Here is a 121,896-nt window from a genome sequence, read left to right on the forward strand (position 1 = left end):
TGTTTGCATCGAAAGTGTGTCAAGTCAACAGAACCTTTCATTAAACAAAAATTTTCTCATGTTAAGCTCACTTTAATACCCAGGCACTGTCAAGGAACAATGCAAATTTTTGCCTCCTACGTAAGAAAGCACTCGAACAAGTAAATTCTTCTTCCTTACCAAATTACTTACTGAATGAGAAAGAGATATGCTAATTTTATTGATTACATTTCTTGCTCGGGATGTTGTGTGTCGTCTTCAATTTTATGGAGGTGGCATATTTATTGAATGAAAATCATCAACTTTGTCTTACTTCCATACGTATTTAAACTTCCTTTGCGGTAATATTTACTTAGCCTAGAGACATTTTTTGATTCAGAGGCGTAGTTTTTTTTAATTTTTTTTTTACTAAATTTATTTTTTAAAATTTTATTAAAATTTAAGATTTTTTAAATTTTTTTTTTAAATTAAATTAAATTAAATAAAAAAAATTAATTTTTTATTTTTTTTTTTTTTTTAATTTTTTAATAAAATTTTTTTACCAATTTTTTTTAAATTTAGGTGAAAAAAAATTTTTTTTTTAAAACAAAATTAATTTATTTAAGTAAAATATATTTTTTAAAATTTTATTCAAAAAATAATTAATGTTTTTCCTAAAATTTAAGTGAAAATGTCAAATTTAAGAGAATTTAATTTAGAAAATTTAATTTAAATTTAACTTTTATTCAATTAATTTCATTTTAATGATTTTCAGCTCCATAAGTCTTTTAGACAGAGACAAAAAATTGGTTTTCTCATTTTTTAAAATTTTTAAAAAATTTTAAATAAAATAAAATTCGTTAAATTAACAAATGGAGCTGTCAGGTTTGTTTCTAAAATTTTTAGAAAAAATTAAATAATTATTTAATTCTAAAAAACTGAACTGAAAATCGAGATTGAGACCTCTGACCTAATAAATTAAATTTTCCACCCCTGCTTTGCATCAAAACTGATCCTAAAATGATTAGTTTAAAGCAAATGTGAGTGAAAATAAAGTTTATTTTAAAGATAACATCCAAATTCATGCCTCCTTCGCAATACAATTGTCTGTCTCTTTTGTTAAGACAAACAAGCAACGACGTGAAATTAAAAGAGGTTAACAAGCACTTTGCACTAAATTGACTTAATATTAATCCATTGACAATCTTTTTGTTGAGAAGACAGTCGAAGCAGCAGCAGCAGCAAATACATTTCCGTTTTATTATCATTTGGATTTTTGTTGTTGCCAGAAACGTGCTCACCTGCCATTTCGCAGTACGAACATCATTAGAGCTCTTCGTGCAGGGATAAAGATAAAATTGCAAAAGATAGAGTTCGAGACACACAAAAAAGTGTCTAAAATTGCTTTTAACAACTTTGCTAATCCAAGTTAAACAAAAACATTTTTCCTTCGACTTGCCTTGCCTTATCTCGGAATACCTTTTGTCTGTGTGTGTGTGTTGTGTGCATATTAAATATTGAGCTATAATAACGACTTTCTTCGTCTTTTCTACTTCGTCGTCGTCTGATTGTTTGTATATTTTCTGTTACTATTGTTATTATTATGCATGCAAAAGCCAAACACAATTGAATATGCTGTAAGGCAATGCAGGTACAATTTAAAATAATTTCATCCAAGCACATATTCTGATGATGATAAAAACTTTTTTCCTCTCTATTTTTGTGCATATAGATGTGATTTTAACTACTTAGTTCCTGTGTGAAAATTTCATGACTTTTCGGAAAGTTTTAGCCCGAACTCTGAGGATGATGGAATGCAATGTGTGTCGAAACTTTTTGATGAGATTTTAATTGAATCAGTGTTTTTGTGTGTGAAATTGAAAGACGATGACATCTAAGGACAACAAAGCCTCAAACTTGTTCCTCCTCCGGAGCTTGACGTTCGTCATTCATGTCAAGAAAAGACAATTGGTTAAAATTCTAGAGAAAAGAATTTTGCTTGTGGCTTCATTCTTTTCCTTCGTTTTTTTTGGGTTTAGAAACTTGTGCTTAGGCTTACTTGCCTCGAGGGAATTTACGTAAAATAAAAATATTTCCTCAAAAATTTTTGTGAAAGAAATGTGGAAAATTTTCTTTGTCGAGATCAAAGAAAAATCATTCTCCTTTTCTTCTAATAATTTTCAAGTTTGAATAGATTTCAAAGGAAATAAGAGTTATTTTAATCGTTTGATTTTGCATAGACTCAAATAACTTGTCTGTTACATTTTTGTTTTGAATGCCAGAGATATCGATCGATTTCACTCATAATTTATAAATATATAGTTCAATTAAAATGATTTCCCTAATGAGTAAATAACGGTGCTTGATTAATGGATTGATTAGCTTCTGTCGCTGTCACGTCGTCGCACAGTGGGGCGATTTTTGTTAAAATTTCGTTTTAAAAATATCGTCAAACTTTTAAATTAATTATTTGAATTGATTTTTTTCTCACTAATATATATTTTTTAAAACCATCAGCTAAAAAATTTCGAAAAATATATAAAAATTTGGTTTTTCATTGGATTCACACAGTGGGAAAAATTTTCTAAATTTTTTTATTTTTTTTTTTACTTTTTGAAGTAGGGTATTGAACTAAAAGGCTGGAAATTTCTATATAGATGTATTTTGATAATAATTTAAAAAAATGTCCCATGAAACATTTTCAATTCAAAACATTTACAATTTTTTTTCCACAAAATTTCTCAAAAACGCCCCACTGTGCGAATTTCAACTCCTTTGTAAAAATATTTTTCTTTAAATCAAAAATAAATAAATAAACAATCAAAATTGCAAAGAAAGAAGATGATAAATGACTCAAAATTACATTTAATTCGTTTCGACATTCCTTCAACGACGACGGATTGCGGCTAATGAAGAAATTTATTCATTTTGTAAAGACGCCGTTTGTTGTTTTTTCCCTTTTGATTTCCTTTGGTTTTTGTTTTTCTTTCATTTTACAGCTTAATTATTAATTGTTATTATTTTATGATTATTGCTGGCAACGTAGCCGAGGAAATTAATTGCGTGCAAAAATAATAATTGAAATATCAACGGAAAAACAGCAGAACTAATGGATTAATAATTTCCAGCCATGATGGTGTCGCGGTTGTTAAAAGTAAATATTTTTTCTTTGATTATTTTTCTCCTGATGATTTTTTTGACATACCTGAAAAGAGACAAAAGAAAAAAAAATTGTTAGTATTTTTTTTTATCAAAAACGAAAAATAGAGAAAAAAAAATTACAAAAATTGGTTCATTCATTGATAAAATTGATGCCGATTGCTATCGTGTGTGTTGGAATGTCAAACGACATAATAAAATGAAACAACGTCAGAAATGAAAATTAAATCAAAAAAACAAAACGCCACGCAAAGTACGATATTGCATGCCTTTTTTAATTAAAATCGAAAACACAACGCGACACCACAACTGACGCACTCTCGTAAAATTGACACACACACAAAAAATCCAAACACATGGGCACTGCTGACTGACTTCTGGTGCTACTGCTGCACACCCTCGCACATTGATGGATATTGTATTGTGTGAAAATTGCTTGGAGCTACAAACAAACACGCAGCAAAAATAGCAATAACGTTGGTTGCGCTGGTGGCACGACGACGAAAAAAAATCACAAATCACACAAAATAAAATAATTGGTGTCGATTATCTTTTGTGCGTTATTTGCGAGCCTTCCAATTTGTGCCGCATTCAGACGAGCGAGAGACAAACAATTTTTGTGGATGAGCCAGCAAATTTTACTTTAATTAATTGTTATTCTAGTTGTTTGTTGGACAATTTAATTTCCCATTCCATGTCGACGCAGCGCGTTACAGTTGCATTTAAATGCCGACGTGCTCCCAAACAAAACAAGGCAAAAGACGCGCGTTGTCGTTATGATTGTATCCATCACCGTTTAAATGCAATTTTTATGTGTGCGAGCGAGGAAATGGCAGTAAAAAAGAAATCATATTATGCAAATCACGTAACAATAACATTAAGACGTTTTGTTTGTTCAATGTTCATGTAAATGCCGGTATTTTGCATTCGCAGTTTTTTTTGTTCTCGTCGTCTTTTTTTATTATTTACAAGCAAGATATTTTAATTTTCCACAATAACCGAGGCAAGCCCGGAGGATATGAAAACAGGCAAACAGACCGGAAATACAATGCTTTCGCTCTCACCCAAGCGAAACGTGACTCAAATATTTTTATTTCATTTTTTTTTCTTATGCATTTTACTTGCATTCACACAAATTTCGAGTGCGAGAAAAAAAATTGTTTAACAAAGTCCTTGTTGTGTGCCAAACAAACAAAACTGCTGTCAAGTTAGCGATCGTAAACAAGCGGCAAACAAAATGCATGCAATCAAGGCGGACGAACACACGTCCAAAGCTGCATGTCAAGTCGCGTATGAATGAAGAGACAGAAGGAAAAAAAACGTATGCACAACAAAATTGTTGCTTATTGTTTATTTTCCTCTGCCTTTTTCATCATTCAACATCATCATGACTCCACATTGCCTCGCATTACCGCGCGCGCCATCCAATGCATATTTATTTTCCCAAATGATAGTGTAAAAAAATATTTTGCATATATTTATCCTGTGGGATGGGATGACGTTTTTTTAAAGTCCTTCAAATTTTTTATATGAAAAATTTCAAAATTTCGTGAGTTTTTTTTTTGAAGAAAATTTTTAATTTTAGTTTTAATTTATTAAAAAATTTAATTTTATAATTTTGTTTAATCATCATTTAAAATTATTTTATTAATAAATAAAATTAAATAAAAAAATTTAGATAAATAAAATTTTAATATTAAAATTAAATAAAAAATTATTTAAAATAAAAATAAAATTTTCTTCAAATAAAATAAAACAAATTAAAATTAAGTAAAAAATGGATAAAATTTTTAGGTTGGATAAAATTTCTTTTAGGATTGAATTTATTCAATCCAAAATAAAAATTGAACATTTTTTTAATTAAAAATTATTAAATAGTATTAAAAAAATTAAAATTAAATTATTATTAAAAATTTTAATTAAATTTACTGAATCTTAAGGGACTTACTTTTAATTTTGTTAAATTTTAAAAAAAATCAGGCTTGTACTTAAAATTTTGATCAATAAATTCAAAATCAGAAAATCACAATTTTTACCCCAAAATAATAAAAAAAAATCCTAAATTAAGTCAATTTTATAAATTTTTTATTGTAAATTTTCTCAATTTTTCACTTAAAAATTAGAAACTTATACATTTTTTGTAAATTTTCCGGGAAGGAGTTTTCGCACTTTTTCCACGACTTTAATTTATTTATTTTTAATTTTATTTATGTTTTTTTTTTAATTGTAAATTAAAATTTGATTTTTTATTGATTTAATGAATTTTTTGATTTTTTAATTTTTATCTAGATTATGCAAGTTAAAAAACAAAACCATTTCGTCCCATTGGGACACAACACACACTCTTGAGATGTGCAAAAAAAGGCGATACAAAACGCCTGTAAAATGAAATCTTGACAACATGACAAGAGAAAAGATGGGAAAAAATTGTTTGTTGCTTCAATACATGACACTTGTGCGAGAAAATCATCTGAAAACACCCGCAACACATGGAAAAATCAACAAAAACCTTCGAGCAAAATTTTTCTTGTTGCACCACAAAGGCATCTTCTAATGCAGCAACAACAACGACTTTTCCCATATAAATTTGTGTCGAGAGACTCTTCTTCTTCTTCTCGTTGACGTTACTGAAAGCACGGCAAAACAACAAGAAGAACAAAACTATCCCCGATATTAGTTTTTGAATAACAATACGAGCACCGACGACGACGACGAAAAAATATAGAAAAATATTCCTGTTGGCAGTTGTTGGCAATTTAAAACCCAATACACAGCATTTCACATTGTGTTGAATGCAAAGATTTACATTTTTTTGCTGGTTGTAAAGAAATGTAAAGAAAATTCTAGTTTTCATGACAGATAATGCAAGCAAAAAGATAATAAAAGTGACAGCAGGGATTGAACGGGAATCCGAGATTTTGTGTTTTTTTCCACGTCTGACGAGAGACATTCAGCTATTTATTATTGAAATTTAGATAAAAGTTAATTTCAATTCAATTCTGGAATAGCTTCAAATATAAATCAACATTTTATCTATTTTCCAATCAATACATCGAAACAACAACAACAACTATAACCATAACATTTATGAATATTATTACGATTATGCTCTCTTTGAAAACTTTATAAATGGTTATAAAACGGAAAATCCTATTTCGAGCGTAAATTTGTTATTTAGATCACATCGGATGCTTTTGTTGCGGTTTCATTTTATAGTTTTGCGACAAAATTCGATTCGAGATACAAATCAACGCGTAATAAATTTTAATATTTATTCTAATAAAACCGGAAAATGTTACATGAAATTAATTGAAAAAGCGGACGTTTCAGCGCATGAAACTTGGGGCGACTTCAAAAGTCCAGTGAATGGAAAATTTTATTTATGTGATGTAATCAGCGGGATTTCAAAAGAAAATGAGTTCAAAGCTCATGTTTGAACAAAATTACGTTTAAAGAGTCGCTGATTGTTCAAAGGCTTCGTAATTTATGTTTATAGTTTAAAGAGACAAAATAAAATTTGGGTGATTTTCTTTTAGCTAATTTTATTAGAAAAAAATTTTTAGGCTCATTTTAAATTTAAAACTAGGAAATTAGGTTAGTAAAATTTTTATTTTTTTTTCATCAAGTCAATAATAATTTATTTTTTGAAATTAAATTTGATTTTATATGATAATTTTATTTTTCATGATTTTTTTCAGAAAATCAGTAAAAACTTTTTTTTAAATTATATAAGTGATTTTGTGAAAAAATATTTAGAGCAGAAAGTCCACATAAAATTCTAATTTTTAAAAAAATACGAAATTTAAATTTTTCTAAATTAATAAAAAAAAATAAAAATAAAATTTTATTTAATTAATAATAAATTAACCTAATTATTTTTTATTTAGAAATTTAATTTTTAATTAATTATTTATTATTAATTTTTCAAATAAATTTGGATTGCTAAATTTTGTAATAATTTTAATATTTATTTTTGTTTTTTTCATATAAAATTTTAATGAATTTTTTAAATATAATTTTTTTTTAATTTATAAACAAAATTAAGGAAAATTTAAGTGAAGTTTGACACACTTATTCATGACTTAGTTAAAACAATTATGAAAAAAAATTAAAAATGTTTAATTAAAATTATTTAAAACAATTAAAAATTTAATTAAAATACAAAATATATTAAAAAAATATTTTTAATGTTTGTTTGAAAAATTAAGGAAAAAAGTTTAAATTTAAGGAAATTATTTTTAAAATATTTCCTCATGAAATTTACATTTTTTTCTTGATCCTTGTTTCTAATCAAAGATAAAAGACACTAAAAACGTCGTTAAATTCTTCAACACAAGCAAGACAGACAGAGACAATCATAATAATAAAAGTAAGTGTTCTAAGCACAATTTTAACGATTCAAGTAATAAATTGAATAAATGTATTTCTGATAAGATTTTCCTTTTATTCTTTTAATGCACACACTATTTTTATTTTATTATCCCTTTTTCCATAGTTTTTTTCTTCGTTTTTAAAGTAAAATCTAATGTAGTGTAATCAAATGTGAATTACGGTGTTTACTCACACAGACCTAGAGACACACGTAATCTTAACAACACATCGATGTGTCGAATGAAAAGTACATAATAATTTACAAGATATTCTCGCCTCGGCATTCCAGAACGTTGTGAAAAGGAAAATCGATATTAGCATATGAAGTGAATGGAGCACCACTTACCACTTAGTAAAAAAGGGTTTCAGCAATCACATAAAAGAGGTCTGGAAAACTTTAATTTCATTTGATCGTAATCGGCAAAGGTAATAAAACGTATTTTCCCATAGTAGTTGCGAGTAGTAGTCGATCGTGTTCTACATAAATTTAGCACTTCATTCGATGCGAAAGACGAGATAAGAGTTGTATCTATGCGGACAAAAGTGAACAATGTAGCTACGTATCGTCCAGCAATCATCCCTAATTTATTGCAACAAACTATAATGGAGCTCCGCTGTCCGGCATCGTCGTTGTCGTCGTCGTCGTGCATTAAGGAGGAAAATAAATTGTATTGAACACCACTCACAATTGTTTCAAACGTTGCACGAGTCCAGAAATTCTCGTTCACTCAATTTTCGCTAACAGTTTTTTGACACGCGATTTGTCTATTTGTTAGTGGATGCGCCCGATAACGGAATGGGAACAGCAGGGAATGAATGGAAAGGAAATTTTCATTGCCTTTGCACAGGATGGACGAACGAGATTCGGAAATTACATCTAATTTGAAAGAGGAACGGACTTAAAACGATTAAAACTGAAGATTTTAACGAAACAACGACATTTTCAATCACAGACAAAATTCCTTCACACAAAATTCACCTCTTCAAATTCTTCCTTTCACATGCTTTGGTGCCTATTTGATTGAAAAATAAATAATTTTACCGTTTCGCTCACTCAGTCACTCGTAGCAAGCAGAAAAAAAACGTCAAAGTGTGACGAGGTGGAATGTGTATCTATTTTAGCTGTTCACAATAGCTATTCAAAGATTGTCTGTCGTCTTTCTTTATATTGGCACAATCAGCGGCAGCAGCAGCAGCAACACAGCAGAAGATGTCTCGCTTTTTTGAAAAATGAATCAATTTTCTCGCTCGCGCACGAAATGAAAACAAGTGCAAGGTGTTGTTATTTATCGAGCGGGATTTTAAATTGTATTTATTTGCATACACTTTACGTTTTATTTTATTTGCGCGTAATGTAATGGCATCAGCATGTCGCGCCAATATGTAAACATTTTTCTTGGAAGATGGAAAAAAAGTCAAGATTGACAAAAAATGTACGAAAAAGAAAAATTTTTAATGAAAATGTATCTTTTGTTAGAAAATTCGTTGAATTTTGACGAAATAAAAAAAGTTTGACAGCTGTCAATATTTTAATAAAATTTGAATATTTAATGATTATAATTTGATTTAATTAAAAAATTATTAAAATTTATTTTTTTTAATTTTTGAAAAAAAATTATTAAATTTAATTTATTTAATTTTTAAAAAATTATTAAAATTTATTTTTTTTTTTAAAAAAATTTAATATTTTATTTAATTTTAATTTTTTAATTTTAATTTAATTTTATTTAATTTTAATTTAATTTTAATTTAATTTTAATTTAATTTTAATTTAATTTTAATTTAATTTTAATTTAATTTTAATTTAATTTTAATTTAATTTTAATTTAATTTTAATTTAATTTTAATTTAATTTTAATTTAATTTTAATTTAAAAAAATTTTAATTTTAATTTAATTTTAATTTTTTAAATTTTAATTTAATTTTAATTTAATTAAACTTAATTAATTTTAATTTAATTTGAATTTATTTTTAATTTAATTTTAATTTAATTTTATTTTATTTTAATTTTAATTTAATTTTAGTTTAATTTTAATTTAATTTTAATTTTAATTTTAATTTAATTTTAATTTAATTTAATTTAATTTTAATTTAATTTTAATTTAATTTTAATTTAATTTTAATTTAATTTTAATTTTAATTTTAATTTAATTTTAATTTAATTTAATTTTAATTTAATTTAAATTTAATTTTAATTTAATTTTAATTTAATTTTAATTTTAATTTAATTTTAATTTAATTTTAATTTAATTTTAATTTAATTTTAATTTAATTTTAATTTAATTTTAATTTAATTTTAATTTAATTTCAATTTAATTTTAATTTAATTTCAATTTAATTTCATTTAATTTAATTTAATTTAATTTTCATTTAATTTTAATTTTAATTTATTTTTATTATTTTTTTTATTTTTTTTTTTAAATTTAAATCAAAAAATAAAAAAATGTAAAAAAAATTATTTTTTAAATCCTATCAATATTATTTGATGAAGTCATCGTCAAAAATATAAAAAAAATCAATTACAGATGCTGCAAAATTCATATATTTACTGCAGTAAATTTAAACAATTAACAGAAATTTATGTTAAAACGTTAATAAATTTGTTCAACATTGAAACCATTTGTTCTACCCAAAAACGATTTTTTTTTGTATGAAATTACAACCAACAATCAAAAATTACATTCAACTTGTAAAACAAACGTATGAAATTCAAATATCCCAAAATTTGCATAATAACAATTATTTATTTACATTTTTAGCTTGATTTTTGGGTAGTGGCTTTACACAAATTCACACAATATTACTGTTGTGCTAATAATTGGTTCAGAAACATGCTTCTCACTTATTTGTACTAAATTTGTTTGTTTTCTGTGTAAATTAGGACTTGTTTCAGACAAAATTAGTTCGTGTTCGTTAACGATCATCATCAATATTTTCGGCATTGCTAATCATTAAAATAAAAAATGACGTGATTGACCGACTTTGTAGCAAAAAAATCTTTACCTTTCTTGGGCAACATCTATAAAGTACCATCCTACTACCTGAACATGAATTTTTAATATTTTTTTTTGCAAAATCTACGCCTTTAGCTTTCAGTTTTTTTATCACGTTAAATAACTGACAGAAAATCGTCTAAGATCCAGTAATAAATAATTAAATTCAACAATTTATTGTTCAAAGAAGAATATTAATTAGCAGCTTATACAGAAATTACATTGATTATAAGACTTGTCAATGAGTTTCAGTGTCATCATCACATCATTGAATTATCATTACTTCTCACGACAAAAAAGGTAAATTATTTCTGTTTCCATAGAATTGCCAGTAGGTATGAGCAATAAAATTAACTTGAACAAAAAAAAAATCGCACGATTTGTCTTGCGAACTTTGCGTACAAAAATATTGAATAAAACCGCTGCTTCTGTAGAGTAGTCAGCACGAGAGTTCATACATGAGACAATAACGTGTCGGATTTTTGAATGGTAACAAATTGTCTGTTGTATACCAAAAAATTTCTCTTCTTCTGTTTTTTTGTCGAATGTGCCGACAAACTTCTATGCTGCATGTAGAGGTACATGCGACGTCACTTCCACACATACAAAGACAAAAATAGACGAACCTATTGGTGGTATACAGAATAAATATCGGACTAGAGTGTTACTCGAATCACATGCGCATTGAAATTCCCGTTAAACATGAGCATTAACTCGAAGAAAATTTCCTTTCAGTGTTACTTTTGACATACCGCGACGCAGTTCGTGCCTTCTTCACACAAGTAGCCAGCCTAGCGTAAAACAATAACACAAAAGTTGTATAACAGTCGACGGATGTTTGGGAGTGTTAGTGACAGTAGAGTGCATTTACAAGAGACTGATATGTCACAGCTCTCCAAAAAATATTATTTTTCTAGCAGAAAATTCCAAAATCAATAATTGCTTGTGACAGAATCTGACATTTAAGCAAAATCGCGTCGTGAATACCGTGTTAGCGAGTGAAATAAAGGCGAAATAACGCGAAAAAACGAGAATAACTCATCGGAATTTCTGATATCACACGCCTGTCATCGTACGTACTGGTTGTGTACTCGTGCATATTCAACATTTACAACGACTACGTCATCACCGTCAACATCATACCAGTTGGTTTCTTGGTCATCGTATTGTTATTTTTAGTAATGCAGTGGATTTGTGCGGAATAAAATAAATTTTGTCACCAAACATTACGTACATTTAAAAATAGTACGTAGAAAAGTAAATAAACTGATAAGATAGTGAACGAGGGAATTTTTTTGATTAACCCTCCTCCTTTATTTATCTCGATATACACACGGCGAACAGGTTCAAGTCATTCAGTGTGTTTCGCCGATCGTGCACGAACGCATCGTCTCCCAGTGTTAGATATCAAAAAATACTCAATGATCAGATAATAGTTTAAAAATACATACAAGAGGCAATAAAATACACACAAAACACTTGATTCAACATACATACAAAAAAAAATGAGTGACGATACGCGAAAAATTTTGTCAAAAATCATCATTGACATCATTTTGCTGTGCTTCGTTGGATTTCCCATACTGTTCTACTTCCTATGGGGCTCGTCATACAAACGCGGCTTCTTTTGCGACGATGAGTCACTGAAACATCCATTCAAGGAATCCACCGTCAAAAGTTGGATGCTCTATTTGTACGGAATTGTCTTGCCCACACTCGCCATCGTCCTCACGGAATTCTTCCGTTGTCGTCGCAAGGGTGACACTCGCCGCTACCGCCTTTTCGACATGAGCATCCCCGATTGGATCAGCAACTCGTACAACAACATTGGAATTTTCGGCTTTGGAGCTGCTGCAACGCAACTTGTCGTTGATATTGCAAAATATCAAATTGGCAGATACCGCCCGCACTTTATCAACTTGTGCAATCCACGCTTTGAAGATGGCTCGACTTGCGATAATCCCAAAAATCTCGGAATTTATCACGAAAACTTCACGTGCGCCAATCCTGACATCACAACGCGACAAGAAAAGGAGATGCGTCTCTCATTCCCGAGCGGACATTCCAGCTTTTCGGCATACACGATGGTCTATTGTGCCATATATTTGCATGCACGTATGAACTGGCAAGGCAGTAAGTTGTTGAAACACTTTTTCCAGTATCTTTTGCTGCTAATTACGTGGTACACTTGTTTGTCGCGCATCTCCGACTACAAACATCACTGGTCTGATGTTCTTGCGGGGGCATCTTTGGGCGTAATTGGCGCCCTTATCACATCACAATTCATATCCGACCTTTTCGCCAAGTACAAATCGTCAATGTTGCCAACGACACGGTATGAATTAACCGCACCCAATGCTATTAACAACTCGAATTGATACAATTTCTCGTTTTACTTAGTGTAAGTAACGATCGACCGGATCATGTTTACCGGGTGCCGTAAGCAGTCTGTTACCGTACAAAAAAATACGAAAGAAATTCAGAACAATAATCTTCCCAGTTTAAAACTCTAAAAATAAAAAAAACGTCAATTAACAATAGTTATTATTATATTAAATATTATCATCTGTTGTCAATCATGCATTTCAATTCCGTAGGGAGATAAGTTATGGTGCTAAGAATGCATTTCATTGACTTTTAAAGTCAATTTTTTTTTTCGCTAAATTATTCTTTAGACTTAGTTTATTACATATGTTAAGCAAAAATTGGAGTGAAATAAAATTAAATGATAATAAATTAGTTTTAGAACAAAAAATTTTGTTTGAATTTCAAATGTTGAGTATATTGCATACTTTTCAGGCTTCAAACTTTTCTCTTTGTCACTTTTAAAATCAATTTAGAACATCTTTTGTTAAACTTACTCGCGTATCGTCGTTCATCTTCCTCCTCCTTCTCCACTTTTTGTATCAAAATCATTCAACTAATTCACTGCAGACACTTCTTTATCCGAATTTCTCTTAAAATTGTGGTTAAAAAGAGAGAAATATCATAACAAAATAACCACATACAAGCTAAAATAAAATATAATCTTGTTTGGTGCAATATATATTCCGTAAAAGACGTCGAGAAATAATAATAACAAGAACACCAAAAAACACGATAGTTGATACATAATTTAGTAAGATGCTTTTCCTTCTTACGGCGGCGTCGTATGAAAATTTGCATTTACGTTTATATGGTGCAAAACACAAAGACACTCACTTTATTACCATCGTATGTTCGTTCGTCTTCCTTAAAATGTTCCAACGACGACGACAAAGACATGCAAATATTTTCACCCAAAAAAAAAGAGACATTGTTGTTGCATAATAACGGAGTTAGTTTCATGTTTTTCTAATGCACTTGCACGAATATAATAAAGTTCGTCTCAAACGGAAAAATAAAGAAGATACAAGATTCTTTCTTAAAACTACTCGTCGTGGCATACATTAGTACAGGTAAAAGCATTTATTTATTTATTTTTTGATGAGATAAGAAAATTTCCCAAAAATTTCCAAATATGTGAAAGAAGAAGAATAAAATTTTTCCCTCACAAGATAAAAGATAAAAAACTTTCAAGAGAACAAATTTTTCCTGTTTTAATACTCACAAGGCAAAAATGTGTTCTTGTTGTGGTTTAACTTCAACTTTTTGGATTGAATTGTTACCTAAATTAGGCTTTAACTAACTTCAAGTTTATGTTCAGATATTTTCTCAAGATATAAGTTTTCTCAAAGAACTGAAAATCTCAAGATTTTTCTGCTGTAGCGAAATATTATCCAATAAATAAATAAATAATATAAGAGCCCAATTACTTCCTTCTTCCTTTTGTTCCACTTTTCTTCATTTTTTTCAGGCTCGTCTTGAAAAAAAATATAACAACAAAAACTTTGCTGAACAACAAAGTAAGTAGTATACACCTTTGTAGTAATAATAATAATAACAAGGTTGTAGTTTTTCTTACACTTTTTTTCCGTTATTTATAAAAAAAATATACGGCGAGAAGGAAAGACACGATGCTTGGCTTTCTCACATTACTTCCACATAAATTGCTGTTAAAACAAGTGTTTCTTGTATTTTGTGGCAAACGAAGAATAATATTCCTGTGTTGTTTTATTCATACGTCTCCAAAAGTATGAAGAAGGAACGAAAAAAATTATTGCAACATCTTTTTTCTTCATTTTTTTTCCGGCAAATGATAAAAACAGACAAATATTTACCACAGAGATATTTTGTCGGTGTGCATTTTTTGCGTCTATTTTTATCTTACAAGAACGAAAAAAAATATAAGAAAAGACTGCATGTGTGTTTACTTACGGAAATTCGGTTACTCAGACATTCAGTCAGCCAGCTTCGAAAGTGCCACGGTACCAGACAATGATTCATGCGTGTCGAGCCGGCAACAACGTGAAGGAGAAAAATTGTTACAAATGATTAATATTTATAAATGTGGAGATGGTGGTTGGATTTTTTTCTTCTACGTGGAAAGCAACCACTCAACAGGATATCATTTTGTTACAGACAGACGGAAAATACGTTGTACTGTAATAAAATAATAAGATTGAGATTACGGGAGTAGATGCACGTCTAGGCTAGGCTCCAGCATATCGATTTTTTTCGTGCCATGTTACATTGTCTCAATTACCTCCATCTTTTTCTCTGATTCCGGTGAGACATTGCCACTTGCTGAGCAACAAAGACGTGCCGGGAAACTTCAATGAATGAACATCACAAATTCATTTATGATAACGAACAACAGATAACAACCGTCAATCCCGAAAAAAAGACGCAAAATTTGCTTTTGATTTATTGTCTAGGCCATTAATCAAATCATCATACACGGATTATCGGAAGACATTCGTTCATGTAACAACAAGATACAAGGGATTCCCATTTTTTTGCTTCACATTTTTCTTCATATACAATTTTAATGCGACTTTTACGAAGCAAACAAGGATAGCGGGGAATTTTGTGAATAAATTTATGGCTGAAAAATGAAAGGAAGCCAAAAAAAAAAGAAACAACAAAATATTTTCCAAATGAATTCACATCTCACTGGCCTACTTAGGAACTCATATATAATCTTCCTTGTCGTGCCTGCCTCGCCCTGATCTTGTTTTTATTATTTACAAGATTGGATTTTGATGAAAATAAACGTGCCTTCTTGTGTGTGTGAGAGGCAACAAGCCAAGAAAAAAAGGAAGAATAAAATTATTTCATGTTATTTCAACATTGGCAGGCGAATTTCTTGCGTGCCATCCGTTACGAATCTCCAGAGTCCGATTGTTCTGCATAAAATGGAAATATAAAAATAACACACATTCGGTACAAATGTGTCTCAGTAGCATAATGTTAGATGCTGAAATATGAGTGTTTGTGCCAGTAACGATATCATTCACCGCATGTCGAGACAGAGAAATCGATACCAATTCAGGAATTTAATTACTCAAATTTCGGCAAAACACACCAACGCTGGCAACATGACACTTTCTAAACTCATTGTTAACATTTGCGTAAACACATTGAAGCTGCAAAATTATGTCATACACGCCAAAATTTCTAACCAATAAACAAAACAATGGACTAGACCTACCTCAAATAACCCTTGAACAACAACACAACAATTATAATATAATTATCGTTCATTTGAAATTATAGAACTTGAAATATATACACATACGGCTTGTTTTATCATTAGGCACACAAGTGCACTACTAACCTCATAAATAATTCACTGAAATTATAAATTTTCTCTCCGTGCATGCATCTCGTATATCACTATCGGCGTGGATTTCAAGTGAAAATGATATTAAATGTGACAATTGTAACAAGTCATGTACACGGAAACAGCGGATAAAAAATTGACAATAATGATGTGGAATAGCTAAACATAATTCACGCGAAATTTTCAAAATTTTACCGGCCGGCTCGTGCGAGTGTGTGAAATAAAATGCTAATGAGGATAATTTTGAGATAACAATGAGTGACTTGATTATTATTTGTTATTGTTATGTCTAGTGCTTAGATGAATGGATAATGATTTTTCAGTGGTTGGAGGTATATTATCTACACGTTGACACGGTATTTGCATTTTTGTCATAGTGCTTAGATGAATGGATAATGATTTTTCAGTGGTTGGAGGGTCAGTGACATTTTTAGATAACATTTTTTCCACTGCCAGAGTTTTTAAAGTGATTTTTTCAAACTATTATAGTGATCTTAAAAATGGCGGGAAATTTTTTATTTATTGAATTAATTTTTTGATTGCTAAATTTATTGAAACAATTAGATTTTAAAAGAAAAAAAAATATTTTTTAAATTAAGTGATCCTAAAAATGGCGGGAAAATTCTTTTTTATTGAATTAATTTTTTTAATTTCTAATTTTTTTCAAAAAATTAATAATATTTCATCAATTTTTTGAAAATTTCATATATTTTTGAATTTTCTTGCTTTAATTTTTGAATTTTCTTGTTTTTAAAGTGATTTTTACAAATTATTATAGTGATCTTAAAAATGGCGGAAAAATTCTATTTTATTGAATTATTTTTTTAATTTCTAAATTTTTTTGATTTTAAATTATTGATTTAAATTAAAAAGTTGATTTAATATTGAAATATTTTTTAAGATTTTAGACAGGCTTTAGTGAATAATAATAAAATTTCATTAATTTTTTTTAGAAAATTTCATAATTTTTGATTTTTTTTTTTTTTAAAGTGATTTTTTGAAACTATTACATTGATCTTAAAATTGGCGGGAAAATTTGTATTTATTGAATAATTTTTTTAACTTGCTAAATTTTTGAAAGATTTTAGTGGATTTTCTAGGTACAAAGTTCTGGATTTCCAAAATATTTCATTAATTTTTGGAAACTTTAATATTTTATGAATTTTCTTGTTTTTGGAAAGCACATCACTCTTTCTATGGTCTTTGTGAAAATAAAATTTGAAGCAATAAAATTGTATTTATTCAGTGTGAATATGTTTCAAAGCCTCATAAAAACCTTGAAATCCATTAAAATCTTCTGAATTACTTCAAAACTTAACAGAAAAACTTTCTTCGTATTTTTTTCAGAAAAATAAGAAAAAGCATCCGATCATCAATTCACATTTTTATCCATTTTTTCTCGCTGCAGACAGAAACAGGATCATAATAATAATAACGACGATGCCAAAAACATGCCTTTTAAAATTTGCATAATCCATGCTGTTCCCAGATAAATTTATAGAGAAGTACGCAGAGAACGAGCGAGTTTAGCACACCAACATTGTCTGCCATGCACGTTATTGATCCGTTTGTTTCACCACACATACACAGCCACTCCTCACATGAAACGGTGCATTAATTTTATCATTATGTACCTTTTAGATTATGGATGTTTATTATGTCTTCTCCACAAAACTATACGACGAGCAATAAAACAGTTTGTTATACAAGCAGGAGCGAAATAAACAAGAGCCGACAGTACAATGTTGTTGTCATAAATGGGTGATGCGTCGGGAACAGACAAAAGCGATAAATATCATCGAATGATGGAGCATTTATGACGTTGTCTTGTAAAATATGATTTGCCCAACAAAAAAGGGACATCAAGAATTTTCAGTGTCCAAATTCGCACGAATTAAAATCGCCAGAGCAGGTACACCTGTCTCGTCTGTGTCGTAATCAGGAAGTTATGAAAGTTGAATCTCATGTAAATATATCTTTTACAACTTCACAAAGTGATTTTAAATTGGTCTTGCATGCAGAATTTTTGTGCCTGTATGACATGAGGAGTGTAGTAAACAAAAGCCTGGACTAACACGTATTAATCCTCGTATTAAACTTTGTAAATATATTCATGCATGTCTCTCGCTCTCGGAGAGTAAAAAGATATTCAACGTGTGATAATCCATTTGGGATATTAAATTGTGTAGTGTAATTTATGATGACTATTTATGACACTCCAAAAATTCTCTTTTTCCACTATGGAAAACTTAAATTGGGCGATAAATAAAAGGGAAACGTATGTAAAGTGGCTCAATTTCAGGTAGCGACGCATGAAAAAGGAAAGAAAAGCGAAAGATTTTTGGGATCGACTTTTATTTCTATTTGAGAAGGAGCAGATTTGATTAAGTTATTAAACGTGAGCACGGTGATATTCCCTTCAAAATTGAATTTTTCGACCTTTATTGAGCTATTAAGTCCCGTTATTAAGTTAAATTTTGGGATAACGTTTATTAATTTTTTTCTCTGACAAAATTGACTTTTTTTTATGTAACCAAAGATGTTGCGTTTTCATTTATTTTTTGTTTTATATTGAAAATTTACTCAATTTTACTTAAGAATTATTAATTTTTCGACGTAGAATGTGCATTGGGTCATAATTTAAAAAATGTGCATTGGGGCAAAATTTCAGAATATGCTCTGGGAATGATTTTTTTAAATTTTATAAGAAAAAAATGACAATGAAAAGTTAAAAAATTTATAACTTTACTTAAAACTGATTTCAAAAGTTTTTTTTTTTTGCTAAAAATTTGGTTTTTTAAGTTATTTTTAACCTTAAAGATATCTTTTCATAAAAAGCATATTTTTACAATATTTTTTTGTTTACATGTCACAAAAAGGGCATCAACCGGTCTAAGGAAGTGACCAAAGTGAAGGTACGTTGAATTAATTTAATGAATCACACTAATTTGCATAAAAAGTCGATGATGAATGAATTGAAAGATTCACAGCAATAAATTCAAAACAAGTGTCAATGAATCAAAAATAATCGTTTTGACCTTTCCAAATCCAGTTTACGTTTCTTTTCAAAAACTCAAAATATTCACTTCCCGCAACTGGAATTGCGCTGATGTGTCATCATCACTCTCACTTTTATTTCAAAATGTTCTAACTTTTGTTTTCGTTTTTTTTCGCATAATCTAGAAGGCGGCATGAAAACCAGTTGGATGACTTTTGCCCACAAAAATGTAAGAAATTTCATACATTTTTGGTATCATCTGCTTTTTTTTTCCTCAAGCTCAATGAAGAAGAGATGCTACTTAGCGAAGGTCATCCAGTTTGACTATTTTATGATACACATCATTTTATGGATTCAGGTAACGGGTTTTGTCTTAAAAATTTCATCAAAGTCAGTTATTGACGGGTCGCGGATGAGTTGAGACGCGTGCTTTAAAAAATGTCTCTAAAAATTAAATTAACGTGTGTCGTGATTGCTCTCTTGTTAATTGCCGAGAGCAATGCCCAAAGAGGAATTTCGCGAAGAGGAAATGTGCGGGCAAATGTTCGACTAAACACGAATGATGTCACAAGCGGACTTTCGGTGGGAGTTGATACAAAGGAGGAAGTTAAAAATGTAAAATTGGAAGTTAATGCTCCAGTCACGACGACAACAGGAACTAAAAATGTAGAAGGAGCTGAGTTATTGTCAACGCTTGGAAGTAAAGGACGTGATAAAGTCGTTTCCTTACAAAATTTGGGATTAAAAGATATCAAAGCAGGAGTTTTTACTGATGCAAATACTGCAGTTGATTTGTCTTTAAATCAACTGACAGTCCTCAACAAGGGCGTCTTCGAAAGTGCCAAAAACTTGGAAATGTTAAATTTAACGAAAAATGTACTTGAAAGCATCGATGACGAAGCATTTAATGGATTAACAAAATTGAAAGGCTTGGTTTTGGGTCATAATAAGCTATCGAAAGTGCCTGTCGTTACAAGCAGCAGTTTAAAAGAGTTTTATTTAAATGCTAATTTAATCAAGGACGTTCAGGAATCGGACTTTAAAGGTGTCAGTAACTTACTTGGATTATCACTCAGTGGAAATTTACTCAAAAATCTTCAAGGCAACGCTTTTAATCAATTGAAAGAGCTTTTGTTACTTGATTTAAGTACGAATTACATTTCCTCTTTGGATGGAAAAGCATTTAATGGCTTGGAGAAACTTGTGACCTTATATTTGTCTCAAAATTCTCTTTCATCGTTACCAAAATCAGCTTTTGAAAGTTTGAAAAGCTTGCGAGTCTTGTTGCTGAATGAAAATAACTTAAAATCTCTCGATGCTGATCAATTTAAATACAATGAAAACCTTGAAGCACTTTACATTCACAATAACAGTTTAACATCTCTTGATGCAAAAGTTTTCTCAACACTTAAAAACTTACAAGATTTATTCCTTATTGGAAACTCCTTGAAATCACTGGACAAATCTCTCTTCAATGGCACAACAAAACTACAACGCATCTCATTAGGAGGAAATCAAATTACAAAAATACAAAGTGGCACATTTGCATCGTTAGCGGAATTATCTTATCTTGATATTACGCGAAATCAAGTCGAAGTCATTGAGCCAAAAGCATTTAATGGCTTGAATAGCCTCTTGAAACTCTTTTTATACGGTAATCGTCTCACTAATCTGCAAAAAGATACATTCGCTGGCCTAGAAAGCTTATTGATTTTATCTCTTGACGATAATCGCATTTCAAGAGTGGATGGAGACGCCTTCTCCTCTTTAGAAAATTTGCTTGAATTGAATTTGGAAGAGAATCAGATTAAAGAGTTTGCATCAGAGACCTTCAAGCCGTTGTTTAATTTACAAAAATTGTTCTTGAGAAGAAATTCTTTGAAAGTTTTGAAGAACGATCTTTTCGAAGGAGTACCTGATTTGAAGGTTTTACGATTGGATGAAAATAAACTTGAAAAGTTGGATGCCGAATTATTTAATCCTTTGAAAGAACTTATCTTCTTGAGTTTGAGCGAGAATCAAATTTCAACATTGCCAGCTGATACATTTTCTGGCTTGAAGAGCCTTGAACGTTTGTATTTGTACAAAAATAACATCAAAGAAGTGTCAGTTGACTTCCTCAGTGGATTGGGAAATCTTAAACTTTTGTCAATGTTTGATAATAAAATTAGCAGTTTAGACAAGGATTTGTTCAAAGCAACACCATTGCTGGAAGAACTTTATTTGGAGAACAATAAATTGTCGAATTTAGACAGTGAGGTATTCAGTCACTTGAAATCCTTGAAAATCCTTCATTTGGAAAATAATGGCATCCAAGCCATTGACACCAATCTTTTCAAATCACTTACAAAACTCGAATACCTTAAATTGAGCAAGAATCAATTTACATCGATCGATGCCAGTCAATTTTCATCTTTACGTGAGCTTTCGTACTTGGACTTAGATGAGAATCAAATTACCTCAGTTGATGCTTCAGCCTTTAATGGTTTACAAAAATTGGGTCATCTATTCTTATCTGGAAATCAACTCAAATCTCTTGAAGCTGCAACATTTAAAAGTCTCACAAATCTTCGTGTTTTATCTTTGGACAACAATAAGCTCTCAAAATTGGATGGTACACTCTTTGCTGGTAACACAAAACTTCAAAAATTGTACTTGAACAGTAACAAACTGACATCGATCAACACTGCCTTGTTCAGTTCGTTACGAGACTTGACAGAATTGCACTTGCATAAGAATGCAATTACAGCCTTGGATGAAAAAACTTTCAAAAATCAAGTAAATTTACAAGTTTTCTTGGCTCATCATAATCAAATAAGAGAGTTGCCTTCAAATTTATTTGCTAGCTGCACAAAATTGACTTCTGTTGCTTTGAGTAATAATAAAATCAGTAACGCAGTGAGTTTTAAGGATTTGTTCCGAAACAGTAAAAATCTTGAACAAGTCTGGCTCAATGGAAATTATATTTCCAGTTTGAATGTTGATGGCTTGGAAAGTTTTACGAGCTTGAAACAATTTTACGTTAACGGAAATGACGTTGTTTGTGATGACTTGAAAACAGTTGTTAATGTATTAAAAGCGCAAGAAGTTGAATTCTTCTACAAACAAGATGAATCAAGTAATAACAATGTCGATAAAAAGGGATCTGTTGAAGGAGTTTCTTGCAGTTACAGTCCTATTCAAAGACCAGCTCACGTTGAGACTGAAGTTGAAGAAGAAGAGGAAGTAAAGGAAGAAAAAACAACGGAAGCTACAACGAAAGTGAGTAGCTCGACAAGTACTACAACTACATCCAGCACTACCACGTCGACTACAACGACGACAACTCCAAAGCCTGTAACAGAAGAAGCTCACGTAGAAACGACTTTCCGTTCACGTTTCCGATCAAGAAATGAAGGAGTAAGTGTATCAAATGAACAAACAACAAGAGGATCTTCATCGACGACGAATACTGCAGCTTCAAATGAAGCCACTGTTGGAACTGTAAGACATCATGTTAGAGGTCGTCAAAGGTCAAATGTTGGCTACAATGAGTTACGAAGAGGTTCTTCTGTTCAAACGACTAATTCTGAGACAACAAATGAAGCAAAAGCTACAAGTGAAGTAACCACCACAAGAACTCATATTAGAGGTCGTCAACGCGGAAATTCAGGCTACACTGAATTAAGAAGAACAACATTTGCTGAACCTACAACTACAGTTAAAACTACTGAAGTAACTGAAGATGTGAAAGATTCTGTTACTGTTGAAGTTGAAAAAGCAGTAGAAGAAACAACTGAGGAAAATGTGTTAGGACACTCAAAGACTTACACTGAATTGAAAAGAAATCACCTTTCAACAACAAAAAGTCACAAAAATGAAGCTACTGAAACAAAGTCCGAGACAGAAACAACAGAAAGTCTCCCAACAAACAACTCTAAAAGTTATACAGAACTTAAAAGAACGACAGCGCAACCTTCAGTCTCAACAAACTCTGATGATTCAAAAAGTGAAACTACTGCCTTAAAATCTGAAATTGCTGGAAAAGTTTACACTGAATTGAAAAGAGCTCATACGACATCCGAACCAACAACTTCTGATGACACTTCAACTCATGAAGAAACTGAAAAAGAATCTTCTAAACTCGATGTGAATCTTTCCGGCAATTCACGACACTACACAGAGTTAAAGAGAAGTTCAACCACTACAACTTCTCCAAGTTCAGATGAAACGAAAGTCGAGACAGAAACAACTTCAACAACTCCCGCTGCTGAAGCACAGAAGTCAAACTTCCGAGGACGTGTTCGTGTAAGAGTTGACTATACAGAACTAAGACGTACTCCAACGACTAGTTCTTCGTCGACAACAACGACCACGACGACAACTCCCAAAGTCGTGACAGAACTTGAAGCAGAAGTTTCTTCTACCACAAAATCTGACCTTGAACTTACAAAAACTACTGAAGTACCTGAAGTTTCAACTTCGGAAGAACCAAAAGTAGAAACCACAAGAACTAACTTCAGAGGACGAGTCCGTGGTAACGTTGGTTACACAGAACTTCGACGAACTCCAACAAGTTCTGTCTCAACGACTTCTTCTTCTTCTTCAACTACTTCAACTACAACGACGACGACAGAAGCTCCAAAAGCAGAAGAAGTATCCACTTCTGAAAAATCCGACACTGAAACTTCACAATCTACTGAAGTACCTGAACCTTCAACCTCTGAAGAACCAAAAGTCGAACTTGAAACCAGCAGCACAACCACGCCATCTGTCGAAACCACAAGATCTAACTTCAGAGGACGCATTCGTGGCAACGTTCGAAGCCAATCAGAAAATAGAAAACCCAAATCCACAGTCGTTCCATTAGTTGATGTTGAAGCAAACGAACTACCCAATGTCCCAAAGAACGAAATTCCATCAGAAGAAGCTGTTCAAATAACTGCTGAGCTACCCATTAAACGACTTGCAGGCAGAGGTCGTGTCAAAAGTCGCTTCAACACTCAGTTTGATTTAGTATAAAAATTACAATAAACTCATTTAAAAAACTGTAAAATTTGTATAAATAAAGTTCAAGGTCGTTATAAATAATTTTAGTCAACCGGCTAAAAACCGGATTAATTTTTTTTAAAACCACACATGAAATTGTGTCATCTTTTTTCAATAAAAAAAAAAACAAAAATAAATATTTTTATGCATTTTAACTTTTTTTGTTGTTAGGGCTGTTGGAAATTTCAGTTTCAAGATTTTTTCCGTAAGTACAGCAAATTATTTTAAATTATGTCCCTGTTTTCATTGTTAAACTCCTTCTTAATTGCAATAATCATGTAAATTTTCAGCATTAAACACACCGAATTACATACCCCATATAAATAATTACATTTTCATGAATCAACTCGTGTACAAAATTATTATTACAAGATTTACACTCGTTCTTCCATGCATAAACGGCGATGAAGAGAGAAATGCTTTCCATGTTGCCTCTTTAATGATACAAGCAGCAACCCATAAACATGAAAACAGACACGAAAATTAGAAATTTTGCTGTTTAGCTTGTTTCGTGTACAAAACACTTGTTTTCGTCTTTCATTCAGAGCAAAGAAAGACCTGTAAACAAAGATAAATCATCGCTTTGCTTCAAAATTGTGCCGAGTTAAAATAATATTACTTTTATCATTGTCGAGCGAGAGAGAGATGAGAGAAACCACTTAATCTTAAATTTCCTTAAAATTAATCATAATCTCGAACATAACCTACACTCGTTTGTTTTAATTCTTAATATTTCTTCGTTTAAATAAAATAACAAAACACAAACCAGACGAACAAACGAAATGAATTAGTTTTGGTTTTGGTAACAAATGGCCTGATTTTTCCCATTTTCCGAAAAAGCATCAGTTTTGTCTCTCTCAGCAATTTATTTAATCCGTTCTTTTTTCGTTGTTGTTGTTTGTGAAAAGAAAAGAAAAAGTCTTATCTCCATCAACATCAATCGACATCAAATTAGTCACATCAATCAAAAATTTCACTTTCTTTTCATAAATCACGACACTTCATCGAAAGTTTTTCTTTTCTCTTTTTTTTTCTTTTTTTATAAGAAATATTGAAGACTTTGACATGAATTTCATCGATAAAAGAAAAAATATGTAGAAAGGGGAATGAAGGAAAAAAAATAAATAAAGAAAAATCACGTAATTTTTGCACAACTCACACAATGAGAAAGGACTCAATGCAAAAATAAAAGTAATAACAATAAAATAAAGAAAGAAAAAGGAAAATGTAAGGCGAAAACTTTTTCCATTTGGACTTTTAACAATGCCTAATAATTTCGTTTTTTTTCCTCTCTTTTTCGTCTTCTAGCGGATCTTAAATCCATTCATAACTCACATGATTTTTTTTCTCGTTGTACAACTCGTTCCACAGTCGCGTCACACTTTTGACCCGAAATACGTGCCTGACGTCAATTTTTATATAATTTTTTTTTTCGCAAGAAGAAATCAATTTCTGAGTGTTTGTGCAAAGAAGAGATCATCCATCGTCATATTTAATCGTTTCCGGCCATTGAGTATTTCCTTCTTGGCTTTCTTTTTACAATTTTCTGATTTTATTTTCCGTTATAGTCCTTTGATACAGAATTTATTGGATGTTTATTGCTGGATATCGTTTGCAATTTTTTTTTTGCGTCTCCAATCGAAACATGACAAAGGATTGTCAGCAGGCTCCCATTCGGGCCGGAGAAACAATCAATCGTGCACAAACACAACAGAAGAGAAGAAAAATTAAGACGTCACTGAGGTGAAAATAATCCATTTCACAATTTGCCTTGCTTGGTCAACCCTGATATTTGTGGTTGAGTAACCTTGTTTGCCTTTGTCCGAAAAATTTTTTGGGCTTCGGACACACACACACAAAATCGATTGTTTATTTATCGCATTTGTACCTCATAAATTGTATGATCTCCTGGATTAAATAAGAGGAACAAACACAAATAAATAAGAGTTAAATCAAGAGGAACATAAATTCAATATTTAATGTCTTGACTTTTGTTCCATGGTGTTGCTTTGGAATGATTTCTTTAAATTTTCTTTCCATAAATTTCCACAAAAATTCATCACAATTTCCAATGTCCAATAAATACGATATTAAAGGCATTTATTATTATTTTATTGTTTTGTTTGTCATGAATACATTTAAATATTATTGCTCCCCATCCAGCCAGAGTTCATCTTCTTCTTCTTCGTTCCAGCAGGCAATGCATCTGCATTACCATTTATCCTTCGTTATTGGAACATTTTGTTTTATGTCCAACACACAAAACTATCTCTCTTTGGTCACAACTACCCGAGAAGAAGAACATGAGAAAGAGACATGCATGGGAATGAAGACAAATGTGAGTGCAAAAATTTACATAAGGATGCACAAGAAAACAATCGTCGTTTGACTTTTAATGGGCTCTTTAATGCCAAGATGGATTTGTGAGGGATTTGTAGGTTAAAGTTGTTCCAACGGATTAGTACGAGCTTTATCCCTTTTTATGGCTAATTTTTTTTGTGGGTTTTGATTTTTTTTTTGCTAAAAAAAATTGTTGAATAACTCAAAAATTAAATTAAAAATATAAAAAATTTAAATTAATTATTATTTATTTTAAAAAATTAAATAATTAATAAAAATAATAGCTAAGTGAATTTAAATTTATTTAATAATAATTATTTTAAATTAATTTAATTAAATTTTATTTTTTTTTTATTTTTTTTTTAATTTAAATTTAATTTTATTCAAATTTATTTTAAATTATTATTTTTATTTTTTTAAATATTTTTTTAATTAATAATTATTATTTAATTATTAATTAATTAATTATTACAATTAAATAATTAATAATTAATTAATAAAATATTTTATTTAATTTTTTAAAAAATTTTATTTAATATAATAAATTAGCTAATTTAATTAAAATATTATTTTTTAATTAATTTTAAAATATTTCGATAAAAAAAAACTTAGAATTATCAAAAATTATTTTTTTCTGAAATATTAATTGTCCATCTCTATGAACAAAACACGAAAGGGATACAAAAAATCCTTCTAAAACAAACAAGATGATGAGACATGTCGAGACAATGTGCCCGCATCTCCCTTTATTCTCCGTTAATCGTCGTGAAAAACAGATTTTCACTGTTTGTCATGTTACGAAAAAAAAAACAAAAGAACTTAAATCCCTCTTTATAAAAAAAAATGTGCGACAAAGTAACAAAGTCACACAAAGGGCTTCTCACTCTTTTGTTTCCGGTCGCCCGTATATTTAACTCTTTTTAATCGTTTAATGAAATGTTTTTCATGTAAAAAATTAAAAAAAAAAAATGAACAAGGTGAAAATTCTATTTTAGATCAACACATGAGTAAAAATTGTATAAAAATTGATTTTTGGCATATTTATGGGCGACCTAAACAATTTTTTTCTAACAAAACCGCAACACTTGCGGAGAAGAAAGAAAAAAAATGTAAAAGGGATAAAACCTTTTAAAAAGAGGTTTCCCATCATTATTTTTTTTTCTTTATTATTATTTAAGAGTTTATTCAAATGACCTCTTATTTTATTTATTTTTATTTTTTGACATTTTTTTCCCTAAGAATAGCTTAAGGCAATATTTGTCTTCTACTATTTTCGCATAGCCAAAAAAAATAAAATAAAATAAAAATAACAAAAATTTCCCACATTTTTTAACGAACAACAGTAAAAAAGGGACAAAACCGCCGCTTTGTTCCCCCTTTCATTCCATGTTGCTTTAAAAATGGAGCATTTCTGATGATGTCCTTCACAACAATCCCTCTGGAGCACAAACACTTCATTCCATCCTTTCGTACGAGGGAAAATTGTAAACATTATTTAACAGAAACACGAAGTTCTGACACAGAAATGTCGTTCTCTCGAGACATCGATGATGCGTTTGTTGTAAAATTTAAATGGAAAAGTTTTTTTCTTTGACCCACAAAATCTTCACTGGACAGAAAATACCGCTGGGGATGAAAAAGACACTTTTAAAAGGTGAATCTGCAATATTAATGATGTTCCACTGCAAAATTGTTAGTTTTAATAAATATAATATTTCTAAACAAACTGCTTACAAAAGCAAAACCTTTTACAGGAATTTTGTGGTTTCTTTTCATTTCCATTTCAATATTTTATTTATGAATTTCTATTTTTAGTCAGCATTCAATGGAACAAATATGATAAATTGAAATAAATGCCGTTTAGCGGTCCGGTTCGACGAAAGAGGATTTATTTATAATTGAAAATGTGTTTTTTGACTGAATGGGGAAAATTCATTAATTTATTTTAACTGGGCCAAGTTTCAAGTTCATTTAATTTAAATGGAATTTAAATGTCGGTTTAATTAAAATTGTTTTGCCTTTTGTTTTGATCGTCTTTTCAGTGTGGAATGACAGCTTATTTGAATATTTACCGTTACACCGCAAATTTGCCACCCTTCAAAAGTCAAGTTGATTTGCTCGCTTACCTGAAAAAAAAAAAAAAAAAAAATGTTTAATTAAAAAAATTCAGGCAAAAAAGTAATTTATTATTTTTTGATGTCAAAATGGGAACGACTGGTATTTAAAAATATTTAAAAAAAAAACAGACAAGAGTTTGAGTAAATATTTCATGAAAAAATCACATCCATCAATCAAAAATCGCATATTATTTCATTACATGAAATTTTTTAACGGCTTTTGCCTGTCACAACCATAAAACGCATCAACAAATCATAATATTTGTTGTAATTAATTTAATTGTGTTTACTTTTATTGTTTAAAAATTGCATTAATTTATTTTTTTCAAGAGTTTTTTTTTATTTTTCCATCAAACGTCGTACTGTCAACGAAAATTTTTTTATGTTGAAGCGAAATTCCGGTCATTATTTGGACCACAACATAAAATGCGGGTTCCGCGTGTGTGTCAGTGCGTTGTTTACACACAATCAATGCGGCAGATTTTTTTTTCGTTCGTTCGTGTTTGCAGAAATGCATTTTTTTTAAACGGGTGCATAATTATGGACGAGAGATAATGAATGGCGATGTGTTTGTATGGGCAAGTGGATTGCAGCAGACGGTGATTTACTGATGTAATTTGCGATGAAATTAATTATGTGTTGGCCGAAACTTTGTGGAGCTTCGTGCTTTTTAATTTCCGTCGTTGCAACGAGACAAAAAGCTGTTACTTCCTTTGGCGCCTAACACAAAATACGTCCAACAAGAGTGACTTTTCTAGTGCTTTATGGAAATGAATAAAATAAAAAAGTGCTTAATATTACATGCTTGAAGAAACTTTTGCTGCACAACGAGCGCGTATATTATTATTTTTTTTTTTCGTTGCAAAAAGTTATTTACCGTCGACAACGATGGACGACGCACTTGGTGTGCAATTTATGAGCAAACATAAGAGGATTTGAAATGAAAACTGGCCATAAATCTTCTATGGATTCCTCGAGTAAATTGCATTTCAATGACGGGCGGGACAGTTATTTAGTTTACGGTTTTGTTGAGAGCGAAATAAAAGCCGGAATAAAATGAATAAACATTAAAAATAAAATAAAATGTGTGGAAACTTTTTCCTTTTCAAACGTCCGAGGTTGAGATACGCCACTTGAGTTCTTGATTTTTTTACTACAAAAGCAGCTCATTTCATTTTTCATGGAAAAAAAAAGTTTTTTGATTATGTGATTAAAATTTATGGTCAACTTTGTGATGTCCAGATTTTGAATATTTCATGCAAATTCTAGATGAAAGGAATTATTTTTTTTGTTGGTCAAATTTCTCAGAAAAAAATAAAATAATTTGTTGTCAACGCATCTGACACAATCTCTCATCATAAACGTCAATTCTTCGGAAAATCAAAGTTTTCTCGACATTGAATGATCGGTTGCTTACTCGGCAAAAACTTTCACAAGAGACAAGAAAACTTTTTTAAACAACACAAATAATAGAAAACCGTTTTTTCTTTGTTTTACTTTTTTTTTCTTCATACACATTTCGTCAGATATCGTCACGTGCATGCTGCTATCGACACACAAAAAAAGAGAAACAAGACACACAAAAAACTTTTCTCTCTCTTTTTTCACTTCCTTTATATTATTAACAATGAATCAATATTTATTTGATGTATCATCATGAAGAAAATGCAGACATGTGAAAAACGATGATGTTTTATTAAAAAAAAAAGAACAACGACGACGTATGGGATAAATGTTCTGACGATGACGATACATAAAAAAGTTGAGATAAAAACAAAAGAAAAATAAATGAGGCTTTTTGATGGGAGATGATGGCTTTCTGGAGTATCTTTTCGTGCATTTTTGATCAAATATCGTCATATTTAATAAAGTTTTTTTTTGTTTTGTGATGGCAAAAATTTGATCAAAGGAGTAATATAGGATGACCAAGGATGCAAAAAATTTTGCTTGAATTTTAATTTAAAAAAAATTGTGAGAATGAATTTGAGTAAAAATTTAAGACAAAAACCTTTTTTTTTGGCTTTTAAAAAAAAAATTTGAAAAAAAACATTTTTTTTTGGCTTTTCAAAAAAATTTGACAAAAATATTTCAGTTTAAGATTTGACCAAAAATTTTTTTAAATTAATTAATTTTTAAATTTAGGTATTATAAATTAATTTTATTTTATTAATTTATTTTATTGAGTAAATTTGTTTTTTAAGTATTTTAAATAAAATTTTTAAGTAATTTTAATTTAATTTATTTAATTAATTAAATTTAATTCAATCAAAACTTAGAATTAAAAAAAAATAAAAATTAATCTTTTGACTCAAAAAATTATTTTGATCTGCAATTTTTTTAAATTTTCACTAAAAGTTTTTTTTTGTAAAGTGACAAAAACTCAAATTCTTACATCAAAATTATTATTTGAGTTAAAAGATTAATTTTTATTTTTTTAAACCAAGTTTTGATTAAATCAAATTTAATTAATTAAATAAATAAATTTAAATTAATTAAAAATTTTATTTAAAATATTTTAAAAAATAAATTTACTCAATTAAATAAATTAATAAAACTAACTAAATTTGAATTTAAAAGTCAAAAAAATTTTTTTTGGTCAAATCTCAAATTGAAATATTTTTTGTCAAATTTGTTTAAAAACCAAAATTTGTTTGCCTTGTTCTTAAACAAAAGGCTTGAGTCAAAATTTATAAAGCCCTTTTGAAATTTTTCTCAAGATTAAACTTTTTAAATTAAATTATTTTTTTTTCAGCCCATTTAAATTTTTTTTTGCTGTCCTTTTTGTGACCTATCAACCGCAATTGACCAATTGAGACGTCTGAAACTTTTTTTTTCGCGCCGTCACCTTTTCAAATTAACCATTTGACACAATTTATCTTAATCACGTCTGCAGCCCTTAACCACTGAACACCACTTTTTATTGCCTTTTTTTTGCAACTCTCGCCTTGAAACATAATTTAATCGAATAAAATCATCGATCAAATACTCGTCTGGCTTCAATTTGATGTAACGTTCCAATCAATTACTCAGCAACTTTTTTGTTGCAAGAATTTTTCTCGGCGAGACGATACTTTCTTTAAACTAACAAAAAAAATCTGATACGTTTAAGCAGTTTAAATTTAACAACGTTACTCGTTCAAGAGACAAGCGAGAAAAATCGAAGAAAAAAAATGTTGCAAGTTGTTTAGGTTTATTGCCTGAAGGAATGTGGCGAAAGATAAATATTTCAATTTTTTTTTTTGTTCGAGAGATAATTGAGTCATTTGGCAAATTATTTGACCATCGGATGAAAAAAGATGATCGACTCTTGTGCGACATAAATCATGACTGCAAAAACAGTGATATGTGTGTGTCTATCGAATTTTGTGCCGTTAATCTCATCATCGCACACACACTCGAGAGCAAACATTTTAAAAAAGAGTTACGAGGATTCTATTACCAAGTGTATAATTTATTTTAAATGAAGCGTTTTATCCCTGCAATGACTGCGTCTCGTTGCGAGTAGTGCGAAGTAATCGGATATCAGTAGCACAAAAAAGGTTTTAACTCTCTGTCTGTGTCATGTAACATAAAATAATAATAATGTTACCGAGACACTGTGTACCTAAAGTTGGGGATATCATTAGACAATATGTTTTTACAGTCCTTCCGTTTGTTCGTTCGTTGTTGAGCAGAATTTAATTTTTTTTTCGTTGTCGAAATTTAAACCATCGTACGTGGCTTTGGCTAGGACAACATGAACACACTGAACGGCATGAATTATGCAAGAATGGCAGAGCAGCATTTAATTCTATTATTCCCTTTTTTCCTGTGTCACAAGCCGCATACATCGAAAAATTGGTGAGACACTCGTTTAAAATTCCAAACAGAACTCTTTAAATGATTGCACACAATTTCACATATTTATCCTTTTGCGCGGCTTGGACACAAAGACAATAATTGCACACCTTTTACGGGTGCGACACCGGAATTAGATAAAAGACCAACGTGTCTCATTAGGATTTATTTTTCGGGCCTTTTTCTGATATTTATAACTATTTTTGAATAATGCATTACTCGAACATGCAGAAAAAAAACACAATCTAAATTACAGCATCTGTAGTCTCAGGAGGGACCTCAGATACTCGAAAAAAAAATCATAATAAAAAAGTACATCACGTAGAAGCAGTTAAAAGACATCAGCTTTGGCCTACAAACAGGTGCAGATACGAAAAAAAAATTGAGAAAAAAGTGCGGCCCGTAACACGTTTTTATTGCTAGATGGGGATGGATAAAAATAAATTGAGGAAGAATGGAATTTTAAAATTTAATCGGGATTCCATTAGAGAAAAGGGGTTTCAATTGAGACGATGCGGAATTTCTTTTTATTTTCACAACAACTCACTTTTTTTTAGCGCGTTTCAAAATTTATTTAAAGAAAATCGGAAAAAATGTTCATCATGTCTGTCTGTCCGTAATGTCTTGTAAATTTGCCTTTGTTAATTCAAGTAATTTTGTTATCCATTTGTGATGTTGCTCATTAAGAGCACGGAATGTTTTTTGGATGTCAAATTCATAAAAATTAAAAATAGAAGCCACGTGAAAAATGAAAACTCATGGAAAACTTGGGAAATTCGTAGAAAATTTGGCAATTCATGGAAAACTTGGGAAATTTGTGATTAATAAATAAACTTTAAGATGTTCTTTGAGTAAAGAATAGAAAAAAAAATTCAGAAAAGGGAAAATTTTTGGAAAGTTGGAAAAAGCTTTAAAAATCTTGAACGGGAGTAAATCTAAGCAACAAAAAAGTGAGAATTCGTGGAAAACTTCGGAAAATTCATGGAAAACTCGGGAAATTTATGATGAATGAGAAAAAAATCAAAATCTAAAGATGTTTTTTGAAGTTTAAAAAATTTATTGAAAGAAGAAAAACGGCAAATCTGCGAAAAATATGAAACAAATTTTCAAACTCTTGAAATATTAAAGCATTGTAAAAATTGAAAATTCGTAGAAAATTCGTTAAATTGGGAAATGAAAGGAAAACTCAGGAAATTCATGGAAAATTTGGGGAAAACTCGGAAAATTAATGAAAAACTCAGAAAATCTGGGAAAAAATGAAAATCTTAAATCTCTTTGAAGTTATAAAATTTTTTTGAGTAAAAAAAGAAAAAAAAACTTCAGAAAAATGAAAAACTTGTGGATAATTGGAAAGTTTTTCAAAATCTTGAGCATCATAAGAGTAAAAATTCGTAAAAACATTAAAAAATTTGGAAAATTTGAAATTTTATCTCGTAAAATTTGAAATGCGTTTAAATAAAATTATTGTTTCAACGAATGCTTTTCAATTTCGTATATTTACGAAAAAATTCCACCCACAACACGGAAATCGACACGAAATACCGTAATAATTGATAACCAAAGTTAATGTTTTCTGGAAAATCATCCTACCTAATTTCGGATTTGTTAATGAAAACAAAAGAAATATTAATCACGAGTAGGAAAAAAAAGAACAAAGAAACTCATGGCGAAACAAAGGAACAACCGGTGCGAAACAACAAACGGGAATGGCAGCAAATGTAAAAGGGAATAGCAATTCATTGTAAGATAATTTTTTTTTTTTGGGGAGAACTGCCTTTTATGTTTATGTTAATCATGCAAATGCATGTCTCCCGGAATGGAGTTGTAATGTAAGAGGTGTGATTGATCACCGGATTGTGTGTGTGCGTTTTTCCTCATTTCATTAATGGTTGTTAATGCAAGAATTGTGTTTCCCCGAATTTTAATCGATTTTTTTGATAATTAGCTCTTTTGCGTTAATATTAAATAACTACGAGAAAAAAATGCAGTTCACCTTCAGACAGAACGACTTTTAAATAAAAATAAATAAAATGCGAGAAAAAACTTTTTATAAAGGAAAAACGAGGCAGAAATGAGATATGGGAACAAGAAACTTTTTTTCATCTATAAATCTCGAGAAAATAGTGCGACTAGCAGGAAAAAACTTGTATAAATGGATCTTTATAAGCTCTTTACGTATTTTCTTGTTTTGCCGATACACAGGTCTCTTTCGCTTTTTTTTTTGTTGATTATATTGAAAAAGTTGAAAAGAAAACCAATTTTGTGCTTAACAAATCGAAAAAATATATATGTCTCGCATAGAGACGTTCAGGTTTCTTCTTGTGCAATTCATCACTGCAAATTCTAGGTAAGGATTTTTTTTTGAATTAGAGTTTGCTTTGAGACTTTAAGTAAAAAAGAGTGAAATAATGAGTTAAAAATTTTTCAATTTCTCATAAAATAAAAATCTTTTGAAGTTTCTCGGTAGTTTTTATCTTTTTTTTTTGCTTTATTTATACAATCGTATCAACAACAACATCCGACCAAATCATTGCCATTCACGTTTGCCGGCTTTATATTCCCTTTACAGCAATTCCGAAGACCATCATCTAAATTAGAGGAATGGACTTTCGTTCTGCTCGGACATAGAATAAAAAAGGAGGAAAAATCGAGTGAAATAAAGAAAGTTTCTATCAAATTGCTCTTGTTCGGAAACAAAAAAGATTTATTTAAGTACATTTTCTTCGGCGGTTATTTTGATTTTATTACAGAACCGAAACTTTTTCCTCGCTTTAATCGATTTTCGAGGACAGTCACGTCTTATTGACTATCCCAAACTCTTCGGGACACACTCCGATACACCCAACTGCCTGCCTGCACACAAACTAATGACGTGACGAAAACCGCATACTAATTATTGGCGAGACACAAATTTATGGCACAGCACAAAATCAATATCGAATTGAGTTGTCATCCAGTTTTTCAAAAAGTGTTCGTTTAATAAAATAATAATATTAGGTCAACCAGCAAATTATTATTGCACAAAAACACGCCTGTTCCCTAATTTAATACGCATTTAGTGTGTTACTGGTGGGCGAAAGAGTGAAATGCGAATGATAAACCCCTCGCACTATAATTAAAAGAACATAAATATAACACGACAGTGGCCATGATAAGATCTAATCAAGTAGAAAAATGTGTGGAAAAAAATTGGAGCAAACAGTGACACAGTGAATAGATGCGAAAATAACAAGTTTCCTTCCCTTTGCTTGTTTATTACACTTTTTTTGTGTTTAGTGTGTCAAATATAGTTCACGGGCGGCGTGTGGTGATAGTTTATCTATTCATTAAGCGAACGTAATTTATGATAATTATTATAAGGGATTAGCAATTAAGTTGTTTTGGAATTAGATACACATTTTTTGAGTGATATGTTTTGGGTTTGATGGAATTTTCCGCTTTACTGAAGTTTTCAACGAAAAAAAAAATCATGGCCGTGAAAATTTTTTATCGATTTTATTTTGTTTATATGATTTTCGTATTATTTTTCGGCAGAATTTTTTAATTCAGCAGGATCGAAAAATATTTTAAGTCAAAACTTTGACTTTTTAATTTAACATTAAAATTAATTAAGTTTTATGGCTTTGTATTCAAAAGCTTAAAAATGACTAATTTTTTAAATTTATTTTTTCAAATTATTTTTAAATGAAAATGTTCAATTTTTATGCTTCATTTAATTTTTTCCAAATTTGAAATAATTAAATTTCATATTTAAATTAAATATTTTTAATTAGAAATAATTAATCATAAATTCTTAAAAATTTTGAAAAATTTTTTAAAATATTTTAATGTTTAAAAAAAATATTTTTCTCAAAAAAAATGATTATTAAGTCAAAAACTAATTTAAGACTTTTAGTATAAAAATTTTTATTAAGTTCTAAAAATTTTTCGAATTTGATTTTTTTTTTTTAATTAAAATATTTTATGATTTTAAGTTATTTACGGGAAAACAATTTTGATTTTTTTTTAAATTTTATAGAAAAAAAAATTTTTAGAAAATTTGCCAAAAATTTAACTGAAGCTTCGTTTTAATTGAAAATTTAAAGAATTTATTTTCCTTTAAATTAAGAAAAAGAAATCTTAGAGAAAAATTCGTTGCTTTTTTCAGTAAACTCAACTTTTGTGTAAAAAAAAATCACCACTAGATGTCACTTAGAAACGTGTACATTTAATAAAATCTAATTGAATTACCCTTCATTCCGATATGACTCTCTTTCTCTCCGCATTTCATAATGTGCAAAAATCTACCGACCAAAATCATAATTTTCCAGCACATAAACCCAGTTCTTGACATAAACATGATTATTTTCCATTTCACAACATTTCTGATGACACTGTAGTGAGTGTTTCAGCATCAAACTGCCGACAACGACAAACAACACGTATTTTAAATCAATTTATTTCACGCCTTTTTAACACACTTGCTGGTGTGTACTCTCGGTTTGGTGCCTAGGCAAAAAAGCGGATGGAAAATGGCAGAAACAGAACATAACAACTTCATTTTCATTAATAAATTGCATCATAAAAATTCTATTTATCACAACATGGCAGCAGCAGCAGCAACAACAACACTGCAACTCGACAAAAAGATGATAAAAATAGATGATAACTCGTCTCAGTTACTTGCATTTCTTCGTAAAAATTATAAAAGCAGGCTTATTAGATAAAATTGTGTCACTGGTCACAGGCAGCGAATATGCTTGGAGATGATACCATTTTATGTTCCATGGAGAGAAACATAACAACAAAAAGATCATCAAGCTGACGACAGAGTGCATTGTGTGCTAATCTAATCTAATAATGTATTTTTCTTCCTTTTTACTTCATGCCACGACATCCGAGCAAGATAAAATCCCATTTAACAAAATTATAATTATTTTATGGAACGACATTTTTGTTGAAAAAAAAACCCGGACTTGAGATCCATTTTAGAAAATTGGGTCAAAAAAACAACAAAAATCAATTTTAAAAGCTGAAACATGCAATAAATTGGCTAAAAATGACTCCTTTTGTCTCAAAAAATAATTGAAACCATAAAAATTCCGAGATTATTAACTCCATTTTGTTTCGTCCTGCAGTAATTTTTTAGAATTTTCTCTTCCTTTTCAATTTTCATTTAATTTTCCTCGCTCACATCGTCTGGATTTTCTTTCCTTTGCAGCTTCTCAGGGATCAGATGAGATCAAAATAATAATTATTGTCATAATAACCATAACAATAACGTATAAATAACGAAATCACTGACCTAGTATAACAACTGGCTGCTGCTGCCACTCGAGCTAGCTGGGTAGAAAAAGACGATTTCAATTTAAATTAACAATTCCCTTTGGAGCGTTTTGTCGTGACTGTCAGCAGTGCTCATTGGTCATGTGAGAAACGTTGGATATGATACTTGACAATGAAAATTTGTATTTTAATGTTGATATTATTATTATTATTTTCTAAATAATTTTCCTGCATGAGTGTAACGAGACCATGTCACTGGAACGAAATTTGCAGCAGCAGATTGTTTGTTTCATTTATTCATGTTTGGGCAACAAGAGAGCAATTTATGTAGTTTCGGACAAAACAATCTAGTTATGAAGATGTAATTGAATAAAATAACAAGAAATTCGAGATGAAATTTAGGACAATCAAGTGCAATTTGATTTTCTTCGTCTTAAAGTAAATAAGATAAGAATTGTAGTAGGAATAAATTAAGAAAATTTTTAAGGGGCTTGAATGAGGCCATAGCAACCCAGAGGAAGCTTTGGGCTTATTTTAAGACCCTTGGGGTCTGATATAGAGCCTTCTAATTTTTCGTGTGTATAAAATTAAAACTGGAACGACATTTCAATAGTTTTTCGGTTCTTCTTCAAAAAGCTGGCGATTATTGGAAGCGCATCGAACTTCTTGCATCCAATGATGTCACGTATGGGGGTGTTTTGATGATGCTATTGAGGTTGTCTTGCGATTCCTTGTCTTGATCTCAAAGAATATGGTCGATGGTTTCGTAGCTCCTTCCACATAGTCGCAATTTTTAATCATATGACTTACTTGACTTAATTCCTTTTCAGAGGCATAGGGTCGCGGTGATTTCCCTCCAGTTTTGGCGGTTCGTTGCCAACATTGCGATGGATTGCATGATGAGATTGCGATCAATTGTTCGAATTTCGGCCTCCATACTTCGTCTCCAAGTTTTGCGAGGAGCTCCGCGTCGCCTTGAGCCCTGAGGATTCCAGAAAAGAGCTCTTCTGCTAATGCTATCGGCGTCGCGACGAAGTGTGTGACCAACCCAGTCCCATTTTCTTCATTTCACTTCGATTTCGACAAGTTCCTGCTCGCATCTTTCGTGCATCTCGCGGTTAGATATCCTGTTGGGCCAGAATATTTTCAGGATCCTTCTCAGGCATCTATTGACGAATACCTGCAGTTTCTGTGTAACGTCACGCACAACTGTCTTTAATCATATGAAGAGAATTTAAAATCATGTGACAAATAATAAATTTACTCCAATTGATATAAGTTTTACGAATTTTCTCTCAAAAAATGTAAAAACTGAAAAAAAAACTTTTAATGGTCCTTGAAAATTAAAAAAAGGCTTAACTTACCCACTGGGAACTCATTAAATCAATAGAAACTTCATAAAATTTCGCTTTAATACAATTTTCACCGCTTTTCAGCCAGCAAAAAAAACATTAAACTACATCTTCTTCCCATTTTAAATATTTCATTACTTTCCCTTTATGAACACAATCTCTCTCTGAAATGAAGCAGAAAATTAAGAGACATGCAAGATTTATGATCATTGTTTCGCATTCATTAAAGTCTCTCTGTTTCTCCTCCATACTCTTGTTTTTTGTGTGCTTGCATGATATTTTAATAAATTTTAAATCAGCTACAAGGGCATACGGCAAAAGCAGACGAACGAACGAGAGAAAAGTGTTTATCTATTTTATATATTTACAAGACTCTTTAATGAGTTAATACAAAATACATGAAAATGTATCAGTAAAAGTGTTACACCAACCCGAACGAGGAACATTTAAAATATTTTCAATTTTACTTTGTCTTCTCATTAATGTAATAAAGTGCCGTTCCTCTTCGTTCGGAGGAAAGATATGAGATGATTCTTCATTAAATTGTAACAATTTTATGGCATCGCACGAGGTAAGGAGAAGGCTTTTAATTAATCCAATATATTTCTATATTCATGCATAAAACGTTTCTTTCCCGTTCGCATGTAAATGTGGAGCAACAATTTTGTATCAGGAACATTTTTCGCCTTAGATTTAGAGGAAAATTGAATTAGCAATGCATGAAAGCACCACATCAAACATCCATTTGATTGAGTTCAATGAACTTTTACTCTTTGATTTCTATTTCCTTCCGCATTTTCCGGCTTTTTCTGCATGTCGTTTTTAGCCATTTCCATTTTCATGCCAGTGTCTACCGAATGTCTGCCATTCGAATGCAGAGAGAGACACACGAACAAATTCTCAATAGAATAGACACTGAATCAACGATCAAATCGTCATGAAAATCGATTCCTTTTAATGCAGATTTTTCCATCCACAAGAAAAAAAATAAAGTTTGTTTGTCGGAATTCTCGTACACCACAAGAATATCTTTCGGTCCGTACGAGAATTTGTGTCGTCTGTAGATATAGACAAGTTCACCCATTTCAAGATAAACTGACACTTTTTCCACTGGATTTGATTAATGATTCAATCATTAGTTTGTAATCACCATTGGGATCTCTTCTTCATTTGTGTACACGCTTTTTTTAGGTGTCTAGTCGATTCGTTCTGTCGTGCCTTCTTTAAGATTTTGCTTGAATATATCAGGTATAAATCTAACGAAATGTGAAAGAGGAGAGAAAAATTCCTTAATGAAATTTAATGTAGATTAACGGAGACGGTCATTTGTCGTTGTAAGCGAAAAATTTTTTGGCAGGGCCGGATTAAGACTGAAATTTTTTGGAAATTCTAACTTTTAATACAAATCAGGGCCACAAGAAAGTTTTGACTTAAACTTAAAAGATTTTTTGATACTTAAGCTTAAGTTAAAGTTAAAAAAAATTTTTTACTTAACTTAAGCTCTTATATTAAATTTGTACAAAAATATCAAAAATAATTTGACTTAAGCTTAAGTCTCTTATCTTACGAGCATTATTGGAAAAAATATTGAATTATTTTTTTTAATATAAAGAAAAATTTTAAAAAATAATTTTTTTTTATTTATCTTAAGTTGACTTAAGCTTAAAAAACCATATAAATATAAATAAATTTTTATATTTAGATTTTTAAAAATTGAGTTTTTGACTGTTTTTTTTTGAGAAAAATGCAATTATTTTTTTTTCAAAGCAAAAACTAAAAAAAAAATAAGTTTTTGGCTTAAGTTGACTTAAAATGACTTAATATCAAGTTTAAGTCAAAAGTCAATGAATTGATTTGTCAACCATTTTTGAAAAAAAAATTATATTTTTAAAAATAATTCGAAATAATTAGCAAAATTTGAAAATTAATTTGAAATTTTTGCATTTGACTTAACATAACTTATTTCAAAACATTTACTTAAAGATTTTTGACTTAAAAATTTTTTCAGCCTTGAATAATTTTTTTTTTGTAGTTTTTCGACATTTTACCCTCTTATTATCCTTAAGTAATGTCACCTCTGAAAAAAAATCCAACAACTCGTGATGCTAGACGATGCGTTAAAGTGATACAGCGGTCATTCCCCCTCTGTCACTGTTCTCGGCATGAAAATGTGGCAACCTGTCATTGTCCCCTTTTCGACATGTAATCAAAGCACGTTAATTCTATTTATTAAATTTTCACCTATTTTCAGCCAACAAAGCTTTCAACAAAACACCATGAAAAAAAATTTGGGCTGCCGTATGAAATTCCAACCTGTAATCTGCTCAAACAATATCTCGAACGCGTTGCATGTAAAAATGTTAGAGTGCATTAGTAAAATTGATACTTCCGACACATTTCATCCATTTTTTTTTTGCAATGTATAAATTTTATAACGCCACTGTAAATTTTTTGCATGCAAGCAACAGCATGTAACTGATTTTTTTTGTGTTGCAGATCATCGGAAAAATTATATGATGCAAAAGGTGTGTGAGTGTTGTTATGCGAAAGCACTTGGATTATGGAATTTTCTCTCACTCCCTGTTTAAAATGTTGTTGTTGATGTAGGTTATGTTATTTTTTTCAGTTCAGTAATCAATACACGTGTACCTGGTTTTTAAAAAAAAAGTAAAAATGGAACAGCAAAAGTGGTTTTAATTTTTTTTAGTTTTCTTTTTTTTAAAGGTGATGTACTTTTAAAAGCAGTCTATTACGTCATAAACTACTCTTGTTATGTGTATGCAAATTTCGCTAGTCTCGCCTTGAAATTCTCGTCGTTATTTCGTAATATCGCAAGACACGAGGCACGACGGCAGAGAGCAAAGGAAAAGGAAGGAAAAATTATTATTTACGACTGTAAAAAGGCGGAGCAGCAAGCAAATTATATGCTAAGTGTGCACAAATTGTAAGTTATCTGGCGTGTATGAAGGAGAAAAACAATAAATATATCAGATTCAAGAAAATATGTGCTTGCTCAAGTAGTAGTGTGGTGTACCTTCACTTATGGGTGATGGCGGCTCGTTGCGAGTAGGCGAGAAAAGCTGAATATTTTAAGCAAAATGAAAACAAGTGCTCTTGAAAATTCATAATAATTAAGGGGTTTTTAGTGGCATGAAAGTGATACGGAAAAGTGTCTGTTAAATATTCACTTCTTCTCCTTCTTGTGTGATGAGCGTCGTTAAATAAACGAGCCTTTTTGAGATGTTATGTAAGACATTTTTAAATAATTTCATGAAAATTTTAAAGCAATTTTATTTAATTTTTTTTTTAATTTTATTTTTTTTTTAATACTGCTTTAAATTTATTAAATTTTTTTTTGTCTTAATTTTTTTTTTAAATAACAAAAAAATATTTTTAATAAAAAAAAATTAATATATCAATCATAATTAAATAGAATTCATTTAATAATAAATTTAGAAAAAATAAGAAGTAAAATAACGAAGGTTTTTAAATAATTTTAACAATTCTTTATTATTTGTTAATTTTTTTGGGCTTATATAAATTGAGCAAATAAAAAATAAAATAACCAAATTAAAATTACTTTTTGGCAAATGAAAAAAAAAATTAAAATCCATAAAGAAAAATAAATTTGCAATATGGAAATTCGTACATAAAACAAAAATTACTTTTTAGTGAATAATAAAAAAATTTTGTGCCAAATCAAGTGTAGAAAATAAAAATTATTTTCTGACGAAAAAAATTTGAACAAAAAAAAATAATTTTTTAATAGGTAGGTATACCTTAATAGAATAATTATAAAAAAATTAAAAAACGATAATTTTTGATGAAATATTATTTTTTTATTTTTTTCTGATTTAACTTTTTATTTTTTAAAATTTTTCTATATTTAATTTAAAATTTTAAAATTAGACAAAAAAAATAAAATAAATTCTAAACGCCCTAATATATTTTTTTCAAAAATTTAGCAAAAGAAAAATCTAGAAATATTCTATCTTATCTAAAAAAAATCGAACGATAGTAAAATTTCCAATGATGCCTATCAGTTAAAACTAAGTGCAAAATAATATTATAGCTATCTGATTTTGGTATCTGGGTTTTATTTCCACGTTCATTCCTTATCAGATAACATTTAAAATCTCACAGATAAGCAAATTTTGATTGATATTTCCAAATATTTACATTTCATTATTTTTTTACGTGTTTACCGGGTCAATTTTTTTCTCACTACTTTATCTTTCATTAAATAAAGAACATCCGTTCTTTTAATTTTATGTACCTGAATCTTATCTCAGCTCAACGCACCTGACATTCAATTAAAATTAAGCGATAATAAGCAAACAATGGAACAATAATTTTCGGATATAAATAGCTCGTTCACACCAGACACTAGCCATTCATTGTTCACCATTCAAACCAAATTATTGTGGTCACTTAATTATTAGTTATCAATTCGCCAGCAAACAACATGAAATTGCTATTTGTTTTGTGTGCGACATTCCTTGTCGTAAATGCGGCAATGGAACCACCGAAAATGACCTTTGAAGATGCCGCCATTTTGGAAGATCTCCCAGCTGACATTGATGCCGAAGAACTGACGCCCGAAATTGCTGAATATAAATCGACTAGTTGGTGTCTTGTGGTAAGATTTTTATAATTTTTTTCAATAATTTCATGAAATTTATGAGAAAATCTCGTAGAAACTCGCATGGAAATTGAAAAAGGCGGGAATCAACGGATACGGACCATGGAAAGAACTCATTGAAGATATTACAAGCACGAGTTACAGTCTTGCTAAGCACGCTCTCAAATGCCGCCGCTTAAAGAAGGATAAGAACACATGGATGGGAGAAGTTGCCTGGCAAGCATGTCGTGCCTCCTTGGCTGGTCGTGGTGCTTATGAAATATTGCGTCTTCGCAATGACATCAAAGAAACCGTTGAATCTGATTTCTGGTTGGTTGGCGTCAAGGGATTATGGAAGTGCTTGAAGAAGGATCGTGAAGCCTTGATCAATATGGATTACGCTGCCTTGGACAAACAAATCGAAATGGAAATGGAAAAATATTAATTTTTTTGTTTAATTTTAAAAAATAAATATTGTGATAGGTTTCATTTTAGAAATCTCAATTAAAACCCCTTCTTTAATTAGTTTGATTGTATTTTCTTAAGCCAATTAACTTTTTGATCGAATTCAATTAGGCAACAAACAATAATATTAATGTTTTCATTATACTAAACCAACAAACGCTCGGGACTCAAATAAACATAAAGCAAACAAAATGCGTGCTGGCTCAGGTGGTTGGGCGCCTTTGTTGATTTAATTGTATTTAATGTTGGCAAATACGTTGCCAACCAGCCAGCGAGAAAACACGAGCAGAACCAACAACAACAATAAATATCAAAAGTTTAGATTATTTACAAACAAAACATGTGTGTCTGAGCCATTTTTCGGTAAATGTGCGAACGTGCATGGGCGCTTGTATGCTTAATGTTAACGAAAAGTGAAATTTTGTGCGAAAATGTCCCCCCGTTTAGCTAAACTGATAATATATTGATGGATTTTACGAGCAATTTATGGCCTTTCAAAAATTTTACGGCCGATGATTCAGTGCGTGCCAGACGATTTTTCGGCAGAGTTTTTCATTAATCTAGCTGCTGCGTGGCTAAGAAGGTGGAAAATGTCGTAAAAATTGTGTTAGTTAAAAGATTTTACGACATTTTTTGTCCGTTTGATTTTTTTTTTTCACAAAATGCCCTTGATGAAAGGCCCATCTCATCAAAATATCATTAAGGCAGTAATAATCATGAGCTCCATTTTTGTCAAAAATTGCCCATAAAACGTGCTGCATCCATTTTTCTCTCATCTCGTCAAATTTTTTTTTTGAACACACATTTTTCATGAATAAAAAAATAATAAAAATCTACGTCCCTTCAATAAATATTATGAAAAAAAAAGATACACACTCACGTGAATGTGTGGTGCGACGACAAACATGAACCTGTAAACATTTTATCATCTTTTGTGGGTAACATTGATGGCAGACTCTCGTGCGTGCTTGTGTGTTATGAGAGTCATGTACCAAAAAAAAAATCGTTCGACAAATAAACTGAAATAAAAAAATGTCATCAAGATAACACACGTGAGTGTTCGTACATGAAAAAAAATATTTATGTTTTTATGATAAATGTTTGGAATTGGATTTAAATGATGATTTTTATTATTGTTTATTGTTATTTATCGATGATTTTTTTTTGGCGTCGTGTCATTTTAAATATGGCGCGGGGCCAATATGTCAAAGTCTTGTCAAAAAGTTAATAAAAAACCTTTATTTAATGGGATGAATCGCAAATATGCAAAACTGAGAAAATTCAATAATATTAAAATATTATCAAAATATTTAAAATTTTTGTTCAAATAATTATTTAAAATTTAAATTATTTAACAATTCATAGAGTTCTATTAAAAAAAAATATTTTATTTTAAAAAAAAAATCCGATTTATTAAAAAATCGAAATTACTTTCCCTGAAAAATGAAAAAAAAAATTTTTAAAAATAAATTAATATTTGAAAAATATAAATTAAGCCAATACAGAAATTTTTATTTATTTATTTATTTAAATAGATAAAATTATAAAAAATTTAAATAAAAAAAAATAAAAATAATTAAAAATAATTTTTGTGCAGAAAAAAAATTATTTGAGAGCAATTTTTTGTCAATAAAAAAAAATTTTTGCATATATTTTACAAAAAAATATAAATTTCAAGGCTTTCTTATTTCTTATTTTTTTTTAATTTTTGCTTTGAATTTACTTCTTATGAGTAAGTTAGGTATAAAAACCTTAAAGAATAAGAATTTTTGAAAAACTTTTAATTTAGCCTTGCAAATTTTTAACTCATATGTGCGATTTATCACATTAACTCTTCATTTATATCGCAAATCAATCCAAGCCAATAAAAATAAAACGCACGTTTCTAGGCTAATCTAAGATTTATTTTCTTATCGGTGGAATTTGCAAAGGAATATCCCAATTATTATCGATAAACGATAAGATTTCAAGTTTAAATTCAAAACAAATTGCGTTGATTTTGATACAAAATTAATTTATTACCGTTTATTACTCTAAAAGTTCATCGTCGATGATTTGCATGAGTTCCTTATAATTCATTTGTTTTGCTTTCTCGATGTGACTCGTCAAACAAGTTTTTAATTGCAACAAACTTTGCACCCAGAAATCTTCTTGAACGGCCTTTTCTACTTTGGGCTTCAGTCTTGCGACTTGATACAAAGCCTTTGCTCCTACAGAAGCTCCACATGCCTTCCATTGAATTTCTTCCCATTTTGACATGTCTTCGTGCCACATTCGACGACACTTGACGACATTTTTGATGAGATCAACGGAAGTTGTGAGAAGATCTTTGCCGAGTTCATAAGTTGGACCAAATTCGTTTAAACCGTGTTCTTTAATGGATTTACCGAGATCCTAACGACACATTTTTTAAATAAAAAATTAATTTAAAAAAAATTAAAAACTTACAACTAAACAAGAGACAGAAACTCGTGTTTCATCTTCGACTGAATTTCGGAGGGAAACGTCCTTTGCAGGTAACACTGTAGCTTGCGTTGCCACCAAAATGGCAAATAATACTAAAATAGTTTTCATTTTGCGGTTCGATGGGGAATGTCCAACTCCATTCTTGAACAATAGCTTTATATTTATAAATTTTTGCTTATCTTTGATTTAATTGATAATTTTTTAGCAAATCATTGATAAGAAAATATCCAACACAGAAACTCCTAAAATAGATTTATGTGACTTTTCAACTTTTGTCTCTTCATGGCAAAATCTGAGTGCAACTGTTATCAAGTACTATTAAAATCCCCTAATTTACATATTTATGATGCATAACACAGACAACAATTCTTTCGCTTTTGTCTGGATGAATTGCATGGATCGTTACCATTTTCTCTCAACAACTTTTCAACAAATGAAAAAGAAATGATTTTCGTAAAAAGCAGCACTTAAATGTTATTAAAAACGTGAATTGAAAGTTTTTTTTTAAAACAAATCACTTAACCGCATTTTAATTTTTTCAAGATAATTTTTTTTTTTAATTTTTAATGAGTTTTTTCATATTTTTTAAAAAAATTCCCTGAGTTTTTTTTAAGACTTTGAAATTTGTCAAGTTTTTCATCCAAAAGATTAATTTTTTAAAATTTTAAATTCGCTTTCTGCTAATTCATACATGATGTCAAATATTTGACATTCTTTTATAATTTGCCAACACGCTAATTCATACTTCAAAATGAAGAAATTGAATTAGCAAATGGCAATAAGACACGACATACGGACAAACGGACACGACACCGTATTTTTTCAAAATTAATGCGATTCAAAAAAAAACTTCTCTAAAATATTACTTTGTTGATGTAAACTGAATGGCATGAATGACGAAAGGCACAACAAAAGGCCAGTCACCGCAATTTAAAACAATTTGACCAATTTTCACGGCGGCAACAACAACAAGGCGCAGACAATTTTTTATGTGTTTTTTTTTACAATTGTGGTCATTTAAACTGTTATTACCGCCTGGCACTGCATCATTTCCCCGCATGGAGCTTTAAAAGTCATTAATAATAGTTATACGTATGCCATGTGATGCGTCTATGTGTGTCAGGCATAGAATCAGAGCTGCTAGATGAAAGGAAGAAGAGTCCCACTTAATTAAGCTCACTCACCTAAATAAATGTTGTCAAAAAAGGGGGATTAAAAACACAATTCATTTCATTTTGTGTCTCGTTTTTCCACTCGCAATCATGCGTTAGACGATGTCCGAGACTTTTTCGAGCCAAAATAAAAAAAAAATATTAAATAAAAAGCGAGAAGAGAGAAACAAAAAAGGGGAACTCGCCAAATTGCCTTAACAAAGTGCCGAACGAAAAATGCAGGCTGAAACAAAGCAAACGTGTGAACAAGGAAAAAATTTGCGAAACGATAGACTACGACGACGACGAATGTTGTCGAATTATCAACTCAAGCACGGCATCAAGCTCAAGCGAAGCGTCACAAATGCATTTTGATGCATAAAACGATGCAAATTACTGCTGAAACTGGGCCACGAATCTAATTTCCCGTAATAGGCTTTGAACGCAGTCATCTGATCAAACTATTTCAATTATTGCTGCTAAATTGCAACTAAATGGACTCATAACGGAATCAATTTACTTTGATGGAATTTTTTGTGTGTGGACAGTTTTTTTTCTATAATATCATTTACTTTAATATCCAAGGAAGGCATAAAATTTCAATTTTATTGTAAATTGAGTTTTTTTTTCGATTTTGAAAATTTTAAACTCAATTTGTGAATATTGAAAAAAACTTTTTGCCAGCTGCCTTTTAAATATATTTCGAATGAAATGACAATCATTCAAATCTCATTATGTGAAGCTTACTTTGACCATTACTTAAGTCCTCTTGAGCAGAGGAAAATTCTACTTTTTCCTCTTCAGTAGTAATCGATTATCATTTGTCACTTTGTTTCACACAAAACAATCAATAAAAAGTGCTTGTCCCTTTTTGTGCCTCCTTTCAAAATGTACTTAAATTATTTGTGTCCCCAAAAACATCACACATCCTCAATCAGAGAAAAAGAGAAATAAGAACACATAAGACGAAGAAAAAAGGAAAAATTTACTATAAATCCCATTTTCATTATGATTATGGAGATTGATATCCGACGAAAAAATGGTATGTCACTTCGTACGGTGCCAAGAGAATTCAAAGAGGGGAAGAAATAAATGATATTAGATGAAGATCAATACTTTTCTTTCGTGGAACTTGAGACCATCTCGTGTTCACTTGTGATGTAAGGCTCTTATTTAGCTTTTTTCAACAAAAAATATTGACAGGGTTGAAAAAAATTTTGAGTCAACTGAAACAAAACTTAAGTTAAAAATTATTTTTCAATTTATTTAATATTGATTTTGAATCTCTTGATTTTTTAATGATTTTAGACGATGAAGGATGAAGAATCTAAAGAAATGCGAAACAAAATCGGAAAAAATTCATCGACATAACTTGGGATCCAATTGGTCTTTTTCAATTGCCGTTAGTTTAATGTTAAGAACTCTTAAACGGCATTCGGAAGACCTGATTTCGATTCCAGGTTGAATTTGTTCGATTTTTTTTTTCGCATTTGTACATATTCAGATTTTTTCGTGCCCTCATCGCTTCAAGAACATTAAAAAAATCTAAAAAGGTCGTTAATTTAACGTCAATATTTAAAAAAAAATATTTTTAACTTAATGGTACATTTTCTCCTTTATTTATTTTTATTTATTTATTTATTGCAACAACAGGTTTAAAACCCTTGGCTACATTAAAAACTAATTTTCATTTGGGGCGAAAATTGGAGAATCCGCCGGCATAAAAAACCCATCTTTTCAAAAAACATTTATTCATAGTGTTTCGTCATCCTTCTCAGAGTAAAGGTCCTGCATCCTTCTTGCGACGGCCAACAGAAACATAAATACACAAAATTAACAAAGATCAACATCAGGGCTTCGACAATACATATACAAGTTCAAATTACCTCACTCCTATCACCCGACTTCAAAGTTTCATTGAAAAAATTGTGACATGGGATTTTTTATGATTTTCTGTTAGTTAGACCTAAAGTAGTCGAATTCAAAATCTCGAAATGAGCTTTTAGGATTTTTGACATTTTTATTGCATTTGGGTATTTAAAAGTATCTCTTTGACATAACCAATCGAACCAAAAATGCCTAGAAAAACTAAAGCTAATTCCAAAACTTTGAATTGAGGTTTTTTGACTACTTAAGGCCTAACTAACACAAAACCATCAAAAATCTCATGTCACTTTTTTTCGATGAAATCATGAAATTAGGTGATGTAAAATGATAATACTTCAATTACATCAAGTTCTTTCATTACTTGGCTTAAATTTTTAAAGTTGGTACAAAAAGTTGTTTGAGTTTAAACCAAAAGTTTTCTCAGCCCTGAACATTACTTCGAATAAATATTGAAATGAAAGGTAAGGAAAAAGTTCTTCAATATTATTACAAATAAGACCACTTTAGCAATAAAATCATGTAGAAGCAAAGGAAAAAAACACGCATGATGAACGACACGTGTTATTGTGTCTTTTTTGCGTGCTCCACATTCGTTTTCCTTTTTCTTGCAATCAATGAATGAACACACCTTTCCGCCGAACCAAACCAAAGGTACAAAAACATCAGAATTGTTGTGGCTTTATTGCTCCCTTTTTATTATTTTATTTGAGCACTTGATCTGTTTATCCGTTTTTCTCTCTCTCTCTCTCTCTGGTGTTTGTCTGCCTTGTATGGCTTCGCACTTTACTTTTATTTATTTGTTTGGATGTTGATGAAAAAGTGTTTTGTATACATGGAGCAGCCAACAAAAAAAATGTATAACTGAATTTTGCCTTAAAGTGTTTGCAAGCGGATGTTCATTTGTGTGTGTCAGTTCAGTGTTTTCCTTTTTCTCGCATGGTTTTGGTCTGATGCAGTTTTTATTAACAGATTTTTTGTTTGTGAATGGCATGAAAAGGATTTATTTTGACGTGATGTGAAAATATTTTTTTGCTCGCTGCTTTGTTTCGTGCGGTCTCAATGGAGGGATCAAAAGTCTCTTTGATGCTGAAATGTTTAAATCACTTAGTACCAATTTTGACGTCTTTTGAAAAGTAAGGCGTTTGAGAAAGAGATATGAGTGCAAAATACACAACTTGACTCCATTCACTTACATTTTTTTACTCGGCGTCGCCGATGAGAAGAAAATATTTGTCTTACTTAAGGCTATTTGTACTTTTTTTCTGTCTGTATATTTTTTTAAAAAATTTCCGTTGAGCACTTTATCTTTTATTTTTTATGAGCAAAAAAAATTGTAAGTCTTTAAAGTCTTAAATAAACAAATGTAGGACACGGCATTCCCGGATGAGGGAATTTCCATCGTAATTCCTTAAACCAAACAACAAAATTTAACAAAGGGAACGAGAGAATCTGAATAAAAATAAACGAAATGTGCATCAAGATCATTTTTATATTTTTTTTCAAAAGAAACTGTGACTTATATTTTTTTGCACAACTTCAGTCAATATAAAGGGGATTGGAAGATGGAAGGAAAAACGCATGGACGTGGAATAAATGAACAAATAAATTTATTATGCATGCAAAAAAGATAAGAGAAATTTTTTTAAAGAATGGTTGTCTATGGAAATATAAATTGCACAAAAAAAAATTACTCAGATACGAATCTTATAGCGGAAGTGTGACACGGATGGGAAAGCACTTGGATGAAAGGTGTGTCAAAGGAGGTTTTCAATGAAATTCAATGGATGATGAAGAAATGTGACGTAAAAATAAATCATCAAGAAAAATGCATAAAAAAGAAATTTTATGAGATGCATGCGTTGTTGTTGTTAGAAAAAAAGGGGTGTTGCGAAAATTTTAAAACATTTTCCTTTGCGTTCACTGAAGCAAAAATTTTTATCTGTCTAAGACTACCCAGTGGGATAAAATGGATTTTTTTTTAGCCCTCTAAGTTTTCATAAAAAAAATTTTACAAATTTAATTTTTTTTCAAATAAAAGTTTTAATATAAATTGATTGAAATTTAATAAAATTGAACTTAAAATTTGAATAGAAAATTTAATTAAATTTAAAAAAAAAATTATTAAAAAAAATTAAAATACTAATTTTAATTAAATTTGAATTAAAAAAGAATTAATTAATTTAAAAAAAAATTTAATAATAAATTTAATTAAATTTAATTTAATTTAATTTAATAAAAAATAAATTTTAAATTAATTAAAAAACTTTAATTTAAAAATGAATTATTTATTAAATTTAAAAATTTTTTTTTTTTTTTTTTTTTGAATATTTTGTTTTTTTTTTAATTTACATTTTCTCAAAAAAACTTGAAAATTTTTTTTCAATGAAAATTTCATAAAAAAAATCATTTCTTGCAACTGGATACACACACACGAACATTTACGATGTTTAAACGATAATTTCCAGTGTAGTGTAAAGAGACGATAAAGAAAAATGTCTAAATTTAAGTCGAGACGAAATTTGAAGCTCCGCGCATCGTCCATTGAACCCAATTTGTTCCCATATTTAACGACTATAAATTTCCCGTTTTTGTGTTTTTGTCTCTTTTTCATCGCATTTTCTGCTCAAATCACTACGACCGCTGCACAAAAGCTTCCATAACAAGGCCAAGCCATAAACTACACAAATTGCAATCTGATGCACAATTCCGAGTGTCATCACACTATCCAATTTATTTCATATTTTATTTATTCCCAGAGTGAAATAAAATAAATAAATTGCACGAGAATGTTGTTTTGTTGCAGAACCATTTCTCTCCGCCGCATCATAAAAGGACAAATGAGACGCATACGTGCGTGTGTCCAATTGCTGCTGTAATTTAAAACTTTTCGTATTTTCAACGACGAAATATGAGCGGTAACTGGACCAAAAAACTGGACGCTTGTTACGAGCCCCGAAATTGGCTGAATTTTATTTAAATCACGTCGTGTTTGCTTCAAGTGTGTATGCAACTAAGTGAATAGCTGGAAAAATAATAAAATTTAGCTGATCGAGCAATAAAGTTGCGTGCTCTTTTTTCGACGATAAAAAGGATTATTGTCATTGGCTTTGTTTGTTCCAACTTCACGTGCGTAAACAGCTTTTTTCACGACGAAAAATTTTCAGTTTCTCATATTTTATTCAAATTTAGCGCCACTATAATGCCTTTTATAGACAAATAGCAACACATTTCCTATTTATTTTATTGCCTTTTCCGTTTATCAGATTCCCGTCAATTTCTCTCGCAAAAAGACGAGCTAATCTAGGTGTAAACACAGATGAAAATTGCGATTTTATCGCTTTTATGTGCTACGCTAAAGCATCTATTTTTGTCGTAAAATTTTATGTTATGGCAGTTTCTAATCTCACAAACAAATGTGGAGTTTCTATATCATTCCGATGACGACGATGTGTGTCACGAAAATTGTTTCATTGTTGCCATGCGAGTTTTGGAATCGTTTTCGGGCTTTTATTGGCGTAAAACTGTAACAAAAGAGCTTTTAGCCATTGATTAATTTAATAGAATGAGCAATTTTCCATTAAATATTTTGGAGACTTTTCAAGTCGTTTTATGGTAAAAGGATTTTAGTGCGGAAACATGAACGGAATAAGGCTCTTGATAGTCACAGTATTAATTTTTCAATCAATTTTTGATGCAAAATTGGAGTTATTGAGGGAATTTGACCCAGAAAAACTTTTGGAAGATGAAATTTGGAACATTGAAGCTTGTGACGTTTATGAAGATCATTATTACAAAGGCATCTTTATGTTCAAGGAGTTTGCATTCTGTTATGGAATTACTTTTCAATTCACAAAAACAAGAGAAAATTATGAAGTTGTAGTTCGGCTGAAGTCAGAAGACGCCACAATTTATACATTTATTGGAAACGTTAACGGAAATTTTTTGAACAAACCACAAAATTTCAAACAAACTATCAAAACGTGTTTGAACGAAAAATATTTAAAAATAGAATTTACTGATTACAAAAATATAATACTTTTACTAGGAACTGAAGACGATCGAGCAAAACCTCATATGATGCTTTTAAGCAGTAAATCAACAAATTTAACTTTTACGGAAAAGATGAATTTGTTATCTGATAAAAATATTAAAAATATTTGGAAATTGAGAAAAGTCGAAGAACGAAATTGTCCGCCAGATAAAACAGAATTATTAAATTTAAAAGAAACTAAGATGAAAAATTGTAAAAATCTTAGCAAATTGACACCAGATGTCACTGTTAAAATTAGAAACTATTACAATTATTACCTAATTTTAATTTTACCAGTTCTTTGGGCGACTATTTATGGAGTCTTTTGGATCAATGAACGTCGCGCAAGAGTTATTGTTATGCCAGCACAATAGAATGTCATTAAATGTTGCGTCATTTCTTTTCACGGAAATTCCTTTTTAGAACCTTCATTACCTTACCCACCTTCAGTTTCGTTAAAATGTTCAAAATGTTAACAAACTTCCTGTTATTTTTGGGTTTGACGAGTATAAATTCTCTAAAATCGGAGTTCACTGAGATAAATCCGGAAAAGTTTTCCATTGAGGATACATGGATCGTTGATGGCATCAATTTAAACGAAAATTTCACTACACAAAGTATTTTTTGGCTCAAAAGTCTCGCATCTTGTTTGAATTTCAACATTGGATCGAGAAATCTCAAAGCCCATCTCATAATTAATCGTGCAAATTTAGATGTTATAACTATTGAAGGATTTTTTAACGGGAAATATTTGGTTTATCCATTAGACTTTACGGTAAGGTCTTTGTGTCCAGAAGAAGATCGAGTAAAATTTGAATACACGGATTACGAAAATGTTCTTGTTTTAATGGGAGGAAATGAGATTTCTGGTCATCATTTCATGGTTTTGAGCAGAAATGACACGAACATGACTTTGGATGAACGGCTGGCGATTGTTACAAAAAATACAAGAATTGAGGTTTTTAAAATAGTAGCAAAAGGTGAACAATGTTTTGTAGATATGGAAGAACATTTTGGGCTTTTTATTACTCAAAGGACTAAATGTGAGGAACTAATTAAAAGTTTGTCTAAGGAATCGAAAGTTCAGTTAATATTTTTTGTGGCAATTGGATTTTCTGGAGTTCTTTGGATAATAATTTTTGGAATTTGTTGGATTCGTGATTATCTAAAAACAACACAAATTGTGCCATTTCATTAACCAATTTGAAAAGTTGACGTCTGAAGACAGCTTTTTGGTGTTACAGATCTGCTCGTTTTTGTACCCCTCTTAAAATATTACAATTTTGAACTCTTCATTTCACATTTTCATACTCCTCATTTCACTTTTTCGTACTCTTCATCACCTCTGAATCTTTTACAAAAAAAATACTTTTTTCACAATTTAGTACTCCTCATTTCACATTTTTGTACTCCTCCTTCGTCACCTCACAATTTCAAACACCTCACTACACAAGGAACTGGTCTTCTGACTTTTAGTGTCGAAAAATCATAAAAAATTACTTCAAACAAAATTTTGGGCAGCACTTGACACAACAAGACGACAAGTTAAGTTTAATACCGCATTTTTTCTTCGAAATGCGGTAAAAAAAATTGAATCAATTCATTAATGATGTTATGTAATTGTAATAATTTGAAAAAAAAACGTGTGAGTTTTGTGGGCGTTGACAATAGAATTAAATGAACTGTTTCCTAATTTTTTCCAAAATAAAAGCATATTACAAAATCTGTATCGTTTCTTTTTTTATTAAACCGAGTATTAAACTTCATTACATCATTGTAAGTTCTGCTATAATGTTCAAAATGTTAACAAATTTTCTTTCATTTTTGGTTTTAACGAAAGCATCTTCTCTAAATTCGAAAATTATTGAGATAAATCAAGAAAAATTTTCATTTCTTGATACATGGATCGTGGATGCTATAGATCCTAATGAAAATTTTAATACAGCTAGTATTTTTTGGTTCAAGACTTTCGCGCCTTGTTTAAGTTTTAACATCAAATCAAGCGTTATTAATTCTACATTTACCAAAGTCAATCTCACAATGACTTATGGAGATCACGACATTCTTAAAAATTTTGAAGGATTTTTTAGTGGAAACTATTTAATTTTACAAGAAACATACGATTTCAGCCCATCCAGTCGCTGTCCAGGCGAAAATCGAGTGAAATTTGAATACACGGATTACGAAAATGTACTCGTTTTAATGGGAGGAAATGAAATTTCTGGCCATCATTTCATGGTTTTGAGCAGAAATGACACGAACCTGACTTTGGATGAACGTTTGGCGCTTGTCACAAAAAATACAAAAATTAAGGATGTTAAAAAAGTTTTAAAAAACACAGAATGTGATTTAGATTTTAAAACGTATCTTGGATTTGGAGTTGTTCAAATGGCAAAATGCGAAGAATTTATCAAAAAAATCTTAAGCGAGGCAAAATTTCGTTTAATTATTTTGCTGGTAGCTGGATTTTCAGGAGTTCTTTGGATCATAATTTTTGGAATTTATTGGATTCATGATTATCGAAAATCAACGAAAATTGTGCCATCACATTAAATGGAGAAAATAAAAAGTGTGAGGTTTTGTGGGCGATAACAATATAATAATATTAAATGTTTTTTTGAATGTTTTATGAAATAAAAGGATATTAAATATTGTCTTTTTTTCACTCCTCTTCATTACATCTTTGTAAGTTTAGTTAAAATGTTAAGAAAACTTCTTTTATTTTGGATTTTGATAAAAATAAACTCACTTAAATCGGAATTTCTTGAGATAAACCCAAAGAAGTTTTCCACTGAGGATACATGGATCGTGGATGCGATAGATTCTAATGAAAATTTCAATACATATAGTATTTTTTGGTATAATACTTTTGCATCTTGTTTGAATTTCAACATAAAAACAAGAGTTTTAAATTTGACATTTTATAAAGTCAATCTCATGATCAACTATGGCGATTTTGATGATCTTTTATCATTTGAAGGCACTTTTAATGGAAACTATTTGACTCGAAATTTTGATGATTCCGGGTCAGACAGCTGTCCAGGTGAAAATAGAGTGAAATTTGAATACACAGATTACGAAAATGTCCTTGTTTTAATGGGAGGCAACGTGATTTCTGGCCAGCATTTCATGGTTTTGAGCAGAAATGACACGAACCTGACTTTGGATGAACGTTTGGCACTTGTTTCCAAAAATACAAAAATTAAGGATTTTAAAAAAGTGTCAAGAATCGAAGACTGTTTCCTTGATTTTAACAAATATTATGCATTTGCTATGACTCAAAAAACCATTTGCGAAGAATTTATCAAAAAAATCTCCAGAGAGGCAAAAGCTCGTTTAATTATTTTTTGGGTAGCTGGATTATCGGCAGTTCTTTGGTTCATGATTTTTGGAATTGGTTGGATACTTAAGAATCGTAAAATGGCGAGAGTTGCTCCATCCCAATAAGAAGTTTTTTTTTATTTTGCACTTTGAAAGAAAAATGTAATTTTCGAAGAAACCGAAAATTGAGAGTTTTGTGGGCGATAACAATAAAATATCATTAAATGTTTCCTTGATTTTACCAAAGATTACAATAAAATCATTTTCAGGAAAAAAAGTTGTGACAAAAAAATAAATTCTAAGAAAAAATCGTAATGACTTTTTCTTTTATTCAAAATATTTTTTTAAAAAAATAATTTAGTCGTCATTTGATATAGAAAATGAACGTGTTGAAAATTTTGTTATTCCAAAGATTTTATGGTAATATTTTTTGCTGCATTGCCTCGCAAAAACATGAAGTCCAAGAGGAAATTCACCTGAAATATTTTCCTCAAATTGCAAACTACACAATTGATGCCGTTGACTCCAATGAAAATTTCAACACTCAGAGTATTTTTTGGTTCAGTCGCATAGCTTCATGTGCGGTTTTTGAGTTAAAAATAAGTACGCGAGTTTTTGACTCGAATTATCAAGGAGCAAATTTTTTTGTAAGAGTTGAACCAAAAACGACCCTAGATTCTTATGGAGGTAGCTTTAGTAGAAAATATTTAACCAGACGAACCACCCGATTAAGTTTGAGACCTTCGTGCCCATTTGAGGATTCGGTGAAATTTGAATACACGGATTACGTCAATGTCCTTGTTTTAATGGGAGGAAATGAGATTTCTGGACATCATTTCATGGTTTTGAGTAGAAAAGACACAAATATGACTTTGGATGAACGACTGGCACTGGTTAAAGCAAAAACTAACATCAAAGATTTGAAGAAAGTGTCAAAAGATAAATGTCCTAATTCTGAAGAAAGGCAACTGTTGAAAGAAAACTTATTAAAAAAATGTCAAGCTTTCAACGAAAAAATATCTGCTGAAAAAGAAACTCGTATCAGGATATTAAAAATAATTTTATTAATTGGAGCAGTGTGGTTCATAGTTTATGTAGCTTTTTGGATAAAACATGCCCGAGAAAGATTGAGAATTGCTCCTATTTATTAACCTTTTCATAAAAAGACTTTAGTTACAAATTTTTACGTAAATCGAAGCATTTGGAGCTCTTTGGTGGACTATTTATGGAATATTTTTGATACAAAAGGACTCGTATTGTTCCACTAATGCATTAGAGCCATTGTATCACTAGATGGATTGAACTTTAATGGATTTCCTTAAAAACGTTTGATAATTTCTGGCAACTTCCTTTCAGTTCATCAATAAAAATGAAGCTCATCATACTAAATTTTTACATTTTCCTGGTCATAAAAATTGTCACATTACAAAATATTTCAGAATACAAGGAATTAAATCCCAAAAACTTTTTAGAAGAAAATTTATGGAAAGTAGATTTAATTAAAACAACCATCGATTATTGTTTCAGAAGTATTTTCTGTTATGAACCTGTCGCATATTGCTTGGAATTCAGCTTTAGACCATTCGAATCTAATGAAAAACGAGGTATGACGATCAAAATTCACATCAACGGATCATTTTTGTTAGACTATGGAGGTTCAATTCAAGGAAAACTTTAAACACCACAAAATTTTTCGAAACTTTTTTGTGTCCTTATGAAAAGTACCTGACGATCACGACAAGTGACTACACGGATTATCGGAATGTGCTTGTAATGAAAACAGATAAAAATCATGTAATGGCACTGAGAAATATAAACACTAATTTGACTCTGTTGGAGAGAAAGCAGATGATTCGAGAATTTAGCAACATTGACATTGAAAATATGAAAGAAGTGGAAAAAATTCGGTGTCCAAATCGTAAGGAAACTCACGCATTATTAACGAAAGAGTTTAAGAAATGCGAGGACTTTCTAAAAATGAAAGTAACGGAAAAAATCAAAAGAAATTTTTATAAAAAAAATTTTCATTATTTTCATTGTGGCAATGGTATTGTGGATTGTTCTATTTGTCATCAATAGAGTCATCAAGTTGCACAAACGAGCTACTGTTGCTGCGATTTCGGAATAAAAATGGAAATTTTATCAAAAATTAGTGTTACCCGTGCACTTCGTTCCACCCGAAAATAATGAAAACAATAGGACGAGGTATGCAATGAATTTTACACGTTGGTCATATTGAAATTTTCATAATTTTCTATGAATTTTTCCATTAATTTTCGAAATTTTTCAGCTCCAAAACCTTCTCAAAGCTAAGCTTGACACACAACAAAAAATCCCAAAGAGATTCGTAAAGCAGAATTTGAGTTATTTCGTTACAAAGTTTGTATGGATTTTGACAATTTGTTTGGAATTTTAATAAAATTTAGACTTACCTGCAGCTGGTGATAATTTTGTGACAACTCCCCATCGGATTTTCCACTGTAAAGAAAAAAAATGTTGTTAGTGAAATTTGTCTTTAAAAATTAGTAAGAAATTGAGAATTTAAGGAACCACAATGTTTAATTTCCTTTGAGCTAGCAATTAATCAAAGAATTAACACCACAAAATTCTTTCTCACAAATAAATGTAAAAAGCAAGAAAAAAACAATGAACTGCAACATCTTTTAAAGATCAAATAAATTGATACAAACACAACAAGAAGGCAAGACTATTATAAGTCCCTTTTCTTCTTTGTCTTTATTTACACAAGAAAACATAAAATTTCCGATTCAATAAGGCTTAACTCGACTAAAGTTTTCTTCGTTGCATGTTTTTGTCAAGAAGTGTTTGAGTATTTTATTGCCAACCAAAGACGAAAATAGACAATCGATAGCCGTTTAAACATAAAATACGCAAAAAGGGGGAAGGGAGAACTATTTTAATGCCAGCAGATTTAGAGAAGCTTAGAACGAAAATATGTGGAAATAATGGACCAAACGTACATTTTAAAGGGGTTTGCTTCTTAATTGACTTGTTAGACGTTTAAGCTCTTTTTCTGAAGATTTTCGAGGGTTTCCTTACGTATATCAAAGGAAAAGTTTTGTTCTCGTGTTTCATACAAAATATGCCAAAGGACCGTTTGAGAGGCAAGAAAGACGAAACACGACAATTTAAGTCTCAAATAAACATTTCAACTTGACATTAAAACTTCTTAACATCACCTAATCCTGAGAAATGTTTTGCATGCACTCCAATGTTCTTGCCAATTTAGCTTTAAATGCATTTTCTAAACATTTTCTTCAAGATTTGAACAATCAATTGGGAATACAATGTTAAGTGAAACCTGATATGAAGTGAAATTCGTACAACAAAAAAAAACAAATTTTTCATAAAAATAATAAATTTCATTCAAATATTACATCAGATCTCTTGTCTGACACTATCATTTATTACATTTTTCCACCACGCCATTTTTCGGCTTTAATATTTATGTCACACTATCGATTTCACCGCAAAAGTGTACACTTCGTACGAGACGAGAAGAGAAAAAAATCGGAAAATATGTTAAAAATAAAAATATGTGCACCTAACTTTTGTGACAGGTCATATGTTGTCTGTCTGCTGGATATAGATATTCCATTTACTATTCCCGTGTTTGTTGTATGAATTTATGAAAAATGTGACTACGATGGAGCTTTGAGTATCATTGTGCATGATAGCGGTTGCGGTAAAATGGGAAAAAATTGAATATCGGAACACATTTCTAGGTTACTACCGAAAAGTTATTTATTTTCAGATTTATTTGATGGGCAGACATCTTCTTATGAATAAAATGATAGATTTTTCGTGCTTTTATCTTGTTTATGCGACATTTCAATGGCTAGAAATGATGATCTGTCAGCTTGGTTTTTTTGCTTTTAGAACCAAAGTGTCACAAGGAATGAATGGAGGTAAGATTTGGAACAATATTATTATTTTATTTATTTTTTTTTTGTTTCATTCAAATTATTAAATAAAAATTTTCAAAATGAATTAAATAAAAAATATTAAATATAATTTCAAAAATATTTCAAATATTTTAAAATATATTTAAAAAAAAAATAAGGAAAAATAAAAAAAAATAAATAAAAATTATAATTAGGTATAAAAAATTTCGAAAAATTTAATAATTTAATTAATTTTTTTTTTCTAAATTTAAATTGGCAATATATTGCAATTCATTTTTTTTTCGAAAATATTTTACAAAATAAATATTTTTTAGAACAATTATTATGAGTATAATTAAAGCAACCATGGAGTATAATGCCTTCAATAAAAATAGAAAAAAACGACATTCTGATTCTGACAACATTGCCGCAAAGACGTGTTTGGAAACTTAAGAAAAATTCAGGTACATCCAAAAGGTTTTTCCATTCAAATACTTTTCACTCATACATACAATTTTTAAATATTAAAATATAAAAAAAAAATAAAATATCAAAAAGTTAAAAATTACATTATTCCGAGCCTCGAATGAACGGAATAAAAAGGAACGAAAAGTCTAGTCACCAAAAAATGTTCTCTATGGGACATCACTCTCGCAGGGTGGTCGAAAATAATAAGATGTCTTCACATTTTCCGTTGTTGTCGTCTTTATTGTTAAAGCGTTGTATGAAAAAGGCTAAGATGACATGTGAATGATTCCATTGTGCGATGTGAAATTTCTTGAGTCATCTTATTTTTGCTTTTTGCATGAATTTGCGAATTTCGTAAAAATCATAAGAAGGACGTTCCCCAAATTTCTCGAGAAGAAAGCATTTATTTATTTAAGTTGTCATTAATTTGATGGACGTCGTAACCGCATGCATATGGAATTCGGAATCAATTATGTCCATGATGCCTCAGGCGTTGTATTAACTTTCATCTTGCCTCATCTTGCATTCAACAACCCTTTTTGTTTAACGGATTTGTATCTAATGTCAAGTAGTGGGGGTTGACAAAACAGAAGAAAGTGAGAGATTTTCGGAGATTATCTGATTCATCGTCGTCGTCGTCAACAAACATGAAGCTAATTGATTTTCATTTACATATGAGGGAAGTTTGATAGACATTAATTCCCAGTGGGATGCTGTAACATTAGAAATTTCGTTATGACTCAAGAAATAATTCCTCATTTTAATTCAAGTTGGCACAAATTTCTCATTAACCGTCGAAAAATAACGATAATTACCACCTTTTTCTACACTAATTACCACTAACATCACTCAAATTTACACAACAAATTTTTTTTCGGCTTTCCTAATCATCTGCCGCGCACACAACAAGTGTTTATGTTTAACCCGAAAAAAAATTTAATTAAATGTTTAACATTTACCACATCATAAAATATGAGAAATATGGCAACATATTTTTTTCATGCTACCAAACGCCGAACAACGTCGATGTTGATGACAAAAAAGGGGTAATTTGATTATTACCATGCTTGCTTTTAATGTTTTACGCACAAAAAAATTATATTTTATGAAGTGCTCAAAGCACGAGCAAAAAGGCACCTCATAATTTACCGTCACTCTTCACGCACGTTTACTTTGTTGTCCAAAAAGCAAGTACAAGTACCACTCGTCATCAATTTTTCGTCGTTTACAAACGATAATGACGCCGCCGTCGAATTTTATAAACTTGTGACATTTATCATAAAGTTCGTTTCTTGCAACTTTTAACGACACCCTTTAACAATTTTCGCAGAAACTTATTACATTACAAATTTTATGTAGAAGAAAAAGTCATCAAGTACACTCGAAGGATATTATCGATTATTCGACACTATGCTATGCATCGTTCACCGCGTCGCGACTCCTTCATCATATCATCGTTAATAACGTGAATTTCCTGTATTATGTTCCCTTTTTTGTTTCGATTTTCCTTCTTTTAGCGTTTCTTTTTTGACGAACGGGAATGAAACTTTACATAAATAGACAGAAATTCCGTTGCAAGTGAAAGAATTATTTCTCCAATTTTTCCAATTTCCGTTTGTAAACACTTTTTCCCTTCGTTCCTCTTTTTTTTTTTTCGTAATGAACAAAGAGGCGAGACGGGATAAATGGGTTTGACAATTGCGTGAAAAAATATTATTTTTATTATTTCGGGAATAAATTTGATTTGATTTGTTTTTTTTTATTTTAACCAGATTTTTCCCTTCAACTTTTTCATTCAAAAAAAAAAAAAAAAGATAAAAAAATTGAGTGAAATTCTTTCGTTGAAAAGAAACTCATAAATTTAACAAAATTGCAATTTTCAAAAGCATTTTTTCAACTATCCATTTATTATCCCATTTATTATTATTAGAATCCTTCATCATATTTTTATTATTTTTTTTTCAACTAATTTTTTTATGAATGCTTTTGATTTTTTTTTTGCAATCCACAAAAAAAAAAATATTCTAACAAAAGCAAAAATTTTTTTTTAAAAAGTCGTCAACCATAAAGAAGAACTGTATCCCTTTAATTTGAATAACGGAAATGAGACAAAATTAAAATTTGTTTTCTTTTCTGCGTTGAAAACTTTTCTCCCTTTTTCGCTCTGTGAGACAAAATAAAGAAAAATGCAGACGGAACCAAATAAAGTTACAAATTTTCTTCATTGTAAGAAAGTAATCTTGTCTGATTTTTTCATAACCTTTCAGGTGCACGTGAAAAAATATTTCGTCATTCTTTTCCAATTTTAATATTATTTTTTTTTTTTGTAACAAGAAAAAGTTTTAGATTTTAAGAATATTGCATCAAAAAATATTTACGAAAAAAAAAATAATAATTTCTTTGGTTATTGTGTGACGTATCTGATAATTATGTGCTTTTGTATTCTTTAGCCAACTTTTTTTTTGAAGTTTAAAACTTCTTGCAAAGGAAATGTAAAAAATCTCGACGACTCATTGAAACTGTTGCACACCAAAAACGAATGAAAATAGAAGAAAAAGAACAAAAACTTTCTCAAAAAACGATGAAGTCGTCTTCAAGATTAAAATTTGTACTTTGTTGTAATTTACCATTGCAATTTGTGTGAATTTGGTGATTCCAGACAAAAAGTAAGTCGCAATGAATGCAAATAAAAAGACGACTTTGGTATAGTTTAGCGAGTGCTAAGAGATGAAAAAAAGGAAGTAAAACAAGGGAAGAAGTTTTTCTTTCAACAACAAATAATTTTCACTGCAAAAAAGGCATCTCGCTTTTTCAAAAAGTTTATTTTACTTTTGAGTTTTACTACACTTCCTGATGCTTTTCAACGCTGAAAATGAGTGGCCAAGTCAAAAAAAAATATTAAAACAAGGAATATAAGAAAATTTAGGAGTCACCCTAGATCTGCGAGTAAGGGAAAAAATGAGAAAAACGGTTCAACTTTTCTAATTTGTTTTCCTTTCGAACATAGCGAACATTTTAATCTTCCCTCTACCACATCAGCAGCACATATACTTCGACATTATCATTTGTTCCGCAAAGAAATTAGACGAAGAAGGCAAAAATATGCAAAAAAGAGGAATTTTCTTTTGCACTTTCCTCCGTCTTTTTATTTTATTATTTTAAATTCCTTTAAAAAAAAAAAGAAAAATATGTGCGACTTAAGTAGGCAATTGAATGCTCATTTTGCGTCAAAGACAAAAAATTCAATCACTTGATCGATATGAAAATAACGAAACTCTTTTATTTCATTTTATTTTTTTTTTTTTTTGCAAAATAAAAATAACATAAGGGAGTCGTTGTGTCAGAAGACACAAGAGTTTCCTTAGAAATGGAAATCAGGATGAATAATTTTAGACAATTTATTTTAATTCGAATCCCCTTTTCTTCTTCTTTTTTCAGAGGTTTACCTGCTTCGTCGTTGTATCGTCTTGTGTGTAATTTTATTTTATTTTTTCCATGTTATTATTATTTTTTTTCTGAGAAAATAAAATAACAGTCGCATTCATTCACATGTCATTGAATTTTTCATTTTTTTTTCTACGAAAAAAATTTAATAGGATAAAAAAGAGGGAATAAGGAGGAATATTTTCGACTGAATAAGCAAAGAAGGCTAAGATAAAGCAATTTTTCAGGAAAAAAATGTAATGAAAGAGCATTGCTCTCACGCCCTTAATTAAATTGGAAGCTTAAAATAGTTCGGTGGCAAATTTAATTACCGTCACACGAAACTTGTCGTCCGCAATTCCCATTTTTCGGTTTATAAAAGTTTGTCGTCATCATCACATGTGTTGTCTCTTTCTCGTCAAAAATAAATTAAATTATATATTATCAGTGATCGTGGTATATGACGAAAGGTGAACGGAGTCTGTCAGTCGGTTGTTCCCTCATTGCTGTCACAAAAAAGTGCTGAGTCATTAATTAACCGTCTATCAAGTTTGCTTGTCCTGAAAATGAGACTTTTGACATTTTCTCACATATCAATTTCTTGTCTGTCGATTTTTTTTATTCCTTCATCGAACGACAAACGTGAACTAGATTGACAGCGATTAAGTGCACACACATTGTTTGACACACATTATTTAGCGGTATTTAATCACGCGGCTTTTTTATCGGCATTTAATGCCGTTGCCGCCGATAACTCCTCAAGTGACGTGCTGCACAACTTTCACATGCGATGATTGGTTTGTTGATTTTTACAGCAATATTACAGTTATTAGAGCAATTTGTTGGTAATTTGAAGTTTATAAGCGGGATGTCATGCGTTGCGGCAATTAGCGATGAAACAGGTCAAAAACGGGCTTGGAAGAGACGCCGGAGCACTTGAGAGTATCAAAATGCAGTCGACAAAGCTTATTAGCTCATAATTTTTCTTTTCATAACAACAGAAAGTGGTTTTAAAAAATGTAATTTTACGACGACATACGGGGAAGAGAGTATTTTTCACTTTTTACGATACTGCTGTAGTAGCGAAACATCAAAGGTTGCTGCAATATGCATGTTTTTTTCTCAAATGGGGCTTAAACAGGCAACGTACTCGAGTGCTCTTACAATTTGCATGTTTTGTTGCGTTTGAAGTAAAATTAAAAAGAAATTTTACTTCGACAATGTAAAAGCTCGAGTTTCGAGTTTGAAACTTGATGAAATTTGAAGCTCGAGTTTTTGTGGGAAAAGATCTTAAATGATGAGGAGTACAAAATTGTGAAATTTGTATAAAATTTGGAATGAGGAGTACGGAAATGTGAAATGAGGAGTATAAAAATGTGAAACGAGGAGTATAAAAATTTGAAATTTTTTTCTTATTGAGAAAAGTCCTTGGATTTAAGGATATGTGAAGATATTAAAGAAGATACAGCATACAAGAGGATTATAAAATTGTAAAATGAGGAGTATGAAAATATGAGACTAAAACACATTATTTTTTTCACATTTTCGTACTCCTCATTTCACAACTTTGTACTCTTCTTTACCATTCAACAGTTTCACATAACCTTCAATCTAAGGATTTTTCATTAAGAAAAAAAAAAATTCACATTTTTATACTCCTCGTTTCACATTTTTATACTCCTCATTCTCATACTCCTCTATCATGCTTCTCATATCTCTTTTAGTATGACGGTTCATTAGTTTAAGGTGTACGAAATTGTTGAACTAGGGTCACCTATGAACAATTTCGTACACCTCAAACTATGGAACCGCCATATTGAGTTTGTTACGAATCCTTTTTCTAATAGCCGTTAGTTTTCTTTCTTTCACAAACAAATTAAAACTGATGAGTAATCCATAAAGAATTTACAGGCTATTTTTTAACAATTTTTCTTCTAAAGCTCGAATTTTACTCAAAGTACTCGAGCTAAATTCGAGCTTCAACTTTGAAAAAATTCGAGCTTTTGTCTACCTGTACTTTATGGATTCCTCAGCAGCAACAAAGTGAGTTTTGCGAAAGAAAGAAAACTAACGGCTATTCTTTTTAATCGACTGAAACACCACTCACATGAAAAGGAAAGGAAACTCCCACTTTTCCTGTGCCGTGCCAAAAACTACAAAATTCCTTTGTCTTGCCGAACAATAACTTTTACTTCTAGCCGTAAATTGCGATTAGTAGCTAGACCAGACAATTTATTGCCTTCCATATCCTTCCTCCATCATCATTTTTTTCCGCCGAGTATCGAAAAATTGTGGAATTTTAAAAAGTTAATCTCCTCATCGCCATTCATTCCACTTTCTCGAAATTAACTCGTTGTTCCGAATCACATATCATCGAATTTTTATTCAAATTTATTCAATTCAATTCCATTCAGGGATTTTTTTTCTATCAACGTCCATTAGCTTATTGCGGGAATTTGCGATAGAAAACTCAATCAAAATGCAAAATTCATTCGGTTCACAACAGATTTCGAGTTACTTGCAGTCTGGGGCTTTTTAATTATTCCCGAGTTCAGGGATGAACATGTATTTTCCCCCCATTTTTAGTTGTGAACTTGCTACTGTTTTGTGGGGTTCCGATTATCAGACATGCACTTGTCTTGTACAATCATATCATATCAATAAAATTTCATCACATTCAGCTTCGTTTTTATTACACATGCGATACTTTTTGATTGTTACACGCCATTCAAAACGTTTTTCGGTGTCCGGTAATGTTTGTTGTTTTCCTTCTTCTTTTTTTGGGTCGCATATGGGGAGTTGTTGGTCCAAAAAAGCATGAACAAAAGTGGAGTTATTCGTGTAAAATATACAAATAATAATCATAATTTAGCTTGTTATACTTTTCGGACAAGGGTTGCATAGAAATTGGCTGTTTGAAGGGACCATTTATGGGTTTATGCATGAATTTTCGGCTGAAATATGAGAAAATAAACATTTTTTGTTCTCGGACTTTATTGTCCAAAAAGTGTGCGGATGAGGAAAATGTTTTCCACAATTTTGCAATTTACTGCACTCAACTTTTTTTTTCTTCTCTCGTATCCCCAAAATCATGAAATGGTCATAATTTTTTGTCATTTTCTCCGAAACTCCCCCAATTACATGTTGCCCAAGTGTTGTTGTTGTTGTTGAATATTGAAGCGGGAAAAAACATGCCTGACCATCTCTCGGCATTAATATTCACAAAGTGTCGCCAAAGTGTGAGTTAATTTGCGTTAAAGAGTGTTAGTAAGTATCATTAGAATAGCTCGAGACTTGCCAACAAAAATTATTATCTAACTTTCGGTCGTTTACAATGAAAATAAATGAAGGAGGCGACACAACATGATGTTTATGAAGAACCAAAAAGTCACAAACTTTTCTAATTTAATCTTGGATTTTTTTTTGCGTTACTGAAGAAGATGACGAAAATTATGAAAATTTGCCACGAACTTTTATTTCATTATTTTGATGAAATTTGAGGAGATTTTACTCAAATTGACCGGAAACGCATTTCACTTTGGCAATAATGGATTTTTCATTAGCTTCCTAACATTTTTTATTAAATTGAGTGTGTAATTGCCACTTTTTCCCCCGTGCTCTTTAAAAATTTCGCATGAAAATGATAATCCATTAATACAATTGTTTTGCAAAAAAAAATTGCTCGAGTCATCATTTTTTTTGCAGTACTTCGTTTTTTTTCATGGCGGAGCAATAATAATTTTTTAAACAACAACGCTTGTACTTGGCTTAATTTGCATTCATTTTTCCATTATCGTTTGTACAAACGCTAAAGTCGTTGCATTTGCAGTTAATATTTTTTTTCTTCCTTTTAAAAAGAATTTTTTTTCCGTTGATGATGTACAAGCCATTTCCTTTTTATGATTATTATTATTACGAGAGACTATCGCAATATTATTATCATCAACATTAACAGACAGACAGATGAAGATTTGTATAGAGAGAAGTTGATGATCTACTGCAGCCAGCAGCAGATGTGCAGCAGTATAAAGATGAAATATGGAGACCATCATCGTCTACCCAGAGATGTTTAAATTATTCATATTTCCAGAAAAAGAGCAGTTTTTGTGGTATTTTTCCATTTTTTTGCAATAAAAAGATGGAAAAAGGGGGAATTCTTATCTCCGAAAAAAAAAGTTTCAGCTGAAGGAAAAAAAAGTGATTGTTGACTCAAGGTGCTTTTTTTTTTGGGACCCGCTTATGGAATAAAACACAAGAAATCTTTAATCCAATAAAAATGTTGTGCCTCAATCTACTCGAATTTACTTGATCCCTTTTGTTTGCTGTTTAGTACGATAAAATATTTTGCTCTACCGCTCGCAAGCAACCACAGAAACCACAACAAAACTATATATATCGCTTGTGCCCGTATTGCTTGTTGTTGTGTAAAACATCCGAGCCAACATCTAAAATGACAAAGTTACAGTTTTTCAGTCACATTCTTACAAGCATTACTGCATTTTCTTGCTATTTTTCCAACGTTCGTTCATTTATTTACATCAGCTTAGACAGCCAAACGACTTTTTCTTTACTTTCTTCCATTTTGTTCGGGAAATTTGTTTGCCAAAAGATCAAAAAACGGCAAAAAAGGTAAATTCTACATGAAATTTTTGGAACATCACAGGAAAAAGTTGAACCATGGTGGTGAAAATTTAACAAGAATTTCATGTTTACGTTCGCTTGATGTTAAGAACAACATTGATCCAGCCACAAAATTCCCGTTTTTCGGTAGAATTCCCGAAAATGTGAAAGTTTTTCATACAAATCTTCTCTCTTGACAACTTTCGAGGAAAACAAACAACGTCCTGGATGGTAAACAAAGAGGAAAAAGAAAAAAAAATCAATTAGTCGTCGTGCCATTAAAATAAAACTTGTTTTAATTACAACTTTCTGTCCGTCCCTCTTCGCGTTCCTCGTCATCATTGTCGCTCATTAATCTAAACTAACGGTGAGTTGAGTGTCTTTTTAAATAACAATATGGTTTATATTTCACTTTTTTTTATTTTATTTTTATGACGGTTATTATGTAACGTCTCTTGTCTAGGAATTAAATTTCCGTCTTTTATCCCGCCACGTTGCTTGGTGTGGGGCACGAACTCCTTATTTTAGACTTAATCGTTTCAATTTGTCACTTTTATTACGGCTCACACTTGTTCCGCTTACTGGCTTAGACGCACTGCCGAAAAAAAACGTATGTAGTACCGAAACACACCCCTGCCACATTCCAGAGAAAAAAGAGCGGGAAAAAGTGAAAATGAGAAAAGAAAGCTCATCATAAAACGATTTACACGATAATTTGCATATATACGTGCATCTGTTCTTTTAATCTACGGATTATTCAGGGTGTAATGTGCAATTTAAGACAAAAAAAAATTTTTTTTTGCTCCATGCTACTTTTGTGATGTATTTATAGCACAGACAGAAAAAGGAAAGAAAAAAGAGGAAGTAAAACAATTCATTTTTATTTGACTCACATCACATTTTCCTTTTCTTTTTCCCGTACTTTAGTTTATATTTTTTCGTTGAAAAAAATTGTAGGAATAAAAAGAATCGTACAATAAAACATCACGAGAGATGCGGTAATGTTGCATGTCGTTCCATGTCTTCTATGTTCCGTTCATTATACAAAAAAGGAGAAAAAAAGGGATAAGTATGCATGAATTTATTTTAAATGAAATCATAAAAAACTGAGAGAAAGGACGCTAATAAGAGCCTATTTTCATTCAAAGTAATTCAAAGCAAACTTTTTGCGAGATTTTTTTTTCAAATAAACATAAATCTAAAAAGGCAAAAGTTTTTCAGATGAAAATTATGTCAGTGCTTAAAGTCCAAGATCGGATGTAAGCAACAACTGAGTAAATAAACAAAATGAACAAAAATTTTAATGAAAATCAAGTGAAACGAGAAAATCATCGAAATTACCCGGTAAAAACATACCGAATTGGTGTTTGAATTATTTAAATTATTTACAAGTTCGTACAAACAGTGGAAGAAACGCGTGCTACAATGTTGCAATTTTAATGGTTTTCAATACTCAAGCAATCGAGAGACGCCCGATGAGATGAACAGTAATTTATTTGGTTGAGAGAACATTTTTACTGTGAGTTTATTTAATTTTTCCAGTACTTTATCTTATTTTTTTATTTTTGAGAAATTTAATTATTTAAATTCTTAAAAAAAAATTATTTTAATTTTTTATTTTTTTATAATTTTTTTTAACTTTTCCTATAAATTTATTTTTTGAATTTTATTCACTTGGAATTTTTAATTTATTTTTAATTTTTATTTTATTTTATTTTGCTGCTTTTGGATTTTTAAACATTAAAAAAAATATTTTTATTAATTTATTTTATTATTTTTTTTTTATTTTTCTAATAATTATAAATATTTTAATGTTAATGAGCCAAAGAATTAAAAAAAAATTTTTTTTCGCATCGTTCAATGGTTTTACAAATTTTGTGAAATTTTTTCACTTTCAAATATTTATTAATTTAAAATTTTTTCAAAACACTCTTAGATGTTGGAAAGAAAAAATAAATGCGAAAAAATATTTTTTATTAAAAAAAACAAAAAAAAATCAATCAGAACCAATTAAAAAAAATTAAAACAAGCAAAAAAATCCAAAATGAAATGAATATCTTTTTCAGTAAAAAATACAAAAATCCAGATAAAGTAGAGAAAAAATTGAATGAACCCACAGTAGATCGACTTTTGGAAGATATTTTTGCATGGAATCGGATGAAAATCGATGAGCTAAAAATTTATGTGCCGTACAACTTGCCGATGAATATTTAATTAAACTGGTCTGTTTGCATGTCTAGCAGAAGTTGTGTGTCTGAATCATGAAATATTCACCACTGATTGGTGTGTCTAAGAGTTTCCAATTGATTTTTTTTTGTAAGTTGTTGCTGCATAATGCGGTGCACTTGATCGCACCTTCGGTGTTCAGTTCTTAAAAACTTTTCAAATAGACACACAAAAATATAAATATTGAATGCACCGATGAATAAATTAACATCATTCGATTAACGTTACAGCAAAATTTATATTTTACCTTGGAGAAATTTGTTCAGATTTTTTCCCTTCGTCTTCGGCTGGATGGTTGGAAATTTCTTATCATTTATCATCAAAACGAAGAGCAAAAGACGTAAGAGTAACAGAGCACCCTTATCAACAATCCTAATCTTATTTTAGTTCATTTTTCTTCCACTCATATACCAATTTTTCATGTCAAGTAACCAGTAACTGCACACGGAGCCGCATATACCGAGAAAGCGAAATAAAAATAAACAAAACGAAGACACAAGGTCCAACGTTCGTCGTTGTCGGTGCGCTAGTGCAGAGATAATATAATTGGATTATAGTTTAATAAAACATACAAATATTTATTTTTATCATATAAGCTTATGTTTTTCTTTTTTTTCGTCTGTATGTCTAATGGAGGAGCAAACTGCGAGGATGCTACAACACCCAAAAGACGAAAACATTTATAAAACAAAATTATAAGAGATGAGAGCGTGTGTGTGTGTGTTTTGCTTGTTTTGATGATAAAAGCAATGAAGAGGTGCAGACAAGGAGAAAAGAGGAAAACTAAAGCAAAACAATAATAAAAATGTATCATAAAGTGTTTCGCATTTGTTTCACCTCTGTGTTGAATAGTTGAATTTGTGTCGTAGAACTTTTGTGAGTTGGCAGGAATTTTTTTCGCACTAATAAGATCATCTTTTCATCCTCCTATTTATTATCTTTTTGAGTGTTTTCCGGACGTTTTATGGTGTCGTTATAGGTTTCTAGGTTTTTGGCTAATTCTCATTGTGAACAAGAGATTTTCACACATTTTGACAAATTTTTAACAGTTAACGAAGATTTTGATTTTTTTGTTGAAATGAAAAACAAATATTTCGATTTATAATTGTTTAAATTAATTAAATATAAAAAAAAAAAATAAAAATATATTTTTTTTTCCAATTTTTTTTAATTAAAAAAAATTAATAAAAAAAAAATAAAATCTGGAAAAATATATATTAAAAATTAAAAAGAAGCTGTTTCAAAATTTTCAGATTTCCTTATAAAATCATTAAAATTTTAATTAAAAATTATAATTCGATCCTTTGAAAATAAAACATGACCGCTTGATATGATCCGATATGATCTACACCGATCAGTGGGTTTATTTTCCGAGAAATACGGTAGTTGGATTTTTAAATAACCTCAAAATTAAAATAATTTTTTTTAAATAAATAAATTATTAAAAAATTAATTTATTTTCTTAATTTTTCCAATCAATCTTATTTCTCATTATTAAAAAAAATGATCATCAAGCAAAAAATTTAATTAAATACCAAAATCATTAATACCAACTAATTTCTTTCAAAAATTAATCTCTTCACTCATCTCATATTCATTTCCCAATCAACGTCAAATTTTAACGGGCTCATCAAAAATTTATTTTTAATAAATTCAACAAAAATTATTATTATTCATCCAGATGAAAAGATAAAAGCCAAGAACAAAAGGAAATTTAGGCCAGTAGCATCAAATTTCCTCCTTCTTCTTATGTTTATCGACACCATCGAATTTTACGTAACGCTATAAAATAAAATCAAATTTCAAAAATTCCTTGCTTATTATTATTTATTATTTTTATTCATTCATTTATTTATGATCTTTTTTTTTTCAAACGAAACGAATGACTGACTTAGATGGATGATAAATTACAAAATCAACCATTGATGTGAAAAGATTTTTGAGTTAACTTCGGACGTCGTGAATTCCGTTGGAAAAGTAGAAATAAAGGGAAATTGATTATGATTATTATTAATGTACTGCGAAATATTTTCTTTTATCTTCTATGGAGTCGAGGAAATAAAAGAGCTAACTATCAAGAAGAAAAAAAAACCGTAGAGAGGATAAAAAATTCTGCGGTCCTTTTTATTATATGAAAATTAATGATGAATGGTTTGGTCTTTCGTTCGTTCGTTCGTCGGTCTTTTAATCAAAATTATATTCATCAAACGGAAGCAAAATGACGCAAAGAATTTTAATATTAAATTAAGGCTTACAAATTATGGCGTAACTTTCACCTTGCAAACATATCGCTTTCGTCCTCGTCGTGGAATTTCGAATCGATTTTCCGCTTAAAAATTTACATAAATTTGTAATAAATTGTTATCTCCTGCACAGGCCGTGAATGGAACTGTGATGCACCTCTAACTACCCATATCATATCGATATATCGAACGTTTTACCTTTTTTCGCATCACATCGCCTACGTGGCATTGTTCGTGTACTAGACTTATTGTTTCCCATCATCATCATAAATGTCCCGACAGAAAATATGTTGTCTGCAATCGAGTTTGTTCGGCACAACCACATTAATTTATGTACTGTGGAGATGGCAAATGCATGGAAAATCGCGTGAAAATCATATTAAATCCTGCATGCGAGGTGCATGGAAGACAATATAAACGATACTGCATTCAATTGAAAGTCGTTTAGATAAATAACGTTAGATAAATCGTGCAGTGTCTCTATTATTGCTTTATGGATCGCGCACATGAGGGGAAAATTCACACGGTTTTGTCCCAATTTATTGATGGCTAACGACGACGAAGGTTTAAAGCTGTCACAAGCAGCGACAAAATTCAACTTTCAAGGATGATTCAAGTCGTGTCGAATGTCTCCGTTGGGTAACATGATCCACAATCACAACACAAGTTTGCGTCATCATGACTTTGAAAATGATATGAAAACGGAGAAAAAGAAGAAAAATAAAAAGTTTCTTCGTGAAAAGTTTTAGCTTAGAAAAATATTATATTGTCTCAAAGGAGTGTAAGTGCCTTCTTCGTAAATAGCGAAAAATTGTTGTGAATGGTGATGGTATCTCCCATACATTTTAGCACAAAGCGAATTTTTTCCAACATTTTCAACTTGTACTGAACTTTGTTGGCTAGAAAAATGTCACACGACAGAAAAATTGCTTAGGCAAGGTCTGCACCAGATTTCTCTTTAAACACCGATTAAAGTTTACATCAGATTTGAGTCGAACGTAATTTTTCACTCAAACTGCACCTGTTTAATTTCACATTTTCTTGCGAGATTCCTTGAATTCTCATAAATAAATAAATTAAAAACCAAAAATTCTAGAAGGGAGTCAATAACAATCCCATTAAAATTTTAGCTTTCATTTCATTTATCTTCCATTTTGTGAAAAAAAAGAAGAAAATATTTGACATGCGGTGCATGACATCTCATTTCATTAACTCGTCTCCCCTTAAAATGTGTTTTTCTTTTGTTTAAAAGACATTTTAAGGGGGAGTCGAGACTACTTTGATCACTTCAGATGATGACTTCTTGAGATAACTCGGTGCGATAAGCAACTTAAACATATGCAAAGAACTTTAAAATGAATTTTGTGGGTGTTTTTACGTTTTTTCTTTCGTTTATTCGTGATTTACTGAGTTCACTTGGGTTATCGTTTGTTTATTTTTCAATCAAATTCATTAATAAATCGATTATAATTCAACTATTTTTTAATACGTAAACTATTTAGATTAAACTTTTCACTAATTTTTAATAATTTTTTTTTCGGAAATTAAATTATTGCACTGAAATCAACATCTAATGGGTGCAGCTGCACTTCCACGAAGAGTTTCGTGACGCACATCCACGTTCCATTTGTGCCATAAGGAGTGATCGCAGGAAGGGCAGCATCGTGGGAATGGAGCCGATGGATTGCCCAATCGAATGGGACACTTTTCACGCTGCGCTGGGCATCGTTCAATCATGAGAGACAAATCCGGGAGACATTCTACCAATTCGCACTCGAGGAAGCTGATGGGACGTGTGTAGTTGGTGTAGCGTTCGATGAAACGATTTTGGGTTTTGTGCCAGCATTTGCCACGAACATCTAAGATTTTTTTTGGGTAAGAACGTTTCAAATTAAATTTGATAAATTTTGTCAAAAATTTTTAAAAAATTTTAAAAAAATTTTTAAGAAAAAATTTTTTGGGAAAAATTTTAAAGTGAAAATTTTTAACAATTTTTTTAAAACTTTTTTTCTAAAATGATTTTTTTTTGTAATTATTCATATGATTAACAAAATTTTATTGAACATTAAATAAGAAACAAAAAATTATTTTCAAGCAGAAATTTTAGGAAAAAATTACTAAAATAAAAATTTTTCAGAAATTTCTTCTAAAAATTATTTTTCTTTATTTTTTTTTGAAAATTTAATTTAAATTTAAAAATTTAAATTTTGAAGAGAATTTTGGATTTTTTGCCTCAATTGTTAATTTTTTAAAATTATAATTTTTTACATCGAATATTATAATTTGGACAAAATTTTCAATTAAAATTGGCCTAAATAATATTTTACCTGGATGTTCGGAATATGGAATTCGTATACGATGCCCTTGAATCTCAAAGACGACAACGACAACTAAAACTGCCAAAACCAAAAAAATAGTTCTTGATGCCATGACTGATAAATAAATACTGACAACTTTGTTGTAACGCGACTTCAGAACGATTACTTTTGCTTCTTGATTCTGATCGATCAATTACGGGTTCTTATCTCTTTATCTCTCGTCTCGTGTATAACATTGAAATTCTTCCGTCCGGCATGCAAAACAATGAGAGCGCATTGTAATCGTCGTAGATCCAGTGATAAAGGAGAAAAACACACACAAACAAAAAAAAAGATTCAATTGAAATTTAATTTACTCCACATTTCATACACGTCCCCATGCTGATTGCATTTACGTGACCTAGTCAATATTATCTCTCGGTTTTCTTTCAATTAAGATGCATTTTGTGCCGAACGACATCGAGAGAGAGTAAAACAATGCCAATGCTACGTGTCGAAATGCTTTGCGGGATTGTCCGTAATCGATATCTCTTCGTAATAAGTATTCATGGCGTAATCTAGAGCAACCTTGGTCTGCCTTCCTCTTTCTTAATTTCTCGACAATTGTCTTGCAATTATATTTCATGGACAGACGAATTATGTCAATGTTCAATTCCGAACAAAAAGAAGTCATAAATTTGTTAGATAACAGCATCGTCATCGCAGCAAGGCAATCATCAATTACCGTCACTCTGGCATCCAAATATCGTATTTCTTCGCACGGCACCATAACAAATCCAGAACAATCAAATATTTGAAGCTAAACATATTTCAGATGTCAAAAGTCAGCAAACACTCACACACACTTTTCCATCTAAATAATACTTACCCCGAAATCACATAAATCCATGATGATTGTCATTGTTTCGCAAATACACACACACACAAAATCCCCTTGAACGTTGTATGGCTCCTGATTGCACTGCCAGAGCAGAGGTGAGATGATTTCATTTTAATTTTAATCCATAATAATAAAATAAATCCTGTGCTCGTTTCGCTGTATCTCGGCATAAATGACTAAATTAATGTCACATTTTGATACAAATCAATTGATATTTGATTTGGTGTCGCTTTTAACACACTCCCACACATTCGAATTAATGAAGTGTTTTTTGCGCGCAAAATTTCGTCTGCGAAATCCCAATCTAATTTATAGCTTAGACTTGATTAAAACTGTAGAGCTTCGTTTTATTTAACTTTTGTGCGAAACGAATGATGATGTTACGTTTTTGTTATTCACGAAAATTAATTACTGCTTTAGAGTTTCGCCTCTTTTATGCTCTTCTGATGAAATTAATAATTAGCTCCTTTGCAAATCGGAGAAAATTGATAAGAAAAATTCTCGAGAAACAAACATACGAATTTTGCTGACTTATTTAAATAGCTGAGAATCAAACACAAACTAAAAAGATACGTTTCTCTAATTATTATTAACGATAATTTTCTCGGCAAATATCAACAACGCCGAATGTGATGATATATCATCTACCATACAACGCGAATCTTTATCATTTATTTTCGTTATTTATTTTAATAAGTAACTCTTCTTGATATGTGTCAGATTTTTCCGTGAAACTTTCTACATTACGTTTTATTTTTGCTGTTTGTGTTTCTTTATTTACTTTTTCCCGTTTTTAAAGGAAAAAAAATACGTTTAAGGCAATTTTATTATTATTTTATGATAATGCTTACAAAAACTTTATTTATTTTTTTCGTTGCTTTATTTGTTTGTTTATTTTTTATTATTTTAAAGCATTTTTTTTTAGCTATGAAGCAAGAATTTTACTTGCAGAAGAAAAATACTAAATTAACTCTGTTTTTTCTTTGAGTTATTTATTTGGAAAAGGAAAACTTTTGTTTCACTAATTATTTAAAAACTTGTAACAAATATGCCTTGCAACGGAAAAAAATTAAACTTTTTATATTTTTTTTTCATTTATTTGATTTTACTTATTAATTTATTTATTTATTATTATTTTAATTTTAATTTTTTTTTTTTTTTATTTATTTTTTTTTTTTTTTGTTAAAGAACTAAATAAGATTTTTATTTTTTAAAATTTTTTTTTTTTGCTAAATTAGACACAAAAAGTTGAAAAATTTAAAATTTTAAAATATTTTTTAAACAAAATTTTTAAATTAAAAATTATGAAAAATTTTATTTAAGTTTTAAATAAAATTTAAAATATTCGAAATTCAAAATTTTTCGAAAACTTGGTTGAAAAAAACTAGGTCAAAAATATTTCTTAGGTCAAAAAATTTATTTTTTTTTGACGGACTAAGCCCAATTTTTGGGAAAAAATTTTATTAAAAAAATGAAAAATTTTTGTAAATAAAGTCTATCATAAATATTTATTTTTCCCTAAAATTTTTGCTCACAGAAAAAAAAATATTTTTTTGTAAATCAAAAATCATCTAAAAAGTTTTTAAATGCCCACATTTGAAAAGTAATTGCGCAACTAATGAAAACCTGTTCAAAATCCACATTACCTGCGTTAAATAATTTATTTAATTAGGATGCGAGCGCGACAACAAGGACCTACGAAAAACCCAAAAATGTTATGCTTCTGACATGCCTGCGATGTGTCACATAAATTATATTTATAAACAACAAATTTCATGCGAGTGTGAATGAACGTTGAATACGTTTCACAGATAAGCATGACACTTCTTCAAACTTTTAATTATGATAATTATTTTATATGTGTCTCTTGCTCTCGCAACTGACGCCTATAAATTATAATAAACTGAATATTTTTTTGCTCGTTATCTCTCTGTGTGAATGTTACAAAAATGTTTTGAATTAATTTGTGTGTGCGTGTGCAAATTATGTTCAAACAATAAACTTTTATCGTTGTCATAATTTCATTTGGAAAAACAGCATGAAAAAAATGATATAAATTCTCAGGTCGTTATTTGTTTTAAATCACACGTTGTGACTTGCACTTCTTATCAATCAATCGCTTATGGGAAAATTCTATTTTTACTTCATGCAGACGTGGCGTAACTTTCCTTCTTTGAAAACGTGCTAGTTTCCGGAGAGCTATCGCCTCTTCATGATACGAACAATGAATAATTTAGGTTCACATGTAACTGGGTAGAAAATTTTCCCACAATGAAGCCCACACAAGTACACTGGCTTCGAGGAAATTTACTCTATGGACGAAAAACGGGTCAGAATAACCACTCGGGAGTTAATTTAACTTCTCGGGAATAAATTTAACCTATTGGGAGTAAACTTCACCTATTGGGAGTAAACTTAACCGCTCGGGAGTAAACTTAACGTATTGGGAGTAAACTTAACCCCTCAAGTGAGTTTCCTAACTTTTTAGGAATTTATTTGATCTCATTTGAGAGGTAAATTCAACTCCCAAGAGGTTAAATTAACTCCCGAAGGCTTAAATTAACTCCCGAGGTGTTAAATTTACTCCCGAGGAGTTAAAGTTAACTCATGAGGAGTTAATCATTACTCCCGAGGGGTTAATTGGACCCATTTTTCTTCCATAGAGTATTGCAGTCAACAAGTAACTCACCACTATCAAACAGCGGAACCCACTCAGTTGTTTCTGGTCTTTTGTTCGGTTCAGTTGGAAAATTATTTTTTGTTATCAATGTTACTTTGTGTTTAAAAATAGATTTTTTCAGTCAAAAAAAAAATGATGGAGATTGAAACAGTTCGCAGAATATTCACAAAACTAGACACGCTAACGGGACTTTTCATACTAAGCAGTCGTGAAAATGAGCTTCAAGGATTATCGGTCAAGCAAATAATTTATCGGACAATTTGTTGTGCTTCGATATTTTTTTATGTCCTACTCCTGTGTTACACAACGCACGTTTATCGATTCAACACCTTGGAGTTTACAGCTCTTATAACGGATTTAATCACGTATTGGATCATGATTCTTGGAGCTTTGAAATTCTATTATCATCGGTTGGAGTTCATTCGGATCATTGAATGGTGCTTTGCGCAATACAATGGAGATAATTTTCATACGAGTGTTCAGATTAACGCCAGGATTCGTTTTGAATACGCACAAAGAGTTCTCGTGAAGTACATTAAGCTTCTCACGGGAATGTGTACCGTGGATTGGGTCCTACTTTTTATCATGTATCCATTAGCGAGTTATCAACAAGGGCAAGATGAGTATGAATCACCTTTGGACATGGAAATCCCGTTGATTGGGTCAAAGAAAAATTGGACAGGGTATTTGGTGGATTATTTCTTGCAAGCTGCCGGCGATTATTGGTTTCTTGTGTGTGCTTCGTTCTTCTTTGGGATCTATATTATGGTTTATTACACGGTGACAGCTTATTTCGACACTATCGTTTGGGTTATTATCAAGATCAAGCGAGAGTTGGAAGCGGATTTGATCACGGATGATGACGATGAAACGAGAATTCGAACGCAAGCTAAACGCGTCGCTTGGACAAACACAAAGAAGAAAATTAAGTTAATTGCGTCGGTGATGCATCGGAAAAATTTGCTGAGACAAAGGCAGTTGAGAAAAGTTCATGCTGAAAATCATATTAATGAAGTACCAGCAACTGGAGCATCAAATAGTAATTCAATTCCATCAACAACGACGACCACAACAACAGCAACGACGTCAAATGTAGAAACAGCTGGGCCCCCAAGTAGAGCCACGACGGCATTTGCAGAGCCACAACCAGGGGTAAGTTTTGTGTTCAAGGTCAAAAAAGTCAAATTTACTTAAAGAATTTTCTTCAAAATAAGTTTATTGACACAAAATCAGTTGACTTTTGACTTAAAGCTAAAATTTCTTAAGTCTTATTTTACTTTAAGTCAGTTAAGCAAATTTTTAAATTCTTTTTCTATATTGACTTACCTAATTTTGGATTTTCGACCAATTTTTAGGAAAAAATTAAACAAAAATTGTAATTTAAGTCAAATCGTCTTACGTCAGCTTAAGTCAAATAGTTAAGCTGACGTAAGAATAACTTAAGTCAAATTATTTGACTTAAATTACAATTTTTGTTTAATTTTTTTTCCAAAAATGGTAAAAAACCAAAATTAGGACAGTAAAAATAGAAAAAAAAAATTAAAAATTTACTTAACTGACCTTATGTTAAATAAGACTTAAGAAATTCTCGGTCAAAAGTTTTTATTTTGTAAAAATTAAATAATTTTTTAACATTTTTTTATTTAGCCCAGTAGAATGTCTGATCCTCAAGAAGGTTCAAGCCAAAGCACAGCACCACGTCACAAAACCCTAAAAGAATGGCTCAAAATTGTCATCGAAATGATTTGCACCGTCATAGAGTAAGTATTAATTAAACACTTTTCCTGCAATAGGTCAAGGACGTGTTATCAACTTATCAAATTTTCATAAATGCGTTTTTTCACATAAATAAATTAACAATTTTTCAGAGTTTACTCCGCCTACACTTGCCAACTATCAACAACGGTACTATTATTCGAAATTACAGTTTTTCTGTCGAACTTTGTGCTTGGCCTCACGGTACTTCTTGCGAGCGACGATATGTTCATGTTTATCGATTTGATGTTCTTGAACGTTATTCTCGTGTTCATCGCATGGTCAAACGACAACATTCAGGACAAATTAAGGAACATATCGAACGCCTTCTATGGCTTGCCATGGCACGCGATGAATGCCAGAGACAGAACATCCACGTCAATCGCTATGAACGTAATTCATCACAACATTGGGGTATCATCAGCTGGCTTTCATCGATTGTCGAGACAAAGATTCGCAAAAATCATCTTTTTCTCCTACGCAAATTGCCTACTTTTGAGAACGGTGATCATTTATTGTAACAAGTAAACTGAAAACCACCAAAAATTGAAACGAATACGCTTAAAAAATTAGATTTTAAGGAAAAACTTTTGAATTATGTACAAAAAAAAAGTACTATCGGTGCCAATACAAGGCTAGTAAAATTTTCCCATCGATTGATTTGTTTTTTTTAGAACGCAATGACAATTCATTGTCAAATAATTTTAATAAATAATTGCTTTGGCTAGCCATATAGCCACGCTATTCTCACACAAAACTGTCGCGGTAGCAGTAGAATATGGATAGAAAATTTTAAACACGACAAAAATTAGTTTTTCTATAAACATTTACAAAACAATACAAAACATTGTCTCCTACTCGAGAACTGCAGTCGAGGGAGGATGGCATGCGAGCACACACAATTGTGATATATCTATTTTTAGTAAATGAGTTTAAAATTTATTATATTTGACTTTGTGCTATATTTGCATGTTTTGAATTCATTTAAATTAGTAGCGTTTATCTATTTTGCAGTTAGAATTCATGCATAAAATAATATAAAGCTAGGAAGACAAAGTGTTGTGACTCATGTAAGATTTTTAATTTTATAATTTTTAAAATTATTTTCCAGGGTCGGAAATTTTTTGAGTCAAAAGAAAACTTAATGCTTGAGAAAAAGTCAAAATTAAGTTGAATTTTGGCTTAAAAGTCAAAAGTTAAAGTTAAGATAATATTTTTTTTAATTCAAAGTTTTAAGTCAATTAAGTCAAAATTAAAAATTCAATTTTTTTAAAATTTTAATTTTTATAAAAAAATGGGTAATAAAATTTAATTTTTGCCGTAAGTAGAGACTTATTTTGGGCAAAACAGAACTATTTTTCATGAAAATTTTGATTTTTTTTTATTTTGACTTAGTTGACTTAAAACTTAATAAACTTGACTTAAGAAACTTAAGCTTTTCCTTTGACTTTTCAGCTAAAAATCAATTTTATTTTGACTTTTTCTCAAGTAAAATAATTAAATTTTCTTTTGACTGAAAATATTTTCGACCATGTGTTTTCAAAAAGCAATTAACGAAACTAGTGAATTAAATTTTAAAGTTAAGTTTATGTAATAAAAAAAAGAAAAATTCATGAAAAACTAGATTTTCATACAATTTTCACCTTTTACACCTCCTCAAAAACAAAGCACGTTATTTTAAATAACAACAAAGCCGCCTTTGTTTTGATTACATTTGCGGTGTGTGGTATTATAACAATATTATGGTTAAAAGGTATTTATCAAGCACAGTAAGAAGGTAACTATTTTCCACGTAAAACGGATTTATAGAAGTTGCAAATATGATGATAAGGACTTTAAAAAGTACTTGAACTCGGTGTATTTAGCTCCAAGCAACGTATTAACTTTAACACGAGAAGGGCGGATCCGGATCATGAACTTGTTTTATATGCACTTTACTTGATAAGAAAAACAAAGGAAAAAATTTCTTTCGCAGGTGTTTGTGGAATTAAGGTCCATCCTAATAAAATTTTAAAATATATTTTTTAAAAAACCACCATACGGTTCAGCTTTTCGTTCATATGCACTTGGATCACAATATTCTGAGAGATATATCTGCAAAATGATACCCTAGAGACCATGAATGTGAATGAAGTTTAAGTTCGCATAACTCTTGTATTCTACATTGTACCGACTTTGGCTCATGTATTCAAAATAATAATAAAATATCTCGTTTTTCCTAATAATTTTGTTGAGAATGCATCCAGTTTTTTATCAGATGATAATATTTTTTATTTTGTGTCCATGGAATGTATTACTTTGTATATGATACAAAAATAATAATAATAATGGAGAGACATCATAAATGCATTCAAACAACCCGGAAAATGTATTCATATTTGTACAGACAAAAAGTGAAGAAGAAGAAGCAATTTATTTTTGGATAACCTTTGCCTTGCGACATGAATTTAGATGCATTGAACGTGTCTGATGTCTGTTTGAACAAGCACTTGTAACTCTTTTTTTATGAATGAAATTGTAACATTCGTCTGTGTGATGTGAGGGATTGCAATTAATTGGCTTTAAAATACTCGAGAATTAAAAAAAAATTTTTTTCAATATTTTTTAAATAATTTAAAAATAAGAATAAGAAAATAAAATAATAATAAGAAATTCTAAGATTTTTTGGTGAGGAAAACTAGGAATTAATTGAAAAAAAAAAAATTTAATTTAAATTTAATTTTTAAAATTTAAAATTTTAAAATGGAAAAAAATTAAAAAAAAATGGAAAAAATTTAAATTTTAAAATTAAAATTTAATTTTAAAATTTTTATTTAAATTTAGTAAATTGAATTCAGATCTTTTACAAAAATAAAGCATAAGAAAAAAAAGTGATTCTGAGACTTAAAAAAACTTTTTTTAAATTTTCAAAAAATTATAAAATTTTTTTTCTTAGCAAATAGTCTAAGAAAATTAATTTTTAAGTATAAAATTTGGTAATTTTTTGATTAAATTTTAAATGAAATCTACTCATCTTTAAAAAAAATAAGAAAATTACTAAATTTTATTTTTAAAAAATAATTTTCTAAGCTCTTAATTTTTTTTTTTTAATTTTTGTAGTATTTTGGAAATTTTAAAGAATATTAATTTTTTTTTTATTTCTCAGAATTTCTTTTTCTAATTAGAAAACTAATTAAACTAATTAAAAAAAACTAATTTTTTTAATTAAAAAATCTTAATAAAAATGGTAATAAAAATAACGAAAAAAATTCTGATTTTAAAAATTTTTGATAAAAATTCAGGAAGTGACAAAAATTCTTAATCAAAAAATTCTCGAGCTTCAAAAAAAATACCCAATGGAACCCACAAGCCAATAAGGATCCCCTCAGACGTCGAAAGTAAGTACCGCGCATCGTAAAAGGAAAAATGATCCTTTTAATGTATGATTTTTTCGTCTTCAACTTCGTCTTTTTTACTCTTTATTAATATTCAAAGAATGTTTCGAGATGCTATTACATCGCTCTTAGACATAAAAATAAATTTGATATGAAATCGATATCATCTCGTGAGCAATAACGATTTGTTGTTTTTTTCTCTCATTGCATCTGTTTCTGACCATTTTTTTTTTTTCAATTCCAATCGTTGTTGGTGGCGAAAAAACATGCGAACAATGTCAGTGCCACGAAACAGAGAGAAATTTTATAAATAATCAGCATAATTTGTTCATGATCATAATTATTATTATTTTAAATGATAAAATAACATCAATTACATTATTTGTCGGTCGGTTGGCGATACGAAAATTTAAATTGATCCGCATTTATTTGACCGTACATTAATTCAATCAATTAATGGTTTTGTTCTCCATTATTTGATCATAATTGGAATAATTTGCATCCATCCAGTAGTTTGAAAATTCAATTTTTATCCAACTTTTCAGCAAATAAATTGGAAAAATGTTTTATAATTTAATGATGATTATTGTAATTTAGTGGCTTGCCGTTGTGGGCTCCCATTTTGCATTGCAATTCAATTTGCGACGAGAAATAAAGTTAATCGAGAGAACGAAACTTTAATCAAATTCGCATCTTTGAGTGTTTATTTGCTCGAAGCTATTCTATAATTTCTTGGATCAACAAGAAATGCTAGAAGCTTGTCGCAATCACGTTGTTATCTCACAAAATATCATCATCATCATCATTGTTGGGGGGACAAAAGAAGTCTAATTTGTATGTAAAACATGAAACCGGTGCTAATGTTCAGAACAATGTTGCTAAAAAGTCACAATATGTTTCGACTCCCCTTTTTTCGGAGTCTCTTTTATTCACAACACACACACAAATTTTATTGTAGTTAAAATATTTTTGCTAAATCATGCAAGTCCTACACCTTTAGGAGTGGATAAATAGACAGCAGGGATTGTCAACCAAATTATTCCATTTTAATAAATAAAATTTTTCAAAACCACGTGACTTGAATATCCCTCCGAAAAATATAATTTTCTTTTGATAGACGAGACACGCACAAAATTTTCATTTAAAATATCATAAATAAAGTGGTTTACCTGCCGTCATGCCGCCCATCTATCCATCCATTGATCATTAATTTCCTCAAAAATTACTCAACAAAAACATCTCTCCAGAATTTTACATTTTATAGAAAAAGTCGTCATGTCATTTTGTGGCCAATTAATTGTTCGTCTGTCGGAACGCCCAAAATATGCCATAAATTTAAACCATTTAAAAATAAAAAAAAACTTTAAATTAATAATTGTGCATAAAATATGAAGTCCTCGTGCACGAGGGGAAAACTTTTCCCGAAAAACACATAATAATATTTTATATGAAAGGGAATAGTAATAAAATTTATGAAAACATCAAAAAATGGAAAATATTGAGCAAACTATGCCACCCGCTGTTTGTATGCTAAGCGTTTTACGTTTGCGGTAAAAAGACAAATAGAGTGTTGAAATTTAATATGAAATAATAAATTTTTTTATTTGGAAAAATTATTTTGTAGTTTTGTTATTTTTTATGATTTTATGAATCGTGCAATCGAAATTTAGTTTTTTTTTTGTGTTTTAAAGGGGGAATTCTAACAATTGTCTACACCTGTTGTCTCCAAAACTTTAAAATCTGCGGTTCGCATTGCAGACCGCATTCCGGTCGGCGGTAAGTAACCATCTTGCCGTAGGTCGTCGCAAAAGGTGGCAAAAGTTATATGAAAGAAAAGTAATTGCATTCAATAAAAATGAATTATGATCTCGTGTGTGTCGTGTCTTTGTGTAGCTTTTATTAAGGTTTCATAATACCTTCCTCCTTCTTCCATTTCCGCGTGTGGCGAACAAAAAAAAAACGCGAATTTAATATATATTATGTGTGCTATAAAAAAAAGCGTCTTATCGTCGTGGAAAATTAATATTTTACTCCACGCGACAACGAAACACAAACACACAGGAACACGACGATGAAAAAACATGAAAAATGATGTAACGATGCAATTGAAAATAAAACAGCTCACTCGCTGTGTCGTCGTCGTTATCGTTGTCGTCATAATATTACAACAAGACCTGGCTGGCATGGCAGACAACTAACTGGCTATATATGGGACAAACACGTAACAAACAACAGGAAAAAAAAACATGATAATTTATTGAATTTTTAATAGCGCCCCAATGCCGTTGACATCAATAATAAATTTTAAAAAAGGGACTTTTTAATAAACGCAACGACGATAAAAAAAAATGTGCAATGTAAAGGGAAAAATCACTAAAGGAAATTATGTCAAAACTATTAAAAATTTGTGTCTTGCTACTATTAAAAAAGTTTCTGAGGCATTAGTGAGTTATAACTAGTAAAAAATTTTAAATTTCAAAAATTGATGAGAATTTTTTTTTATTTTTACAATTTTATTTTTATACTCTGCGAAAAAACTTTTGAAAAAAAATTTGCGACTAAAAAAATTTAAAAAATTAATTATTAAAAATATTAGGTTATTAAAAATATTCTAAAATTTTTTTTCGATTTTTTTACAAAAGGCATGAAATGGAAATTATTTTGAAAAATCGTAAAACAATTCTGTAAAAATTAGTTAAAATTAAAAAACAAATTATTCGTTTCTTTTTTTCTAATTTTTTTGTTCAATTTATGAATGTACCCCAGTTATGAATGTGCCCCGTCTTCCCCTACTATTAAAAAAGTTTCTGAGAAAATATTTTTTTTAATTAATAATTAATTAATTTTTGATATTTATATTATTTTTTTTTAATTAAAAAAATAGGTAGGTACTTCAAAAATTTATTTATGTTAAACTTTTAATGTTATTTATGCGTTTTAAAATTTTATTTAAAAAAAATAATATTTAATTTATTATTTGATCAATTAAATAAATTTTAATTAATAAATAAATTAATATCAAAAATATTGAAAAAAAATCTTAGAAATATTAAAAAATATCTTTTCGCTTATCACCTCGCAAAAATCAAAACACTCAGTTTTCATTACGAAACGAGCTAGTAATTTCCTTGCAAGAAGCTCATTTAATTTCCATTCAAATGAAAAAAAAATAGCAAACAAAAAACGGGTAATTTAAAACGGTGTTAAATCAATAAAACGTTTTTCCTTTTCTTATGCGCTTCTGCCTTGCACCGAAGAAAAGATGCAAAAACTGCATTAATGACAGTCGAGTAACGTGTAACAACATTATCAAGTGCACTACATTGCAGCAGTAGCTCAAAAAAACATTTTTCTTACAAACACAAAGAAACAGGAAAAAAGGCTCATTAGCGAGGATGTCCTTGCACGACGTTCCGCGTCAAAAGGTAAAATCACTCGTTTATCACTATTCACTTTGAACATTTTATTTACGCGAAACGGAATTATCATTTTACTGATATCCGTCCTTTTGTCTTGATTTTCGTTTTTTTGTCTATCCTGTTATTTTAATTCAAAGTTAAAGAAGCATATCGTTAAATGTTTTTTCTTCCCTTCGTATGTCCTTCTTCTTTGAAAAAAAAAGACAAAAAAAATCTTTGCATAAATTTCCTGCTTGCTTCTTCGTCTTTTTATTATCTTGTTGGACAATAATGGCATTTTCATTTAATTTTTATCTAATTTTTTGCCTAGTTTTTTTTCTTGAATAGTAATTTGTGATGCTGTTTGTCTCATACTGACTCGTATTAAATTTCTGGAATGGATGTCGTTAAATTGCTCTTTTTTAGTTCAATTTTTTGTTTTTTTCCTTTAATCTTATATCATGTCTCTTCATCTTTGGCTGATGTGTACAAAGAACCACAAGAAAAGACAAAAACACAAGAAAAAACTCTTCAAAAATATTTAATTTTTAATTTATGGCCACTCTTGTAGTACTTGTGCTTTCCTGTTGTCTGCCATAAACTTCCGTATTTTACGATTAAAATCGAGCAAGAAGAAAAAAAGTAAATTGTGCCAAGAACAGAAAATGAAACCAAACCCTTGCCAAAAAGTAATCCAAGTCAGATTTTAACACAGCTATAAAGTTGTTTTTTATTCCATTTCACGTTTCGCTTGTTTTTCGCTCGCAAAACATCATCAAATTTTAATGAGGTAAAAATTTGAATTTTTCTCAGGTCTTGGAGCAGGTCAAGCAAGAAGAGTTGATAATAATTTTAGATGACAGTTCATTGAATTATGACTTTTTTCTTCAGCAATTTTTTGAATTTATTCGATAAAAATGAAATATTTAACGATTTTTTTAAATGTTTGAAAAAAAAGTTTTTTTACGTTATCTACTACACATCATTCGTTCAATTACGTTCGTACGCAAGATACCGTTATTCTACTGTACGCATAGACAATTTTTTTATTACATATGCGAAATTCTTACATGTATTAGATACTGAGTGTGGTTGTAAATAGCAACGTTATCAACATGGGTCAGGTTGTCCGAGCGGTCTAAGGAGCCAGATTTAAGCTCTGGTACTCGTATGAGTGCGTGGGTTCGAACCCCACACCTGACAAAGCCCATTTTTTATTTTTTTTATTTATTTTTTTTTATTTATTTAATAAAATTATTAAAATTTTGTAAAAATGACTCAAAAAAATTTTTTTTATTTTATATTTTGTTAAAAATATTTTTTACGGAACCAACAAGTGCATCAAATTAAAATTTAATGTCAATAAATTTAGCGAAATAAAGTCTTTCACTCCATCTCATAAAGAAAAGAAAAATATAAAAAAATACAATTTCTTTAATAAGATCCTCATAAAAAATGTAAGATGCGTAAATCCAACGTTACGAGCTACCTGTTACCAGCTACACTCAAATTCTGTGTGGTTGCTTTAATTTTATCTCTTAACAAAATTGTCTTTCTCACAATTTTTGGGCAAAAATTAAATTTTCTTTACACAATTTCATCTTTCAAAGGAAAAAATGTAAGACGAGTTTTTCTACCACATTTATTGCGATACCGAAACCCAAAAATGAAGAAAAAAAATCTTCTTGGAAGAAACACGTTGTAGCTGTACAAATTATTGTGTAATGGCTCGTGCAACCAACATCGTCACCATCACCACAAAATTGGGTGAGTGTTTCACTTGAAATCCTCGTAGGTGTCTTAACTAGATAAGAATGAGTCGACTAACTGCGAAAAGTGGGAAAAGTTATTGGGTCATAAAATTATGTAACCGCAAGGTAAGCCACACACGAGCATACATGAGAGCAAAAGAATGAAAAATGTGTCTCATTTACCTTTTTAACCGAAACCTCGAGCAAGTAGCTTGACTTGACAGACAACTTTTTGGCAAAGATTTATGTCTGTCTAAAAGGTTTTTTGGGTCATACAAGGGATTTTTCGGGGTAAATGTCTGAATCAATCATACTAGTTACTAAATAACATGACAAAAAGTGACGTGAAAGCAGGGAGGAAAAATTTTGAAAGACTGTGACTTAAATTTGAGCTTGAGTTAAAATATTTTGACATAATTTGAGTTTAAATTTAAGAATAAGTCAAAAAGTTTATGTTTTTCGATCAAATTTTGGAAAATATTTGAAAAAATTGGGAAAAATTGATTTTAAAGATTTTCCAGCCCTGCTTTAAATTTTTCCGCCAAAAAAATGTTAAAGAAAACTTTTCCTTGTTATTATACGAAACAATCTACACGAGACATTATAATTCATTTTTAATTCGTCTGTTCTTGAAAATTATTATATGACGACAAGCACGCGGTATTTTCACATAAATATTCATTACTTTTTATTCACTTCACCTCATCTATCGCTCTCACTCTTTTTCCTGATACAAAAACAACTTCCATTCATTCATTGTGAAAATATACAAAAACACACACACAACATTAACTTTTCATTTAAGGGCAATATATCAATATTAATTATACATTACTATAATAAAATAATAATCATAAATAACATGCTCAAAATTATGTTTTCCATATTCGCGCGCGCTCGTGTCTCACCCGAAAATAACACGCTATCCAAATATTAGAGCGAGAACATTTTTCGGGTGATTACAACGTCACGTTGACACGAGAACAATTAACCGTCTCGAGCATTTTTGCAAGCCATAAATTTAGCAATTGATGAATTTCGGGACCCAAAATTCAATTTATCTGCCCGTGGAAATTTATGCAGAACCTGTTCCACACTCAATTCGATTGTATTTATTGTCCGACGCAACTGCGATTATATTTCGATTCACGTAACTTTTTATGGGTGTTGTGCCGTGCCATGCCGAGCTACAATCGTAACAAACAAACAAAGAAAAGGCATCAACATCGAAAACGATCCTTTTTTGTGTCCAAATCCAATATATATGGACATTTATTTTCTTGTTCTTTCTTTTATTATTATATTGTTACACCTTTTGTTACTGTTATTATTATTTCGTTAAAGGAAAAAGAAATAACCACACACACACACTTACACACCTTTTTGCTGTAGAAAATAATTTTTGTGCTTTTTTAGTGGAGCTTACTCGAGGTCGCACTATGGGATGTTTTGAAAATTTTTATGAAAAAAAAATTAAAGTAGGCTTTTTGTCGCTTTAAACACTAATACATTAAACGAGATATGTTGCCATACACTTAACAGATTGGTTTGTTGTAACATTAGACGAACACTGCTATTTCAGTTTCCATGCGTCAATATTCTAAGAGCTCGGTTTTGTACTTTTTGTAGTGATGCGATGTCTTCTTTTTTGTTGAGAAACAGTATTGAGCTGCAATAGTCTACATGGGAGCCAATCATGCATTTATACAATGTAATTCAAAATCGAAGCGGCCCACCGCGCATTTGCGCGAATTGCGCATATGGCCAGTCCGCCTCTGTAAGATAAGGAAATTTTTCAAGGTTTTTGTTCAGAAAATCAACCATTTTCGCCATTTTTTCTGTACATGTTCTGCGTTCTTTTCATATTCAGTTTATCATCGATTATCACACTAAGGTATTTTGTCTCTTTCACGATTTCAATATCACAGTTTTCAAAATTCAATACGTTTTCTTCTAATTCAACTCCGATCTTATTCACGTTTAACATGAGATTGTTAAGATACGTTGGACCTCTGTGAAATCTGTAAAAAAATTAATTTCGAAAATATATGATTTTTTTAACAAAATTTAGAAAAACTTTCCCACTGTGAGTTATATCGAACCAATTCCTTACATCAATGATCCCTTTTGCTCCCTTCATCATCGAATACATCCAAAAAACGGTATTTTGCCTTATTTATGATTGTAATTCGATTGTTTCTGTTTGTAACACGGCATTTTGAAGAGGTTAAAGGATTGCTCTTTATTGTTTTTATTATTGAATCGTCGAAGCAGGAAATGAGACGCTCGTCAATAAATTATGTGGAAACAAGGCAGTAACAATAATTCTTCTGTCCGATTATTATGTCTGATGTTTTTGTCGTTTTGCAGGTTTTTCCCTCTTTGTAAATTCCGCAGAAACGAGAGAAAAAGTCATTAACACACATTTTCCCCCATTGCATCTGCCACACCATAATTTTGCATAAAGCACACGAAAAACTTGCTCAATTTCTGTGTTCAAAAGTTGTCTAAAGAAGTAGAGCGTCAAGCTAAAAAAGCGGCAGCAGCAAAAAAAAACAAAAGAACTAATTTTAAAAGATCTGTAAACAAACATCAAGAAATGTTAAAGTTTTTCTACTTGCCACAAACGACGCGTGTTGCAACATTCCCTGCAACAAATTGTAACAACAAACAACTTTTGAGATTAGTTTTGTGTCGATGTGCTGCCATGCCATGCCATTGTTGTGTGCCTGTGACGTGTGTGTGTCTGTGAGAAAGTTGTTAATTTTCCTCGGTTTTTATTATTACTTCAACTAACCGAGACACCTAAAAAAACTTTTTTTTTCTTTTTGCTTAAAAACAACAAATGGACGGAAATGAAAATTTTCAGAACAAGAATCGACGAGCAGAGATGCAATTTTCGTACGAAATTTTTTTGATTACAAAAAAAAGTCTTTAACTAATGGAAGCCATTCCACACCCCTTTTTCATTTACTCCCCTCGCGCGCTGCTTTTTGATTATTATTGTGATTATGAAAAGTGTACAGGAAGAAAAAATCAAGCTTAATGCGTTTCTTCCCACAAATTTTACTTTTGCCGCCGCACGAATCCATCAAAAGTTCTGTCTTGTATTTTTTGAATAACATGCAAAACTCGGAATGAATGAAAAATGAATGTGACAGGAAAAATTCCATTTTGAAATCGAAAGAAATTAGAGAGTTGCATTCCATTAATAATAATTTTAATAATTTTTTGTTGGAATGTCGATTTTCCACCCTCCACTTGACTCGGTGAAATTTCTAAGTAATTTCCGAAAACTCGTAATTGTCTTGCAAGCCATTAGAGAGCAATAAGAGAAATAAAGCGCAAACGAGAAAAGTAATTTTCATAATTTGCATAAATATATTTTCTTCTGGCAAGGCAATTTTTACGTGAAAACGAGGATTGATATGGCTTAGCCATCATGCTCGTGTTGGTAAAACCAAAAAAACAAATAAAATAAAATAAAATTACAAAAGACTCGAAAATTTATTATTTTATTTCATTAACGGGCATGGACGTATAAAAATCATCGTATTAATACGAATCGGGGTAGGTAGGTGCCTTTAAATTATAAATGATACAATTAGGTAATTTAAACAATTAAAATATTCACCCTTTTATTTATGAGGCGAATCGCGCACAAAAGCGGGACCTATCATAATTATTATCGTTAAAATTTAAAGCGCAGAGATGTAATGAAAAATACAAATACGCATTAAATTGTTATGGATGGTCCTTTTTAAGAGCGAAACGACGACGACGAGACAATTGAAAGGACCACTTTATTTATTTTATTACGGGACAAAAAGACTTACTGAATTATTAACGAAAAGCTCATCACGAATTCATGCGTTGCTGACAAAGATGACGAAAGCGAGATAAATACTAAAAATTTTATAAATAAAATTATTTGTGTCGCGAGATTAAAAACGCACAAAACTCGAAGAAGCACAAACGTCATAAATATTTAGCGAGAAAAGTTTTATAAAAGTATTTTATTCCATGAATTTTTTTTCATTCGTTTTCGTTCGAAAGCGGCTTCTTCTCCTTTTTTGCATATAATACTCTTAATGACTAAAAAGAGTTAAGGGATTTAATTATGGATTATGCAATAAAAATTTTAAGTGCTTTCCTTTAAAAATATAAAATCTCGATAAAAGTCTTTGTTTTTTGCTTTTATGTGTGCTTTGATGTAAAAAAAATAAAATGAGTAGAAAATTTAATGAATAGTAAAATTTTATATTTGGAACTTTAAAGTCTTGTTTATCCCATTTTATGGAGGAAGAGTACGCTCTGTGGACGAAAAAAGGATCTATTAAACCCTTTAAGAGGTAAATTTGACTGATTAAGAGATAATTTGACCACTTTTGAAATTTTTCATCCGAAGACCAAAAATATTAACCCCATTGAGAAGTTAATTTAACACCTCAAGAGGTTAATTTGACCTCTTAAGTGAATAATTTGACTCATTCAAAAGCGGTTAAAAATATCACTTACACTTAAGGGGTCATAATAAACTCTTAGTGAGTTAGGTTAACCTTCTGAAGAGGTTAATATCTTTAGTCTGCGGATGAAAAATTGCAAAAGAGGTCAAATTATCCTCTTAATAACCCTATGGGCGAAAAACCCTTTTGAAATCCCCTTTTGAATCGGTCATCTACAGACTCAAAAATTTTAATCATTCAAGAGATCATTTTGATCCCTTAAGAGGTCAATATGATCCCTTAAGAGATCAAATTGATCTCCTAGAGGGGTTAAATTGATCACTTGAAGGGATGAAATTGACCACTTGAAGGGATCAAATTGACCTCTTAAGGGTTCATATTGATCTCTTAAGGGATCAAAATGATCTCTTGAATGATTCAAATTTTTGGGTCTGCAGATAACCGACTCAAAAGGGGATCAGGTTGATCCCATAAGCCTTAAGGGATAAAAAAATTTCCTTGAGGGATCAATTTGACTCTTAAGGGGTCAGCCTGATTCCTTAAAGGATCAATCTGATCCGTTTTTGGCCCATAGGGAAGATAAATTGATCTCTAAAGGATCAAATTATTTCTTAAGCAGTCGAATTTACCTCTTAAGGGGTTCTTTGATCCCTTTTTTTACCCATAGGGCGAGTAATTTCATTTTCTGACTTGAAATTAGCACAAAAAAGTGCAGAAATGCGCTTAAAACTAATTCAAAAGTCGCATTTTAATCCCGCAGATATTTTCGTCGTACACATCGTCATCATCATCATCACAACAACGCAGAAAATAATAATAAAAAAATGAATGAAAAACTTTTTTCCTATTACTATTTCATTTCAATTCCACACAAAAACCTCATTTGAATAAACTCCCACTTTTCTACGCACCGTTTTTCGAGTGGAAACGAAAAAAAAAAAGATAAAAAGCGTGAAAAACTCAAATAATATCATATTATTATTATTTTTTATGTTTATTGTCTCCTCTTCTACCAAAAAAAAAAGTTTTAGACTGATGATGTGTTATCGCACTGCATAAACTATAAAACGTCGTAAAACAGTAAATTCTGCGAGTACGACACGACAATGGTGTAATAAAGCGTCGAAAGCCACAGAATGATGCAATAAAAAATAAAGCCCGAAAAGTTTTGTCGTACGCGAGAAAAGTAATGAATGAAAAAAAAGTAAAACAACTATTTGATTGCATACTTGTAAATTGTTCGGTTTCGTTGTGGATTTTTTTTTGTGTGAGCGCGCGAGATTATTGTTTGAAAGATAGAAAAGTACGAAGAAAGAAGGACATAAAAGTTATTTGTGTCGCATTTTTATAGTGTTTTGCATAAATATTTTACTTTATTTTTCGTTATTCAGCTTTTTAATTTTTTTCTTTTTTATTTTTAGAAAGAAAAAAATCTTTTCACTGAAATTAAGTCGATTTTTTGTGAAATTATACAAATTAAAAAAAAAATGCAGCAAAAAAAGTAGTGCTTGACCCAATTTCCTCCCTTTTTATGACTTATTAGTGGATTTTAAGCATTTTTTCGGTAATCACGTCAAAGATTACCGTAAAAAAATCGCTAAAACTCTTTTTTCTGCTCCATTTTGCATCGACGGCATGCCTCGAAAGAACGCGATGTTTGCCAACAGTTTTACAGCTTATTGTATTATGACTCCTTTTAGTGGCAATAACAGTATAATAACAATAATAATATACACTCCGACGTGTTTCCTTTGTTTTTAAATCGCAAAATAATTTTTATTATATGCATTTTCTGCAGTCATCATGTTTTTTGTTGTTCGTAATGAGAGAAAAAAAAATAAGAGGAAGGAAGGAAAACAGCTTTTGAAATAATATAAAAATTGTAAGAAGAAAATGTCACGTCGCATGATAAAGTCACTACGTGGTACGATATCTTTGTGATACTAAAATAATTGTGTGGAAGGCTTTTTTTACGATCAAATCGTCAACGCTCTGTCGATGATAGTAGTCTTCGTTGTGGTACCATATGAGCGTAAAATTGTTTTTTTTTTCTTGGAAACAAAAAAAAAATTGAGAAAAAAAATTAAGTTTGTGTTGAGATAGAAAAAGAATTTTATAGCTTTCATCTTGTCTTATGGTTTACTTTCATGATGGCAGTTTTATTAACAATCACAAGACCATATGGGAAGCGAAATTGTTGTGCTAGGGCCTTGTGTGCCATTGTTTTAAACGAGTTTTTCATAGTTTTATGTTCTCCGTATTTTTTTATGATATTTATTGTGCAGATTCTACACATTTGAGTAATAAAATGACTTTCTTTCATCAATTTTTTTCTCATCATCGACAAAATATAATAATAATATTTAAATTCACTTAACCTCGAACGACGAAGAAAAATAAAAGAATGGCATGAAGAAAATTATTCGAGTAAAAAAACCATAAAATATGCATTTTTAACGAGAAAATATCTCGAATGTAAACAAAAAGAAGAAAATTGTACAATATTATGGAATTTAAATTCCATCGCTCCAATAAATTCCCTTGAAAAAATATAATTTTTTTATATTATTGCTCTATATTTTTTTTCTTACTCTGTTCAATCATTTTGGTTCCATTCAATCTACTTATCTCGTGTATTTTTTACCTTTCACCCATTATTCTCATGGTATAACTTTTCTTACTCAGTGGGATGATATGGACTTTTTCTAAGGGAAAATTTTCGAAATTTAATTTTTTTAATTTTAAGTATTAATTTTTTTTATTTTTCTTGCATAAAATTTTATGAAAAATTACAAAAAAATTAAAAAAAATTTTGACAAAAAAAAATTAAAAATTTTGTTAAAAATTCTGTTTTTTTTTATTTTTCCCAATTTTTCCATTATTTTTCGAACAATTTTTTTTTAGGACAAAAACTTCTAAAAAAAATTAAAACCGCATTATTTTCTAAAATAAAAAAAAAATTAAAGTTTTAAAAAATTTTCCCAATTAAATAAGTTTTTCATAAAAAATTTTTGTTTCAAAAAATATGTTAATTTTTTTATTAAAAATTTATTGTTAATGGAATAGAATTTTTCATTTCATGTGAAAAATTTTTTTTCACAAAAGCTTCGAAAATTTTTAAAACGCCCTAACTTTTGCAAAAAAATAAAAATTGTGAAAAAACTTCCAATGAAAATTTTAAGAGCTTTATTTCCAACACCCGATGGCTTTAAAAAATTCCATTTATTCCCACTGGGTACAGAAAGAGATGCAAATTATGTCTGTGTTACAATAAACCATCGTAAAAACTCTTAAAAAATATATGAGAATTTTGAGCATGAAATGATATCAGAAAAATTCTTAAAAAAAAGGAGAAAAAACGATAATTTGCATAGATCAAATAATAAAAAGACGTATGCCGACGTACCAATATGAGAGTGTCTCTAATGATTATATGCCAGTTTTTTTAAAGGCTGCCGGCAGAACGGTTGAAGCCGTTTAAGCTCAATAATATTCAAAGAGAAAATTATTACTGACGTCTATGGGATGCTTTAAAAAGGAAAAACTGCTCATTTTTTATCGGGGAAACATCAATTCCCATTATTATCATTATTATGCCTTTACCTTTTCAGCATTTTTTTCCTCTTTTTTTTTTGCTGCTTTGCGTATTTATAAGATTACAAAAATAAAATTGTACATGATAAGGATCGACGTTTCATCATTTCAATATTTTTATTGGTAAAAAGTTATATTTTTAGCAAGATGTTTTTCTTCGACGTTTAAAGTGAAAGGGGAATTTTCGAAAATTTTATCACACACAAAAAGACAATAATAACATTGCGCAAAAATGTTCATTAACCTAATTTCCTATCGAAATCACAAAAGTTTTCCATTAGTTTTATCATTTATTTGCTTGAATTGCCTTCTAATAATGGCTCCTATTACCTTTTTATCTCGCAATACGAAAAAAATTCTGTTTTCTCTCCAATTTTCCAGACAACACACACACAGAAAGATATCAAATTAGAACATTTGTTGTGTTTGTGTATCATTCCCTTCTAATTATTATATTTCTATCCAATCACCTACGAACGTGATTATCGAAGCCCAACATATGGAGAGACATGGAAGAAAATGGGATAAAATAACACTACAAAAATCCAATCCAATGCAAAAGCTAATCATTTAATCAATTATCTGGATTTATTGTTTCGATTTTCTTCGTTGTCGTCCTGGCATTATTAGATTGTTTGGGTATGTGATTGGACTTGTAATTTCTTATTTATACATTTTGTTATTATAAATAAATTAATTAATGATTTTTTTTGAGTGTGTTGGTTGTCGAATACCAACGACTTGTGGAATTTAATATCGATTTATGGTTTTTTTTCTATGAGATTAGGCTGTTCCAAATTAATTTTTATGTTTTGTTTATTGTCAAATAAAGTAAAAATTTGGATTAAAAAAAATAAAAACTTCGTAGAAAATTAAAAATTTAACAAAAAAATATAAATAAATATTTTTTTACATTTTGTCTTTTAAAAATTTCAATTTTAAACAATTTAAAAAAAATATATAAAAATTTTTCCCATCATTTTCAATTTTTTTATTTTAAAGGATTACAGTTTTAAACAATTTTTTATAATTTTTTTCTCAAATAAAATAAATAAAAGTTAAGTACCCTAATAAGAATCCTAACATTTTTTTCAATTAAAATTAAATATAATTATTATATTAAAAAATTTTAAAAAATTGATTAAAAATTTTAAAATTAAGTTAAAATTTTTCAAAAAAAAATTTTTTAAATTTTTAATTGCTTATTTTTAAAAAATTTTAAAATTATTCTGTAAAAAATTAAAAATTTTAATGTTTAAAATTTTGAAATTTTTTAAAATAGAAAAAATTTTCTTAATTTTCAAAATTTAAAAAAATTTTGCTAATTTTACGAAAAATTTTTAAGTTATTCTTTGAAATGAAGGAAATTTGATTTTTTTTTTTTATAAAAATTTAAAAATAAATTTGAAACAGCCTAAATGAAAAAAAATCCTAATAGAAAAAAAACTAAAATCAAGTTGTTTGTTTAGCTTCTAATTATATATATTGTTTGTTTGCTAGCTCAAATGCCGTTAAAAAAGGAGGAAATTCTTCGTTCCGTTGTTTACGAAGCTGATTACTACACAGAATAAATATTAGTTTTGCCACTTACCTTCTTGTTGTCTCTGAACTTGAGCCAGCCCGAAACGATTGTTTGGTCTTGCAGCAACATGCTGTCCTCGTCGTCGCCCTCACCAGCGATCTTTTCATTGTAAGCATGCGAACTGACACTATGAGCGGGACTTGCAAACACTCCCGGTTCACCCATCATACTTTTGGCGGGACTTCCGAAACTCGCGGTCATCGCGTTCGGCTTGTGCATTGGCGAACTAAAAACGCCGGGCTCACCAAGAACACTTTTCACTGGCGACCCATAAAAATCTGTCTTTTGTCGACGCAACGTGGAAATTTGCTTGTGATTGCTTCCACACTCGGCAAATTTCTTGGCACACGTGCAATCGGAATCGACACGTCGTCGCATTGACATGGGCGAGCCCTCGCAATCTGTGTTTCGACGAATTGTAGCGGAGCCGAGACTGTTTCGTGGTCCAGCGGCATAAGCGTTATCGACGACGTTGTAGTTTAAATATTTGCGCGAAACAATGGGAGAGGGTTCGACATCCCCCTCGAGTTCGAGACGTTTGCGGATGGCAAGTGGTGTAGCTTTGTCGCAAATTATTCCTTGTAATTTGTCGAGACGACGTTGTGGCAGTGGGCTATTGGCAGCACTTTGACTTCCGGACTCGAGAAGGGCCCGATGATGGGCGTCGAGTTTACGTGCGACTGCAGGAGTGTTTTTGCAAGACTCCGATGTGTTCAAGTTCATGAGCATTTGGGCGGCGATCGCTGGATTATCCATGGGACGACGCTTGGGCGCTGTGGTGATCGGTAGTTGATGCGACATTTTGATAAAAAAAATTCGCTGGAATGGAAAAAAAACGGAGAAAAATATTAAAAGTCGATTTGTATTCGAGGAACTTCCGTTTTAATTTTATGTAATAGACATATAATTGTTGCGGCAACGAGAATTTGTAGCACTATAATTATCGGAACGAACGTAATTTAGTGCCTTTACACCCCTCCTTTTTGTAGGAATTTTCTAGAGGATTTTTGCGCGCGTTCCCAACATTAATAAAGGTTAAAAAACGAAGAGGAATTAAAAGTTGGAAAAGAAAAATAATAAAAATTTCATGATAGGAAGGTGTTTTTAAGTAAAATTTATGTGAAATAAAGCATATGGGTGAAAGTCGTTTACGTTCCAAAAATTCAATGGAATCGATTTTCACCTTCAACGCGTCTCAAAAACGTGCCGTTAACAATCATAAGCAGCTTAACCTTTGTCTACATTTTGCTCCATTACAAAAAAAACGCAAAATGTCAAACGCCTGATCTTTTTTGTTTGTTCTCAGCTCAAATTACAACACTTTTGCAATAATAACAATAATATTACTAATAATGAGCATTGTTACAACATCGCACATTGCGAAAACGGGAAAAGGACAATAGAGACACAGACACAAAAAGGGAAATCAATAATCGGATCAAATAACGTTATTTATATATTTTAAACTTCACCTTCAACAGTTTCCTTTATTATTATCGAGGAAAATGCAGTTAAGGTATAATAATAGATTGGAATGTCTTTTATAGAGAGTGTCGGTTAAACATATGGCAATTTTGTTCCTTCTTTCGTTTTTTTTTTTAGAAATTTTTGAGCCAGAGCTGGGACAACGGAGAAATTGTTTACTTTGTTTGGGTAATATTTAACCTTTATCCCTGTTTTACCTTTGAAATATTTTCATGCAGGCAAAAATAAAGAAGAAGAGTTGAAAGATAGACCAGAAGGTATGCATGAATTTACTTTGATGTTCGATTATAAAGGTTCATTGCAATTACACGCAGATCGAGTTACAAAGTAAATAACCATTTTTCGCATGAAAACGGCGATGTTGTAATGTTGCTGGTGCACGCAAGTTTGAAAAATGAAAAAAAAATGGTAAAAAGAGGAATAAATTTGTTGCAAGTGAATTAAGGGAATGGAATTTATACTAGTTGAGTTAAAAGAAAATTTTTGCAGTAACTTTTAAACTGTTGTAATTTGGAATTTGAAAATTTGAAGAATAAGGAATTTTAGTTAAATTATTCTTCATTGGACTATTGCATGAATCAAAAATAAAAATATTGTGGACTCTTATAGATTATCAGGGCATTAGAATGGAAAATCAAAAATTCAGTAAGTCAAAAATGTATAATTTTCAAAAGGGATTCTTAAGATTTTGCATATTTTTGTACATCCAGAAGGGATCTTTCTTGAATTAATAAAAAAATAATTTTTTTTTTATTTTAATACGAAATTTAATATTTTTCTAGCAAAAATCAGAAAATGCAAAATTTTTTTAATTTATTTTTATTTTTATCAAATATTAATTTTTTTGAATTAGCAAAAATTTTAAATTAAATTAATATTTTTAACAAAAAATTCAAGAATAAATTATTTTAATGCATTTTTATTAATTTATATTTTTATTTTATGAAAAATAATTTAAAATTTATCTAAATAAATTGCTAAAAAAAATCCAAATTTTAATGAAAAATATTTTCTATTAACTTCAAAATTGATGTAAGAAAATTAATTATTAGTTTGTTTTTTTTCCATAAGAATTGTCTTCATTACGGTAATTGATTTTTTATTTTATTATTTAATATTAAAAGCAATAATTATTATTCTTTATTTCTTCACGAAATTTTCTTAGTTAAAATCAGAAAATGCAAAATATTGAATAAAATTGATATAATTTTGGAAACAAATTATTTTTTAAAATTTATTTTCAATATTAGGTATTTTATTTATTATTTTTTCATTCTTTTATTTTCTTTGTTTCAAATGTTATTTTTTTTTATTGAAAATTATTTTTTTAGTCACTCAATATTGCTCCTGAAAATGTTCCACGAAATTAAAAAAATATTTTCTATAATTTATTATCAAAATTATTCGATTAATAAACGATTAAAAATATTAAAATAAATAAATAAATAAACCTCAACATTAATAAATTGGATTGCTTAAAAACTAAATCTTTGTGAATTTTGTACGAATTTATATTTTAAGTTCTCAGTATAAAGGTTAAGTCTGAAAAACTTCTATTGAACAAAAAAGGATAATCCCCCGATAGATGTTCAAAACTTTATATTTTTTACAAGAATTAATTATTTTAAGGTATAAAAGTACTCAAAACATTAATAGTTTTCTCATTAAACTATTAAAATACCATTAAAGTAATGATACTTTTAATACCATTTAACTCTAAACACTCTAAACATTCATAATAGTAATATTAATATTTACCTCTTAACAACTCTTCAATTTGTACAGAATAATTTCGAGTTCCTAATATTTATTTATTTAAATCTGTTTCTGTTTATTCTGTTATATTTTGATTATTATTGTGAAACAACACACTGATAACACATATTTAAATATAATATTATCGTCATTATAGGATATCATGATTTGCATTTGAATGATATAATATTTATTTTATTATTTTATATACGACACTTACTTATTTTAATTGTTGTATTCAATTAAAATATTATTTTTTTTGTATTTCAAGCACGAGCGTAATTGTTTAATTCATTTAATTTTATTTTAATAATAGATTAATATCGGCTGTAATTTGAGTGTTGGCTATAATTGAATATACGATTGGCAAATAATAAATATTTTATTGCTTTATTTTTTATTATTATGTTTAATATTGCACTGCACTGCACTTTTTTTTATTTTTGGTAATAATTATATACAATTTTATTTTTTATTTATTTTAATATTTTAATTATTATTTTATGATATATGTTATTATTATTATTTTGTTACTTTGATTGATAATATAATATTATAATTGTAAGGTTAAATATGATTGAATATTTTTTTGAGCTCCTTTTGATATTATATATGATATACAATTAATTATTATGTTCACTTGTAAATATTTTTTTTTGATTAAATACGGTTTTTGGTGGTTTTACGATATTTTGTATGAAAAAGTCTATATATTCGGTACACTGAAAAGGAAAAAAATCATGAAATCACGTTCGAAAAAGTTGTGTGTCCGATAAAATCTCACCTCATAGAAAAAGACGTTAAAACTACCACGTTGACAGCTTTTACAAATATCTTCTGACAGTATAATATATCTCTACGACGATTCTTTATTAACTTTATTTCCTGAAAGTTACCAGTTTTAGTTATAATACTACGACGTTGCTACTATGTATTGTATAGGGACGTTAATATATATCAGACTTGATGCACTTTTGTCTTTTCACGATAAAAAGGACATGAACATGTCACGTCTTCGTTATATTCTTCAAACGGAATGTGTATGTATACCACGACGATAAGATTGATTGAGTTGATTATGTCAAGTTATGTCAGTCTTTTTAATATTATAAACTAAATGATGTTACATAGACACGTTTTTTGCTGCTTCTTTTGCTGCCATAACGATTACAGACGATGACGATGAGGATAACATGAATCACTGTTAGCTTCAAAGGTTCTCGGTTATCGTGTTAGCCTTTTAAAAGTTCATGCTGCAGAAAAAATAGATTAATTCTGAGCAATTTTTCTCTCTTTTTTCATCGACTGTGGCTTTTCTTATTTAAGGATCGATTTTTATCAGATCAAACACCATTTAAGATAATTTCCTGTCGTTGTCTTTTATTCACTTTTCACTCTTGTCCTGTTCTGTCGTTTATTGATCAAAACACATGAACGTCCATAAATTAATTGTCTGCTATTTTTCAAGGGTGCTTTTTCGTAGACACTCAAATTTTAATTCTCTTTTGTTCGTTATTTTACTGTCTCGATTTTTTTTCACTTTTTTTCGTTCCCATGAAATTTTTCACACTTTTTTTCTGTGTAATTTAAACCTTTTTACTGTCCATTCATCGTTTTTCATCATGTGTCAGAGAGATACGCATCATCTGACATCGTGTGCTTGTTTTACGTTTTACGAAGTTTGTCCTTGCACACATGTGATAACATCCACGGCAACATTTTTCGCATAATTTTCTCGTTAATTCACGATTTTTGGGCGTCTTCTGTAAAAAGAAAAAGGAGAAAAATAAAAATTATTCACATAAATATTTATTTTGATTATGTTTTTGTGGGAGATTCATATATTATACGCAAACTCAACTCAACAACAAGTTCCCAATCAAAAAACTTTTTGTGTGTTTTATTTTTATATTAAAAAAAAAGAGGAATGGGATTGAAGAAGACGAAACCTGGCATGGCTCGTGTAACCAACGAACGAAAAAAGAAACAAAATATAGAAAAAGTTTTCGTTTAAAGACCGACTAACCAAATCGCATTTCATTTTTACAGACCTACGTTCACATTTTCGGACTCCTCATTTCACAATTTCATAGACTTTTTCCATTAAAATGAAAATAATTTACAATTTTGTACTCCTCACTTCACGTTTTGGTATTACTCATTCCACAATTTTATACTCCTTATCACTTGTAACCTTTTTTTAAACCAAAAAATTTTACAATTTTGTACTCCTCACTTCAAATTTTGGTATTCCTCGTTTCAACATTTCGTACTCCTCATCAATTGTGGACTTTTTTCAAAAAATATTCACAAATTTCACAATTTAGTACTCCTCACTTCACAATTTAGTACTCCTCATTTCACAATTTTATACTCCTCATATCATTTTCTCAATTCTGTACTCCTCACAACTCAAGAGACCAAAAATCACTAAGAATTACTAAAAAATTAATGAAATATGAGACAGAGACGACAAATCGAGCTCATTACCGCATTTTTTCCTCGAAATGCGGTAAAAATTGATGTTTTATTTTGTACGAACAAATTTCTGTCTGTCTGTCTCGAGTTAGACGCGTCTTTCCTCGCATCACGTGTGTGTGTGTGTGTTTTTTTTTCAGCACAAAAATATGCATGAAAAAGTTTTTTGTGCCGACATATTAGTAACAAAATGAAGGGTTTATGGTAGAGAAAAAATTTTTAAATGAAGATAAATGATTCAATGTTTAGGAGAAATAGGTTCTGTTTGTTGATTGTGCTCCAATTTTTCACATGTGTTACATTTCATGTTTTCCAAATTGCTTGGCAAGACGACCGAAAGTATTCATTTTTCCCTTGATTGATATGTAAAATAAAATTTTGTAATAACCCAAAACTTTTGTGCTATTAATTTTTCATTATTCATTAAGATGGACAGGGAGATTTCCAGGGAAAATATTAAAATTATATTGCAAAAGAAAAAGTCAATAAAGTAATAAGTAATAAATCCCCAAGAATTTAACTTTTCCACACCATTCATGGAAAAATATATATATCAAAAACTCGGACATGATGACATGATAAATGAATGATGAAGAACCACCTGCATGCAAAATTCTTTTAAAATTTCCAAGTCCACAGAGAGAGAAAATGGAAGAATGAACAAAAAGTAATAATGGAGTAATACCCTACTTTAGTCTGTCTTCGTTCCAACATTAATTTTCGTTCAAAATTTAAACTCTTGAAAAAAAAAACGTAAAACTTTTTCCATTGAGTAAAAGTATCTGTTACTGACAAAAGAAATGCATCGATTTTTCCTCCCATTTTATTATTGTTATTGCTTCCTTTCTCTTTTTTCCTCCGTAAACGGCTTCTTCTTTCCTTTGTTTTGGTCTCATTTTCATTTTATTCACCCATTTAATATTCCTCGATGTATCTTCTTCTGCGTCTTCTACCTCTTCATCATCTTGTGTTATCTACGAATGCACGCAAAGCGACGTACAAGATTATTAATGAGACGTGTCCAAAATACGTAATTGGATTCATGCGTAAATAATATTGGTTCCCTCTTGTTTTTTCTGGGGAGAACAGGCTCTTATTACAATTTTTTGTACGAAAATTGCAAAAATGATCCTTGTTGATGGCATGATAATAGTTGAAGCGATTGTTTTTGCGTGTAGCAAATTTTTCACGCATACTTTACTTTTTGCTTTAATAAAAAAAAACTCCGAGCCTGATTGAAAATGGGATTAAAACTTCCGTCGAACTTTAATGAATAATGAAGTAAGATGAAAAATAAAAAAAGTTTTCTGCATCTCGGATTTTAGTTTTTGAAAAAAATCACCAATAAATAATTCCCCACACACTCAATCAAATTCCATTGCATATCAATTCCGTTAAAAAGTTTTAAAAGTCTAGAAAAACTATTTGAACCTAACATTTTATTTGTTGTACACGAAGCGTAGTTGGCGTAGACATGGAAGGGAAATAAAATTTTCAATCCCTTATAACACAAGAAATACTTTTGCATAATGTTGTTTTCTTGTTCAGGAACGTCTTATGCTACGTGGTACGTTAGCATTCAATCAATATAATCATCATCATCTACCTCAATGCCTACTCAATTGAATCGAGAGAAAATATTGCTTTGCTTTAGATCATTTGCATTTTCAACAAACAAGATACAGACTTGGTTCATGTGTGCGTTTTTTGAGCTTTTTTATCAAAAGCAGAGATGGGAAATCAGATAAAATTGAGAAAATTCTAAAGCTGGCAAAATATTTTTATTTTTTAAACTAAAAAAAATAATTTTATAGTTCAAAAAATTTTTTTTTAGTTTTTTATATATTTTGGTACCTACAGTTTGATTAAAAAATTGCATTTATTTTTTTTTTAAGTTATAAAAAAAATTACTGAAGTTGCTTTATTTAAAATTTAATTTTTTTAAATCAAGTGACCCAAATCGAATCTTAAAAACAAATCCTAAACTAAATTTTCTTCAATTTTGAGTAAAAATTTTTTAATAAATTGAACTAAAACATTAAAAACGTGAAGCAAAATTATTTAAAAAAAATTACAAAAATTAAATTTTTTTCTTCAATTTTGATTAAAAAAATTTGTTAAATAAGTAAAATTTAAAAAAAAATAATTAAAATTATTACAAAAATTAAATTAATATTAAATTAGATTATTATAATAAAATTAAATAAATTTATTTATTATTTAAATAAAATTTATATTAAAAGACTTTATATTAAATTTTATTTTATAATATTAATTTATATTTAATAATTTTATATTATAATAATTTTATTTAATTAGAAATAATTTAATTTTAAAAATTTAATAATTTAATAATTTAAAAAAAAAATTAAAAAAAATCAATAATAATAATTTTTAAAAATTATATTTTATTTAAAAAAAATATTAATTTATTTTATTTCTGGTTCAATTTAATTTAATTTGAAAATAAATATTCTTAAAAATTATAAATTAAAATATAAAAAAATTTTAAAAAAATATTTAAAGAAATTTTTAACACTTTTCCATCCCTGCAAACTAGCAACATAAATATTTCATTGTATTTTAAATTTTGTTCTACATCTTTTTAGAGCAGGAATGCATTTTGAAGATGAAACATAACTATTTTTCCCATCTCTTGCTAACAACTTGCTAAAAAAATAAAAATATCATAGACACGACGAGGCGCCTTTCGAGAACATCAGAAAAAAAAATACTTTAAACGAATTGTGTTGAAGACGGAAACCAAAACAAGACATGCCCTAAAATCGTAATACCAGAAAAAGAGCACAAGAAAATTCTACATTATGCATTCAATACTCGATTTTGTTTGCAATTGGGTTTTTGTTATTGATGCGATGTTTGATTTCTGGGGCTTTTCCCAAAAAAAAAAATCCACACACACACACGAGAGGCACTTTTGACACTTAAAATTTGAATAGAATATTGATTGAAATGCATTTGGCAATTGTGTGTCAAAGGCTCGTCCTTGAGATTCAATTTATTTCTTGAACGTTTTCTCGAGAGAAAATTTTTCAACCAGAAAGATAAACTTTTCCAAAAATCGTACGAGGAAGAAGAAATGACGACGACATGATGTCGTCGTTGTCATCGGTGTCTCCACTCAAGCGGATATGAAAACGTGACAAAATCCTAAAAGTATTTCTTTGTAAATTTATTTTTCTCTGGTTTTTTTTATTTTCGTGAGTGTGTGTCATTGCATTGGCGGCGTCGGTGCTGTCACAAAAATGATTACAAATAGGCAACAAATGGAGAGTGAGACAACAGAGAGAAAAATTTAACCTGTTTTTTCGTCGTCGTCGAGAGCAATGCACTCAGAAGTGTGTTACGACAATTGTGATAAAGAATAAAATAAATTGCTGGATAAAGCCGCATAACAATAAATAATAATTTTTTAGTGCTAACATTAAAAATTTGTCACGATTGAATATTTATGTTTGGCTAGCAGTAAATCCAATTACGGCACACACAAAAACTATTTAGAGAAGTTCTTTCGGAAAATTGTTAGTTTTTTTTTTGATTGGTTTCGTAAACAGAAAACGAGCAAAATAACAAACTAAAAGACGTGTCTTTGATTTTTTTTTAGTTTTATTTTTTTTTTCGCCTGTTAGCTTGTCAAGTGCATTCGCAGTGTGCATCCAATTTGAACAAATGAAAGCAATCGACGTTTGATCTTTCATTTTATGTTTGTTTTTGTGACAAAAAAAAACGAAAAAAAATCTATTAAAATTTTCCTGGATTTCTTTTTTTTTGTTTCGCTTGAGGTTAGTCGATTATAAGGTGAGGTAAGGGGACAAACAGTTGAAATACGATAATCAAGATAATCGCTTTTGGTCGTAAACGAGCACGGTTTCGATAAGTAAATATTAACCCTAATTTCCTTACCCTTTCTTATCTCAACCGTGTCGTCGTTGCTAATTAACTCCTGTTTTTTTTTTTTTTTTATTTTATTTTAACGGTCAGGGATGAGAAAAAATGGGTTGTTAACGATTTTTAAACGTTTTTCAATTTTTACATGATTTTCATTGTGAATCCCTCTGAAGAATATGAAAAAAAGAAAGTGAGGTAATATTAAAATAATAAACGAAAATAATGAGATCGGATGAAGAAAAGAAAAACATCAAGTAAAGCTATTTAAAAAAAGATTTTTCCCCTTTTTTTTCGAAACGTTCCTCAACATGTTCAAGTATGAGCAAGATAATCACGATAATGATGATGACTTACAAACTTTTCGCTTATTTATACAAAGTCTCGTCGTTGTCTCACAAACAACAAACAAAGAAGACTTCCGTACCACGAAAAATTATCTTCCTCCTTTTTTGCCGCATTTTAAATTAATTTGTCATGTCATGTCCGTCTGTCCGTAACGCCGTGTACCTTTTTTGTTTACATGAATTAGCAGGTTGGCAAATTCTTGTAAAATGACAAATATGACAGAATGAATGAATTAGCAGAGGCAAGTTCAATATTTCAAAAAAAAAATATAAAGATTTCTCCCGAAAAATTTGTGAGTTACGATGAAAAGTGGAAATTCGGGGAAAACTGCGCAAAATTTTAAAAAATATGAAAAAAAATTAAATGTTTAAAAATAAAAAATTAAAAGCTTCGAAATGACTCGAAAAATTCGTGAAAGTCAAAAAAAAAACTTTAAATATTTTAAAATTTTAAGTCTGGTAAGAAAATGAAAATTCATGAAAATTTTCAGAAAACTTGTGGAAAATTGAAAAAAAAAATCAAACTGAACAAATGCGGTTAAGATTTTTGTTTTAACAAATGCTTTTCAATCTCATTTTCTTTTGAAAAATAAAAAATTGTGGCTGTTTCAAGGAGTTGTTGGTCTATGTACGGTACAAAGCATAAAAGAGTACTTAAGACAAGCACGTGTAACGAGCAGCAAAGAGAAAGTAAGTCAAAAATTTCCTCAGAGGCATTCTGTGACATTTTTCCATTTTCCATCGCGATTCCACAGCAGCGGAAAAATTATAAAAGAAGGAAGATGTAAATATCAGGAGACATAATTTCTGTGTGGATTATTTTCGTTTGCATCTCTCTCTGCCGAAAAATCAACGTGAAATATTCAAATTAAAGTCGTAAATGCAAACGAGCGTCTCGTTGCCGGTTGTATTTATTTGCCTCGTAAAAGGAAACAATAATAAAATAACAGAAATACATTAAAATAACACGAGAAAAAGACGTAAGAAGACAGTAAATTTTAATAATAATCATTGTTTGTGTCCCTTTTGCAATATTTTATTCATGACTGTAATGCATACTAAAGTGACTTGAAGAGCGATGCGCGGAAGCTGCGGTTTGAAAACAAAACAAAAGGAAAAAAAGTAAAAGTTTCTTGTTTCCTCCATGATTTATCAATTAATAACGAGCGTTATCATCAACTGACAGCAACCGAAAAATATTGGGGAGATACGTGAGTGAGAGATATTTCTATCAACGCATATTTTCCACCTGTTTCCGTCATTTGTGTCGAAAAACCACTACTCAACACTACTTACAACCTTCCCGTGCAAATATAGTGGCGCACGTTCCGCCTCGTAATAATAATAATACACATGTTTACACAAATGAAAATATTTGCATGCAAACAAGGAACATTTTACAGAAAGTAGTTTGCACGAGCGAAATGACAATGGAACGGAAGACGACGCCGACGACGAACAAAATAAAAATGTAAGTTGTTGTGTGGAAGTGAATGAAATAGTGGATGGAACAAGATACTAAGCAATATAAAACAATATTGTATGCAATGTTCCTCAGGTGTTTTCTTCTTCCGCTTGCACAAGAGACAACATGCTGCTGCATGGGCAAAATAAGATAAAATGTTGTAATTTCATTGAGTGCACGGAAAAATTCGGAACACATCTGTGCAAGATTTTTCCTTTTATTCAATTGTGCCACGTGCGTGTCATTTTTGTGACGAACGGAGAAAAGTACGGAGTTAATTGAATTCCCAAAATATTGCGTGGCATCAACTGGATTAGGTAAAAGGGGATTTTTGTGACCTAATTTACGGGGAAAAAGTATTGAAAGTTTTTGGTTGGAGAGTGATGGGATCGTATTTTGATTTTCTTTTTGACCACGTGGTTTATTTCATCAAATTTATTTTAATTTTTTCAGTTTTTTAAGCTTATATTTTTAATTTATTTTATTTTAATATTTTAAACCACGTGGTCTATTTATTTAAATTGAATTTTTTAGTCAAGTTTTTAATTTTTTGAAAGCCACGTGGTTCATTTGAATTTTTTAGTCACGTGGTTCGTTTAGTTTTAAGTTTTTAAACCACGTGGTTTATTTAATATTTTAAGCCACGTAGTTTGTTTAACGTTTTTTAACCACGTGGTTTATTTAATTTTCATCAATTTATTTAATTAACCACAGAAATTAAATATTTATGTTTTAAAGTCACGTGGTTTCTTTATTTTTTTAAAACATTTGGTTTATTATTTTTAACCACGTGGGTTATTTATTTAAATTTAATTATCTAATTTTTTTTTTATTTTTAAATTTAGTTTTTTTTTTAATTTTTTTATCACGTGGTTCGATTAATTATTTTAAATCATTTGGTTTATTAATTTTTTTATATTTAATTTATTAACCACGTGTCCTATTAGTTCAAGTTTAATTATCAAGCCACGTGGTTTATTTGATATTTTTTATTAATTAATTTATTTTATTTTTATTTAATTTTTTTAGTACAATTTTTTTTAACCACGTGGTTAATTTTTTTATTTTTTTTAAACCACTTCCTGCGTATTACCGAATTTTTATTCGAAATGCGGTAAGAAAAGCCATCTTAAAATAAAAGAAAGGATTGGCCACAAAATTCCATGAACACTATTATCCACTCCAAATCAGCTTAAAATCCGATAAACTTACAACAACGGCACACCGAAGAAAAGGAGGATTTCTCACTCTTCATTTGATTTATTTCTAGACAGTACAACAATAAAGCCGAAAAAGGTATTTTTATATTGATTTGTCCACTGGGATATCACATCAGGTATGTATTTTCCATTTTTTGCAAGTTTTTTTTTTCTACCTTCGTCATTACCTTTTTTTCTCATTCTCCGCATGTAACAAAATTTTTTCTTCTTTGGAAAGATTAGAAAGATATGTAAATTTTATTTGTCTAACTCAGCCAATAAATAAAATATTTTAACATCCCATATTTGTCATTTCCACACAAGTACATTTTCGTATACGAAACAGGAGCAAAAATAACTTTTAGGAACACATTTTAATATTTATTGGGTAACAAAAAGGCCAGAAAATGATTTATTACTGCGAGTTAAGAGATTTAAAGGTGTGAGTTGCGAATCGGTGCTCTTTAATAAAAAGCAGAGGTGTGAAAGAATTTTCTCTTTCTTTAAAAAATTTATAAAAATAAATAAAGAATAAGAAGAAAATCTTACCTAGACTCAATTGAAAACGAAAAAAAGCAATAAAAACGTACGAGAGACGCTAAAGAACCATAAACAAAAGGCCTCCTGATGTTAAGAGAGTGTAGATAAGTGCTCTTCATTAACATCATAATAATGCCTTTCATTTTCTATTCATTCAAAATACCTACTTCGCTTTGAAATGTGTGAGTTTACTTTTTTTTTCTTTATTTATGTTTATGTAATTATTTTAAAACTTTTTTTTTTGTCTGCGAATGTGACACATTTTACGTAAAATTGAAAGACAAACAGGTCTGAAGTGCTTATTTCGAACAAAGTTTATTTTTGTTTCAAAGTAAAAATTTTTATTTTTTACTCGCTCAAGTACTTTCTTTGACGCCGATTTCAACATACTTCTCTCAACCAGTCGTCGTCACATCTTTTCATTATGTGATTTTGTGTAAAAGTTGGAAAATTATGGTTTTTCTCATCCATACGATGTGTGTCTGGTTAAATTAGAAGCACGCCGAGCGAGAGAGAAAAGGTGTGATTGTGGCCTCCCGTCGTCCTTTATTACACGATTTTTTGCATGCTCGAGAATTTTTTGACACACCATTATTACACAAACAGAACTCTTTGCATTCATTTTGATGTCAGTCACAATTTTCCTCTCCCTTCTTATGCAAAACAAACAACATGACATCCTTTTTATTTATATTTTTTTTCTTTCTCTATCAAACTTCACATGTCAAGAAGCTCAAGAGCATGTAATACACATGATGTAATATCACATCTACCTACTTTACTTACTTAAAAAAGTACGACAACTTCTCTGTCTCTCACTCCAGACCTCGTCTCCATGGTCTATGTGTCTAGTTGAGTATTGAAACATGCTTTACTTTACTGAGGCATCTTCACTTCGCCATCAGAAGAAATAAGAAGAAATTGTATTTGTTGACACTTATTTTTTCGTTCCAAGCAATATTTTCCTTGAGTTATTTGAGAAAACATCATCATACACAATTTACATTTCTGTCGACTTCAGCAAATTTTTATATATATTGAATAAAAAAAATATTGTTGTTACTCGTTCTGGTGAAAGGAAGGAAAATGTACCTGAAAATGTTTACTTTTTTTTCTTCTTCCTCGATTTTTTTTTGTCGTTCAATCGACTGCTTTCACGTATGATGTAGTTACAGGGAAAATTTCTTTGCATGAAGTTAGATGTTATTGTTAGTCATCTCTATTTATGAGTGTCTTGATCAAGCGTTTGGCTCGGTTATGAAAAGACATGAAATTGAAATGATGTTTATTGTGGTGATGGAGAAAAATTGATTTTCAAGTAGTTTATTGTTGTGGGGGTTGGCGCGTTTTGTTATGATTCAATTGGGCTTTTCACGATGATGAGTGTGCAAGTTTTTTTTTTGGAGAAAATTTGAACTGTTTGATTTTTTTTATAGTTTTTGTAAACTTTTTTTCATTTTTCAAAGTAACTTCATCGAATTTAAAGTTTAATTTTATTAAATAAAATTATTTTTTATTTATTTTTCAAATTCTTTTGAGAAACTTGATCGAATTTTAAATTTCTTGATAAATTTAAAATGAATTTCGTTTTAAAATATTTTTTAATGAAATATTAAAAATTAAAATTTATATAAAATTTTCGAATCAAAAATTAAAGAATTAAAATTAATTAAAAATTTTAATAAAAAAATAATTCAATAATTTGATAATTAATTAAATTAAATTTTTTTTTATTAAATTTCTATTTATTTTAATTTTTAAACGAAGACTTTTATTTTATTTTTGATGGAAAATTTTATTAAATTTTATTTTTTTTTTAAATAATTTAAACTTAAATTTTTTTTTATCTTTTTTAAAGAATAAAAATTAATTTATTTAACTAAATAAAAAAATAAATTTAATTTTAATTAACAAAATTTAATTTTTATTAATTTTAATTTTATTTAAAAAACTTATTTTATTTTATTTAAAAAAAAAACAAATTAATTTATTTAACTAAATAAAATTTTAATAAAAATTAATTTTATTTAATTAATTTAAATTTTAAATTCGATGAAGTTACTTCAAAAAAATTAATTTTCTATTTTTTTTATTTTTGACAAATAATTTTTAACTCATTTTTCAATTGAAAAACTGATCGAATTTTTTTTTATTATTTAAAAATAATTTAAAAAATAAATTAAATTAATTAAAAAAATTTGAACATGATTTTTTTTATTTAAAATTTAACTTTTAATTAATATTAATTTATCAATTAAATTAAATTTATATTTTTTATCAACTTTTCAAACCGTTTTTTTTATTTTTTTTTTAAGAAATCATTATTGAAATTTATTTTTTCCAATCGAATATTCACTTAATTAAGTAAATCCCTTTTCCAGACTACTAGATGGAAAACAAATGGATTATTTTACAAAAAAAAAAACACTATCGAAGTAAAAACACGGACATCACTTTTCATTACTTTCGCGTGATTTATCTTCTTTAATTTCCCTTAATTTTCCCATTTCTTCTTTTTCTCTCCATTTTTTTTCTCGTGTTTTTCATTAAATTTATTTTCCTTTTCAGGAATTCATCGAAAAATTCGCCGAACAGACTCTCAGCATGCCATCGATTTTTAATAAATTTCCACTTCTTTTCACATTTTCGTATCCTCCGGCTCGTCGCGACTCCTTCAAGGTCACACTCCGCTCCGCAGCAACTTAATATAAACTGATGGATTTCGTGTCCCCCACGGCACGGCTTATCACCTCCCGTGTAACTGAGATAAATTGCCACAGACACAATGGACAATTAGAGGGAGAAAAACCGCACCATCGCAACTTGACTCCAAACAATGCGCCAGATGAACAACCCGAGGTACAACATTTATAAATTCAATTATCATGTTTTCCTTGACAATGTTCTTATCTCGTCTTTTGCATCGTTCATGCTGCCTCGACTCGGGAGAGTATTGCAATAATAGCAATGGACTTGTTTTAAATTGCACGAGACAAGGTACACAGAAAGGATATTTAAATTTATTTACCTGGACGTATTTTTTTAGTTGTTCTAGCGACACGCAAAGTAAAAGGGAAAAAGGAAGGAGGAGAGAGAAAAGAGACGAAAAAGGCGTAAATAGGTGATATAACAACAGAATTTACTGCAGAACCATTTTTTTCTGTATTCAACTTTACAAGGATTTCACGAGGTATTTTACGTATTTTTCTACATTTTTTACTTTCTTCAAGAAAAAATCTTCAAATACTCGAAGAAAAAAAACGTAACTGAAGGCGAAAAGTATTAGTGTCAGAATTTGTTACGTTTCATGTCGAATAAACGGCGAAAGTACCTAGCAAAAAAGGTTGTCTCGCGTTTTTATGTAATGTCTATCTTCAGTTGAGATATCTTACCGCGACGTTAAGATGAACTTGAAAGTTGAAGAAAAAAAAATGGAAATTAACTCAGGTACCTTCTTTGTGGTTATCCTTGATTGGGACTTAAAAGGTGTTCAATTAATTAAAAGCACGGTGATTATTGAGGGTTTCTTATCTACAAACATTTTTTTATTTCGCTGTCATGTCTTGAAAAGATGTAAAGGGAAGCCATCTGGGACTCACGAGCAACAAGCCACACATTTAAAATTCATTGTCATCCACTTTGGGAGGAGGAGGTACAGAAAAAATCCATCATTAATCATCTAAATTAAAATGTCTTTTTAACAAGATTATTAAATCAGGTTTACATTGTACGCTGGTACACCATTAATAAATTGCTTGTGCTTGCGAGGGGTGAGATATGATACCCACTGACTAAACTTACGACACGCGAGATGACTTTTTTTCTTTCCATTACAAAAAAAGTGGAAAAATAGAAATTAAACGTTCATACATAAAAAAAAAAATGAAAAATGATCCATGAGAAACGAGAAGTCAACGACGCATCACTCACATTGGAATTCATGTCATGATTGGGTCGCATCTCATCAACTTCTTCATTATTAGTGAATTTTTGTGTTATTTAATTTTAATTGTTTTCATTCCATTTTTGTTTATTTTCGTTTTTTTTTTCTTAATTCGTCATGTAAATTTTCAAGTATCTGTCATCAAATCCCCTCAATATCATAGTGACACTGGCGGAGAGAGAAGGAAGAAGATTTATTTGATGGGACTTCTTGTTTAAATTATTATTCTCATTATCTTTTACTTGCAAAATTTGTATTCATAAATTGTTGTGCGTGTGCATTATTTTGTGTGGAAAGTGACATGGTAATAATAGCACCAAAAATAGGACTCGCTTTACGTACGATGATGATGAAGATAAATATAATAAGAGGAGAAAACGAAACAATAAATGAACTTCACGTTGTGACATTTTGCGAACGAGGAGTCTTAAGGTCTTCAATAAGTCATCCCATTGTTGTCTCGTTGTTTTTGGCAGTCGAGAAGAAGACGGGCACCTACTTCAACGTCACTTGAATGGATGAGGAGAGCGAGAGTATCAACTGTTTCTAATTAGATGTCATTTATGAATAGGCAAGGTAAACAACAGAAGACGTATAGGTGTAATTTGGACTGCCACTACTCTCGAGTCATGACATGTTTATGGATGAGTGCTTCATTATTATTAGTTTGTGAACTTTATCATGCGCCATACAGAACTTTTGCATGCTGCGAAAAACCATTAAATCAATGCACGAATAAAAGTTCCCTTTGGATTGAAAAGGTATGAAATTAGCATCTTTCGACTGTAGCGAAAATATTAAAACTACGTGTTTACTTGTTTTATCCAATCACTCCCCATGGATTTTGGATTTTTATTTCATCATAAGTTGAGTAAAATTTTTTTCTAGGCATACTTCAATTAAATTAAAATTTTTAGGTTCAACGTGAGTTTAAGGTTTGACGTGTATCACTCACTATAAGACTTTAGGGGTTAGTTCAAGGTCAGATTGATTCCTGAAGGGATTTTTTTAGTCTTTTTAGGAATCAATCTAACCTCATATTTGGTCAACTTAACCTCCTTTGGATCATCTTTAGCTCCCCAAAAAAATTACTCCCTTCATGAGGTCAAATCTTAAGAGGTAAAATTAATCCCTTGAGAGATTATTCTAACCCCTATTGATCCTTCTTCTTAGGCTCAAAAGGGGTTAGAATAATTTCTTAAGAGATAAAAAAAACTTCTCATGAAGGGAATAATTTTTTGTTGGCTGAAGATGATTCAAAGGGGTTTATGTTGACCAAATATGAGGTTAGATTGATTCCTTAATGAACTTTTTAAGGAATCAATTTGACCTTGATCTGACCTCTAAAGTCTTAAGAGGTCAATCTCCTACCTTTTCAATCCGAAGAGCAGACACCAACGATTGGTAATGAAAAAATAAAGTCCAGACGTTCATTTGTTTCCTCCTCCATACAATTCCGAACAACAACAAACTAAACTCCATTATTTATTGAATTGAGTTGAAATGACTGGCGGTAGTTTCGTAGACCAAGAACAACTCCAATACTCTACTAATACTTGGATTCACATGAATGACGTTGAATTGAGAGTACAAATGCACGTTTAAATGCGAATAAGCGATTACTTCCTGTGCCGTGTGTGTGTATGTGTTGAAGTAATAATGATTCATTGCGTGATTCCAAGCAGCAAGGCATCGAAGATTGAATTATCATTATTATTTGAAAAATTTTCCAAGTGAATTATTCCTTTTTATAATAAGTCAGGAGAGCAAATAAAAATTTATTTCATAAAAAAATTATTTTCTCCCTTTTGTTTGTTTTTTTTTTTATTGATGGTCTTTAATTCGATCATCTAGTACTATAACTGGGAGTATAGTTTGTACTTTTTTTTTCATTTACCTTTAAAAAATTTTTTTTTGTGATAAATTTTTACAATTTTCTGAATAATGAGGTATGCAACGCCCCTCATTATTTTTTTTCATCTAGTTTAGTGCTTATCAGCTCGTTTTTGTCCATCATCCAAAAAAATGTTCATTATATCAGCGAATTTAGGTTACATGCTCGAAATAGAAGAAGATGAAAAATCAAAAAAATCCCCAAAGATGCTGATGACAAGTATCGTAAATATTTTGCAAGTACTTATCCCCCCACCGTTCGTCGCTCGTCGTTTCCTCGGTAACATTATTCCTCAACAAAAATGCTATAATGACGGCACATTAGATAAATTACGCAAAATTATTTACGCTTTTATTAGTTTTTTATGTTGATAAATGAATAAAATAGAGAATCATTTCACGAAAGACAAAAAAATAACAAATTTCAAGTAAAAGTGAGAGAGAAAGAGGGACTTAGAAAAAGCTCCTCTGCGTTTTTTTTTTCTTGTTATTATTTTTATTATTATTACAATATTTATTTTTTTTTTCACTCGTTGTCTCATCTTCCTGCTTTATGAAACGTACAAGGACGATATTTAAGATGTGATAAGACCATTTTTCTTCTACATTAGGCAGGCAAGGAAAATATTTTTGTTGTCGCAGCGTTTTTACAGTAAGCGACAGATCCACAAGTTGCAAGAATGACACACATAGACACACACACATTTTAGAAGACAAACGGAAATTTATTGAATTGTTGATTTTTTTTTCTCTCGATTTAATGACATCTGTTAAAGATTAATCTTGCGATGTCGTCTTTATTTCTTATTAAAAAAAAAAAGAAGAAAAATCAATCAAGAATGAAGATTTTTTTATATTGAAAAAAATTAGCAAGTCTTATGGAAATTTATGTAATTTTAAAGAAAAACAAGGATGTGACAGATGCTTAGAAAAAATCATTGGTTTTCACATTTTCAAGCTTAAAGAAAAAATTATTTATGAGATTTTTGAAAAGATTTCTTAAACTTGATATTTTTTAAATTTTTAACTATAATTTTTTATCAATAATTTATAAACTAAAAAATAATGAAAATATTTATTAAGTTTAAAAAAATCATGATCTTTAATTTTTTTTTTGAATTTCTAAAGTTAATCGACGTAACTAATTTTTATAAATTTTTTAAGATTAAATTATTTTTTTTATGATTTGATTTATTTTGTGATTTTTATAAAGCTCCATTATCTTTAAATTTTTTGAATTTTTTATGCAAATCTTATATTTTATTTTAAATTATTATTATGAAATTATAATTTTTTTAAATTTTTATAATTTTTTTTAAACTTTATAAAATTAAAAAAATAATTTAATTTAATTAAAATAAAATTAATAAAATTAATTTAATTAATATTAATTTTAAACATAATTAATTTTAGATATCGTCTAAAACTTTTAATTATGGATTATAAATAAAAAAAATCTTGAAGTTTTTTTTTTTAAATTATATTAATTAATTTATTATTTTTTAATTTGATAAAAATTAAACTTAAATAATTTTTTTATTTAATTAAATTTAAAATTATTTTTTTTATAATTCAACAATTTTTTTTATTTAATTATTTTTTTTTCAATTTATTTAATTTTCTGATATTTTCGTAAATTTTATGTATCAACTAAAAATTTAAATTTCATAAAAATTCATTTAAAATATTTTAATTAATTTTAAAAAAATTCTAAATATTTTAAGATGATGGACTTTCATAAAAAAAAATCATATAATAGAAAACTCACAGAAATGCAACAAAATACCATCAAAACATTAATTCGTGCTTAGATTAGAAAACTTTGAGACACACAAAGCCTTACAAAAACAAAAAGGGTGAAACTGCATCATATTCATTCTTAGACGAATCAAAGCCGAGTCAACATTCATACAGCAAAGTAAGTACTCCAAAATGCTTTTAATCCATTTGTAATCAAAAATTATTATGATTATCATTTTAATTCTTATTTTCCGCATGTACACAATTCTTCGGCTGGAACAGAAAACCGAACGCATGAATGTGGATGATGACGCAGCAGGAGCGAAAGGACCTATTGTTTTAATATATTCATTACTTTTGATTATTATATTGTACTTCGTTCGGATATTGTTCGGGCTGGCGACAGTCACGAGTGTGAGTACTGCCGTCAGTAGTAATAATAATGAACGCAGAGAAACAAGGAAAAACGAGGGTCCTTTTGTTTTAATTCTGTTTCTCTTAGTTTTTTGGTGTGCATTACCTTTCGTTATATTTTCAGACAAGGCATGAAAAAGGTGTAGTTGGCATCATCTGTTCATTAAAGCAGAACATGACAGAAAAAAATAGTCAAGTTGACATTCAATCCAAATTGAACGAGTAAAATCTCCCAATAAATAATTAAAAAATCCCAAATGAATGTCAAATTTTAAATACCGATTAATTTCCGTCCTGAACGTTCGATTTTTTTTTCACAATTAAAATCATTCATTTTTTTGCGTGTATGTCCGGATTTATTTAAAATGAAAACGTAAACATCATTCAAAAGCGGCACACACTGACAGTTGAGCATTAATGGATTACATTGTTGCCGCGCGTTTTGTATATTTTTATTTATTTTTTGCGAGAAAGTGTAAAAAAAATGGTGATTAAATTGGATAATGTCATTGATTTTGATACGTTTCCTCTTGTTGGGCTGCTTTTGTAGCATCATATCATTATTATGATTTTTTTTTCATTGAATGAATAACGACGCCCCACTACCTAACAACAACACTTCAGAAAAAATATATGAAAATAAAATTGTGTGAGTGGCGACAAAAAATAATCCTTTTCAAGTGATTTCCTGCTTGTCGCGCAGGCATGCTGGCAGCTACGGTAATTCAATCACATTCACTTTTCCATTCGTCTCGATTTTTTTTTTGCGAATCATGTTGCTGCTTGTTGTTGTTATGCCTTTTCGAAATGAATAATGGAATATTTCGAGCACTTAAGGTTTTTTTTCTCACTTGTATTGTGATAGGTTAAGTAGTTTTTGGCTTTTATTGACAGTTGTGTGAAAATTCCCAAAAAAAATAAAACATGAAAAAAAATCAAGATCTGATAAATCCGGTAAATTACACATTCATGATCAAGTGCATCT

At 29.8% G+C, this 121,896-nt stretch overlaps 4 protein-coding genes and 1 non-coding gene across 5 annotated transcripts; 3 read left to right on the forward strand and 2 right to left on the reverse strand.

Annotated features, from left to right (window-relative positions):
- Positions 1-11,356: 11,356 nt before the first annotated feature.
- LOC134827151 (putative phosphatidate phosphatase) lies at positions 11,357-13,187 on the forward strand. The gene is made up of 2 exons (XM_063839713.1): positions 11,357-12,816; positions 12,882-13,187. Exons 1-2 carry the CDS (start codon positions 11,987-11,989, stop codon positions 12,922-12,924), a joined length of 873 nt encoding a protein of 290 aa, XP_063695783.1. The 5' UTR covers positions 11,357-11,986; the 3' UTR covers positions 12,925-13,187.
- A 30,344-nt stretch (positions 13,188-43,531) lies between these two features.
- LOC134827159 (uncharacterized) lies at positions 43,532-44,247 on the forward strand. The gene is made up of 2 exons (XM_063839724.1): positions 43,532-43,761; positions 43,820-44,247. The coding sequence occupies exons 1-2, from the start codon at positions 43,588-43,590 to the stop codon at positions 44,186-44,188; spliced, it is 543 nt and encodes a 180-aa protein (XP_063695794.1). The 5' UTR covers positions 43,532-43,587; the 3' UTR covers positions 44,189-44,247.
- Positions 44,248-46,143: 1,896 nt separating this feature from the next.
- Positions 46,144-46,789, reverse strand: LOC134827292 (uncharacterized). Its single transcript, XM_063839876.1, has 2 exons — positions 46,657-46,789; positions 46,144-46,602 (listed from the first exon to the last, which is right to left on the reverse strand). The coding sequence occupies exons 1-2, from the start codon at positions 46,780-46,782 to the stop codon at positions 46,237-46,239; spliced, it is 492 nt and encodes a 163-aa protein (XP_063695946.1). The 5' UTR covers positions 46,783-46,789; the 3' UTR covers positions 46,144-46,236.
- Positions 46,790-59,475: 12,686 nt separating this feature from the next.
- Positions 59,476-103,112, reverse strand: LOC134837375 (uncharacterized). Its single transcript, XM_063852746.1, has 3 exons — positions 102,990-103,112; positions 99,756-100,565; positions 59,476-59,541 (listed from the first exon to the last, which is right to left on the reverse strand). Exons 2-3 carry the CDS (start codon positions 100,545-100,547, stop codon positions 59,476-59,478), a joined length of 858 nt encoding a protein of 285 aa, XP_063708816.1. The 5' UTR covers positions 100,548-100,565; positions 102,990-103,112.
- On the forward strand, positions 89,473-89,556 carry Trnal-uaa (transfer RNA leucine (anticodon UAA)). The gene has a single exon. It is a non-coding gene; the product is annotated as a tRNA-Leu (tRNA).
- Positions 103,113-121,896: the final 18,784 nt, after the last annotated feature.

Source organism: Culicoides brevitarsis, chromosome 1 (genome assembly GCF_036172545.1).
Source record: "Culicoides brevitarsis isolate CSIRO-B50_1 chromosome 1, AGI_CSIRO_Cbre_v1, whole genome shotgun sequence".
NCBI classification, from domain to species: Eukaryota; Metazoa; Arthropoda; class Insecta; order Diptera; family Ceratopogonidae; genus Culicoides; species Culicoides brevitarsis.

Coding starts and splice junctions, on each gene's coding strand:
- LOC134827159 (XM_063839724.1), top strand. CDS start 43,588: ATGAAATTGCTATTTGTTTTGTGTGCGACATTCCTTGTCGTAAATGCG. Junction 43,762..43,819: donor CGACTAGTTGGTGTCTTGTG/GTAAGATTTTTA, acceptor AAAATCTCGTAG/AAACTCGCATGGAAATTGAA.
- LOC134827292 (XM_063839876.1), bottom strand. CDS start 46,782: ATGAAAACTATTTTAGTATTATTTGCCATTTTGGTGGCAACGCAAGCT. Junction 46,603..46,656: donor TTTCTGTCTCTTGTTTAGTT/GTAAGTTTTTAA, acceptor ATGTGTCGTTAG/GATCTCGGTAAATCCATTAA.
- LOC134837375 (XM_063852746.1), bottom strand. CDS start 100,547: ATGTCGCATCAACTACCGATCACCACAGCGCCCAAGCGTCGTCCCATG. Junction 59,542..99,755: donor AGTTCAGAGACAACAAGAAG/GTAAGTGGCAAA, acceptor TTTTCTTTACAG/TGGAAAATCCGATGGGGAGT.
- LOC134827151 (XM_063839713.1), top strand. CDS start 11,987: ATGAGTGACGATACGCGAAAAATTTTGTCAAAAATCATCATTGACATC. Junction 12,817..12,881: donor TCAATGTTGCCAACGACACG/GTATGAATTAAC, acceptor CGTTTTACTTAG/TGTAAGTAACGATCGACCGG.